Source organism: Furipterus horrens, unplaced genomic scaffold (assembly GCF_987537825.1).
Source record: "Furipterus horrens unplaced genomic scaffold, mFurHor1.1.pri manual_scaffold_2, whole genome shotgun sequence".
NCBI lineage: Eukaryota > Metazoa > Chordata > Mammalia > Chiroptera > Furipteridae > Furipterus > Furipterus horrens.
Genome location: NW_028327172.1, coordinates 71,703,657 through 71,812,728, shown reverse-complemented (window position 1 = coordinate 71,812,728; position 109,072 = coordinate 71,703,657). Strand labels below are relative to the sequence as shown.

The following is a 109,072-nucleotide window of genomic DNA, read 5'->3' as shown; positions in this document are numbered from 1 at the left end:
ATAACATTGCTTCAAGTGTATCACAGTGCTTGGGGGAATTAAGAATAATAAATGCCATACCTCATTAGAAGACTGTCAGCCCAGAAAATAAATAAACAAATCCAAATAAGAGACTTGGGAGCGGAATACCAGGAGCTGCCAGGGAGCATCTCATGACCAGTGAGCTGGGAAGAGCTGTGTCTTGAGGCTGACTTTACTTAACCAGCTAGGTTGGTGGCAGCTTTCCCTGAAGTTGGCACCATAAGCCCAGAGCTAAACCTGCGGCAGGTCTCAGTAAGTATTTTTTCTCTCAGATATTCCAGCGGCATATAGAAGCAAGGTCTCTAACATTATGTGACTGCTTTGCAAGCCAGTGTAACACTTGTATCAGAGATAATGGTCGCAAAAAGACCCTTGATAATTTTTAGAGATGTCATTTCTATGGGTTTGAGCACCCATGTGAAAACCTCAGGAGGACAGTGAAGAACTCTGCACTGGGAGTCAGGTAAAGCAAATAACACCTACTGTGGGCCAAACCTATGTGAGGCAGCTTGCATTCCTACCCTGGAAGTCTCAAAGTCTGCTGGGGAGGTAACATGTACAAATAGATAGATGTAGATAATAGATACAGATATATAAAATATAAGTGCAACAAAAAAGTTAAGCCTGTATACAGAAGAATTTACTCTGCCTGAATGAGTAGAAATGCTCCCTAACAATCTATAGCCTCCATTTTCTTCTGCCCTAACTACTGCCTTTTCTTCTCACCTCTCAGCAACCATCTATGGGCACACACCCACTCAGATGCTAACATTACTGCTGCCTAGACAGCTGCAAAGATTCCTCACCTCTGGGAACTCCTAGTCTCACCCTGACCCAGCAGCTAGTAGTGCCTTGGCCTTTTCTGGCTCCCCAGGCTTCTCACTTTTAGCCTATTTCTGACCAAGACTACCCATTTATTCCTTGGCTCCTGCCTAGACTTTTTTTTTTTTTTTAATTGACTTGAGAGAAACATTGATTTGTTGTTCCACTTATTTATGTATTTATTGGTTGACTTTTATATGTGCCGTGATTGGAGATCAAACCCACAACCTTGGTGTATCAGGATGATGATGTAACCAACTAAGCTACCCGTCCAGGTTCTCCTGCTTAGACTTTTGAGACACCTGACTTCTCTCTGTTTCTGTCCACTGGTATCCTACTCTCATGGGTCTTTGGCTTACCCCACCTTGTGATCTGGCTAATGCCCAACTGCCCCCTACTTTACCCTCCCGTTGGACTGATAGAGTCCTGCTGTATGTCTTGTTGGGTGTAAGGTCAAGATCTAGCATTCTTGCTTCAGTTAAGTGAGTTACATTATAATGATTTAAAAAATGCAGGAATGATGGATATCCTCTTGCTATGATGCGTTACCCCTTTCTAAATGAAATTACCCAACCAGTCCCTATAAGGCTTGGGATCCAGAAAGAGGTCTCTGTGGCTTTAAGAGATCAACCAAGGGGTTACCATATCAGAGTAAGCATCTTCCCCTTTCCTAGGTATAAAATGAACTAACCCCACAGAGGAAGTCAGCAGGTATCATTACTACCTTGAAGAACTCCAAAAAGTACTATAGCTAAGCCATCTAAAATGTTCAGGAGGTACCAACAGGCTGGGTTTATTAGGGTCAGATTACTTGTGTGGCTCAGAGAAGGAAAACTCTGATTCCAAAAAACCTCCACTGCCTTGCGGCATACCTCTTCAGGGGAAAGGCTAAGGGAGTAAACCCCGACAGAAAATCCGGAGCCGGAGTCCCTAAGGCGGTTTGACGTTGTAGTCAACACCGGCAACTCCTGCGGCGCACCTGAAGCCAAGCTGTATTGACTCCGTCTTTCCCTTGGATCCTTCAGCTGCGAAGAGAGGGGAGGTCTGCTGCATGGGCAACAGCAGACCCTCCATATCACCCTGCCCAGGCTCTGTAGCTTCAGCTTCACTGGAGAGGACACTCCAGCGTCATCGCAAGATGTCGATTCAACACGGGAGGAGACAGATACCGTGTCACTCCCGAGTCGGACTGCACAACCATTCTCGGCGGTGCAGATAGACTCTTAAGAAGCTACACCATCGTCTCTCGAGACGGACGGCTGCCGACGGGACTTGTGTGGCTCTAGTCAGCATGAGGAAGTCGAGCAATAGAGAGCTAACAAAGAGGACAGTCCGTGCCAGCTGCCTGCTTTCTCCTCTCCTTGATCTGTACTCCAGATCTAAAAATACTGTTCCTACTTTGCAGAGCGATGATAAGGCTTAGACGCCTCAAGAATAGCAGTAGCAGCTTAGGCCAGTACCTGGCACATAGTAATAGTTTAATTAATGTTTGATGAACAGATGATTAGGACTCCTTTTTATCCCACTTTGAATCTTCCAATTAAGTATTCTTTCAATTAACGCTTCTTGAATTCAAATGTTATTAACAGAGGCTAGGGGCCTGTTCTGATACATTGGCTTAGAACACCCACAATGTTTCACTATGGCAATGATTCTCCTTTTGCTTAGGCAGCATATGATCTTTGGCCAAAAACAAATTAATGTGGACCCAGCCTAATTTGGATCTTAAGTTTTCCTTTCTTAAGTTCAGTGTCACTGAGCTGTCACCCTCAGGTAATAATGGCCTGGTATTTAAAGGCTGGAATCTCAGTTTCAGCTAAGGTTGAGAACAGCCAATTGAATGTAATTGACTAAGAATTTTTTATTTGAACCAATTTCAAGCATTGATGTAAAAATTATATTGTGTTTTCTTCTAATATCATTGGAATACTAACAGGGAGATTCATCTCTCTGCCTCTGTCTGTGTCTCTCTCTCTCCCACCCTTTCTCTGTAGTAATTCTGAAGGATTTAATCAGGATCTAAATAACAATGGCCTAGATACAGCTTTTGAAAACACTGGTAGTGCTTAAGAATCACTTTACCTGAGATTGAAATGCATCTACCTCTTCCATGAAACACAGGCAGGGTTGCACGTGCACATGGGACCTACTGAAGATAAGTGGAGCCAGAGCCCAATGCAAGGAGGAAAATCTGCTATATTTTCCTCAGAATAAGAATTCACCCTCCCAGAGGTCTTGCCAGAGACCAGGAATTTAATAAGGGGTCTTCTACGCTTTGTCATGATATCCTAGTCACAAAAGCACTCCTTTGACAGCCTGGTCTAAATGATCACATCTGCTTGCCAAGACTTGGCTGCTTCCTAATGCAGACTGACTCCCGTAAAACTGTAAAGATGTCTAAGTTTGCCTTTGTAACCACCAGCTCAACTTTCCATACCCTTCCATAACCTCTCTTTGCACTTCCCTCTGCTCAGTCACCCTAGAGATACCCAGGACCTCAGGCACAAACTCTCAAAAAGGCTTGACATGTGAAGTTAAATAACTGGATTTCCTGTTCTAAAAAGTGTTCCCTCTGGAATGAAAGCCTTTATCCCTCCTAATGGTAGGTGGAGGAATGGGGAGAAATATGTGTAGGCTGATGTGCATGCATGTGTGTGTATATCTACATGCCTAAGGAAGACCTTCCCAGTACCTTTCAAGTTCAGTAAATGCATAGGATATTCTAAGCACTTTGGAAAGGCAGAATGGTGCAGGGCAGTGACTCAAACTTGACTACACATTAGAATCACTGAGGGGGCTTTGGAAACATACCAACATCTTGTCCATACTGCAGTCGAGATGATCAGGCTCTCAGTCAGGGTTTACGACCACCATCATGAAAGAACACAGTTGGGCTTTGGCATGGCAGAAGTAGATTCAAATCCCAGCCCTGCTACTTACAAGGGGCATAACTTTGAATGAATTACTTAACTTTGGCATATTTTAGTGCCTTCTTCTATAAACTGGGGTAGTAATACCAATCTAGCCGAGGCGTAGGCCAGTTAAATGACCAAGAGGTAGTAATTCTGGTTCCTTTTCCCCATTCTGCCAGGCATTGAGCTAGGGGCTATAAATCACACAAAGAACCAAGTATTATGACAATATCTAGACTTAAATAAACAGATAACTCTCTTTTGACAAAAAATTTCCTATGACAGTCCCCCAAACTTTTCCCAGAGCAGTAATTGCTCACTTCTGGATGCACATTAGAATCATTCTCAGAATTTTTAAAAAATGCAGATAGATATTGGCTCCGTCCCAAAGATTCTGATTTAATTGATGTGAGATGATCACTGAGCACTGCTATTTCTTTTTAAAAAAGCTTCTAATGTGAGTCCAGTGTTAAAAAGCTACTCTTCCAGAACAAGGAGGAATGCATCATTGTGGCACAAATAACAAATAAGTGGTCAAAGATGGCTTTGCCTTCCAGCTCTGCCACTTTCAGTATGAATATGGATATATCACATAAATTCCCCAAAATTGGTAATGGAGATAATGTTATTTGGCTTAAAGGATAGTCATAGGACCATATAAGATAATGTAAGTAGAAGTGCTTTTTAAACCACCACTTAGCTCATCATTCTGACAATGACAAGGTCCAGGGCTGCAAGCAGCATGGTTGGTCTGCAGCCCTCCGAGTGACTGCCTAGCACCTGGGGGTGGGATGGAGAATTTGGACATGGAAATACAGAGGGACGTGATGTTGACTATGACAGAACTTGGCCCACTTTCTCCAAATGGGAAGAGAGAAAGTTTTTCTCTGGGTTAAAAAAAATCCATAAAATTCCACCCTGGCTGGTGTGACTCAGTTGACTGGAGCTGCATCCCATAATCAAAAGGTTGCAGCCCATATAGGAGGCATCCAAGTGATGCTTCTCTCTTACATCAATGTTTCTCTCTCTCCCTTCCTCTCTCTCTCAAAGCAGTGGGAAATAAATGTCCTCAGGTAAGGATAAAAACAAATTTTTTTAATCCATCAAACTTCAAGGCAAATTGAAACAGCAAATTACTCACCATCCCAAACAATTTACCTGATATGTAAATAGTTGGGATAGTTCATTATTCCAATCACGCAGGTCCTAGGTATTGAGTTTAATTCAGCTGCCTGTGCTCTAGGCTGCTGGGACATTTTCAGACCTGTAGCCTGAATGTCAGGCAGGAGACGTGAGTCAGTCTTGTGTCCACAAACACCACTCATTACTTCTGTGACGTGAAAATAATAATAAATATTTCACTTAAACACTCCTTTGTGACAGGTCTTAAATATCAATGAAGATGAATTGGGGCAGTTTTGTAAATGCTGCTCTCATTCCCCACCCCCTCAGTGTTCAGGCATTCTTCAGTGGCTCTGACCACATGCTGTCACTGCATTTTTCTTAGACAGTTGTTCTCACCCTTGGTTCCAACTTTTGGGAGTTTGATAAAATTCAGAATCTCAGGCCCCTCCTCAGACTTAGTAATTCAGAACCTACATTTTAACCTGTTTTCCCCACAGGTAATTCCCATGCACATTATAGTCTGAGAAGCTGTGTCTGACAGAATCATCTCATCAAATCCTCACAGACCAATGTGGCAGTTATTTCCCCATTTCACAGATGAAGCAACTGAGATGAAGGTGGGAGCCATTACATGGCTAGGTCAGGACCACACAGCTAGTTATTGACAAAGCCAAGACCCATCCCAGATCTGCTGATTCCAAGAGCAGAGCACTTTCCACCTCTTGACATTGGCCTTGCAGGATTTGGTTTTTTACAACTGTCATGGAGAACACAGCATCTATAGTTTATTTTGCATTGTCTTCTGCACGGAGCAGTTTCTCAAGGGTTATTCTAAATAGATTAACTACAAACAGAAGAGAGGAGGGAAAAAAGTTGTGATGGACACACCATCCAGAAAATAAAGATGACGAGAAGTAAGGTTTCCACTGAAGGACCTTTATAAGAAAGCTGGAGAAAGACTTCAATCTATGGATTTCTGGTAACCCTGGAAACCTGTACCTCTTTAGAACACAGATAATAATCCTCAAAGGACTGGGATGAAGATTAGTAACATAATTAGATAGAAAGCAGATAGACCCCTTTGAGAAAGAAATCAATACTCACACAGATACAGAATACCAATACAAATAACATCCCCCACCCATCTCCAACCCCCCTACTCCCACTCCCTTATCCCAACCCCTGAAGTGAAACACTGGCTGCGTCCCAGGTGGGGCCAAACATGAGGGGCTTTGACAGATGGCACCACCCCCACTTCCTGCACTTTTCCCTGCCTGATCCAAACTCCAAATGCCTGCAGTCCCAGAAGTACCAGAGGCTGAACAAACAGCAAGCCACAAAGGAACAGCACTGAAATAGGTATGGGAAGACAAACTAGCCATGTGACCTTGGATAAGTCACTTACTGTCTCTAAATCTCAGATTCCACATTCATAAACTGGGGGATGGCAAACCTGCCCTGCCTCCATCATAGATTTTTTGAGTATTAGCTATGTTAATCCACGTGAAAGTGCTTGAGGGTTCATGATTTTATCATCATGAAGCCTGGTGATATGTATGGCAATACAATGCTAGTTTTTTCTTGGTTAAGCCCGCATAGACACTCAAAAATGCATGCCATCTTGCTTAAAATGGTCCAGTGCTATGCAAAAGCCATCATTAGCTTCTGGGCTGCCTGAATTGTGTGTCAAGCTGGGTGCTCACAAACTGTGGAAGATGTAATAAGACAGGTTGTTCAAAAGGGAGTAAGGACAATCCAGAAAAGGCTCCCAACAAAGGAGCTCCCCCAGTGGCAAGCCACGCTGCCTCATATTCCACTATTCAGCAGCATTTGCTTACTTGAAGCACTGTCCTTGGGAAGCTTTGAAATGCAAATATTCCTAGAAAAGGAGTAACATATTGACTGTTGCCAGTCTCTTACACTTTAGTCTGAACTAGTCCATCCACAGTTCCTTCAGTACTGCTCTTAAAAGTAATTTTGACAGGCGAGAAAAGAGAGAATTTTGGAGACTGAGTCACTATCTTGAGAGGCAGACCTGGGTAGAGTCTGCAGTGGGACATGAGAGGGCACTTGGCACCTCACAGGAGGTACAAATCCAAACTAGTGAGAGGAACAGTAAATAAAGGAATGGTAGAGAGTGCTGAATCAAACTCATTTTACACTTTTTTCTCAAAGTCTAAAAGGGGAAGAACCGAATTCTGTGTTCCTTCACCTAGTCTGCCTCCCTCTTTGGGCCAATTATTTTCCTTTTCCTCTTTGTAGCAAAGTTTAGCTTGTTATTGCTCCAGGTAATGGAAAAACAAACAAAGCTCATTTAACAGTCTTGACTATTGTCCATTGTAAATCATTATTTATCCCAGACGAGTCATTATCTACAAGGCTTTCCTAAATGTAACATCTTTTAATCAAAAGTCATTTAAAGTGTGTTGGAAGGCCCTTGTCCAATATTAAGTTACCTATTTTAAGACAAACACATTCGGGGTTCTACAAAAGATCCTCTAAGGTTGTAGACAAGGGAACTGTTCTAGAACCCCTCACTAGTGTAACATCCTGCCTCAGTTTCCCCAGAATGATCAGTGTCTGGAGAGCTAAAGATGAGACAATGAGAGAACAGCACTGATCCAAGCAAACAGAAAACAGATAGCTTACACTTCCCTGATGGAATTCCCTAATGAATTCTGTTCCCAAGCCTAGACATTGTGACCCTTTAAACCAGTCAACTCATTCATGTCCCAGCAAGTCACTGGTCAGTGGATACTAAACACCCAGGGTATCCATGGCAGTCACCCTTGACCCCACCCTAGCTCCAAATTCCTGTGCTCCTTTAGTTCTGGTGGATTCTAGCTTCAATGGTCTTCTCTTAAAATTCTGGCCTTGCTCTCGTCCACTGCGCTTGACCCCTGAATTGAGATTCCAAATTTGATCCTCAGAACTTTTTACTCATTGTAATAGATTGGATTTACTCATCACCAAATATTCTGATTCTCCTCCCTGTGAGAGGATCATAAAAGCCTGCTCTGTTAAACTACGGAGTAGCTGTGGGCTCACTTGGCCAATGAAAAGTGGGCAGGAGTGACATGGTTTTCCATCTTCCTTTTCCTTCTTTCTCAATGACAGGAATGGTTCTAGAGAGAAGCTACTCCACCAGTCTGGTCCCAGCAGGGAGCAACAGCTGAGCCATGCAGGACACAGGAGTGAGAAATAAACCTTTGTTATCATAAACACTGAGATCTGGGGGTCTTATTTGTTACTGTCATAGCTGATTCATACATCTTTGGATTCCTACCCTTTACAGAAACTCTAGACAGATAGGATACACAGGCTGCCACATGATACAAGCCCCAACACACCTTGATGTTCAGAGAGGAAACATAGACCCATCAGCCAGGGAAAAGCAACACACTCAGGTGGTCTGTGACAAGTCAGCACATGAGAATGGTGTGTCATGTTCTGAACCCCTTGATTTTGTCTATCCTTTTTGGGCTTTTAACCTTTCAATAAAATCTCATCCCAGAATCTACATGCTACGTATTACCAGGTACACTAAGCATTATCATCTGAGCAGGCTGTCATGAAATGTCATGACATGGCCTCTTTTGGGCCTTATATGAGGAAATCAACCATCTGGCCTTGCCTCAGCCGTCTGCTTGTCTAGAAAATTACCAAACTCTAGCAAATACTAGCTACAGAATTGAATTTCTAAAAACCCAGCAGTAATCATTAGAGGTGTTACTTTTTAGGTCAAATGTCATTCATGTATGGATTTTTCTTTCTTCTCTTATTCACCTTCTCAACCATGAAAATAAGGTGGCAGGTTCAAAGATCAGTGCTCCATGGTCTGACAAACACAGGTTCTGACTGGAGTGATCTTGGGAATGTTTGTCCTCTCTTGGGGCTTCCCCTCCTTCCCAGTAAGTTGGGGATAACTGTTCACTTGCTGTGAGGTGTGCCTGGCAGTACCAAGGCTTTCCCAAAATGGGGGCTGCTCACTGCTGTCACAGTAATGAGCCCCAGACTCCTTCTTATTGATAACAGATAAATCTCAGGGGATAGATTTCAGAGACCTATTTTCTTCATTAAGTTAATGTGCTAAAATTCTGTATTTCTGTGTTTCAGCTCCTAACCCCACCCCACACCTCCACTAGACTGCGCTATCTTGAGGATTGAGATTGTGATAGACTCAAGTAGCTACCAAATGGCTTGGAGTGTAATAAATGCTTGGTACAGGCTGTTAAATAAGATAACGAATGAACTGACTCAAAATGGTGAGTCTTACAAAATAATTTACTGCTGCTACTTCTTTCTACCTCTTTCCCCTTAGTTCTCTCAAAGGAAGGGAAAATGAATGTGTGTGTCTGACACACTGAGCTCTTTAAAAGAAGAGTGTTATGTTAGAAAAACATGTTCAAAAATGTTTCTGTTGAAATAAAGTTGGAGAGGAGAGGTTGCACCCCTCTGTGGCTAGTTATTGCTCATCGTTCTTTAACTCTGCCATGCCCCAAGGGGTTCAGCAATGAACAGAGGAATTCTGCTGTGCTGGCTGATTTTTACTGTTCGTGGTGGTGTACACAACTTATTAGCAGGAGTTACAGCCATCTAGAGATTTAAATTATACATGAAATCATAATAAAAATTTTAAAAGGTAGCCAACAACCTAGCCTGTGCTCAATTTTGTAGATTGCGAAAAATAACAAGCATTTGGTTCTGTTCTTAAATAGATCCCACTCTTTCCCTTACCTGTCCTCAGTGTCTGTCTGGTACTTAACCAAGGTACATTTGTTCTGCTATAGTGGGATTCCTCCATGTTCCCTCCCAAAGCCCAGGATGTGTTCTAGAGGTTTCCAGGGGATCTGGATCCATCTAACTACACATTTAAAAATCTTTATTACTATCAACCACACTATCATTCTGAAGTGCTTTGGAAATACAGGGTTGTTCCCCTCACGAAAGCACATTCAGAAAGTACACTAAAACACAATGCTTTGCAAATTTTGTTCTGACCACCTGCCTCAAAATCCCTAGGATGGGTGGGTTAAAATGCCGACTTCTGAGCCCTGCCCCAGATGGGATGAGAAGAATTCCAGGGAAGGAAGCATGGGAATCAATGTTTCTAATAAGCTCCCTAGGAAAACCTCCCACACATGAAATTATGAAAATCATTGGTACATCTATTAAGGGCATGAGTTCCAGAGCTAGACAGGACTTTGTTTGAATTCTTACTAGCTGTGACCTTAAGCAAGTTACTTAACTTCCCTACACTTCAATGACCATATATCTAAAAAATGACCTCACAGTGTGTTGGAAAGATAAAATGAGATTGTGCATGTAAAGCAGTGCCTCTCAAACTCCACGTGCATAGGAATCACCTGAATATCTTGTTAAAATGCAAATTCTGATTCACTGGATGTGAGTTGGAGCCTGAGAGTGACTTTTCTAGCAGGTTCCTTGGTAAAGCCAATGCTGCTGGTCCCCTGTCCACACTGTGAATAATTGCCAGACGCATAGTAAATTCTAAATAAATGTCAGCTATTCCATTTTAAGAATTGGCTGCCCAAGGGTGGAAAGATAGAGAGACTGAGGATTTTTTGAAAAATTCTGATCATCCATTATAACTACCTGTGGTGCTTTGAAGAAATGCAGATGCTTGGGCTCCCATCTCCAAAGGCTCTGATTCGGTGTCTTTACAGTGGAGCTCAGAAGTCTATGTTTTTAAAGCACAGCAAGTGAGCCAGAATTGAGAACCACTGGATCTAAAGTAATAAGTGTCTTAGATGAAATTTATTTTACAGCCACTAAGAGATGTCAAAATATCCCCTAGTACAAAACATTTATTCACCATTGCGATAGACTGAGTATCTTCCCCCAAATTTATATATTGAAATCCAAATCTCCAAGGTAATGGTGCTTGGAAGTGAGCCTCTTGGAGATGACTGGTCATAGGTGGAACCCTCATGAACGGGATTAGGATCCTTATAAAATTCCTCAGAGAGCTCCCTAGCTCCTTACACCTTGTGAGGACACAGTAAGAAGATGCCATCTGTGAACCAGGAAGAGGGATCTCCCCCGACACTGAATCTTGTGGTGCCTTAATCTTGATCTTCTCAGCCTCCAGAACTGTGGGAAATAAGTTTCTGTTGTTTGAAACCACCCAGCCTATGGTATTTTGTTACGGCAATCCATACAGCCTAGGACACTATGATGTCCATCTAAAGCATACTGCCTGAGTCATGGCCATGAAAAAAGGAAAGAGAAAACTTTGGTCTTAGCTCCTAGACTGCTCTAGAAACTCATTATAGGACCAGTCTCGGTTGCTTTTCTGTCCCTTACTGTGCAAAGGAAGAAAGCGTTACAAAAGGCAAACACCATAAAGGCTCCATCACTTAATAGCTGTGGGGTCTTGGACATGGTACGTTAACCCCCCTGCTCCTTAAATACCTCATTTGTATAATATGGATAACAGCTAGCCCACCTATCTCATAAGCTTGTTGTGAGAGGCAAATGAATATTCTGTAACTGCTACTTGAAGTGAAGTCCATGGACCAGCAGTATCAGCATCCCCTGAGAGCTCATTTAAATGCAGAATCTCAGAGCTACTGAATAAGAATCTGCATCTTAACAAGACACTGCTGCCCTGACCCAGTGGCTCAGTTGGTTGGAGCATCATCCCATGAACTGGAAGGTTGCAGATTCGATTCATGGTCAGGGCACATACCTAGGTTGCAAGTTCAATTCTTGGTCCAGGCACATATGGAGAGGCGATGCAACTGATTAATGATCAATGTTTCTCTTTCTTATCAATGTCTCTCTCTCTCTCTCTTGCCCTCTCCCCACCCCCTCAAATCAAAAACATATCTTTGGATGAGGATTAAAACAATTTTTAAAAATTGACTAAGACACTCCTCTCCCCCCACCCCCCAGTGATTCCTTTGCAAAACACTGCTTTATGGTACTAAAAAGTTACAGGGAAGTTTCATAAGATAAAATACCCCTTATTCCTTAGGGTCCTACTTGAAAGAATCAAGTCATTTATTATACATGAACAATTAGAGATGGGTACAAAGCCAGCAAAATCCAGGGCTAAGGCATGTCTACATTTTTCAGAAACCAAAACCATTAAAAAACAACAGCAACTTTAAGAAGTACAAGTAGGTAGTTACAGAATAGCCATGGGATGTACAGTACAATATAGGAAATGAAGAAGCCAAAGAACTTACACATGACCCATGGACATGGGCAACAGTGTGGGGATTGCCTGAGGGAGTGGGGAGTGTGGGGTGAAGGGGAGCAAAGGGAGGAAAACTAGGACAACTATAATAGCATAATCAATGAAGTATAATAATAAAAACACAACAGCAGCAATTATAATAGCATCAAACATTCTTTCTAGCTCTGATTATAAGAATCACTTCTTTCCAAATGTTTCCACAATCAAGGAACAAATAAAGAAATAATAAACGGTAATGTTTGCACATAACGATGGGATAAAAGGATGGGGTTGTTCAAGACCAGAGTTGATTGTCTTGGGCACGGCTTCTGAAACTTAAACGGGCATCTTGTGAAAATGTAGATTCTGAGATGAGGTCTGAAATTCTGCATTTCTAACAAACTCTCAGAAGATGCCCAGGCTACTAGTCTGTGGCCAGTACTTTGAGGAGTAAAGATAGAGGATTCAGGCCAATCAGGTCCAGTACCAGCAACTGTGATATCCAGAGAGAAATTGATATCTTCATGCACCTTAACACATCTGTAGCACAATGGGTGGGAAGCACTATTCTCACTCATATTAATTTGAGCTAACTCATAATTTATATTGGAAACATGAAGTGTTGTTTCTGTATCTGTGCATCTTTGTTTTTCTTAATTGTATTTATATTGAATTCATTGGGGTGACATTGGTTAATAAAATGATATAGGTTTCAGGGATACAATTCTATAATACATCACCTGTATGCTGAAATTTGTGCACACCACCCCAAGTCAAGTCTCCTTCCATCACAATTTATCCCCCTTTCACCTTCTACCTGCCTCCACCTCACTTTCCCTCCGGTATTCACCATATTGTTGTCTATCTATAAGATTTGTTTTTCCTTAATCCCTTCATTTTTCCACCAAGTCCCTCAATCCCCCTCCCCTCTGAGAGCTGTCTGTTCTCTGTATCTATGTGTCTGTTTCTATTTTGTTTGTTACTTTATTTTTGTTCTCTAGATTCTACATATAAGTAAACTCATATGATATTTGTCTTTCTCTGACTGGCTTATTTCACTTAAAATAGCCAAGATTTGGAAGCAGCTTAAGTGTCCATCAGTAGATGAGAGGATAAAAAAGCAGTAGTATCATACATTTACACAATGAAATACTACTTGGCAATTAAAAAAGGGAATCTTACATTTGGGGACAGCATGGATGGACCTAGAGCGTGTTATGCTGACTGAGGACATCTTCAGTGCTTCATATACACCGGTGAGGGTGGATGGGAAGTCACCTACCTCAGCGCCTAAGTATAGAACCACCTTGTGATAAGATATATGTCAGCCAATACTGTTAACAGGAAGGGAACTAACAGGTGATATGGTTCTGCAAGCTGGGAAACCTATAAAGGCAAACCTTTCCAACTCTTCGGAACTGTGTAGTTGTGTTCATTTGCATGTCTCTCCTTGGAGCAGAACAATGCAAGTGCAGTTTCCAGGAGCTACACACTGTTCTCTCTGTGGCACCTGCTTTATGCATAGATGCTTAACAGCTGTCAGTTCACCCTTCTGCGAACTCCCCAGGGAACTCATTTCATGGCATTGTTTCTTGGTATAGCATTCATAACCCCCAGATTCCTGGGAATATGTGTTTGATGAGTGCAGTGGTTCTATACCATCTCCTTCTACCTGACTCACAATACAAGTTTTAGCAGGAAATTTATCCATAAGAAAATAAAATTTTGATGAATTTCTGACTTCTGGCCAAGATGGAGGCCTAGATAGACACGCTGCATCTACCCCCACAATTAAGAAGGAATACTACAGCCTCAAAACTAGAGACAACCAGAAGTTCCAGAAAATCAAGCTGCATGAAAGTCCAGCAAACAAAGACATAAAGAAGAAATACTCATCCAGACAGGTAGCAGGGGCAGAGCCAGGGTGGAGAGGATGCGGTGTGGTGGCGGCAGCAGCGGTGGCAGCAGGAGGCCGGCAGAAAGTACACCTGGGGAGCGCTCCCAGCATCAGACTAGACTGCACAGCTCACAGTCCCAGCGCTGGGAACAATAAAGCCTCATTGCTTCTGACTGTGCAAACCAGTAGGGGTTGGGGTGGAGGAAGAAACTGCTGGTCTCTCAGCAGAGTCCACTTGTTTAAAGGGCCCCCATGGTCTGAGAACGTCCACAGACCCACCCACCCAGGGAACGATGACCACGACAATAGCTAGAGAGGCACCAGTCCCATACAAAGTGGGAAAAGTGCCTGGAAAAGGGGTGAGTGCTGAGAAGGTGGCATTGTTTTCTCTCAGACCGCTCCCCCACATACAGCACCACAACGTGGTGAAATGGATCACCCTGTACTGACGAATACCTAAGGCTCCGCCCCTTATAATGTAACAGGTGTGACAGTTCTACCTAAGACACAGAGGCAAACAGACACAGGAGCCTGTCAAGTTGAGGAGACAGAAAAGTATGGCCCTAAAGGGAGAAGAGATCAAGGTTCCAGTGGGAGAACTAAGTGATGAGAAGATGGCCAACCTAGCAAACGAGGAAGTAGCCAACCTAACAGACGAAGAGTTCAAAACACTGGTGATAAAGATGCTCACAGACTTGACAGATATCCTTAAGTATGGTAAACACACGAGGGAAGAAGCAAAAGCTATGCTAAATGAAAGGAAGGAAAATCCACACAAAACCAGTGGTGAAAGGAAGGAAACTGGGATTCAGATCAATGATTTGGAACATAAGGAAGAAAAAAACAGATATTCAGTACAGAATGAGAAAATAAGAATTGAAAAACATGAGGAGAGGCTTAGGAAACTCTGGGAAACTTTAAACCTGCTAACATCTGAATTATAGGGGTGTCAGAAGGAGAAGAGGAAGAGCAAGGAATTGAAAGCTTATGTAAAAAAATAATGAAAGAAAACTCCCCAAATTTGGTGAAGGAAATAGACATACAAGCCCAGGAAGCACAGAGAGTCCCAAACAAGCTAGACCCAAAAAGGACTACACCAGGACACATCATAATTAAAATGCCAAAGCTTCAAGATAAAGAGAGAATTTTAAAAGCAGCAAGAGAAAAGCAGAGAGTTACCAAAAAAGAGGTGCCTATAAGACTATCAGCTGATTTCTCAAAAGAAACTTTGCAGGCAAGAAGGGACTGGCAAGAAGTATTCAAGGTAATGAAAAGCAAGGACTTACAACCAAGATTACTCCATCCAGCAAAGCTGGATCAAATGTATCAAGTATGTCTTTAAAATTCAAAACTTACAGGCAGCAATTCCTTCCTAGACACCTACCTTAAGGAGGTAATTTCACTAAAAGATAAATATTCATTCATCTATATTGAGTACTTTTATAAGTGCTATCATTTAGAATGGAAGGGCAGATAAAGTGCTTCCCACATAAGGTAAAGTTAAAAAAACTCATCATCACCAAGCTATTATTATATTAAATGTCAAAGGGATTTACTTAAGAAAAAGAAGATCAAAACTATTAACATTAAAATGACAACAAACTCACAACTGAATCTAAAAAATAAAAACAAAATCTAACTAAGCAAACCAGAATAGGAACAGATTCATAGGTATGGGGATGATTTAGAGGGTTATCAGCTGGGAGGATGAAGGGGGATAAATGAGGAAATGGTGCAGGGATTAAGAAGTATAATTGATTAGTACAAAATAGACAGGGGGAAGTTAAGAATAATATAGGAAAGGGTGAAGCCAAAGAACTTACATGCATAATTCATGGACATGAACTAAGGGGGGCAGGATTGCTGGAGAGAAGGAGGGTACTGGGCAGAGGGGAGCAAAGGGGAAAAAAATTGCAATACTGTAACAACATAATCGATAAAATATACTTTGAATAAAAAGAAAATCTTTATTAAATGTTTCCAAGAAAGCCTGAGCAAGCTCAATATTCAAATATTTACATACTATATTCTTATTGGAGAAATAAAAATATCACCAGGGAAAAATGAATAAGTTGATTGCATAATATATTGATAACTTCTTCTTGGCAAAAATGTCAAAAGCAAGGTTAGACAAATGGAAAACTGGAAAAATATTGTTCATTAAAAAACAGACCTAATACTCAAAGAACAAATCAATAAAGGAAATAATCATAATAGAGAAGTAGACAAAGAACGTAACCTAGGAATTCACACAAGCAACAACACATGTACGTATGGCCGATAAGTCTATATGTAAATATTCAAATAATTCCAAAATGCAAATGAAAAGAAAATACTTTGCCTACAAGATTACTAAAGATGAAAAGTATTGACAATATGCCTTTTGGTGAGCACTGGGTCAATGGCACTGTCATGTACTGCATTGATGGGAAAATAAATCTGTCAAATGTGTCAAGTACGTCTTTAAAATTCAGATCTTATAGCCAGCAATTCCATTCCTAGACACCTACCTTAAGGAGATCATTTCACTACAAGATGAATATTCATTCATCTGTATTGAGTACTTTTATAAGTGCCAGGCATTGGATTAGGAATTAGTGGTACAGCTGAGAACAAAACAACCAAAATGCCTCCTTTTAAGGAGTATGCATTGTAGTCAGGGGCGACAAATGGCAAAGAAATCAATTGTGTCTGTGCGTATGTGTGTTGATGGTGGTGATGGTGATATTAGTAAGAAAAACAAAGCAAGGTGAAGGCAATATGAAATGGAATGTGCTGCTCCTAATGGGGTAGTTAGGAAAAGGCTCTGTGATAGAGACATTGAGCAGACACTTGAAGGAAGTAGCGAAGCAGCATGTAGGGATCCCTACAGAAAGATGATTCCAGGCAGAGGGAAGAGCGGGTATAAAGGTGGGGCCAGTGAGTATGGAGCAGAGTGAGGGATAGTAAACAGATAGAAGGTGAGGGGGTGGTCCTCTGAGACTACCCAGAGCCTGCTCAGCCACAGTAAGGCCATTGGGGTTTCACCATTAATGAAACAGGCAGAACTGGAGGCTTTGAGCAGAGCACAGATAGTCTATGACTTGAATCTGTAAAGACTCTCTGACTCCTGGGTGGAGAATAGGTGGAACTGGGCAAATGTGTGAGCAGAAGGGCCCCTCAGGATATGATTACAATAGTCTAGATGAGACATGATGGGGAGGGTGACAGTGGAGGTGGTTGAAAGTGGTTAAATTCTAAATATATTTTGAAGGGAGAGCCATGAGGATCACCTGACAGAGCAGATGTGGAGGGAGCCGAAGGGGGAAAATGGGGGCAACTGTAAGAACATAATCAATAAAACATAATAATAAAAAACAACAGCAGCAGCAACAACAGTATCAAATTAAAGTCATGCAGGATGACTCAGAGTTTTGGCTGAGGAGTACATTTATTGAGATGGGAAGCCTGTAGAAAGAGAACTTGGGTGACATGAGGTCAGAGAAATCAAGGGCTTTCAACTTGTCGAGTTTGAATTGTCTATTAGACATCTAAGCAGAGATGTCAAGCAGGCACTTGAGTTAGGAATATGGAGTTCAGAGAGAGGTCTGGACATGGATAGTGTGTAGTCCTGAGATCAGATGAGATCTCCTAAGGAATGTATGTACATGGAGAAGCGGTCTGAAATCTGAACACTGGGATGCCTCAAAACTGGGCAGGTGGTGGGGGGAGGAGGACAAGGAGAAACAAGAACAGAAGACTATGGGCAGGGGCTAATAAAATAGGAGAAAATTAAAAAAAAAAAGTGGTTGTGTGGAAGGCAAGTGACGAGTTCCAAGGAAAAAAGAAATGGTCAGTGTGTCAAATGCTGCAAGAAGGTTGAAGACAAAGGACAAGCCATGGGGTTAGACGACACAGTGGTCACTGATGACCTTGGTGAGAACTGTTTGTGGGTGGCTGTGGATGGCAGCCTGACTGGGATGAAGTCAAGAGATGGAAGGAGGGTAGAAAATGAGGCTGGCAAGTAGACACCACTTTCAAGAATCTAAGGTGTCTAGGGAAACCAGGAGCATGGACCGTAGCTGGAGGTGGGGTGACATCAAGGAAGTTATTTTTCTTTTAATCCTCACCTGAGGATATTTTTTATCAATTTTAGAAAGAGAGGAAGGGACGGGGTGGGGGCGGGGAGAGAGAGAGAGAGAGAGAGAGAGAGAGAGAGTGAGAGAGAGAGAGAAACATCGATGTGAGAGAGAAACATTGATTGGTTGCCTCCCACAGGGACCCCGACCAGGGTTTGAATCCACAACCTAGGTATGTGCCCTGACTAAGATCAAACCCGCAACCTTTTTTTGATGTACCAGATGAGGCTCCAACCAACTGAGCCATCCCACCAGGGCAAGAAGACTTACTTTTGAAGATGAGAGTTATTCTCTGATATCTGTTCACTAAAGAAAGGGTATAGGACTTCCAGCCAAGATGGAGGCATAGACAGACATGCTGCATCTCCCTCCACAACTAAGAAGGAATACAACTACCTCAAAACTAGAAACAACCAAAAGTTCCAGAAAATCGAAGTACATGGAAGTCCAGCAAACAAAGATATAAAGAAGAAATACTCATCCAGACAGGTAGGAGGGGTGGAGCTAGGATGGAGAGGATGTTGTGTGGTGGCAGCAGCAGCAGTGGCGGGCTGGCAGAAAGTGCAGTCACACATTTAAAAAAGTCAGGAGGGACACTTAGGGAGGGTTCACATCTCCTCATTGGACCTAGCAGCTCATGGTCCCAGCACCAGGGAAGATCAAGCCTCATTGCTTCTGACTGTGCAGACAAGTGGGGGTTGGGGTGGAGGCAGAAACTGCAGGTCTCAGCAGAGTCTGCTTGTTTAAGGGGACCCCACGGTCCTAGAAAATCCGCAGACCCACCCACCCTGGGAACAATGGCCAGGGAAGCAGCTAGAGGGGCACCAGTCCAGTGTGGAAGTGGGAGAGGTGCCTGGAAAAGAGGCGAGCGCTGGGCTGGTGGCATTGTTCCCTCTCAGACCCCTCCCCCACATACAGCACCACAACATGGTGAATCAGGTCGCCCTGTGCTGACAAACCCCTAAGGCTCCGCCCCTTACAAAAAAGGGGGAACGGATCAAGGTTCCAGTGGGAGAACTAAGTGACAAGGAGATAGCCAACCCAACAGATGAGGAGATAGCCAACCTAACAGATGAGGAGATAGACAACCTAACAGATACAGAATTCAAAATACTGGTTGTAAAGATGCTCACAGGCTTGACAGATATGCTTGAGTACGGCAAATGCATAAGAGAAGAAGTGAAGGATATGCTAAGTGAAACGAAGAAAAATCCACACAAAACCAATGGTTAAGGGAAGGAAAATGGGGTTCAAACCAATGATTTGGAACATAAGGAAGAAAAATACAGTCAACCAATGCAGAATAAGGAAGCAAGAATTGAAGAAAATGAGGAAAACTTCCCAAATTTTGTGAAGGAGATGGACATACAGGTCTGGGAAGCACGGAGGGTCTCAAGCAAGATGGACCCAGAAGGGAACACACCAGGACACATCATGACTGAGATGCCAAAGGTGAAAGATAAAGAGAGAGTCCTGGGGACAGCAAGAGAGAGGAGGAGAGTTGCCTACAGCGGGGTGCCTATAGGACTACCAGCTGATTTCTCAGAGGACACTTTGCAGGCAGGAAGGGACTGGCAAGCAGTATTCAATGTGATGAAAGGCAACCTGCAACCAGGACTACTCTATCCAGCAAAGCTATCATTTGGAATGGAGGGGCAGATGAAGTACTTCCCAGACAAGGTGAAGCTAAAGGAGTTCACAATCACCAAGCCATTATTATATGAAATGTCAAAGGAACTTACTTAAGAAAAAGAAGATCAAAACCATGAACACTAAAATGACAACAAACTCACAACTATCAACAACTGAATCTAAAAAATAAAAACAAAATCCAACGAAACAAACCAGAATAGGAACAGAATCATGGGTATGGGGATCATTTGGAGGGTTATCAGCTGAAAGGGGAGAGGGAGAGAAATGGAGATGTGGTGCAGGGATTAAGAAGCATCATCGGTTGGTACAAAATAGACAGGGGGGTGTTAAGAATAATATAGGAAAGGATGAAGCCAAAGAACTTAAATGCACGACCCATGGACATGATCTAAGTGGGGTGAGATTGCTAGAGGGAAGGGAGGTACTGGGCAGAGGGGAGCAAAGGGGAAAAAATTGGGACTACTGTAACAACATAATAAAATATACTTAAAAAAAAAGAAAAGAAAGTGTATGGCAGAAAGAAAATAACAACAAAGGAATTAAGGGAAATGAGATGCATTCCAGTTAACAAAAGGAGGGATGCCTTGGATAGACGCAGACTCAAAAATTTGTTACACAATTGTTTATAATGGTAAAAAACTGGAAAGTTATGAAAAGTTTATCAGTGGGAACTAGATAAATTTTACAATGCAATCATTAAAACTGATAGTGAAGATTCTGTATTTCTCTGCACAGTAATGTATCCACAATTTAAAAAATGAAATTTTTTACACTAAATACATATAATTTGCTTAAAGGTATTTTCTCCACTTAAAGCTGCTGCAGTAAAACAGGCTATGCCCCACACTGAAGCCCTCTTAAGGGCTTTGAATGATTTATTCACCCCTTCAAGATTCCCCTTTTCCCATCTACCCCTTCCTTTACAAACATCAATTCAAGCCTTGGCTGGGTTGCTCAGTTGGTTGGAGCATGGGTTGCTCAGTTGGTTGGAGCATCATCCCATACACCAAAAGTTTGCAGGTTCAACACCTAGTCAGTGCACATACCTAGGATTAGGCACTAATGTGAGGCAGCCAATCAATTTTTCTCTCTCACATTGATGTTTGAATTTCTCTCCCTCTCCCTCCCTCCCTTCCTCTCTCTCTCAAATCAATAAATATGTCTTCAGGTGAAGATTTTAAAAGAAAAAAAGAACTCCTCACCATTAATTCAAATCCCTAGTCTGCTACTAATTAGCTTCTTGTTTTATGACCAATATATTTATTTTTTTAATTTTTAAATTGCTTTTCTATTACAGTTGTCCCATTTTTCCTTCATTGCTCCCCTCTACCCTGCCTACCCCTTCTTCCACAGTCAATCCCACCCTGTTGTCCATGTCCATAGGTCATTTATTCTAGTTCCTTGACTAGATCCTTCCCCTTTTCTCCCTCCTTTCCCCCCTTCCTCCTCCCCTCTGGGATGACCAATATATTTAACCTTCATAAGCTTGTTTCTTCATCTGTAAAATAAGTATTTTTAAAAATTTTCCTCAGAAGATTGTTTTGAGGATCAAAGAAGATAATGTAGGTAAAATGCTTAGCATGGTGCCTTGCACATAACAAGTACTAAATACTAAGTTGTTACAACCTATTTACTTCCCTAAGTCAAGCCTAGTAAGCTGTATACACTTAGAGAAAAAAATGAGGAGAATCCACTCTTATCAATGACAATGGCACCGACTTTCCTTTTTCCTAATTCTAGTGACCCAGGTCTTTTCTCTGTTTAATACAGAGGGGGATTTTTGAAACCAAGAAAAAAAATTCCCACAGCTTCTCAGTTGCTAGCAAACATTCCAAAATCGGACTAATCTGCCCTCTAGTGGTAGACATAATAATTGCCACCTCTTTTCACCTTGCTGGAGTTGAAATAGAAAAGGCCCCAAAAGGGTCACATCTGAGGTGTTCGTCTCCCCTCCCACTGCTGGTCCTGCCACCACAATGTAAAGGTACAACAGTGCCTAACTAAAACTGGCCCAGTGCTCACTACCTTCATTAAAACTTTAAAGGTCATTTTTAAAATGCATACCTGTGCCTAGGAGGAATGGTGTGCCTGTGAATCCTTTAGCTTGAATTCAGCCAGTCTGGGACTCAGTGGCATGAGAGTCAGCAAGCCCAGGGGTGTGGCCATAAAGGTGAGCTTAAAGGGGCCCCTGCCTATTCCAAAGGTGATTAGCAGAAGATGAGAATCCTCAACATGCTTCCTCTGCTCCCTTAGAAATTGCAATTGTCTATCTAGGAGGAATACCTCAAAACAGTAGTTGAGATAAGGTTGGAAATTAGGTCATGGAGTAAAGGAATGCAAAAACTTCCTAGCCTAGAAGGTGATTCTCTTTAATATATATTAGTATGCATTTGTGCTGGCATAAAGAACCTTATATTTTGGGTCAAAGGCTTGGGGATTGAGTACCAGTGAACTGGAGATAAGGGACTTAACTCACAGAAATAGGATAAGGCTTTTTCTAAATTAAAGCACAGACTTATTTTTGAAGCTAGATAATACTATAATAACCAGAACACAGACCTGAAAAGAGTCTAATATCTAATATTTGTGGGTGCATATAGTCTTTCACTTGTTAATCAGATCTTGGTAGAGGCTATGAGGTTCAATCACTGTGTGCTCTACTCAGCCCTATAAAGATCCAAGAAAAATCAGATAGGGCAGTTTTCTTCACAATGCTTGCAGTGTACCAGAGGATGTGGCATAGTCATAAAATAATTACGGGACTAGGTAGAAGATGCCACTGATGTTGAGCAGAGATAGTTCAGAATATAGTCCGATCACAGCTGGCTTAAAGAGAAACACATCAACTACAGAACATTGTTCCCACACGTACTCTGTACATATTTATTGAGCGATTGGGGTGAAGTGGAAAACAGGGAGTGAACAGAGAGAAATAGGAAGAGTCTGAACTTGAGTGTCAGAAACACGTGGGTAAAAACTTGGCTCTGTCACTTGAGCCATGTAACATCTCGGCAACTCCAGGGCTCCATAAAATGGCAGATGTTAGAATGTTTAAGGCTACCTTGGCCTTGAAAGATGGGTAGGTTGTAGAAATAAAGAGAAGGGTGTTTGTATCCCACTACTTACCAAGCACATGCTTGGCTTGACACTCTCGGGAATCATCCTTCCGAACAAAAAGATCCCATTATAAGTAAGCAGCACAGCAGCAGGCCAGGATGACAAAAGCAACCCAGGGAGTCACACAACACTGGTCCCACACCAGTAAGATGCAAGGAATCTCACACACTATGCACAGCAATCCTATTATGATTCTATACTGTGAAGTCCTGCGTTGTGAGCATGTGAACAATAGAGTCATTCTTTGTACATCACAATCCTTGCACTAACTTCAAGAGGAAGTGTTACAGATTGAATTGTACCCCCCAAGAATTCATATATGGAGTATGATAGACTGGGTGGCTTATAAACAACAATAATTGGACATCCGGCCAAGATGGAGATCTAGACAGACATGCTGTGTCTCCCTCCACCACTAAGAAAGAATACAGAGAGTTCCGGCCAAGATGGAGGCCTAGACAGACATACTGCATCTCCCTCCACAACTAAGAAGGAATACAACTACCTCAAAACCAGAGACAACCAGAGGTTCCAGAAAAATGACTTGCATGGAGGTCCAACACAGACATAAAGAAGAAATACTCATCTAGACAGGTAGGAAGGGCAGAGCTGGGGTGGAGAGGATGTGGTGTAGTGGTGGCAGCAGCAGGCCAGTGGAAAGCGCAGTCACACATTTTAAAAAGTCAGGAGGGACACCTGGAGAGAGTTCCCAACTCCTCACCGGACCTCTGGGCTCACGGTCCCAGCTCTGGGGAAAATCAAGCCTCATTGCTTCTGACTGTGCAGACTAGTGGGGCTTGGGGTGGAGGCAGAAACTGTTGGTCTCTCAGCAGAGTCTGCTTGTTTAAAGGGCCCCCACGGTCCTAGAACGTCCACTGACCCACCCACTCTAGGAACGACAGCCAGGGCAGCAGCTAGAGGGGTGCCAGTCCGGTGCGGAAGTGGGAGAGGTGCCTGGGAAAGAGGTGAGTGCTGGGCTGGCGGCACTGTTCCCCCTGGACCCCTCCCCCACATACAGAGCTACAACGTGGCGAAACAGGTCGCCCTGTACTGACGAATCCCTAAGGCTCCGCCCCTTACAACGTAACAGAAGCGACAGCTCTGTCTGGGATGCGGAGGCAAACCATCACAGGAGCCTGTCAGAATGAGGAGACAGAGAAGTATGGCCCAAAAGGGGGAACAGATCAAGGTTCCAGTGGGAGAACTAAGCGACGAGGAGATAGACAACCTAACAGATGCAGAATTCAAAACGCTGGTGATAAAGATGCTCACAGGCTTGACAGATATTCTTGAGTACGGCAAATGCATAAGAGAAGAAGTGAAGGATATGCTAAGTGAAACGAAAAAAAATCTAAACAAAACAAATGATGAAGGGAGGGAAACCGGGGTTAAAATCAATGATTTGGAACATAAGGAAGAAAAAAACAGTCAACCAGTGCAGAATGAGGAACCGAGAATTGAAAAAAATGAGGAAAACTTCCCAAATTTTGTGAAGGAGATGGACATACAGGTCTGGGAAGCACAGAGGGTCCCAAGCAAGATGGACCCAGAGGGGAACACACCAGGACACATCATGACTGAGATGCCAAAGGTGAAAGATAAAGAGAGAGTCCTGGGGACAGCAAGAGAGAGGAGGAGAGTTGCCTACAGCGGGGTGCCTATAGGACTACCAGCTGATTTCTCAGAGGACACTTTGCAGGCAGGAAGGGACTGGCAAGCAGTATTCAATGTGATGAAAGGCAACCAGCAACGAGGACTACTCTATCCAGCAAAGCTATCATTTGGAATGGAAGGGCAGATGAAGTGCTTTCCAGACAAGGTAAAGTTAAAGGACTTCATCATCACCAAGCCATTATTATATAAAATATCAAAGGGATTTACTTAAGAAAAAGATTAAAACTATGAACACTAAAATGACAACAAACTCACAACTATCAACAACTGAATCTAAAAAATAAAAACAAAATCCAACTAAGCAAACCAGAATAGGAACAGAATCATAGGTGTGGGGATCATTTGGAGGGTTATCAGCTGGGAGGGGGGAGGGGGAGAAATGGGGATATGGTGCAGGGATTAAGAAGTATAATTGATTGGTACAAAATAGACACGGGGGAGTTAAGAATAATATAGGAAAGGGTGAAGCCAAAGAACTTATATTCACGACGCATGGACATGAACTAAGTGGGGTGAGATTGCTGGAGGGAAGGGAGGTACTGGGCAGAGGGGAGCAAAGAGGAAAAAATTTGGAACTACTGTAACAACATAATCAATAAAATATACTTTAAAAAAAAAAGAACACTAATCCCATTCAGGAGAGCTACACTCTCATGCCCTAATCACCTCCCAAACACCATCACATTGGGGAGTTAGGATTTAACATATGAATTTGGGGTGACCATAAACTTTTGGTCTATAGAAATGCCCATTGCCTTTGTCTGCTGGGTCATCTGGCCACAGACGGGGAAGTGATCACCTTTTCCACTAACCATGAGCATCTTGAGAGATGGCTCTGTGTCTGTACCTTTATTCTCATTGTCTAGTAAAGAGCTTGGTAATAGCAGGTGCTCATTGAATGTTGAATTAATGCATCTAACCAGGGAGAACAGTTATCTCCCTATCTAATAAACAAATAGTTAACCTGTGTGACAAGGGCCCTAGTTGTTACATTTCATAGGTAGGAGATTTCATGGAGGAGATAGGACATGAACCAGAACTAAAAGACATGGAAGGGCATGAAAAGCACATGCCACAACAGCGTCAGGAGTGACGGCAGTGGTGAACACTTGTATAACACATATGGCAGGCTAGGCACTATCCCAAGGACTTTACATCAGTAACTCATTTCATCCTCACAACAGCCCTGTAAGCAAGTACTACTATCATCCTGATAGTGTGGCCTCAGGGTCTGCTAGGGGATGGAACCAATGCAGACTTTCGGATGATCACAGCATGCCATGGCTCAGCTGAAAAGCAGCAGAACTGAGTATCATGGAATGAGGTTTGATGGATAAAAGCACCATAATAATAACAATGTTTGCATAGTACTTTGTGATTTACAAAGTACTTTCAGATGCACCATTTTGTCTGACTGTCACACAGTCCTGTGAATTTGGCATGGTAGATATTATTATTCCTGTTATTACAAATAAAGAAACTAAGGTTCAAAGCTATTAGTGATAAACTCAAACACTGAGCTCTGCTCTTTTTAGTGTTATATTCTAGAGGATTTGGAAAGCTGTTAAGAGACATTTGGAGTTGATGTATTATGTAAAAGAGCAGGGCAGGAATGCTTGCAGAGGGATGTCTGGCTGAAAGATTTGTCCCATGTCGTCACTTTCTGGAGCACGAGGGAAAAAACAAGTCCAAACATACAGACATTGAAGCAAGCATAAATTAATTCTATTAGCTGTGCTTGGCAGTGTTCTACAAGAGCAGAATTCCCTTCAATATGCCTATTTAAGCAAACTACAATCATTTAAATAAATATTTTACATCATCAACACATAATAATACCATATGCATTATATTATCAAGACATTGCTCCCTTTGAAATTGCTAGAGCATCTTAGATTCCCCACCTGTCTTCTTCCTGGTGCCAATGATTTATAGCTGGAATTCTTCCTTTCTGGAAACCATACAGTGTTTAGCATATGTGCTGGATCTCTGGTGTAGCAGAACCACCAACCGTATCCTCAAGAGTCATTGACTTCTTCCTTCTGGTAATCCTAGCCCTCAGTTCACCAGTTCTGTGGAAACTTCACTTTAGGCGCCAACAGGGCATTGGCTGGGTATACAGGTGGGTGTGTAAGGAATGAACAGGCTATTGCACTTAGCACTCTGTCTCGTAAGAGCCTGTTCACAAGTCTGTAATGCCTTTTTGAGGTCAGGATTACGTATATCACGCACATTGCTGTATCCTCCAAATCTGGTGAATTACTGTATTCTTAAAGTATGGGCATTTAGTAAATGTTCCATAAGTATTCAATGAATGAGTACAATGCAGCCAAAATGCTTATAAATAGGTAATTACCATCTTGTTAAGATGCTCAGTACATAGATACATCCCAGGTTTCTGGGTGAGAGCTCCCATGAAAAGAAATATGATAACATGATAAAGATAACCTGACCCTGACTGGTGTGGCTCACCTGGTTGGGCATAATCCTGCAAAGCGAAAGGTCACAGGTTCCATTCCTGGTCAGGGCACATGCCTAGGTTGCATGTGTGGTTCCTAGTCAGGACGAGTGTGAGAGGCAACCGACTGAAGTTTCTCTCCCTCTTTTTCTCCCTCCCTTCCCCTCTCTCTAAAAATAAATAATACATTTTTAAAATCATTGACATAAAGATAACACCAATATATTTTATTATTACTTTCTGGATACTCTCCATTAAGGGAGATAAAAAGAACAGTGGGTTCTCAGTTCTGTGGTCAATGTTTCATGTAAATTACAGCTATTATAGTCCCCATGTCATAGGCGAGGAAATTGAGTGACTGATTTTCTAAATTAGTAAATGGCAGAGCTAGGATAAGAACTCCAAATCCAGTATACTCCTTCTACCACACCTCATACCTACATCACAAGTGGCCATGGTCTTCTACATTAGTAAAAGAAACCACTGTTTTCATTTTAATGGTGGCATGACCTGTCTCTGTTACTTATTCATATTATGACCCCTATGCTTCCCCTTTTCTATTCTATTACTCTGCCCTAGATTTATCTCACAGGGGATTTTGTGTAGAGTACTGGTTCTTTTCAAACTTTAATGTATGTATAAACTGCCTACAGATCTACTTCAAAGGCAGACAGACTCTGGTTCAGCAGATCTTGGATAGGGCCTGAAAGTCTGCACTCCAACTCACTTCCAGGTGCTGAGGATGCTTCTGGTACTCAACCACATTTTGGGTAGCAAGGGTGTAGATTGGTGGTATATTCACAGGTAAATGGAAATAATTTTTGGATCATAAGAACTCTGACCCAATAGTGCTGATTTATGTTATATAAAAGCCAGATCAGTTAAAGCAGGCTGAATGGCAGTAACAAACTGTGGGGCAGATGTTGCCTGCCGGAGTCTGTACTGGCGGCCAAATTGTAGTATGATCTTTTATAGTTATATGCTTCTATGTAGGATATTTACAACTGCTCTATAAGACAGGATGGGTATTAAAATTCCTGACACATAGAATGCCCAATAAATTTTCGGTAGTTTTATCCCCATTTTATAGATAGAAACTAACCCTCCAAGAGATTAACTGTTGGTCAAACAGATGTTCAAACCCCCATCTTCTGACTGCCGCTGCAAAACTCTTCCCCACCCCACCCAATCCTCTCCAATTCCTACATACTTTTCTGGGTTGTAAATAATTTCCTTTTTCGCCCTTTGTCATTTAGGTCTTCTGTCTTTTCAAGTATGTAACTCACAGTCACTTATTATAGATTAATAAATATTAATAAATATCATATTAGCAATGTGCTGAGAAAGATTTAAAAGGTGAAACAAACTCAGTTAATTTTCCCATTCTTTCTTCTCATTTCTTGCTCTCCCTAAATAAATGGCCCAATTCCACACCACCTACCCACACACCTTTAAGAGAATATTTATAGCTTTTAAAAGCCTTTTCCAGCACCTTTTTCTCTCCTGCTGGGCTCTCTTAACCTCACCCCCACAGCAGCTCTAACTTATCCTACTGAGATACTATCACTTGTTGAGCTCTTGTGGTGTTTATGCCAGAGAGAAAGAGGGCAGTCGCCAGATGGTCAGATGAAAGTTTGCATCAGTTCTTGCAGAGCTTTCCTTGCTTCCGGATTTTATACACGAGAATTATCGAGCCTCCCCCTCCCCCTCCACTTTAATGTCAGTCTCTCATTTTGGATATGGATAAAGATGAAAGTGAACTCAGAACCGTGAAACTGTTACCATCAAAGAAACATTTTAAAAGGCTCCAATCCTAAATGGCTTTAGTAGCATTTTGAGATGAGGCAGCATTATGTGGTGACCAGTCACACTAAAGCCATTTTTGTCCAGGGGTAACTCTTCCTCTTGATCACTGTTTACTAACATCCATTCCTAGAGGGATAACAACACTAGAAGCTTAACATACATACTCCTCCCTAGGCCTATAAAGTACAAAAGGACATAACAAAATTAAATCAAAAACACAATAAACACATTTTAAAGATTTTTTTTTTGCCTCTAAAACGAATGTATTAAATAAAAGCAAAAAACAAAAACATTAATTGCACACTTTGTGCCAGGCACTGTCTTAAGGGCTTTAAACCTCACAATAATCTTTTGAGTACCTTTACTACGTTCCCTTAAAAGATGAGAAAACTGACTTTCCGGGAGGTTGATGAACTAGTTGAAAGTCACAGAGTTGCTAAGCCAGAAATTTAAATCCTGGCTGTTGAACTCAAGGTCAAAAATCTTAACTTTTATTCTGTAGTATTTCCTCAAATGACCAGGTGTTGTTTGTGAGAATTTCAATATAAACCTACAGCTTCTTTTAATTTGCAAGAAAGAAAAACTCCCATTCAAAGCAGCTTAAGTAAAAGGGAGTGATTTATTGTCTCCTGTCAGCAACTTACAGATTGATCTCTGACATCAGGAACAGCTAGATCCAGGGACTTGAACACTATCAGTAGTCTCTGTGTGTTCCTTGCTGTGTGTCAGACTCTTCCAAACTAGCTATGGGAGTCCACATGGTAGGTCATTTGGGGGAGCTCCAGTTTCATATCCTAACATGAACCGAGAGAGGAAAATATTCATCCCTCATTGCTCAGGGAAGAAAATTCACATGAAAGACTCTGGTAGATCCAGTTTAGATTATGCACCCATCCCTGGGTGCATCCCAGTGGCAAGGGAGATAGAGAACTACGATTTACCCTGTCTGGGTAATGGGGTCTATATCAGAAGAGGGCAGAAAGGTGCTAGACAGGAAAAATAAAATAGCTGTTAAACTACTTTAGTTTACAAAGTGCTCTCATATGATTAATGCATTTTGAGTCTCACAACCACCCTATGAAGAGGGCAAGTTGAGTATTACCAAAAAACTGTGGGCTATCATTGTATTCATCTGTGTACCACACATCAGTGGATGCACCACAAGCATGTGAAGCTCAATGTGTCCAGAGCTGAGCTCATCACCTTGCCACTTCACTGACTCCCACTTCTGACTCGCTCCTTGGCTGGTGGCACCATCATCAACATTGCTCCCTAAGCTAGTAGCCTATGAGGTTAACTTCACTCTTTTCCCTCAACCTTACATGCCATTGTTTCTTAGTACTACAATTTTGCCTCCTAAATATTTCTGCAATTTACTCCTGTGTCTAAATATCCCATAAACAGCACAAAATCAAAATATTCAAAGCTTAACTAATTATGTCCTCCTTCAAGGCTGCTCTTCTCGTGTTCTAGTAGGAGGTTATCCCCATCCACTTAGTTGCCAAATATGGAATTGGGCATCTTCTCCTTTCACTTCCATGATTATGTGACTACCAGTTTCTGATGTTTGGCATCCTATTTGTGTCTTAAACCTACACTTCTCTCCACTCTCCTTGCGATCATCTTTCATTTCCTGCGGCAGTATTCTAATTGGTGTTCCAGCCTTCAGTCTGCACTCCCTCTGACCTTTACTGCGCGCGGAAACCAAAAACTTTCCCTCACTCCCCATTTTCTAATCCTTTGATTCCTGGTGTGTTTAACTGTACTACAAAATCTAGAATAAGGGCCATAATTCATATACCCTTCTCTCCCCTTCACTGTACATGGCACGTAATAGACGCTCAATAAATATTAAACTTGTACTGGTCTCCTTCCTGATTATAGTTTAATTACAGCAGATAAATCCTTTGTGTTCTAGGTGTGTCGGACACAGAGTATCATGATATGGTTCGCTGTTGTACGAGCTGTAGGCCTTTAAAGAAAGCAATCAGAAATCAGCATCGTCGTACCAAACGAATTGTGTAGTCGGCACAAAAAAGGATGCAAATCCCTAGCCATCTTCATGGTGGTGACTTAAGACTAAAGTCACCCTCATGGCTCTGGCCAAATATCTCCCCCTTTCTGGACCTCTGTCTCGCGACCTGTTAAATGAGCATATTGAGAGAGAGGAAATAAAACTTAACAGCCACGGTATGAGAAATCAATGGGCACCTACGTAGGGCCAGCGCGTACGCGTCCCCGTGCGCCGGCCGCGGGCTTTCCGGCGCGGCAGTCCCGGCGGCCCGGGGGAAGCAGGAGCAGGCGGTTTCCCGCGGTTTGGCCCCGCCATTGGCGGGCGGTTTGAATGACGGAAGTGACGGCGGCTTGGCGATGGCCGCCCCGCAGGCGCACGAACGGCTATTGGGAAGCCGATTGGCGGCGGCCGCTGGGGCCTTCCCAGTCTGAGCTGCGTTTCCTGGCTCCCAGTTCCCGGTTCTCAGGTGAGTGACAGACGCGCCGGCTTCCCGCGCCCCCGGGCGTGCACGGCTCCCTGAAGCCTGGGAGCTGGGAGTGTGCTCACGAGGAAGGGGACGCCGAGAAGGCGCGGCGCCGCCAACGCAGCGAGGCCCGCGGTTCTCAGGCCTCGACGGGTCGCTTTTTATCGCTTGGCTTGGGCTTTCTCTATAAGGAGCTCCGTGACCCGAGGCGCCGCCGACCAGACCCCCCACTCGCGCGGGAGGCTGCCCCGGGGCCTTTGAGCGTGTGGCTTTAAGCCTCTCCCGGGGTCGGGTCGGGCAGGGTCCCCGAAATTCCAAGAAGTGGGCAGCCGGCAGCGCCTCCGCTGTTCCTGCTGCTGCTACCAACTCTTCTCCGTGCGTTCCTCCCACCCTAACCCCAAGGTCACCGTGGACGTGGCCTGAAACCGGGTAGCCCTTTAGGAGCATCGCCTGGGATCGTTTCACGCGGAGAGCGTGCCTTTTTTTGGTGTCTGTCACCTTTAATTTCTTAGGCATTAAGCTCTGCCCCGAAATTAGCTTTTATACCATTAGGGAACGTTCGAATCTTTAACACTTAGAAAACATTTAGTCGTTTCCCATTCATTAAGTCACATGATCATCAGAACAACCTGTCGGAGTAGATATTACTCCCACTGTGACTGACCAGTGTCTTTCTGCTTTAAATTGCGGTGTTGGATCTAAATCCAGTATTACTTTTTGTGATTACAGTGTGTCAGGTGCCATTTAATCTGAACAGAACCTTGCAAGGTAAGTAGTATCTCTTATTGGATAGCAATAATATTGATATGAATAAGTGAGGGAGCAGGGGAAGCTCTTCCTTGCAGTAGGATTCCAAATGTAAGTGTAGAAGGAATAATAGAAACAGAAAGTACCTTCGATCCACGGCACTGTAATTGTTTCAGACAGCAATCAGTAGATACTGAGTGGGCAGAAGCTTGATGAGCAACATATTTATATAGTCTCAGCTCTCTCTCCACCAGATGCTTACAAAGGAAAAGCAGGAGAAAACCTGGTAGGTAGACACCACCTTAATTAACCACCTGATAAAGTTCACATCACCAGTAGTAAGACAGGTTAACCTCATTTACCTCCTGATGTGATGCACTGAGAAGGGTGCGTTACCAAAAATGCCAAAAATGCATAACCTCATCCCCACCGCAGGAAAAATTTAAACAAATCCAAGTTGAGGGAATTCAACAAAAATAACTGGCAGGTATTTTTCAAAAATGTCAAGATCTTGAAAGACAGGCTAAGGAACTGTCCCGAATGGGAGGAGTTGAAAGAGACAGGACAGCTGGCAGTCCTGAGACTGTGAAGCACCTGCTCCCTGGAGTCGGTTTGTGTGGGTGCTTCCCCCAAGCTGCTCCCAGCCAATGAAAGAGCCTAGTCGATAACTGAGCACTGCAGGCCTGTGCCTGAGAAACAAGGGACTTGAGCTCAAGGGCTCCCCAGAGGTCTTGCTGAACCTTCTTTAGACTGCATGGCCATTTAGGAGGCATCTACCCAACTTACCTCCCTCCTTCCTTCAGTGTCAGGTTTGCGTGGATGTCTGAAGTGTTCTTAGCTTTTACCAGCTCTCTCCCCATCTTTTCTGATACAGGCATTTCCCCTAATAAAATCTGTGGCTTTAATCCCACCTTGGTATCTTGCAGAGTACCACAACAGTCAAACACAGAATACTGTATTGCAGTATTTTCCTTGGATTGGGTCCTGGTCCAGAAAATGGACATTAATAGGATAATTGATTAAATGTGAAGATTTTTAACTTTTTCTGTGAATTAGTTAAAAGTATTGTGCCAGTGTTAATTTCCTGGGTTTGATTATTATACTGTGGTTACATAAGATGTTAAAACTTAGAGAAGCGGGGGAAAGTATATGGGAATTCTAATTATTTCCAAATATGTTTAAAAATTTTTTAAAGTTATATACAAGAGAAAATGGTTCTTCTATCGCATCTAGGTATGTTTGTTTTCCTCTAATCTTCTAGCAAATGAAATGGTGAATACTCAAGATTTTTGAAAATGGTAATAATGAGCATGGGGTAGATATCAGAAGGACCTGAGGAGGGTTTGCAGATTACAGAAACTTACAGATTCTTACGTTCTTTCCTTTCCTCGCCAGCAGACTCCCCCAAATAGGGGCATGTTAATCTAGGGAGGAAAGGAGAACAACACCCGAGTATAAACAGAACCACCAGAAAAATAGAACTGGAGATCTAAACACTCATCTCATCCAAACAGCATTGTTCCAAGAGAATTTTTAAAAGTGATTATATATATTGCTATGACCAGGTGGCTCAGTTAGAGTGTTGTCCCATACACCAAAAGATTGAGAATTCAATTCTGGGTCAGGGCATATACCAAGGTCGTGGGTTCAGTCCCTGGTCAGGGTTTGTCCGGGAGAGAACTGGTCCATGTTTCTCTTTCACATGAATGTTTCTCTCTCCCCGCCCTTCCTGTCTCTAAAATCAATAAAAGTTCCTCAGGTGAGGATTAAAAACAACAACTTAAAAGAAAAAAGTTATTATTTACTTAAAAATCACACCATTGTAATTTGTAAAAGACTTGTTTACTGTTCAGAGGTTGATGTGATTTCATACAGTACAATGATCAAGTTGTGTAGAACAGATGGAAAGCTGAATCTAGGGACCAGGAGCCCTTGCAGTTACAGCGGTCTTGCTGGTTAAGAGTGAGTTATTAAAGTGTTAAATTGTAATTGTGAAAACACTTATTCTGTGCTAACACATTTTTTTAAGTCTGTGCTTTTTTACATTTAAGCTAAGTAAACTGGAAGTCCCTATCAGGAATAAGTCAGGTCTAAGTAATTCTGATTACCTTCCATTTAACCCCTTCCCATCTATCTGCGAACCGCTGATTTGAGTGCTGAATTAATAATTGACATATGTAAATAAGTTGGACTTTGTTTACCCAAATAATTTTATTTTCATATATATAACTTTAACTATCAAATATATTAATATGTATTTTAAAAATTACCTTTGCTGCCCTACTTTAATAGACATTTTTCTTTTTTAAAAATTCAGAACCTTTATATTTAAAAAATACAGAAATGAAAAGAAAGGTAGTGAATGCTGGCAAGGTGAGATTGAGTCCTAATGAAGAATCCTTCATTTTAAAAGAAGATTTTGAGAGAAGACGAAAACTTAGATTGCTACAGGTAAGATTTATTTATAACAAAGTTTCAAATTCTTTGTCTTTCCCAAATTATTAATATTTTTTATATTAGAGTGTTCTAAATAAAACATTACATTTAAAAACCTTTCCTGTACAAGAACCATGGTTCTTGCATACGAACTAGTTTTGGAACATTTGAAAAATAGACCAAAATGGTAAATAGATTGAAGAAGAGTTTGAGGATAGGGGTGATGTGACTCAATAATTATTGGAAGATATTTTTTTTAATATTTTTTAAATGATGTGTAACTGATGAAGATTAGAAAGACTTGGAAGAAGACTTACTGGGAAGATTACTAACTGCAGAAACAAATTTATTAAGACACTAGTTTTTTCTTTTCTAGAAGTCTTTAGAGTAAGTTAAGTCTTTGTGAAGCATGTTTTAGGCGCCATTCTGCCTAGAATTGGTGATGTTCCTAGGTGACGTACCACAGATACGGAGTTCTCATCTTGCTCTATCTATATTCATCTGGGCTATACATTTTGTTAAATCATGTTTAACCATTTTAGCCTCTTTAATTAGGTTACTAGAATGATAATGGCAGTACCATTTTCAGGGCTTGGGGGTGTAATAGTTAATCATTTAGGAAACTTTACAAGTTGTCTTGAGATTTTAGTTTTTTCTACATCACTTGTATGTTTTTTTTGCTTTACATAGAGCTTAGCTAATAAAATATGAATATTAAAGAGAATTGATAGGCCTAAAGAGAATTCATTTAAACTTGTTTCCAAATAACTTTTCAAAAATGTTTTAGTACTCTTTTCATATAATCTATTGAATGTTCATTCTTCAGGTTCGAGAACAAGAAAGGGATATCGCTCTACAGATAAGAGAAGGTATAAAACTGAGGAGAAATCAGGAATTTGCTCGTTTGGCAGAGGCACTAAGGGCAGAATGGGAAGAATCACAAACTCAGAAAATAAACAACTTGGAGAAACTGTATTTGGCAAGTTTAAGAAATATGGGAGAGGGACACCAACAAGCCAAAGAAAATGTAAGTGAACACTTATTTACCTGTGTGTGGTAGTAATTTTGGTTAAAAATGAATTGTCATGTTAAATGCTTGTCTGATAAAAAATGTTGCCATGTATAGAATTTGTTTTGGACAGCCTGAACTTTTTAAATGTAATTAATTTAAGAATGCTGCTAGGTTTGTTAAGTATTATTATTCTCTTCCAGTCTTTAACTGTCTGGGTAAATGAAGTAGTAAGTGTCTTAATCAGAAGTTGTTATTTAGAGCAGATTCAGTGGGGTGAATTCAGATTTCCCATTTCGTTATTCATCATATCTCTTAAGACATACAAGGTCTGTCCAGAAGGTATCCAGCCATGTAATATGAAAAATAGAGATATTTATTGAAGAAGATACCAGAAGCATTGTACATAGGACAGTGACGCTTTAGTTTCCTTCAAAGTAGGCACCCTGGGACCTCACACAGTTCTCTCAATCATCATCAGCTGCCCCATTATATTTTCCTGACTCGTGGTCTGAAATCTCTTTCCTTTCAAAGGTGATTTTAGTTTTGGGAAAAGCCAGAAGTTGCAGGGTGCCAGATCTGGGCTGTAGGGGGGCTGAGTCGCCTGGGTGATTTGATGTTTCACCAAAAATCTCTGTACAAGATGTGATACATGATTGGGCATATTGTCTTGATGAAGCTGCCAATTGCCAGTTGCCCATAGCTGCAGCCTTCTGAGTCATTCAAATACTGTAGTTTCTGTGGAGGAATGTTCAAGCTTAATGTAAAATTTGATGCAGATTTGTTGCTCTAATCTCTCAATCTTCTTTTTTTTCTTTTTCTCTCAATCATTTTTAATGCAATGACCATGTAGTGCACATGCTAGCTCAATGGTGTCTACCTCCCTCACTGACTAGTACAATGAAGTTACCATTGTTCACACATGCGCATTACAGTCCAGTCTCTTTGGCTGCCAGGTTACATTGATGTCATGCAAACCATTCTCATTATATTAACAATGGCTGGACTTCTTCCAAACAGACATCATCATATATAGCTGAATGTATATACACCTGGATTTCATTCACACACAGTAAGAATTCTTTGATGACTTTCAGAGAGGCAAAGTAGAACTTAATTCAGTATATAAGACTGCTCCCTGAACCTTGTTTTGTTGTTTATTGTTGATTTATGGTTGGAAAATACAGGCATACCTTGGAGATATTGCAGGTTTGGTTCCAGACCATTGCAGTAAAGTGAGTCACGTGAATTACTTGGTTTCCCAGTGCCTACAAATGTTATGTTTACACTATGCTGTAGTCTAATAAGTGTATAATCATTTTATATCTAAAATATAATGTACATACCTTAACTAAAAAATAGTTTAATGTTAAAAAATGCTAACTATTATCTGAGCCTGTTGGGAAAATGACACCAATAGATTTGTTCAATTCAGGGTTGCCACAAACCTTTAATTTGTACAAACCACTGTAAGGTGTGATAAAGTACAGTGAAACAATGTGCCTGTCCCAGATTACCGTCCCAGAGATAGTCACACAAAATCAGTAAGCTGGTTTCAAAGAAGGCAAGTCTTTGATACCAAACTACTAGTGAGGAAAAGAAATATCTTTAAAAAATGTGGCAATCAAATATGTTCCATGGTCCCTGGGTTTAGTCTGTGCTTTTAGTAATGACCTCAAGTTCTGACATCAGATGCCATAGCACTGTGCTTTAATACAGTGTTTCCTAAACTTTCATCATTTGTCTACCACACTAATGATTTTTGCCCTGACTGGGGAAGCAACCAAGGATTTACTGTATAATATTACCTTTTAACCTTGTTTGACATGATTAACATCTTATATATATTTTTAGGAACCTGATTTGAATGCTCTGGCACAGCGGGCAGCAGAAAGAAAAAGAAAAGCAGAAGTGAGGCATAAAGAGGCCCTGAAAGTACAGAGAAATCAAAAAGAAATGTTAATGAAACAAAAAACCTGGTAAATAATAATTTCTATCATATGCTCCACTGAAACTGATGTGCTTAGAAATAGAGGCTGCATTAGATATTGTTTAAGCAGTTATTAAATTAAAGTCACAGTATATTCATTGTGTTTGTTAACTTGTTTTAAAAATCACGCAGTAGGGGGGTGGTTTGCTTAGGTAAACATAGTAACAAATGAACTTTGTCTTCTAGCCTGACTTTAGCAACAATTACTAAGTTATATAGAAATATATGGCTTGTTCAGAATACAAGTCAACCAAAATCTCTCTGCCTCTGATGTAAAAAAAAAAATTAGTGCGATTAAGAATATTAAGAGAGGTTGTAGACTCTTTGGAAGTCATTAATGAGTATTTTTGCGTGTTGTAAAAAATGAAAGAGCCTGTTAATAGTCAGCAGCAGTCATTGTATATAGTGGTACATCTTTATCAGTATTTCTTGTGGTTTTGTTTGTTTGATTTTTACTCTATAAACTATCCTAAACTAAGGAACTTTAGATGTTCCTGGATTAGTCCCCACTGTAGAGATTTATGTCTTTAGATACATCTCTTTCACTTGGGAAACATTTCCTTACATGTCTACTTTGTATAGGTTCTTTATTAAATAATACACTGAGCCTGCGGGATCAGATTGGAGGATTTCTTGAGACCCTATCGCTTTTACATTTTTAGCCTTAAGGGTTGTACTGTAACACCACCTGAAAAAGTAATTTATGACATCTCTTGTTTTTCAAGGCACATAGAGGCTCGAAAGGAAGCACTGCTTATGGAAAAAGAGAGATCTGCCAAAATTACAAGTCTGCCGCCTCCTCCTCCAACTCTTTTTGAGGTGACTTACTTTGGGTGTTAAGAAGAACTGGGTTATAGTAATAAATCTTTACTGTTAGAATTCAGTGCAGGTCAAAATGTCATTTGCTTTAACTTAATTTTAATATACAAGTAACACATGATTATATCTGGAGTATTTAAAAATGGTGTTAGTTATCACTTTATCCATAAATACTTTAGTATGTATCTCTGGTGTATAAGGACTTATTTGTTTATTTATTTTTAGCACAATAGCAATAATCCCAATATCTTCTAAAACACAGTCTGTGTTCAGTTTTTCCCAGTTGTCTCAAATTGCTTTTTGTCCTTTGAAAATCTATATTATTTTTGATTTAAAAAAAAAACTGAATAGTTTGTCTATATTTTAAAAAAATACCCTTATTTATTTTAAAAAATAGATTATTTGCTCTGTAGACTTCCACATTCAGGATTTAGCCATTGTAAATAGTTACCATATTATAAGAAAGAAATTAGGTTCATATAAGTTAATAAATTTACAGAAGATTATGTAAAATGCTGAGGTCTCTTATGGAAGTAAAATGTGTGCTTTTTGATTTGGAGCTTATTTTAAAAAATTATTAAGTGAAGTAGAAATTAATTTTAAAAGGCATTGATTCTCTTGTTCATGTTAGCTTTTTGTGGTTATTGAGATGGCCTGGCCATTTGGATGATTATCAAAATTACATAATTATTTTTATCTTAAGAGTTAAATAGAAAAGACAAAACCTATACAAATACAGGGACATCCTATTTAATTGTTTATTCAGGTATATTTTATGTATGTATGATCAACATAAGTACCCAATATTCACCTCTTAAGCCTTTCATGTTGTGAGCCTTCCTGCTTCTGTGCTGAGCCATCTGCTATGTGACATTTGACCCCACCAAGATTCAACTGGAAGTCAGATTTCAGTCACTACCTCCATACCATGTTAAAAGGCAAGCAGTATTTTATCCATGATGCCTTGATTTATCTTTGTCATAATTTCTAATGTTCCTAACAAACCAAAGTCAAAAATTTACAAAAAGCCAGAAAAACTCTCTGTATGATTTGACAAATGTGAATTACATGTTGGATGTGTACTATCCCCCCTCAACTTTTTATTATGAAAATTTTCAAAATACAGAGAAATTAGAAGAGTGCAGTGAATAGCTATTTGCATTGTGTATAGATTTCAGATAGTTGTGTATATATGTATACATTTGAATGTAAATTGGAGAGATGACATTTCACCCTAAATACTTCTGCATGCTTCTTGTAAGAATAAGGATATTCTCTTATGCAGCCACAATAATATCTTTTTCAAATTAACATTAGTTTCTTAAATCCATTTCATATGTAGTCTGTAATCAGAATTCTCCAATTGCCCCTAAATTGTCTTACAGCTTTTTTTTTTTTTAACCAGGATCTAAGTCAGGGTTCACATATTGCTTCTGCTTGTTTGTCTCTTTGGTCTCTTAATGTAGAACATCACCTCCCCCAACCCTAGCCAAGTCTTTTATTTCGGACTTTTTGAAGGGACTAGTTTGAAGAGACTAGAGCTTCTTGTATTCTCTATTTGTCTGGTTTGGTTATGGTGGTGACTATGAGAGATAGCCATCTTAAAGGCATATTTTTCTCTTTCCAATTACTGAGTAATCTGAGAGATGATACTTTGGCACCAGATAGGTATCTCATCCTTCTACATTTATTCATTGGCCTACATCTGTTTGAAAAAAGAAGAGAACTTTTTCCTATCAGTGGGCATGAACCACCATAAACAAATGATCAAACTTAGAATCAGTAAGAGTGGAACAGTTTATTATGTGCTTCCTGATGTGATGCATTAAACTATACAGCATTTAGATTTTAAACCTAAATTTCTGGGGACATGATCCCATGTGAAAAAAATGAATAAGGCTAATTGATGAAAATACACAATTATTATTTTTTGTATTGGATCCAGTTTTAAGTGAAAGTTAATGCTTTTAATCTTAACAATCTATTTTCTATGTTCTATTTTTCAGAACATTGAAGTAGAGAGAATTTCTAATGTGAAAACCAGTAGTTCTACCTACCATCATCTTTCTACTTTTGTGAATAGAGAGATAGACACAAAACAGGTGATTGACTTAATGTTTGTCCATTATTATTTCTCTGTTCATTGATTGAGTTATGTCTTAGTTCTATGTGTGTTGTTCCCAGATGTCAAAATTTGAACAACTCTACTAACTATCATAAGAGTAATAACAATTTTGAAATCTTTCAAAAATGCTTTGAATTATGTCATGTTTAATGTGAAGTTTAATACGAATGGAAGGAGTTGCTTATTTGGATAGTTATGTTTTAAAATAGCAAATTTTAAAACTTTTTTTTATCAAAAAAATAATACATGCTCTGAAAATTTTACAATTATATGCACAAGCATAAACTATAGGAAAAATACCTCTGATTCTATCACCAAAGGGAAATGTGGTTAATTACATTAATGAATTCATTATAGTCTATATATAAACATATATACACTTTTCAAGATATATTTAGCAAGTACTTAATATTTCATTATTGAATTCACTTAACCATTTTCCTATTGTCCCATTTCTTCTGTAAATAATGCAAACATAATAAATAATATTGTACATTTTTGTCTATAAATCTGATTGTATGTTTAGAATACATTCCTAGAAGAGAATTTATTGGTTCCAAACTATATAACATTAGATACAGCTACTTGATATAGGTCATTAAATTGCCTTTAAAAAGCATCAGCAATTAAAGAGAATGGCCTCCGAGGGCGGCCGCAGAGTCTCCGAAGCTGCCCCAGGAACCGGAGCTGTCATACCCCCTCCTTTTCCACTCTCGTTGCGACCAATAAAGGCCGTTCATACCGGAAAAAAAATAAAAATAAAAAAATAAAGAGAATGGCCATCTTAGTACACCTTGTCTGTATGGAATATCATGGTTTAAAACTTTTTGCCAGTCTTAAGAATGACAAGTGGTATCTTCTTGTTATTGTTAATTGTTATATCTTTGTAACAGTGGGTTTTAATTTTTTTTTCATGTCAGATATATTTGGGTACTAGGAAAATAAACGTTCTCATCTACAGTTTGGAATGCAACAAATACACATTTTGCTTGACTGCTTTATAGCAAGTGTTAAAATCAATATTTAGTCAAGACCTAAAATGAGTATCATCATAGAATTCTAAAAAATAAGAATAAATCTTGAGATTTGTTTAAAATTATAAATATCGTCACAACTTTAATGTTATTATAATATAGGGGCAATAACTTCAGTCCATTGCTAATTTGCTCTTGTGGTTACTATACTGCACTTTTCCAGTTTTAAATAGATGTTTCCTCTGAATTAAGATTGATGAAGAAAGACTTTTTTTGGGAGGGTAGGAGGCTAGCTTTAGTATAGGATACCGCTGATAGTGTTAGAGTAAGTTACTAAACTTTTCCTCTGATAGTAACTAAAAATCATACCTCCTCTTTACTTTCCAGACTTGAAGATTGGATTAGCAGTCATAATGCAGTTTTATAAAAGCAGTCCCACAAATTAAAACATTCTAATATATTTTTTATTTGGTTTTTCACACTGTCACTTAGGAAAACTAAGGGTTTAAAATATCACAGGGGAACAATGTGCTTGGTTTTCACAATAACAGAATTATTCCTGAGTTGTTATCTGCATCTAAGCTTATGTCACATTCACAGTAATTTAGCATCTTTCCTGGAATGGAAAGATAGGATCTTTACAGCAGGTATCCTGTAAATTATACTTGCACTCTTTGCATATATTTTTGGTTATTTCTTCATCAGCTTTTTGCAGATAAACTACTTTCATTTGTTCAGTCAGCCTTTGTAACATTGTAAGGGCTCCTGTTATGTATTGTTTGAATATCCTCCTTAGTTCTGCAATCTCTCATGTGCCATAAAATTTGTCATTGGCTGAAGAATGACGGAAGTGGCCTGCTGTATTCCTGCTAAAGCCAGTAATTCTCTAATTATGTTTTGCCACATTAATTTTTTATACACACAACTACACCAAACATCATATACTTGAAATTCCTAAATTACTCATGGCCTTCATCATGCTTTTTCCTTTGCCAATGACAGTTGCATAGTTTAAAAATGGATTTTTCATTTTAGAAATACTTTTTCAATCAAAGCCATTATATTGGTTGCTGTGAGACCCAGGAGTGTCTGCAGATAAGTAAAGCAGGAAAGTTAAATTTAATAATTAAACAATTTCTATCCAAAAGTCTGTACAAGATAAATATTATTTATTATTTTGTGCACTGCAGATTACAATTCATGAAAAAGCTTTTTAGAAACATGTTTTCGCAAAAGAATTTTTGCTTGGGATTCATAGTTCTTGCAAATTTTACATAACTTTTGAGTTCAACTACTGAAAATGGAAGCTAACAATTATTTCAACCAGATTTTTAAAAAATTTTTAATTGCATTGATATAAATCTGTAAAGGGTTTTCTTCCTAAAGCATTCTTGTAAAATCTTGTTTTGAGTTTGAGCAGTAAGAAGAAAATTTAGGGAACCAAATTTTCCTCTATTTTCTTTATATCCTTTATATTCCTCATTGTGTCCGGACTTAATCATGAGTGTTGTTTATTTTAAAGTTTTTCATTCCCTTAAAATTTTGCTTTACCAAAATTGACATTCTGCTTTTAATTTACCCTTAACTGGTGTGAAGAATTCCCAAACAACTTTAAAAGAAAAAATAATTTATGGCCTAAGTGGAATGAAATATTGTTCCTAAAGGTTATTGTTTAATGTTATGCATGTTAATGCACTAAATAATTTTATGGAGATTATAATTTTGATATAATTAAATCTTTGTTGTTTTGTCTGGCATATTTAGATTTGCATAAACATTAATTGGCTCAAAAATGGTATATTTTTCATAAAGTTGTTTGGACAGTACACTCTTAATATAGTAACATCAGTCTCTACCTGTTTATTTCACTATTTGAGAGTTTTAAATAATTTTACATTATACTTAATAGCTTTCATTGTTGTCATTAATTACTGTTTCAACTGACCAATAGAATTTTCACATATAAAACACATGAGAAAATTATTACTTAATTTTGAATGTTTACTTGAAAATGAATGTTCAGATATAGTCAGGTCATGTGCCTCTCTCCCTCTTAGCATTACTATTGTTATGTTAATGAATATGGTGGCTAACTGTACAATCACATAATCATTGGTTATGTACAACTTCTAGGAAGCCAGAAATTATATTAAAGTAGGGGTTTTGGTGATTTTCCAAGCAGCAGATGTTGGCTGAAAATCAAAGACAAATCTCAGTGCTTCCCTAAATGACTTACGTGACCGTTGATGTTTGTGGTTTCTTTACTGCTAGCTTTGTGGGTGTTTACCTTTCAATATTAGTTGTTTTAGTGGGATTTCTTTACTTAACAAAAAATGATGGAGGAATTCATTTGAGTGAGTATAGTGTAGTGATTTTCAACCTTTTTCATCTCGTAGCACATACAAGGGGGTACCCCAAAAAACTGGGAATTTATTTATAAAAAATGTTTTATTCTTAAATGTTTAAACTTTAGTCACCTCCAGAGTACTCTCCATTTGATGCAATACTCCTATTGAGACATTTTTTTCCCACTGTTCAAAACAGTTTTTGAATGTGTCAGTTTTGTTTTAGTGCTCCTGTTGTTTTTTGTTTCATCTCTTCCACATTGGCAAAACATTTCCCTTTGAGGATTTTTTTCATCTAGGGAAACACACAAAAAAGTCGCTCAGGGTGAGATTGGGTGAATAGGGAGGGTGGGGCATGGGTGTTATGTTGTTTTTGGTCAAAAACTGTTAAATACTCAGCACCATGTGAGCAGGGTTACCTGTAAATCACCCATCATGAAATGAACAAAGAATCTTCAAAAAAAACTTAATGAAGCCGAATGCGGCCTTTCACAGCAATGCCAGAGGGTACACTGATGCAGATGGGTTCCTGGAACACTCACCTAGCGGGGGAAGCCTATACTACAAGGTGCCTGCCCTCCAGAAGATAATTCCATTTGGGGGGGTTCCCCCCTCTTATAAACTAATTACTAAAATTTTGTGGTACACCAAAAAATATATTTTTTGCCAATCTCACAAAAATATAGCTATAATTTTGATTCACTCATGCCAGATGGCTATTGGTGTATTGGCTGTTGTCATTTTTTATCTGACAATCTAAGGGAAAATAGGTCAGTGCCCCGACTAAATAGTCAGATATTGCCTGTTTTAAAAATTCTTGTGGTACAGTTAAAAATCACTGGTATAATTCCACTGCTAGGATTATACCCGAAAAATCCTGAAACCCTAATTCAAGAGAACTTATGCACCCCTATGTTCATAGCAGCCCTGTTTACAATAGCTAAGTGCTGGAAACAGCCTAGGTGCCCGTCTGTGGATGAGTGGATCAAAAAACTGTGGTACATCTACACAATGGAATACTATGCAGCAGAAAGAAAGAAGGAACCCCTGCCATTTGCGACAACATGGATGGAATTAGAGAGAATTATGCTTAGTGAAATAAGCCAGGCAAAGAAAGCAAAATACCATATGACATCACCCAGTATAGGAAACTAAAGAGCAACACAAACAAACGAACTAAATAGGCAAAGACTAGAATAGTAGTCAGTAGGGGGGACGGGGGGAGGGAGAGAAGGGAGATAAGTAAGGGAAGGGTCTAGTCAAGGAACGTGTATAAATGACTCATGGACATGGACAATGGGGAGGGATATGATTGTGGGAGAAGGGATGGGCTGGGAGGGGGGAGCAATGGGGGAAAAATGGGACAACTGTAATTGAATAACAAAAAATAAAATTTAAAAAAAATCACTGGTATAGTGTAATCTGGTTTGAAATGAACAACTTTGTAAAACTTTAGCAATTTAATCTTTTTCATACATACCTTCTGTTGATAATTGTGGGCATTTAAAAATATAACACTTATCATTTAATTTTATATAAGTAGAAAAACATTATTTTAAAGGGTTTTTTTGTTATCTCTTTATTTTATATTTTTAAATTGCCTAAAATATTATTGATTGACTGCTAGCCAGATCCTCATTTGGCTGCTGAAGAAGAAGCTAAAAGACTGGAAGAAGTACAAAAACAAGTGGCAAAAGAGAGAATGGAACAGAGTGAAAAGGCACATGTGCGGGGTTTCCAAGCAATGAGGAGGATCCACTTGGCTCAGGTAAGAATTAAATTCTGGCCGTGACCACTGCTGACACACTTAGAGCATTGCAGAACTGACTAGGGAATGGGCTCAGAGGAAGGAGCTATGAAGACTGTGAAAATAGTCTCTGAGGCATATGACTTCAAATTTCCCAACTTACTCGTATCTCTTATTTCAAATGGGTGAAGCTATTCTTACTTACATTGCTCTTCTAAAATTTTTACTAATGATGGATTTATTAAAAGTTAAGTATTTTAATCAGTTCAAAAACAGCCTGGGAAGAAATCACTTTTCTAATTATTTGAATTGCATTTGTGCTCTGTATATTTTAGGATTCAATTCAGTAAATATTTATTGAGCCAAAGCACATGTAGGCTTCGTAGTGTGTTGATCCAAAGGTGGAGTCATGCTCCTTGCTGTCAAGGAGGAGCTTGAAAATGACTGTTGCAGACCTGCAAACTATGTAATGAAAACTGGCTTAACAGTTTTATCTCCACTTTGGTCATGCCTATTCAATGAGTGTTTATTCCTGAAACAGCATAAAAAATGATTCATCTTTTTTAGAAATCTGATTTTATGTTCTGAATTTGACTCATGCATTTGTATGTTTTAAATGCTCACATGAGGAAATTTTTAAGTGCTTCTGTGGGAATTAAATACTTGTCTTTTTAAAATTAAATTTATTGGTAAAATACTCTTATTAAAGTTAATTTGTATAGTTTGAACTGAATTATGACCTTCTCCCTTAAATTTTAGCTTTTACAAACTGAGAGTAAATTATAACTAAAATAACTATTTGAATTATTATCAGTAACTCTCATCTAAGACTTAAACCTATAGAAAAAAAATGTGAGAACATTGTAAACTGAGCACTTCTCCACAAATCAGTAGTATCTAGTGGTGAAGTAGGTGGACTCCATAGACAGCCTGGATTTTTGTCCCTTCTCTCCTTAGCTGTTTGATCTCAGGCAGGTTACCTAACCTCTCTGAGTTCTATTTCATCATCTGTTTTGTGAGGATTGAATGAGTTTAATAAAGCCCCTGGAACTATGCCTGCAATTTCATTAGTTCACAGTAAATGTCATTGGCGGTGGCAGTTGTTATTATAAATAGTCAAGTAGAAAAATATGCCCAGCTTTCAGTGAGCCAGAAATAGTATACTTATTCAAGTAACTTTGAAGTTAATTTAATGAGATGATTTGAAACAATATAAACAAAATGAATTTGTCCATAATTTGATTCTTTTTCAGGGCATGGCAAAAATATTCATCTCCAAATGATAAAATATTTAAAACTTTGCGTAAGACTAAGTGGTGTGTGTATGTTATCACTTGATAGTTTGTTACACAGGCTGTCCACCTTTTTGTAGACTTGGTGTCTCTTGTACAAAAATGTCATCACAGCTGTGCAATCTCATTGCTGTCAGAGCATTTCCTTTCCCCTGCCTGAACCTTCTACTGTAGATCCCATTTTGCTCTGGGTGCTTATTTCCTGCCAGTGTTTGGCCTCTACTTGCCTGTTCTGCTTTGTATTTTTCCCTTGAATACCTTTGCCCTCTATGTCCTATCTATAAGGAACAGCGTACGTTCTCTGAATACCGTGCGCCTGCATTCCCATACTTTTGTGCTGTAGTTGTTATTTCTTTCTTATACTCCTTCTCCTTCCTTATACTCCTTCTCCTTTCCCGACTTTTATCTTGCTAAATCCTCATCCCAAAGAATCAGGTCTTCTCTTATGCCGCCTCTGTATCCTCCACCACCAGAATTCTGTTAGGTAACCTCACTGAAACTCTTGCCTAACTTCCAAATTAGTCAGACTCTTTATGTTTAAAGAGATACATATAGATCCGCATTAATCATGGTGACTCCTAAGATTCTGAAGTAATAAGTATCATCTATTAGACCACAGTCACTCTGGGTCTTGGTGCTTACCTGAGGCTGGTATATGCTGCTCTCTTCATGGAGAACTGGTGCAGAGCAGGAGCCATGGCAACTTACATAGAACTTAACATCATGACTGTCCTGAGAAAGGAGAACTGTAACTTTTGAAGCTCGTGGTATAATCAGTACCGCCCACCATCATAGCATATAATACTTAATAATAGAATACTAATTCCCTCTTTGTTGGTTTTTAGGTTAGGGGTGAGATTATATCTCTAGCATCAAAAATGGTTTCTGACATTTAGTAAATATTTTTTGAATGAATAAATTAATGTTTTTGTGTCACAACAAATGGTAGAGGATGGAAGGGAACCCCAGGCCCTGTTTCCTTTTCTCTCACTCTTAATGTTACTGTCCAAAGGTTGTGACTTGGCTGTGGTTAATTAATTCTCTTTATTCTGAAGAATCAAGAGAAACTAATGAAAGAACTAGAACAGCTGCAACAAGAGGACATGGCGCGTAGGAGACGCATTGTAGCACGGATGCCATCACGGCTAGTGGAACTTCCCTACAAGCGCAGTGAAACGAAAGAAGACTGGCAAAGAGAGCTAGAATTTGCCTTTGAGGACATGTACAATGCAGACAGGAGTAAGACATTTTCAGTAAACTTTCAGTGAGGCTTTTAAATATTTTGGTGGGAAAATACATTGTATTAATGAAGCAGTTTTTGTTTTGAAATGAGTTGTCCATTTGAAAGAGGACCTCATATTTTAGACTTAGAAACTACAATGGCCTTTAAATTTTTATGCTCAAGTTCCTTGTAGTAATTTTGGAATGGAAACATGTCTATATTTCTTTCTTGAGAGGTGAAAGGAAGCCTGATTTTGCACCTTGAACCAGAGCCTTTGCCCACTGTGACTGATCAGATCCAAGATGAAGAACTGGACCTTTCATTGGAACAAGAAAATCTGGGTGAAACTGAAAACCCCCCAGTGACAGAAGCTGAGATGATATCTTCTAGTGAAGCAGACGGTAAAAACTTCTTCAGAATTGAATATTACAGTGTTTCATAGAACAAAATGCTAATTGTTCACCAATAGTTAGAAAAGTTAGGTCTGATTTAAGTACAAACAGTGACTAATGCTAATAGGCGTGACAGAAGGAGGAAAGAGTATTTTTACAGATTTCTGTTATTAAATATCCTTTTCATACACATAGGAGGAAAGTTCTTTTATTCATACGTACATGTAGTCTGAAGATTTTTAGGTTATTTGGTGTAGATGCTTAATTCTAAATCCATTTGAAAGGTCCGTATTGTTTTAGACCTTCATCAAAGCACTTAAGACATCCTACTGTGTTAGCTATGGCTAGGCACTTCATGTGTGATGATGAATAGCACACATTTAGGTCTTTCTTCCACACTTCATCTCTAGCCTTGCCATTCTCAATGTTTTTACTGGGCTGTTACACAGGTACTTAAAACTCAACATCTTAGCAGTAAATTGATTGTCTTTTGCCTCTTGAAACTTTGTCTACCTACCGTCTTCATCCTTAGTAAGTGATACCAGTCTGCCGTTAACCATGCAGACCATTGAGTCACCTCTAACACCTCCTTCTCTTTTACCCTACATCTTCTTAGAGACCAAGTCTTCTTCATTTTGAGCTCTTTTTACCCCCATACCTACTTGTATGGCCTTGGTTCAAAATCACTTAGGCTTTCTTGCCATTTCCACTCTGTGGGTCTCCTATTGGACTCTGTTTGGGAGGGCTCTAGGATTTATCCCTGCCCTTAGGCCCACATTGTTGTCCAAAGTGTAAAGGTTGTTGTGGTTTAGCATAAACTTCAGAAGATGGTTTCAGGGCTCCCTTCCCTTGAAGAATTCCTACTTAAGCTTCATTTCTGGCCTCTGTAGAATCTTACTTTCTTGCCAGATCAGTAGAGCCTTTAAGAAGATACTTTATTGTTTCATCCAGCTCTTTTAGTTTTTTTCATTGAGAGTATCATTCAGATCCCTAGTTTGTTAGAGTTGCAAGTCTTGCCTTATCTAAAGGGACAGTCACGCTTCAGCTGCTGCTGATTCCATTTGGGATTCCTGGCTTGGTGTTGCCACCTCTTGATTTTTCAAAAGAGCCTAGAAATATAGTTATCAGTTAATTTATTTTTTAAAAATTGGTGAGTTACAGACTAATGGTGAATGAAAGAAGCCAGGCAGAAAAGAACACCTAAGTATAATTCCATATTTATATGAAGTTAAAGGAAAAAACAGTCAAAACTCATTTGGTCTCACAGACTAGTGGTTACCTTCGGGGGTATAGTGACTGGAAGGGCATGAAGGAGTTTTCTAGGTGCTGGAAATGTTTTACATAATGATCTGGATGGTGTTACATTGATTTCGTAAAATTCACTGAGCTGTACACTTAGGTTTTGTGCACTTTATTGTTTGTAAGTTGTAACTCAGAAAGTTTAAAGAAAAATATGGGTCAGACAAAACTAGTCTGCCAATTTTCGACCTCTCTAGATTTCTTAAATTTTATTCCTTAAGTCAGAGAACTGGGTATTTGAAACAGTTTTGTCCCCTTAGAGAATAGTTAGTACTGTACTCTATTTGGGCATTGTACTATTAGCTCATATGGAAGGATGTTTTGAGGAAACAACTAAGAATTTTAAACTAAAGGGATGTCTTTATGATGATAAAAGGGAGAGATTTTCCCAGATAGCACCGGGAATAATTTGGGAGCACTTGATTTGCTTTTAAGGTTATAACTAATAATGTTTTTCCCTGTAGTGTACTAAGTGCAGAGCCATAATTGGGACCCTTCTCTAGCAAAGATTATAGAACTTTACGGTACATATTTTCAAAGTTAATCTGCTCACAGGTTCAGAGGTTTACATTCTGTCATCATTTAACAAGCAGAATAAATATGTTCCTGATACGCCTTTAAGCTTGAAATTTGTGTTGAATGCATATTGTTGGGAAATAGTTTAATTCTGTTGTCTTTATTTAAATTGTAGTTAAAAAAAATTACTGCGATTGGGATTGGATAGCATTGTACATACAGTTAAATTATAAATAATGAGGGGAATAAAGTTGTGTCTTTGTTTTAACTAGTAGTAGTAACTAAGTATAAAGATAGCATAATTTGCCAGGTATAGGTATATAATAGGTACTGAGTAAGTTTTTCTCTTTTCTTTTAGTTCCCTTGACAATGAAGACCCAGCAGCTCCCTTCAAAAATTCTTTTTAAAAAATTATTAAATAAGATCCGAAACCAAAAGTCTCTCTGGACAATTAAATCCATGTCTGAGGATGAAAGTGAAATGATCACAACTGTTAGCAAAACTGAGAGTAAAGCAGAAACTGAGAGTAAAGCACCAACATTTGAATCAGGAACAACTACTGTCGAAGAGGGAACATTATCCTCTGAGCAGGAACATGGTGGGTCTGTTTATGTCTCATTTTGTAGTCCAGAAACCCTTTCTGAGTTACTTAAAAATATGCTCATTTCTGAAAATCAAAGAATAGGTGTCAAAAGCAAGAAATATTCTAGAGCCTATAATGCTGCTACTTAAAGACAATAAATGTTAAAAAACAAAACAAAACAAAACTTTATTGATTGTCCCTCCTGAGCACTTCTATTAAAACGTACATCATCAGCTCATATCATTCCTCTGGGGGAAAGCCCTCCAACAACTGCCCATTTCACTCAGTAAAAACTGAAGTGCTAACAGTGATGTGAAAGCCTTATGTGATCTGTGCATAGGCACATCCCTCCCTCATCATTTCTCTCTCTCTCTAAGTGCTTTTTCTACACCTCCCCAACATAGGCACTGACTTTCTCGGTGTTCCTCAGACACAGCCAACATGACTCCCATAGCCTTTGCAGTTGCTGGTCTCTTTGGCTGGAGTGGAGTGCTCTTGGATATTTTAGTGACTCAGTCTCTCACTTCCGTCAGATGTTGGCTCAGCTGTCGCTTTCTCAGTAAGGTTTTCTCTTACCACTCTATATAGTGGCAAGCTTCTACCCCTCCCCGCACCCCTACTCTTTACTCCATCCCCTTTACCCCATCCCCTTTACCCTGCTTTTTCTCCATCTCTCTCATAAACATCTGATAGACCATAAATTTACTTTTTTGTGTATTTGCTCCTTACCTTGACAGAATATAATTTTCAAGAGGCTAGAAACTTGATTTTGTTCATATATATATCCCAGAGCCTAGACTAGTGCCTTATACCTGAAAGGGGTTCAGTTAATATTTGTTTAGTTAATTGAGTAGCTTAAAGCAAGAGAGGTAAGTTTGGAAGTCAGACGTATCTATGATAATTAAAGTCATGGCTCTGGAAGAACTCTTTGGGGAAAGAATTCAGTGAGAAGAGAGAGGGCTTATAAGACCCCCTGAGGGACTCCAGCATTTAGAAGATGGCTGGAGAAGGGGCGAACAGCAATGGCAGGAAAAAGTTGCAATAAAAGGGGGCTCTTTCATCTTCACTTCACAACCAGGTTATTTTGGAAAAGGCCTTGTACGCGTAGGCTTTCTCTAGCCTCATCTTGTTTCATTCTCCCCCTTGTTTAACTGCACCCATGTATATTGGGCCTCTTTTAGTTCCTTTAATGAGCCAAGTTTTTATCCTCATTAGTACCTCTTTGTATGGTGAGTCTTCTTTATCTTTCAGGTGTCTGCTTGCTATCAGTTCCTAAGAGAAATCTCACCTCAGCCCTAGTCTAATTCAGATTTCTCTGTAATATTCTATTGTGAAAACCTTGATTTCTTTTATATAGTACTTATAGTCTCTAATTTTATATATTTTTCTACAATAATTATATAATGTCTCTGTCCCCACTCACCCTGTGAAACCTTGTGGCCATTTCTCGTTTACCACAGTGTCCCCAACATGCAGCACAGAAGTAGATGCTGAATGAATGCTTGATGCAGAGTTTCTGGCTACCCTGACTGTGATTGCTTAACTTTCTTCTCTGCTGTGGTTTCATAAGTAGTAACAGTTGTAATAACTAAATATGTCAAAGATAAATTTAAATTTCTTTAGCTTCTCTTTACACTTTGGTGCCTTGCTTCTTCTCCTTTTATGCTTTTCCAAAAGCTGTCAGCGTGCATTCTTAATGCTTCTATTTTATGTTTGCCTTTTTGGTTATAATTTTAGTCTTCCATCTGTCTCCTTATATTAGGCTCAGGTTTCATATATAAAATATATGGTCATCTGGAAGGTGACTGGATCTTAAATAAGACATTCAGGTGGACCAAGATTGAATTGTTAATCTGAATGCAGATTTTTGTTACTTTGTTCAGATTTAAGCTTAATCCAGGGAGTGCTATGCGTAATTTGAAATTTGGATCAACATGAGAAAAAAATTATATCAATATGTAACAAGAACAAGACATAAAATACTAATTATTCCATTGTTATTTACATTAATAGCCATTGAAAAAAGAGTCACTGGGAGCGACGCTGGAACTTTTGGGAAAATTTGTCAGTGTCGCTCACAGCAACGTTGGCACTCAAAGGGTTAATAGTGGTAATATGTTCATAATAATGTGTCTGTTACAGTTATTGAAAGTGATACACTAACAGTTGACTCTGGACCACTTACTAGTGAAGATCAACCGATTTTATGTGATGCAGACTCTAAAAAGGAACAAGGTATTTGTTTTTATTTATAGATTAAACTTGCTTGGCTCGTCAAGTCTTCTTCCTAATAAAATAACATGTAATGAATGGATAAAGAGCATCATAATGGTGTCAAAATTCTAAATTATTAAAACTAATTTTTATTTTGGGGATCCTCTTAGAAATAAATGAGACCGAACCTACCACAGCTGTATCTCAGAGTTCAGTACTACTCCATCCTCAAGAAGAAGCAGCCAGAATTAGAATGGCAGCAAGACAGAAACAGGTAATTTGAAATTTTTATTTTTAAAGGTTTTTTTCTTCCCCTGGGTACTATAATTTTGTTGGACCAGTGAAATTTGTCTTATTGCCTGGCTACATATAATACCATTTACCTAGACATACACATTCAGCTGATAGAAGACACTTCATCTTCACTTGTTCTACTCATCTGAGCCTTATGGCATTTTGCTTTGTATTTTATATTTTGTATATATCTTATCTTCCCTATAAAATTTATCAGTTTTTTAAGGTCGGGAGACATTTTTTAAAAATTCAACTTATTCTACATAGTTTCTGGTACAATACCTTATGCATAGTAAGTGCTCAATAAATATTTGTTGAATAAGTTAGTCCCTGTCATAATATTAGACACTCAGCCAAGCTTTATTTGAAAAATAGTATTTCAGAAGAAAAATTTAAATTCAACCACCCTAACTATAATTTCAGCCCCATATACTTTAGTATAAAAATTTTTTAATACAAATTACCTTGAAAGAGGCTGATTATTACTAAGCCAGTCAATTTATAGTTACAGTTTTTATAAAAATACAGCTAGGGAGTGCAAATTCTATGAGCCAGTATTGCTTCTCAGTTAAATGTTTTCTAATCAATATGCTAAAGCAGTATTGTCCAATAGAACTTTCTCTGGTAATGGAAATGTTCCATATCTGTGTTAGCTACATGGGCAGTTAAATATTTCAGTAGTTGAAATTTGACTAGTGTAATTGAGGAACTGAATTTTAAATTTAATTTAAATGAATTTACATAGTCACAGATAGCTAGTGACTTTTGTATTGATAATGCTTTTCTAGAGGTACTCCAGAATTGTAAATACAAAATTCAGTGGCTCCTAATAGGGAGAGTAAGGAAGATGAAGATAGGAACTCAGCTATAGCCTGATTAATTATTAATATTAACTATTGCCTGATTAGAAAAAGGTGAAGTTTCAGATTGAGACATGTTTTAATTTTGAAAACAAGATTATTTTTTATTATCTCTAATAAAAGTGGTCTTCCTAATAAACTGCACATACATTCATTTTTCTACTTATTCAGTAAATATTTATTATGTATTGCATATATATCAGGGGCTTGACTAGGTGCTGGATTTAGCAGGCAGCTAGTCCCTGTCCTCATGAAGCTTAGTCACTCTGACATACGCTCTAGTACTTGGATCTGTGTGTGTATGTTAATGTAATATTAGGGTTCAGGGGTCATCCCTGTGCCATTGTCTGACCATCTGTTTCATGCCTGACAGAAAAGATATGGAATTTTCTCATTGTATTACTTTTTGGCTTCTAGATTACTGCACCCCTTTATGGGTATGCCTAGAAAATCAAAGTGTTTGGGGAGGCCTTGACATTTAATTTCTTTGTCATTTTTACTGAGCACGTTGTAAAATTAATGAAACAAACACAGAATTTGGCCGAGCATTGTTTGCTACTTCTCTGAAGGTGGGTCTTCAGTGATCATCAAGGTTTCCCTGTGCTCCCAGGAAATAGAAATAGTTAATGTATTTAATTTTTTCCTTCTCTTTCTGCCTCTTTTTAAATTCTTTCCCTTTTTTTCCTTTCCCCCTCTTCCCATCTCTTCCTCCCTTTCCCACTCTGGCAGTGGCAATCACAGATCATCAAGGATAGTGGTTACTATTGATGATAATACCCATTTCTTTTCAATGTGATGCAGGCTATAAACTTTTTGTGTGTGTGAGTTTGTTGTTAATAGATCAGTAGTTTTTTTGTTCCTTAGATAATGGAAATAGAAGAGCAGAAGCAAAAGCAGTTGGAATTACTTGAACAAATTGAACAACAGAAGTTAAGATTAGAAGCTGATTGCTTCAGGGCTCAGCTGGAAGAAGAAAAAAGAAAAAAAACTCAACAGATTGGGGTAGGATGTCAGGAAATCTCATCCCTACATAGGTCATTGGAGGATAAGGAAATATAAGCAATCCTAGCATTCAGAAAAGTAAAATGCATTTCTAATTCTTATTTTATAATTTTTTTCTTCTAATTATATATACATATAAGTTTATACAAACCTAATGGCTTTTATCTTTTAGCTTCTAGAAGGTGCTGGTATATGTGACCATAATTTGTATATAATGGGTATGCTGAGCTCTTGGACTTGGTTGGCTATAAGAAGAAAATGGTAGATGATGTCATTTCTTAATAATGGAAATGCCAGTCTTTTTTATTAAAAAATAATAAAGCTATATGGAAGTTAATTATAGAACTTCAGTTCATATTAAATACTTTAGTGCCTGTTTCTAGATTTGCCTTTTAATCAGTAGTTTTGTCTTTTATTAGGTTGGTACTGCTCCAGCGTCATGCACCATAAGGGCTGATGAAGAAAGTCATAGGCAGATGATTCGTGACTATCAACATCAGCTTTTACAGCAAAACAGGTATTAGCCAGGGTACAATTCGTATGTTATAGTGTGTGGCTACATCTTCAGGATTTATTATTTACATGAAAATTTAATTGGGATTCCCTTAGAATTATGGCATATAGATTGCTCAAGTGCAATGTGAACATTGTTTCTTTTCCACCATGGTTCTAGCCAGTCCTAGATAGCTGTTGAATTTCATATATAGACAATTGAGAATATGGAGCATTTTTTTAACCAAAAAAAGAATAATATTTGTTTTGTTTTTATTTATTTTTGGTAGGTTTCATAGACAGTCTATTGAAACAGCCAGGAAACGATTACTCGAATATCAGACTATGTTAAAAGAAAAGTACCCATCCATGACAACTACATCATTAATATCTGATTCTATTACATCAGCCCCACCACAGAAATCTGAAAGACCCACTGTTACATCAGAACATTGGGATCAAGGTCAGAGACCCAAGCTGAGTCCTGTACAACTCATACAGATCCCCAGATTAGAACAAGATTATTTTCAAGTTCCAAGACAAAATCACTTTCCACAAAGACGGGTAGAAACGATAGAAACAGGTGTTTTAGCCAGGAAATCACAAGAACAGCCAAAGCAATTTTCACAGACTGAAACACAACAGAGAGACTATAAATCAATCCCTAAAGATTCGCATATACTTTCAAGGGCTTTATCACATGATAAGCCACTAATATTGCAGCATGGTAGTGAAGTAGCTGAAACTTTAGACTCCCAGCAGATGTTCTCAGAGAACAATGAAAGTACATCTTCTGAGCCAACTGAACCTCCTTCATTCCTGCCACTGGTAGCTGAGCATTCTTTTAGTTCTCTACCTGCTAAAGTTGAATCTGGAAAAATCAAAGAACCCTTTTCAACTATGAGCAAGAGTGCAGGTTCTGTAAGCCATTCTGTAATCAGCCAAATGAAGGATAAGTCTTTGCCATCCTCAGAGAACATCACAGCCCAGCAAGGTAACTTGAAGGCTCTCCAAGAGCAGTTAGACCTACAGAAGGAAGTTATTCGGTCCAGACAGGAAGCTCAGGAACAACTGCTTTTGGGCAAACAGAAAGAATTGGAAAGGCAAACCGGCATCTCTCTATTCCTTCCATTGGTACCTCTGGATTCCTCTGCTTCACTACCTTCTGCCAAAGCTGAGTCAGGGAGAATCCAAGAATCTTTTCTAACCAAGAATGATACTGCAGTTTCCTCAGGCTATCCTGGGGTTCCACAACTTCAGAATAGGCTTTTGAGTTTTTCACAGCCTGTATTATCACAGCAAGATAATTTTAAATTTCTTCAGGAACAGTTCAGTACTCAGAGGGACAGCCTTCAGGCCAGGCGGGAAGCCCAGGAAATATTACGTGTACATAAACAGGGTATGCTGGATACAGGAGTATGGTCAGAACAGACTGAGCCACCTTCTCTCCCATCTCGGGAAACTCAGCATACATTCACTTCATTAGTTTCTGCTAGTACACAGTCTGGAAAAATTCAGGAGCAGTATTCATCTAAGAGTGAAGAGGAACTTCTCCCAAGCCTGGCTGAAATCCCAAAACCTCAGGATGGCTCTTTGAGTTTCTTACAGCAATTCCTGCCTTTGCATGATAGTTTGAAGTTGCTCCAACAGCAGTTGACTGCACAGAGGAATGCTCTTCAGGCTAGGCACAAAGCCCAGGTAGAGTTACTTTTACATAGACAGAAGGATTTGAGGGACAGTAAGTCAGGACAGATGAGTTCTTCGTTCCCACCAATGGTTGCTCAACGTTCAGTTGCTTTGCAAGCTTCTGCTAAAACGGAGCCTTGGAGAATTCAGAACCTTTATTTATCTGAGAAGGGGAGTGCAGTTCCTTCAAGTCACTCGGTAATCCCAGCGTTTCAGGATGCGTCTCTCAGTTTTCAACTGCATAGCCTGCCACAGCAAGAAAATTTGACTACACTCCAAGAACAGTCACACATACAGAGGATAAGGGTTGGTGCTAAACAAGAAACTCAGGAATTTGTAGACAAACAAAGTGAATTAGAAAAAGGAATTTCTTCTGAACAAACTGACACCTCTTTATCCCTGTCCCAGGTAGCGGAATCTGAAAGATGCCAGGAATTTATGTCAAGTGACAGTGCAGGACCCTTAAACCATTCTAAGACCTCAGGATTTCAGGAAAGATTTCTGAGATTTTCACAAGACAATTTGGAGTACCACCAAGAAAGCCCAGACACAGAGAAGGTCCTTTATTTTGGCCAGAAAACCCAAGGAAATATATCCTCTGAACAAACTGGTTCCTCATTTGTACCCCAGGTAGGGCAGCTTTCATCATTACCTTCTGAATCTGGTACAACCCAAGACCGTCTTTCAACAGAGAGTGATGGTCAGATTCCTTCAAGCCGTTTTCAGATCCCACAATTGCAGGATAGGCTTTTGAGGTTATCAAAACTTATCCAACCTCAACAAGATAATTTGAAGGCACTTCAAGAACGGTTAGCTACACAAAGGGAAGCCATCATTCAGTCTAGACAAGAAGCCCAGAAAGAATTACATAAACAAAATGAGTGGGGGGAAGGAATATTTCCTGAGCAGGGTGGAACCTCTTCCTTCTTACCCCTAAGCGCACAACATTCATTTGCTTCGTTACCTCTTACTGAATCTGATAGACTCCAAGAACCTTGCGCAACTAAGAGGGATAATATAGCTTCCTCAAGTCATTCTGAGATACCAAGATTGCCTCATAGTCTTTCAGGTGTATCTCAGCCTGTTTTACCTCAACAAGTTCCATTGCCCAGACAAAATAAATCTGAGGAAAAGGTGTCTTCCGAGCATCATACTCAACCTCACCATCATGATTTCATGGTACTTCAGCAGCAGTTAGATATACAGAGGAAAGCCATTCAGTTTAGACAGGAAGTCCAAGAAGAATTGCTTTCCCAAAGACTAAGTAAATTAGAGAAACAGGTATCATCTGAGCAGGTTAACACCTCTTCATCCTTATCCAAGGTAGCACAGCCTGTTGTTGACTCCGAAAGACTCCAAAACTCTTTTCCAACCAGAAGTAACAGTGCTTCTCCCTCAAGTCATCCTGAGATCACCAGATCACAGGATAGACTTTTGAGTTTTTCACAGCCTATCTTAGCTCAGCAGGGTAACTTGGGACTTCAGAAGCAGATGGATGTACAAAAAGAAGTTCTGCATTATAGACAAAAAGCTCAAGAAGAGCCTCTAGTACAGAGACAAACAATGTTGAAGCAGCAGATACTGAAACATCAGGAGACTTTGAAGGATTTCTTTAAAGATGGTCAGGTATGTATTAAATGTGAATATATAAGAATTAAACAATGGAGTTAACCTGACTCAGACAAGCTAAATGTTTTATCTTAGGCCTAAATAATATAAGTTCTTAGTTATTGAGAATAAGCAGTTTGACCTTAACTGCTTTAATTTTCTACCTTAAACAATATGAAAATTAAAACATAAACACTGCCGAAAAAAATTTTTTTAAATAAAAAGAAAAAAACACACATAAACACTGCCTTGCATGGTATTTATGAGGTTAATAGTTACTTGAAGCACAACAAATTTTAGCCAGTAGTGTTATACAGCCAAATGCAAACCCTCTTTAAAAATGTAGATTGTCATTTGAAGTTTTGTATAAAGGGTTTTTAGCTGACCATAAAGAGATTAAATTGTAAGATAACTGGTTAGCAGAATTTCTCTTAAACAAATAGCAGACCTGTGCTTTCTGTATAGCACTTTGTTGACATTTTTGTGTGAATCAAAATCAGTACCCTCATTTTCCCTAAATGACGATATTAACACCTGTTGTAAAATTGGCATGATTTTAGTCCGATGGACAGCTGGACCTGTTGTGTGTCATTGAATTATTGAGAAGACTGGCATGGTTACTCAGGCATTCATAGTTTCTCTTTAGGGGAGATAAGAGTATATATTCTCCTAAGTATGCATGTGTCCATTTTACTTTGAAAGGCTATTTCCTAAATTTATGATTTAGCCTAAGTAGAATTCCATAAGTCTTTTGATGTTCTGAAGAAGCTTGAGTTGAGTTCATGAGAACTCGAGCTCTAGGGATTTACTGGTCATTTGAAGGAAAACTGTGAAAAGAAGGTGGAGGGATATACTCAGATAACGTCTCTTACTGAAATTACAATGAAGGCTAAGTTTTTAGGTTGAAGGCTGTGAGTCGTTATCCTTTCCAGTGGACATATAGCACTATTTCAATATTAGAAGCATTTCTCATTTTTTATCTGTGGATAAAGTTGTAATAGTATGATTGATAGAACCATTTATTTGGCTGAGGTTCTAATTTAAGAGTGAGATAAAAATCTAATGAATGCTTCATGATCTCTCATCCTTTGTCAACCCCACTCTCTCATCTGTGCACTGTTTCAGACAAGTAAGCCCACTCTTGAAAATGATTTAAAACCCCAGATGCTCAGAGAGTGGCTTCCTCATCTTCAAGCCCAAGCAAGAGATGATCATGAAAACATTAGACCTGCAGATAGCAGCAACTCTGCTGATAATCAGCTGCTTTCAGAAGGTAGTAGTACCAAGTAGAGTGGTAAGATATTTGGATTTTGTTGTAATTATTCCACTGATTATTCTTTGCTTTCATTTCCTGCAACTTCCTGGCTAAAGAGAAGTTTATAATATGTTAATAGATTTGTATTCTGCCTAATTTTATCATTGACTTGATAGGTGAACATCTGATCAAAGAGCTGGGTAAGAAAGCCTCAAAGCCTCCTGTAGCAAAAGTTAAATGTGGCTTGGACTTGAACCAACATGAACTTAGTGCTATACAAGAGGTAGAATCGCCAGCAAGTGGCAGACCTTCTATACTAGGTAAACAGATGGTTCGATAAAATGTGTTTTTTATAGTTTTCCAGTTCTACATTTTATTCAGGATGCTAATTTTTTGTTGTTGAAGAAACCTGGCTGTGGGTACTTGTGGAAAGAAAAAATGGTTTTTATAAATAGAATATAAAATTTGTACTTAAAGAATTGTGGCATGGGTAACTTTTTTCTTGTATATGGGGAAAACCAATGTACTATAGTAAAAAATTCTCTGGTATCTCATATTCTGACACTCCTTCCCTCTGCTTTCTTTCATGTCTGCCTTCTAAACCTGTTTCTTTAGCATATAACTCAGTTTTTCTCTTTTCCTTTATTGCTTTTCCACTTCAGTACCTTCATTGTTCTTCTCCTGTATCTTTTATAAATTAAGTATTATGCTTAAGATACTGGCTTTAAAGACAATTAGGTATATTTCTTCACTTTCTTTCTTCCTAGGTACAATTATCTAGATAAAGTCCTCCCTGAGATCCTTAGTAAATAGTCCTATTTGAATTTCATAATTATTTTTAGATTTCAGACTTACCAAATAGTTTTCTTGAGCAAATTTATCAAAGTAAATCCTCTTTAAGAGAGAAATTAGGTTTGTCATAGAAAGGTACATGAAGTATCATGTTAATATTAGTTATTTTGGTCTTCAGCTATAAAATACCGTATCTTTGTTTCTGGCTAAAAGGCTTAAAGAAGATAGAGGTTGAGAGTGATTCTTAAAAATCAGTCTCCTTTCTGCTTTCTTATGTTTTATGGAACTTGTAGAGAAATTATTTCATTTATTACTAGGCATTGGAAGTTTTTGTTTTTGTTTTTTACTCTATTTTGCTCTATTTGGCAAACCACTGCTTCAGGAATTGATTGATGCTTTCCCTAATTCTCAATGAACATTGGGAAAGTCTCACAATCAATTCCTATAATTTAATTCATGTTTCATATTTCATAATGTCTTCATGTCTAAAACGGAGTCTTATACTGTCCCCTCACCTCTGCCTCCTTATCCTTCAGCCTCCTTTTTCAGTGAATAGTACCCGGATGTAAGTTTTGATACTTCCCCTGCCTACCCCTCCAACACCCAATAAACCACCAGCCCTTCTCATTCCTGGCACCTGTCCCGTTCCCACTAGCATTCCTTTAATTCAGGCCATCATTTCTTTATGGAATGGTTCCTACATCTCCCAGGGTCTCCCTGGTTCCAGTCTAGCTTTAATTCATTTTCCCATGACAAGTATATTAACATTATACTTCCATGTACCTTTCTATTGACAAAGCTAATGTCTCTTTAAAAAAGGAGTTACTTTGATAAATTTGATCAAAAAACTATTTGGTAAGTCTGAAATCTAAAAATAATTATGAAATTCAAATAGGGCTGTATCTCCCTGTTTAAAACTTTTGTTGGTTTCTGTTCGATTTGAGGAGTAAGTCCCAATGAAGTCTCAGTCCCTGGCTTCACCTATCAGGCCTCTCGTGATCTTGCTCCTCCCTTCAGGGTCGGCTTAAGTGCCACTCGTCTGGGTAGACTTTCCCTGACCTGTCAAGCATCTCTCTCATGTGCTCTTTGGGAGCTTTCATTAAAACCATTATCACACCATTTGAGGTAATACTTTTAATCAAAATGCTACAGGCAAAGAGTTTAAAAAGGCAGATAGTGTAAAACGTTACAACATGAAACAGCATTTCTTCCTGCCCTCCCACCCACCTCTTACCCCTTAATCTACTAACGAGAGGCAGCCACTGTGCAAGTCTTTTAGGTGTTTCTTCTTGTATTTGTCTCTATAGTTGGCAGTGCATTTTAGCAAAAACTAAGCTAAATTATCTTCATGCTGATGTATATTTTTCACTGCTGAGACAATTAGTATACCATGATTATATTTCCTATTTGGAAAACTTTATTCCTATAGTAAATTGTCTTCTTTTTTCATTTGCTTAAAGCTTCTGTTGAATGTCTATCTTCCCACGCTAATACTTCTATTAAGTACCTCTAATATAATTGGAGATTACACCATTTTCTCTGTTTGTGGGACACCTTTTAGTTGAAAGTTGGATGACCTATATCATGCATTTTTAACAAGAATATTGTTGCTCCCAAAAGGGATGAAAATTGGTTCTTAGGGAAGTGAAAAAGTCTTACTGTTTTTATATACCAAAGCACAGATGTACATAGAAAGGTATGCAATATATCTATAGTTATTAAAAGTTCATGGAGTTAGGAGGCAATTTTTTTAAAAGCCTAGAAAGGCTCCTTAGGTGGGTGATAATAAAAGTAATGTCAAGAAACACTGGTCTGTGATGATCTTTCAATTTTCTTTTTTACAGTTCTTTTTCTCTTGGTTTTACTATCTGGGAGAATCTCCTCAATTTTGTCTTCTAACTTCTTATGAATTTTTATTTTTCCTCTCAAATTGCAGCTTCTAAAAGCTTGCTCTTTTTCTTGATTTTTTCCCCCCTTTTTCTTAGTGTATTGCTGTTCTCATGGATGCAAAATATTACCTACTTCATATATTTATAGTTTTTTGTTTGTTTGGGTTCCTGTTTGAGTTTTTTTATTTTTTTCTTTATTTGTTATTTCTGTCTGATATTTCAGAGGCTTTTACTAATAGCTTCTATGTTGGAGTGGGACTCTAAAAGGCTAATTGGAAATTCTATAGGTTGGGCACCATACGTACTGCTGAACTTCATTGGAAAAGCTGGCTTTTCACTGGTGACCCTCAAGTTAGTATTTGTAGTTCTTTTCTCTAAGTCAGTTTGTAGTTTGGCTTCTTCAAAGCAAGATCCTCTAAGCTTGATACAAGCCTGGCTGCTGCTGTTTTGCCGCCAGACGTGGGGGATCTGGGTTGAGGATTCAGACTTTCTTTATTTTTTAATGGCATTGTCTCCTCCATCCACCCTTGCACCTTTCAGTTCCTGACCCTCCTGAATTCAGAATGTATTGGATTCAATTTCCCCAGAGAATAAACCTGTAGTTCCTCTGAGGATGGTATTGCGGGACAAGGGTGTACCTAGATGGGAGGGATCTGTTCCAAGCACAGTTTTAAACATTCTCTCTGTTTTTAGTCCCCTGATACACGCCTTTCTTTTGCAGTGCCTTTAATTCCCAAATTTTTGAGGGGTTCTCAGTAAATTAGCTGCTACTTCTGGGAATTTCCCTCTCCTTCTTTGCTTGTTTGTTTTAATTTTTGTATCAAAGTAGAATATTTAGAGAAGTGCTTAAATCCTAGGTGTTTATGTCAGTGATTATCGCTGTAGTCACCAACTCATGTAAACACCACCTGGTCAGGAACTGGAACCTTAGGGACTCTATAAACCCTTCCTTGGTACCCACTCAGTTACTGTCTGCTCGGTTCTCCCCAGCGGAAGTCTGTCTTGGTTTCTTATACCACTGATTAGCTGTGCCTATTTTTGAACTATATATTATGAATGCATGTTATATCTTATAGTACTATTACTGGTTAATTGTCTACAGCCATTTTTCTTGTGATTCAATACTGAAGCATTAAATACTGTATCATTAAAAATTCAGTAAAATTGAAATAAAATCGTTTAAAGGCCTGGGTGAAAGATAAGTAGTTATTATTTTCTTGCTACATAGATCAAGTCTCTAAGAGTTTAGATTTTTGCTCTGTAATCTAAATTGCCTTTTTAGTTTTGTCTAGAGCTAGTAATTTAAGTGGAAGTCTAATGAGTCAGCTTTTTTTTTTCCCTACTAGGTACACCAGATTTTTATCAAGAAAGGGACCCCCTCAGGGTCTCTATAAGTCGAGAACAAAGTATCCTTGGGAGGCCACTGGACTGTGATCCATTGGCTCCTCCCCACCCAGCTGCCCAGGAGAATGTCTGTAGTGATGACTCTAATGAAGCAGGTGAGAGAGAGAAAGCAGGTGCATGAGGGTATGTGGCTGGAAGATATTTTTGTAGTGTTACTTGTGATGAAAAATGGTGGATAACTTAAGTGACTTTTGTGAATAAAATCATGTTGCCTCCATACTATGCACTTCTGTGTGGTGGTAAGTGATGGGGGGAACTCCGTGTTCATGCATTGAAAGTTGTCTGGATGTTAATCACAAAAGTGTTGGTACTGGTTTCTTTTTTTTTAGGAACTGGGTTGCACTTTTTATTTTCTATGTTCACCTATAGATTTGTTTTTTTAAATAAGAAGCATGTATTCTGTATTAAAAAGGTTGAATGAGGAAAGTAGTTTATATAAAGAATACTTGATTTGGGTTTTTAATTATTTCACTAAATAAATGGTAGTGGTCATTTTTATGGTCTGGACTACATTCATGACTTTGTTTATATTCAGAGATGAGTGCAGGTGGTCTGATTTTTGTCTTGATCCATCGTGGTCACAGGGTAGCCTTTTCTGATACTTGTGTTCTGTGAAATTATGTGTAACAGAAGAACAGCAGGGTCTAGCTGATAGAGCCAGGTCCTTTCCTGGCTCTCAGGCTGCTTTTCTTTTCCTCATAATTACCCCTAGGTTTGTATTGTTTCTATCTTAGAAGGGAGGGTCTTTATTGTTACTTCTTCATTCCCCCTATCACTTTATTCAGGTCCTCATCACCTCACCTTTCTTTCTTAATGTCTTTTTCGGTGGTATCACTAACTTCAAGGTCTGTACCCATTGCTTTTGCAGGAAGGCAGGAAATGGTGCTTTGCTTCTGAAGGAAAGCAAGAGATGTTGCCTTCCTCATAACATGGCAAGGTGACTTTTTAAGGCATTGCTTTCATTATGTTACTTGCTCCTTTTAGGAATCTCTTCACGGGTCCCTGCTCCCGGTGGACCAATGACAGTTCTCTTCTAACTACTTTCAGGGACGTGTTCATTGAATTCTTCAGTGTCTGTAACTGACCTTGCTCCTTTCTCCAATTTTTATTTTTCACTTCTTACCACTAATCAGACGCTACTCTGTTCCCTCATTTCTCCTCCGGAGGAATCAACCTTCGTGTTATGTTACAGAGAACAGTATATAATTGTGAGGTATGAATTTAAAAACCTCAGATTAACTTCTAATCCCCCAACTAGCTTTTGAAATGAGCTGCTTAAGACAAAATAAAAACTTTGCTACAAAAATTTATCATCTCTTATTTTCTTTGCTTAAAACTATAGTGTGTATAGAAGCAACCAAATAAAAGTTTAATGGTTCAATCAGTTATGTTACAATAATATACTTTTAAAGAACTAGACTACGAGAGAGTAAAAATTGCATTTAAAATTAAATTGTATTAATCAATACTATTTAATACTAGCTTCGTTTCAAATTAATTATCCATTATATAGATATTATTTTATAAATAAATATACATACATTTAAGAAACATACTTTAAAAAAATAATTTTATTTATTATTTATGTTTAGAGAAAGGGGAAGGGTGAGAGAAAGAGAGGGAGAGAAACATTGATTGGTTGTCTTTCTCACACCCCCAACTGGGGACGGAACCCACAACCTATGCTTGTGCCTTGGCTGGGAATTGAACGGGCGGGGACTTTCAGTTTTTCAGAATGACACCGAGCCAACTGACCACACCAATCAGGGCAAGAAACATACTTTTAATAAAATCCTGGTAATAATAAGACAGAAAGTTTTAGTTTATATTTGGTGGAGCAGTTTTAATTTTTATCTGTTCAGAGCTACAGACAACCATGTGCCTTGGCCAGCTTCCTCACAAATATTGGCTATTGAGAGTAAGAGAAAAATTAGCCCAGAATACCTGAATTATTAAGAGTGAGACAGAAAGTATAATTTTATATGTATTTTAGTATGTCAAATATAATGGGAAATGATAATTTATAATAAAAGCAATTCGTGCTCATAACAATTTTAGAAGGTACTAAAAGTTTACAAAGACAAAAAATTCTATCTTGTCCTACCATGCATAAGCAACCACTGGTTACACTATGATATTTTCCTTTCTTGTCTTTTTTGTATGTTTTTCTCACCTTGGAGATCATGCTGTCTTTATGATCAAATTTTCTTGCTTTGCTTAAAATGATGACAACAGTGCTTCCCATCACATTTGCTCTTTTTGAAAGGGTTTTATTTATAGAATAACAATGACAATTACAGTTTTCCAGGGGAAAAAATATGTTGTGCTGACTAGTAAATGTTTGAATAATAAAATGAATGTTTTTTCTGTTTGTTTGGGTTTTTTGGTCTAAGATAAAGCTGCTCTATGAAGCAAAATATGAAAGAAAATGTAGGAAATCAGGAAATGATGCCCTCTGGTGCTAAGAATTTGATTTGTCATAATCCACATCTTTCCTCCCATTTTAGTCAAGGTCATGGAGGCAGTGGTTGAGAATCATGCAGTGTTAAGTTATAATGCGGAGGAAGAACAGACATATGTGAGTCCAGCTGTGAAGCCAGCTAAGGTTAGTAATGTCTCAGTGTGCACTAAGAGCTGTTGGCTTTATATTATCTTTTGTTTGGTTCACAGAAGTTGTGAAATACTAGTGTGTGTTCTCTGAGGTCTGCTCTTAGTAAAGTGGATCAGTGATGAAAATAGCCAAATCTGAGCATCAGAAGACCTTCCAGTCTCCCTGATGCATGATCTCTATAGTTCTGAGAAGCAAAAGTATAAAGAAGTTGTTTAAAAATGTAAATGCATGTGTGTGTGTGTGTGTGTGTGTGTGTGTGTGTGTGTGTGTGTGTTTTAAGGTGACAGTGGATAACTGAGGACTTGCTGAATGAGATTCAGGGGTGGAGGTCATGTGTATGAAAGGCTGATCAGTTCTGAGCAATGATGAAAAGCATTTACTACTGACCTCTATAATTATGAAGGTTTCTACACTTGATCTGAGCTCAGAGTTGATAACTGCTGATGTTGGTGATTTGTTTTCTAGATGTTACTTCCTACATTATAGTCTTAATGTTCCCCTTAATTTTTAGGATGAAACACAAGAGATTTATGAGGAACCATTATGTTCAATAACTATTTCTACTGGAAGCTTAAGTAATGAAAACACAGATTTGAGCTTTACAGATCCAGGTAATAATGTTAGAATATCTGTAAATAAATGGAAAGACCAGCACCAGTTCAGTTGCAGTACAGTGGTGAGGGAAAACATTGCTTTTCACATTGTACTGAGAGGGATTGTTTCTTTAAATTGCAAAAGTAACCCTGACAGGTGTGGCTCAGTGGATTGAGTGCTGGCCTGAAAACCAAAAGGTCTGCAGGTTCAATTCCCAGTCAGGGCACATGCCTGGGCGCCGGGCCAAGTCCCCAGTTGAGGGTGTGCGAGAGGCAACCAATCAATATATCTCTTGCACAATTGATGTTTCTCTCCCTCTCCCTCCCTTCCTGTCTCTCTAAAAAAGTAAATAAATAAAATCCTTAAAAAAAAAAAAAAAGTAAAGTTTTCCAGCCCAATAGAATATTAGACAATATGATATTCTAAACATGATTGGAAGCCACAAGCTTGCAGACCCTTGAGATGCTCTATGAATTTCCAACAATACTTTGAGAAGTATCCACTAATATCACATTTTCCCACTCAGTGGGAAGCTATCTGAGCAAATTTCTTGGTTGCACTGATTCCTTATCCATATATATTGCTATGCCTCTCACCCAAATTTGTCTCTGAGGAAGTACCCAGCCATTGAATATTTTCATTAATCTCAATTTGCAGAGTCATTCTCAGAGCGTGTGGACCATAGGGAACAAGAATCTTCCACTGGCAAAGAAGAAGAAACTATTATTTTAAATTCTACATTTCCTCAATCACAAGTTATTTATCAAAGGCAGGACTCTTGGGATGTTCATAAACCTCTGTTGCCTACAGCAGAAAAGTTTACATCTGGTCAAGCACACGTTCAGCAGATGATAGACAAGGACATAAATGAAGCAAATTTGATGACTGAAAAAACAGACTTGTGGGGTAAAATTATTTTGAACAAATAACTTTTGTATAAACTAACTTTTTACTCTTCATCCCTTTTAGTTTTAAGTGGATTTTGTGAGCTCCATGGTTTTATGGCCTGCTGAGCAGTTATACCATGGAAAACATTGAGGGCCTTCAGTGAGAGAGGGGACTTGGAACTTGTTACTCACAGAAGAACACGTAGAAGAAGAGCTCAGTGATCATCCTTTACAGTTCCAGAGTTAGCTGTGACATCATGAGGGCAGTACCAATTTTGAGAACAAGAACTCAGAAATCAACAGACATGAGTTTGACTCCTAGTTTGACCAGTTTACTGGCTGTGAGACCGAGAGCAAGGTTCTCTTTGATCTTCTACAGAAGGGTCTTGGAGATTGAATGAGATAATGTACATAAAGTACAATGTCCAGCCCATAGTAACACTCCGTTTTTCTTTTCTTTCTTTAATCATTGACCTGAAGTGAGCCTTAGCTAAGAGAATAACAAAGCAGTGATCACAATGGCTACTTCCTCCAAATTAACCTCATACAGCTGTGGGCCTGGTAGAAATGGAGCCATTTGTCAAAGGTTGTGAGAGAGTCCCCAATTTTCTTTTCGGTACATTATAAGTTGTGATAGGACCTAATTTAAAAACACCAGCGGATAGGGGGGAAAAAAATGGATGGAATTTTGTTGAATGGAATTTACCTAAAAATAAGCTTTTATGAATACGTTTTTGGTACTATTTTTCTAGGCTTTATTTTAAAAATACATCTTTTTTTTTCTCAAAATTCCAACAGTTGACCTGGACTTTCCAGAATTGGAATACATTTTTCCTAACTTGCATCGTCAGCTGTTTAAACCCTTAGAACCACAGCCAGATTTTGATTTGTCATTGTCCTCTGGGATTTCTCAAGATAGCAAAGACTTCTACCAGGTATGTTTAAGTAGATGCTTGATTTCACTGAATTTCCAAGCACAGTTTATCAAATTTTCTTCTGTTAGAACAGAACAATGGTTGTTAATATTGGTTGCCAGTTAGAATCATGTGGAAAGCTTTTACAAATTCCAGCGCCCAGACTGCACCCCAGACCACTAAATCAGAGTCTTTGGAGTGCTCAGGTAGCAGGGTTTTTTAAAAAGCTCCTCATGTGATTCTAACATGGAACCAAGATTGAAAAAAGCTGCATTCGAGTTTTGTTCTGTCAACCTTATTTCCAACTAGTAAGTATGACATATAAAAGGCTGAAAATATTTTTATATTTGTTTTTTTACTTTGATGGAATTCAGCCTTAAGCAGTTCAGGTAAATATAATTTTGCAATATTTAAAAAGTCTTCTTATCCAGTAAAGGAGCTAAGGTTCAAACCTGGGACTTTCCACTTCTGTATCCTGATATCCCAGCTGCTATACATAGTTTCTGCTTATCAGAAAATGATCTCATCGTGTTCTAAACTCAGTCTGTTTAATTTGTAATTTGTTTTGTAAATAATTTTTAAAAAGTTTTTTATTAATAGAAATGGAAGAAGTGGTTTTGAATAAGGAAATCATTAGTGTGATAGTCAAATGGCACTCAAGGAAGAGTAATATCAAAGGAACATGATTATTAACTCAATCTGTAATACATAATCAACATTTCAGCATTTCCCTGTTGTTTCCCACAGAGTTCAGACGCTTCATGTGAAAGCCACTGTGCAACTATATCCTCCAAAAGTACCGTTTCTTTTACAGCACTGAGGAGGAGCAGCTTGTGTTCTCCTCTTAATGTAAACCTGAATCAGCAACCTGACCCTACCTCACCTCACGCTGCAGGTCAGAGTTTTGGCACAGAAAAAATTATTGAGGGTATGTATGATTAAGTTAGAAAAGTTAAAACCTAATATTTTTCTCTTGATTGTTTATTCATTTTTCTTAGGAATTGTGCCTAGCAGTTCCTGGTATGTCTCCATTCCTGTCCTCACCTCTGCCCCCATTGTTATAAGTTCTGTTTCTTTTTGTATTCGTTTAAATAACAGAGGCAATATATGCTCACTTTGCAATTTTCACAGTAGTAAATTTGATAAAATAAAAAAAGTGCTGCCTCTTGCTCAACTTCCCTACCTCTATCCTTATAGTCAACAGTTTAAGTATCCTAAAATTTTTTGTATAAAATTTTTTGTACAAATTTTATATATATATACACACACACAGATGTGCACACATACAAGATACACATGCACGTGTTAACCTAAGTCTTTCTGTTGTTACAACAAAATCAGTATTTGGTTATCTTAGGAGGGAAAATGTCTTCATTATGTCAAAAACCATAGTTTTTATTAAATAATATTGGGATAGGAGACAACACATGGTGTGAGCAGTAGAGTTGTTTGAAAATCACTTTGACCAGCCTTTAGCTTTCTATTCGTGTTTACATACGTCAGCTTCCCTAAAATGGTAAGAACTGACTTTTGCAGTTTATTCAAAGTACTAGGGACTGTATCTGTATCCAAGTTTTATAACATATGATAATTAACTGATTTCTTCTTATTGCAGGATCTGAGCAATCTTTTCAACAGCTTCTGCCAGAATTTTCTTCACAAGAAGGGAGCCAGCATGCCGATCTACCAAGTATTTTTAGCATTGAAGCAAGAGATTCTTCCCAAGGCATGGAAAATCAAAACTACCCCTCTGAACCAATGGAAATATTACAAAATACAGGAAAAAATGTTCATTTCCAGCTCTCTGTAGGAAATTCGCGGAGTCCAGTCTTCAGTTCATCTGCTGAGGCTAATGAAGGTCATCAGGTACATTTACAACATAGCACTCTGTGTGGCTCTACTTGCAGTGAGTGCTCAGTGAAAGACCAGTTAGAAGGCAGTAAAGAAAGACTGGGCTTTGAAGAATTATCAGAAAAGGGGGTTGATAAAGTGTCACAAAGTCAAGGACGCACTGAAGAGGATAAAAATGAAACCTGTGCAGTTTTAAATGTAAATCCGCATTTACAGGATATTGACTCACAATTATGTGTAAGAATGGTAGAGATGCCATATTCATTAACTGTTCAGAATGAAAGATATTTTGAGAACTCAACTAAAGCAGAAACCCCACAGATCACAAACCTATCTCAGCCATCACAATCACAGCTCTTTTGCAGTTCTGGATCATTTTCACTACAGAACTCTATTCCAGTCTGGGTGAGTGAAATCTATATTGTATAAATAGCATTTAGATTGGTTTTCCAAAAAAAACTTTTTTAAACTAATATTTGTGTTTTCATTTTGTTTAGTTAAGATACTGGTCAAAAATGCATACACACACACACACCTACACACATATATAGTTAAGTATGCGTGTCATAAATTTAAGAGTAATTACTAGTAGAGTAGAAATAAAAGTTTCTAAACCAGCAGAGAATGAAAAAAATTAAAATATAGGAAATATGTTAATTCAAAGGCAGAAAACACAAAATAATATCTGACAACAAAAATAAAGAGAAAAAAGTCCAAATCGAGGGCTTTTGAAACAAATTTCAAGAGAACAAAGCTCCTTGTTAATATACCTGACATAGTCAATCTTATCATCAGAAACCTCCAAACTTGGAGCTCTGAATTTTACAGAAGATTCTCCTCCCGCTTTACATAAATACCCCTTCTCCACTCCCCTGAGGGCTTATGTGTCAGCAGTTGTGGTTCTAAGCCTCACTGCGCTGTAGCGAGTTAGGCCAGCGACTTTCAACCTTCCCCAGCTCATGGCACACATCGGCTAATAACTGAAATTCTGCCGGCACACCAAAAATATGGTGTTTGCTCATCTGACTAAAAAATAGGTATAGTTTTGATTCATTCACACTAAATGGCTATTATGTTGACTATTGTCTTTATTTTTTTTTTTTTTTGATGATCTAAAGGAAAAGAAGTCAGTGCCCCTGACTAAATAGTCGGGTATTTCATTTAAAATTTCTGGGGCACACCAGTGTGTCACAGCTCTCCAGTTGAAAATTGCTGCATTAATCTCATTTGGTTTCAACTCATCACCCCAATATAGTATGTCCTTCCACACATGTAATAGAAACTGAAAATAAAGGCAACATCTAGACCAGAGACAGATTTGGCTATTGGATGTTTTTGTAAATTCTTATTGCAGGTCTAAAAGATGTTATTTCCTTAAAAAATTAGTCTGGCCCTGGCTGGTGTGGCTCAATAGATTGAGCGCTGGCTTGTGAACCAAAGGGTTGCCGGTTCGATTCCCAGTCAGGGCACATGCCTGGGTTGCAGGCCAGGTCCCCAGTTGTGTGTACATGAGAGGCAACCATACATTGATGCTTCTCTCTCTTCCTTCACTTCTAAAACTAAAATCTGAAAAAAAAAATTAATCTGGCAGCAGTGGCCTACATTTGGCTGCCACCCGTTAATAGGTTACGCCCTCTGGTTCTCCAGCCATTAACTTACATGTGTCTGCCTAGCCCTGCAATCCTTTGGGTCTGTAATCCTTGCAGAAGGTACTTCCAGACAATTAACACATTTCACCCATCCCAAAGTGGGAGTGCACTGCCATGTTCTAGTGTTCTTCCTCCATAATGTACATTATTTTCACATCTTGAATGTTTAAAGGATATCATTTTTGGACATGGTTTCCTTATTTACTTTCCTGCACAGGAGACAGAGTCTGGCAATGGTATAATGGAAGAACCAGAACTTACGTTAGTAAGTACCAGTGATATCAGTATTGCTGAAGCAGATTTTGCAAACCTAACCCTTGAAGAAAAGAATGAGGCACAAAACTTAAAGGTAAATATCATAGCTCTCAATATAAGCACACCTCATTTATACAGTAACCCATAGCTGAGAATTGGGTAACAGAAAAGGGTGCTGGTTTTTCACTTCATACATATTTTTTTCCTTACATTAGAATTATTTTCAAACTAATTTCCTTCCCTCTATTGTGCTTTAGAAGTGCAGTAGACTACAAAGTGAAGAGGAGGGGCTCTGTGTGCTCATAGCAGAAAGTGACAGCTCACAGGACATGGAAAAGCATTTTAGCCCCTCAGTGACATTTTGTAACGTGATAGCCCTAAATATAGGTGGTTTTTGTATTTTTTTTTTTTTTTGCGGGGGTGTGGGGGGGTGGAGGGGGTTGTTTTTGATAGTTTTGAGCCAAAACTGGTACCACATGCCAGGGAGCAAGATTTCAAATGCTCCTCCTACATAATTCTGATGTTGTAGATTTCATTCGGACTTGGGTTGGAAAGAACTCTTGCCTTCCTTTCCCCAATGAAAGCTTTTTCCCAAACTATGAGAGGCAGTCAAGGAGCTCCAGGAGATAATTAAGGGAACCCAGACCCCACGTGGATATCAAGTGCCACTGCCTTAGCTTATTTTGAAAATAACAATACTCCAAGTTCTGACTGGATCATAATTTCATTAACTCCTAAGGGCTCCAAGTTAATAATGACTATTGATTTTGTCTTTTTCCAAATCAGAATGGGCCTCACCTCAAAAATATTCTAAGGTATTCACAAGTAATCATGTGAGGAAAACGAAAAGCTTTTGGCTAGGGTTAAGATGAGAGTAGCTTTGGGTGGAGGGATACTACTTTAGTGCTGCTGGTCAAATAAAGCATTTTAAGTTTTAATGATGACTCCCTTGCCAGAAAATTCAGTCCTGAAACTGCCAAACCAAGATTTGGCTGCAATATTTTAGAACCTTTGCTGTACATTGAGGTGAATGGTAAATTCATGTATGACTCTCTTGCAATTAGATGAGTGAATATCCAGCTGAATCTGAGCATTCTGTGGAAGAGCCAACCGCAGCATCTTCAGGTATGCCTTCATCTGAAATGGTTAGTGAACTCAAGGGCTAGTAGGAGTTTCCTACTCAAATTCTCAGCCTCCAGTTTTGCCGCTGGCTTATAGTCCAATGAGGTGAAAATAGCTTTTTTTCCTTAACAGAAACCCTTCCAAAGGCTACACCTATACCAGGGAGCTTACAAGAAGCATTTATAAAAAGGAAAAAATCATTTATAGAGAGATCCTGCCAGAGACAGAAGGATATAAAGAATAAAATGCTTGTCTCTAAAAATTCTGAGAGCCAAGTAATCAAGGGAAAACTGACAGGTATGTTCCCAAACATTTGTATCAATTTTCATAAAGGGAATCTTGTTTTCCCAGCAAATTACTTGTTCTCTGCTCAGGTTCATCTGTGAGTCCCCTAAAGGGTGTGAGTCAAATTAGAGTGTCAGTTCCTGAGGACAGAAAGACTGAACAAGCCCTCATGCAGCAAAGGACTCTAAGGTATGTGTGTGCATATGCATGAATAATACTATTTCTTAAGTATTTGTCTTTAATTTCAAATACATATCTTACAGATTACACAGTCAGTTAGCTGAAGTAAAACACCAGAAGGAAGAAAAAGCAAAGCAAGAAGCTTATGCCCAAAACAGAGCAAGGGCAAAAGAATTTCATAAGGTGAGCAGTTGGCAAAGTGATTTTTTCATGTCAACGGTACACAACTGAAACTGCTAAATTTTATTTTTATTCCCTCCACAGAAAACACTAGAGAAACTTCGAGCCAAAAATATACGCTGACTTTGTACAAAAAGTGTAAATTTTATTATATGTAAGAGGCACAATTATTTAAAGTTAATAAATTTTTATTTAAGGAATTTCACATGTTCTGAATCCTTAATTCCTCCTGAGTTTGAGCCGTAATCCCTAAAAAAATGAGTAGACATTGATAAAAAACTTGGAGAACAATTATTTTATTTACTTTCCCACACACCAATCACTGATATGAGTAGTTTAATCTTATAGCTCCTCAGGAAAACATAGCACTATTGAGTGTCTATGACATCCTATGGAGAACTTCAATCTTAGGTCACAGCGTTAAGAGCTCCTGGTTTTGGTCCCATAAACTCTCTTTGAAATGACCTGTAAATTATTATCTTTTTCTAATGTGTGCATACCTTTTTCGCTCAATCCAGCTGCCATGACAGTCAGTTCTCTGTAACAGGAATAGAGATGATCATGTAATCACAAACTATTTGGTCACTAGCAACCTAGAAGGATTAGCTAGACAAAGGACATCTGGAAGACTCCAGAAATCTAAGATGGTTATTATAAAAATCCCACTGATTACCAATGGCTATTACAAAGTCACATACAGCTTATGTTATATTTATATTGGACAGTGCTGACCTAGGGTTAATAAAATGTTCCCAATAGGCTGAAAGCTAGCAACGTAGCAGAAAGAAAACCTAATGGGAAAATGTTCTGTGGTCATGTCCACGGCAAATGAGAAACTGCATTCTAAAAGCCTTGGTAATGACCATTACACTTAGACAAATAATTTGGTATGGTAGCATAAAGACAAATAACTTGCCACAGTTCTTTTAGTTGAGCTTCTTTTATCTCCACTTGAATATGGACATACTTCAAAAATTCCCCACCTGGAGAAAGATATTTAAAGTTCATATTGGACTAAATTTTTTTAAAATAGGGTTGATTAGGATCCAAACTATCTTGAAAACCAGTTCCCAACTACCATGTATTGAAAATTCCAGGCGTAAAACTGCAAATGGCTTGAATAAGCAAGCATCTTTTCAATCCAGTTCATTTAAACTAAATACTGCTAACAAATACACTTCAAAAACAAGGCTTAACTAACCCATTTCCATTCACAACTTAACTCATGAAGTGAGTTCTGATCATTAACTGCAAAGGCTACTATTTGGAAATGTGCATGTTTCAGGAACTTGTACCTTAGAACTTTCATGTTTTAAAATATAGCATGTATTTGATTTAGATGGATGTTCAGATGGTTATTTTCATTCAGCCCATTCAGAGCAGTTGAACAATTTTCCCCATCATCATAACATCATGCCAGTGAACAGTAGAAACACATGGTGGCCTTTTAAACATCTAATCTTTTTTGTGGTAATAATAAACCACCAAGATGAGAAAGCTACTGTAAGAATTAAATAAATGCCAAGGACATTAATGCATAAATTTTATAAGGGAGTTTATGTCTCTTATAAACTACGAGGGAATTTGAAGAAAATTAAAATCTTACCTGTAGTCATTGGTGCAAATTTCTTCAAGCAATTTACTTTATGGCCCTAGGAGTTAAATCGTAAGTACATTTTATTTTAGCAGGTGATAGAAGATATATTAAGAAGTCTTTCTTATTACATCCACTTTTTAATCACTGAGCCTAGCTAAAAATGTTACAGGTCTCATTGTCACCACTGCAATAAGATTACTGTGATGGAAGCAAAACCTGTGTTTCAATGTAGCCACATTAACAATTTCTGGACACATGTACAAAAACAGTGCCAATTTTCATCTTGAATGAGGCTTCATAAAAGCTGCTCTCAAGCTTATATGTACACTATGTAAAATGCTTCTACATCTGTACAGATGTTTCTGCTGACACATGCTATCTATCAGTAAAAGGAAGAAACTCGTAGAAGTTAACAGAAATCGAAATCGAAAGTCTTACACAGTTAGGGTCAGAGGAGATGAATCTGCCTGGTTTCTCAATTTCTGACACCCTAGAAAAAAAAGAGAAGCATTGGTTCCTATTGAAGTTATCTTTAACTGAACAATAAGAAACTACAGCAATACTGTATCAGTAAAAATACCAGGTTTAACATGCACACAGCCAAGAAAACCAACGATGCCAGATACTGAATTTATATGGCACTGGCCTTTGAACACCCAGCAGGAATAAACTGCTGAATGCAGATACCATGCAGTGCAACTGTGACCAAACTTATTACAAACATGTCTACCTGAAATATCTGAGGAATAGATCTCTAATTCTGCAAAAGTCCTAATTCCTAATCGTCATTTTAGTGACGCAACCACATTAATGCATTTAAACTACAAATCTAGCTCAGTGGATTCAGTGCCAGGCTGCAAACCAAAAGGTTACAGGTTCGATTCCCAGTCAGGGCACATGCCTGGGTTGAAGACCAGGTCCCTAGTTGGGGGTGTGGGAGGCTAGGAGAGGCAAGGCAACCAACAGATGTGTGTCTCACACGTCAATTATTTCCCTCCCTCCCTATAAAAAATAACTACAAACCTAGTCACCATTATCATTATCATGTCTCTTTGCACTAGAAATAAAGATCAGTTGTTCAAATTGCTCTTATTAGATGGAATTCCTCTATTTTAACATATCCGAGTCTACATGTTATACGATGAACCATAAGGAACTGTCAGTGCAAAAAGGGACATTTTCATTTGGTAGCCCTAGACATGCAGTCTCTTTTTTCCAATTCTGTATATGAATATAATTATGGCAAATATTTTTGCCAAGATCTTGAGGATTCTGTTTTATACCTAACCCTTTGAGTCCCAACATCGCTGGGAGGGATGCTGACAAATTTTCCCAAAAGTGCCAACATAACTCCCAGGAACTATTTTCAATGGCTATAAATGTAAAAAACAATGGAATAATTCATATTTTATGTTTTGTTCTTTTCTGTACCTCAGGTTATGATTTAACTTTTTCTCATGTTGATCCAAATTTCTAATTCTTACGCTGTTCAAATACTCACATATTAATTCTAATTTTTACTTATGTTTAAATGGTCCTTTTAATTTTCATTTATGCAATAATCGTCAAAACTACGCAGTGTGCATGGTAAGGAAGCTTTTGCTAATGGACATTTTCGTTGCTTCACAGTATAGCGTTAGCATTTTGTTTATAAAACTGTTTTGCACTGTTGATATCTATTGATGTCTCTGGTGGGAATGCAATTTGTGTTCACTTTTTTGTATGTTATGAAGGTTTTTTTTTCAAAAATTTATAAAATATTTGGCATACTTGTTATCCACGTTGCTATGTGTTTTCTCAAATTATAATCATAGGTTTTATATTATGCTATATATTATACTTCTAAAGCCATATTGAAGGAAAGAATTTATTTTCTAAAATAACTGTTATAATTTTAATGCAATAAATTTTTTGCTAAATTGTCCTAAAGAACACTGCTTACAAAAGTGTATTTACTATATGTCGTGAAATTTTCAGCAAAATATTATGAACAATAATTTCTTCATAAACTCAGCATTTCTCACATGAATTTTAGCAATTGTGCACGGCACTCAAAAGGTTAAACCACCATTAGTCACATCAGTAATGGAATGCTATGCAGCCTTGAATTACGGAGTTGAGATGCCATAGAAATTTATCTTGTTTATATGGATTAGCCTGTGGTCAAACTGGCTTCCTTATACATCATTTCACTGTAAGTCACAGAACCTATTGACAGTGCTAAGAGAGGACTTACTCTACTCCCAATTTGCATTTTTTCACAACTTTCAATCCTTAATAGAAATTAAGTGTTCCACTTACCTCTAAACATTAGTAAGCTCGAATCATATTCAGTCCTACAAATAAAACACCAAATAAAAGATTGACAAGTGTGTGATTAAAAACGAAAACCTATACAGAGTTATACCCAGCTGTCAGAATTATATTTTAGTTCATGTCTGTATCATTCAGCAGTTGAACAGTTAAATTCATCATCTGAACGGCAGTGGTACCCTGTTTACACTGCTCCCAAAACTTACCTAAGCTATCATTCCCTAGAATAGTACAGATCTTCAGAATATACAAAAACCTAAGATAAAAAAATTAGATTGTTAGGTTCTTTCATAATTTTAGCAACTCTGTCTTGTAGTTCCTTCCCACAGATCTAACACATAGTTCTGTGAATAGAGGAAGCAACATATTTACTCTATGAGGCGTTTCCAACGATGTAGGTCTACAGAAAAAGCCCCATCGGGATAGACCTCAACCAATATTTACACTTACTAATAGATATAAGCAATTCTAAGACTCCACAGGAAGACAAGTTACTGGAACTGATCTGCTCCAGCCATTTCAAGTTCAGAACTGTAATAAAAATAGTCAAACATCCTCCCATTTACAATAAATTTAAAGAAATCATCCCATAAAATTAATCACATAAGATTTTAACACAGCTTTGAAGATTATATACAGAAAAAAGGTGCAAAATGCCAAGTATTTACTATACATAATCCAAAAGAAAAATATCCATGTATAAATTGAAGTCTTGATTTTTATGAACTTTGATCCTGCAATGTTTTGCCTATGGAATTCCCAGATTATACAGCAAAATATTTAACTGAATTTTTGCCTCAGAATTAAAGATCTATATAAAAATCTTCTCAGCTACTTGATATCAAGTATAAAAATACAGAAAAGAATTTTAATGTGGCTATAATTTATATTCTTTCCATTTGAAAATTTTATACCATCTAAACTTTCGTGAAAGCTTTTGTCCTGTGTAGTCATCTCCAGCATTACAGTATTAAACCTATCTCATTTTAGATCATGTATTAATTTTAATTACATGCATGAAGTGGGACTATCCAAAATTCTGATTATTGCTATAGACCAACTGACAGTTTTGGGACCCTTTTCTGTAAGTAAAGTGAAGCTGGTACAGTGTCACTATGAGATAGTGTTTCCTAAGATTCATTTTCTGAAATCATGTCATAAACAAATTGAAAGTTTGCACAAAGTCTTTTTAATAATGAAACCTGTAGAGGTTCAGGTTATCTGAAAATGCGTACATTTGAACAAATGATCCAAATAAGACATACCTTTTAGTCCTCACATTGTTTTCAACATAAAGCCCTAATTTAAAAAAAAAAAAAAAGTCACCTTTGTTTCACATCAACATTAAAATTAGAATATTAAATCAGTATAGTTGAGATTTCCTTATATACTGTGCTTTTTAACTACCAATTCTACAGTTTTGGAACCAACATTTTTATCAATGCCCTATCACTTTAATTTGTTTTAGGTATCATGTTCCTTCTTATATGTATCAAAACTCATACTGAACAATGAGTTCTGGGTTGCAAAAGAGGATTTATTTTTTGCACCTGTATGTTAGTCTTTGCCCACAAATTAAACAAAAACAAACACAAGTGCTATCGTAAAATGTAGCAGCTTAACAGTTAATATTCAGTGGTGACAAAAGACAATGATAGTTAAAACATTCTACACTGTTAGGAGGGGGAAATTAAGTTCTTATCAGTACTAAACATGACACTAAAGGTCTTTTCCCGAATAAAACTGGGATAAAAATACAATAGGGAGTTTCAGATATCCCAAGGGCGACTAGTTATCATTTATTAGTGATTAAGACTTTTTTTTAGGATTACAATCTCTTCACTTTGTTTCAATGCCCAAATGATAGCTTTAAGCCCTCTTACCCTGAAATAAACAAGTATAGGCAAAAATAGCAGGACCCTTTTTATTCTTTTATAAATTATTTCTGCTATGAAAGCCTCAATTTTTTGTACATCAAAAATTTCATTTTTAAAATGTTTTTTTTCTAATAATTACTTCTTATTCTTTAGCAGTTTATTTCACAAGTTTGTTTAGAGATTCTTATTTTTGCCTTAGCAGCTTTATCACTGGCCTGGCATATATACTCACATCTTTTACCTTCTATAAAGTTTCTTTTTCTGTACTCTCTTTACCTTGACATTCATATTCCTGTCTCCTTTTCAGGTCTTTCTGTCTTCTGTCCAGTGTTTTCGCGCTTTGATACTCTCTTTTTAGAGAAAGCAGCTTCTTCAGTATATTCTTGTTCTAAATACACATTCATCTTCTTTGGTAATTCAGAACTTACTATGAAGAAACTATTCTCCTACATAAAAGATACCAATATTAAGCAATAACTAAAACTTTAATGCTTTAGTAATTGCACATAATTGAGCTCTCTACACTAGGTGACTGCAACATGGAGACTAGATCTAGATGTTAAAAATCCAATTCTGCTTTTATTCTCATTGATATCCTAGTAGCAATGCCACATATAAAATTTAATAATAAGCCCTGGCTGGTGCATCGAGTGCTGGCCTGCAAACTGAAAGGTTGATGGTTCAATTCTCAGTCAAGGCACATGCCTGGGTTGTGGGCCAGGTTCCTCGCCCCCATCCCCACCCTCAAGTAAAATTTTTTTAAAAAAGATTTTATTTTTAAAGCAATGGGAAGAGGGGGAGAGAAGGAAACATCAGTGTGTGAGATACCAACCAGTTGCCTCTCCCATGCCTCCAACTAGGGACCTGGCCTGCAGCCTAGGCATGTGCTCTGACTGGGAACCAAACTGGTGACTCCTTAAGTTTGCAGGCTGGTGCCCAGTCCACTGCACCACACCAACCAGAGCTAAGTAAATAAAATCTTAAAATATAAAAATAAAAATAAAAACTTAATAGTATTGAAAAGTCCATGTCACACTCAACTATACAGACTCTTAAGATAATGCCTACTGGATAAAATTATTCCTGTACTAACTGCTGCCCTCCCAAAAGGAAATAGGATAAAAATGTCACTTACCACCAGTTTGATATCACATTCATCATGTTCAAGGTTTGTTGCATCCTCATCTCCTCTGTAATATTAAATATATTTCTCATCATTCAGATGACTAAATGGTCTATAACCCAATTAGTATTATATGGTCAGGACATACACCCAAAATTAGCTCTCATGGGACAAGCTCATATAGCTCAACTGTAATAGCCCAAATGACCTATTGTATCTTTGCTCCCATCACAAACCAATAGCATATGGGTAAATTAACAAAATTTAAAAACATTTAATTTGATAACACCTGTGACCAAAATTTGACATGATTAACTTACACTGGCTCTTCAATAGGAGAGAGAGATCCATCGTCATCCAAGAATTTATATCTACGACTATCAAGGTCTTCTTTTTCTAAATCTTCACCAACGTTCATCTGTTTTAAGGATTCCTTGAGGTGGTATTCATATTTCAGTTTTTCAAGGTAGTTGAAAAATCCTCTTGCCACTGCTTGCTACATTATCAGAAAAATTATTATGTCATGCCTTATAAAATTAATTTCCTCAATCGCTCAGCAGATTCCTATGTTCCAAAAGGGCAAGGATCCCCTTACCAAGATTTTAGTGTACTTGATTTAACTACTTTGCCATATGCAGCTCACATGTAATACACAGAAAATGCTGGTGGTAAAAAGGATTTACTGCTACCTAGCAAGTTATTAAACTTACTGAAGTTGGAAGAAAACCAATCACAAATCTTGTGCTGTTTAGGAATTAAACAAATGTCTAATGTTTATTATAATCACCTTAAAACACAAATTAACTAGTCTTAATCCATTCAAATAAATCAGATTTTAAATCAAGGAATATTAACAGTGCAAACACTTCCAGTGAAGATAGGGAAACATGGCTTGCCTCCTTGCACAACATCAAAATTACAACTATAGAACCACCACCTTTCAGAACCATCAGAAATCAAGTTGAATGGAAGTCTGACAACTGCAAATTAAAGAAACTACATTCCATCCAGACTGGTAGAGAGGTAGAGACAAGGAACAGGCTGGTCCTAGATACATGTGTGGTAGATAAAAATTTGGGAGGAACATCTCAGGAGCAAGGAGTCCTAGCCCCACACCAAGACCCCCAGCCAGGGTTCCAATGGCAGGAAGATAAGTGCCCCTAATTTCTGGCTGCAAAAACCAGTGGGGATTGAGTTAGTGGAAGAAACTGCTGGAATCCTAAGCAGTTCCTATTCAAGAACCCACACTCGGACTTAGACTCACTCCCCCTGAGCTCCAGCACTGGGTAGCAGTGTGAAAGGCACCAGCGGCGTACAGGGAGGAACTAAAGTGTCTGGCATCAAGGCAAGAGCTGGGGGACAGCTTTCTGCCAGACAGAAAGACGGGCAGAGGCCACTGTCCCTTTTCTGAACCCTCCCGCCATAGAGCTGGCAGGTTGGTGCCATATCTGAGACTCCATCAACCTGGCTAACACTGTCTGCCCTGCCCTGGAGATCCCCCAGGACTCTGTCCCACCTAACTCCATATGAATGGCTGGTCCTCAGTAAGCCTCCAGCCCCAAATCTACAACCTAGATAACTATCCGGCAAAGCTATCCTTTACAATCGAAGGGCAGATCAAGAGCTTCCCAGACAAGAAAAACCTAAAGGAGTTCATCACCACCAAACCATTATTATATGAAATGTTAAAGGGATTAAGGAAAAAGATCAAAACTATGAACAATAAAATGACAACAAATACATTAACAACTGAATCTAAAAAATAAACTAATCAAGACTGACCGTGACCAGAGGGGAGTGGGGAATGGGATAATGGCAGAAAGAAGAGGGACTAGTCAAAGAACATGTATAAATGATGGAAATGGTTAACAGTGTGAGGACTGTCTGTGGGAGCAGGGGGTAGGCTGGACAGAGGGCAGAAGAGAAGAGGGAATGGGACAACTGTAATAGAATAATAAAAAAAATTTAATAGATAATAAGTCAGGGACATCTACAGTATTCCCTCGCTTATCGCGGGTATTACGTTCTAGACCCCACCACAATGGGTGAAAATCTGCGAAGTAGCAACCTTACATTTATTTTAGTATTTATATATATTTCAAGGCTTTATAAACCCTTCCCACACACTTACAAACCATTCCCAGTCCCTTAACCTTTCCCACTTTTATAAACACTACTTATGTTCTTAAACATATTCTACACTCTTAAACCTACTAACTTTAACAACATACGTACACAGTAATGCAAAATCCCACGATATAGCAAAAAATAATATATTTTTAAAAATCCCGTGATATAGTGAGGCCGTGGTAAGTGAACCGTGATATAGAGAGGGACTACTGTAAATTCTAAGTGACCAACGAATCATTTCAGGCACTTTAGCTATAGTACCCCACGTATACTGACTCACCTCAAAGGTTAAAATTTTTCTCCAAGGAAGTGATTTTCTTCCATTCTCTGATTCTAAAAATGGTAACTGGGGTCTTTTATCTTTAAATTGTTTCTTAGTTATTCGTGACCTAGTGCTTTTCCTTCCTTCTGGTCTTCCCCTTGGTCTTCCTGTTGGCTTATATTTCTTCTTTTTACGTTTCTTTTTCTTGAATCTTTCAAAAATAGCTTTCAAAGTCAATGGTCTTGGTTCTAAAGATGAGTCACTGGATGAATCTCTTGCTTGAACTCTTTCAAGAGAATGATCACATTTTTTAACAGCATTTCTTTGTCTCCTTTTCGGTGAGTAAGGAACACACTGAGTTTTAAATAAGCTGCTACCAGAGGAAGAGTTATCGCTAAAAAAAAAAAGGAAAAAATTGTTTTCCTCATGTAACTAAAAGCTTATTACCAATAATGTACTTTTCTTCCACAGCCAAGGCAGGAAAACATGCTGAGGATAATTTTTTAAAAGATGGGCTCAGTACTACTAGCCAACCACTTAGTTCTGGCCTAGTCACTCTTACCTAAAATGGCCCAAAATGCCATAGCACTTACCAAATAATCTTGAGAAAATACAAGTTCCACACAAGCAGTCTTGTTCACTGCTAGAGATTCCTCTAAATAAAACAAAGCTTCCTCTACACAAAACAAGAGATGCCTGATAGATATTTGATGTGAATATCCCAGATATGCTGACTTGATATCCCAGTGAAATCAATGGATGAGGTAAGGAGTTATCTCCATCATGTACACAAGCCAGCATCCTTGATAATGGGCAATTTCAGACCAAGCTGAATTTTAAGCAAGAGTCTATACTGATGTCCATTTTCTTGTTATAAAATTACAGTGACTTAGTCAAGATGTAATAACAAGATTGTCCATAGAAAACACTTGTTTCCCTGGGTTAAGGGTGTGTCTCCCTGTTAAGGACACAAGTAGATAAACTTTGAAGTTCTGTGTAAAGCAGGTTTTTCTTTTCTTTCCTAATCCTTAGAAATTACCTTTACCACCACTCTTTATCTACAATAATTTGTTTTCCCAGTAATTCAAACAGTAAACATTACCTCTGAATCTAGTGTTTTCTAATAAAAATTTGATGGCTGCTATCAACATGAGAAATGCACTTACCTTTGATTTTCAATTTCCATAGCTGAATCAGATGCTGTTATACAGTCCAAAGAATCCATCGCTGATATGTATTCTCCAAGTCTCTCTTAAAACTTATCCGTCTCTTGTTCTTTGCTTTCACCAAATTTCTGACAACGTAACAGTACACATACATGTAGTTTCTATGAATAAGTAAGCACAAACAGCTAGTATGCAAGCAATGCAAAAGCTGATGTAGAAGTTGCCATTACATGTAAATGAAGGCACAACCATTTAAGGCCTTTAACATTTTCATGCAGGAACCATCTATTTCAGAACAAATTCTAAAATCTAGAAATTTTACTGACAGGTTCTATCTTCCAGTTGTGCCTCTAAGGCTATGCAGTAGAACCAGATTCTAGAAAAGAAATGTCATTCCCCCCTAAATATATCAAATATCTTTATATGACAGTAAAAAATACCACTTAAAATTTTTTCTCATTATCCATATATTGTGCCATTACATGTATTAATGTATCATTTTCCAAAAGCAGACAGTAACTCCTAGCAAAATTTTACATATAAAACCAGAAGACTGTGTGGCCTCAGTCGTCGTCGTCGGCGGCAGCCGTCCGTCTCGAGAGACGATGGTGTAGCTTCTTAAGAGTCTATCTGCACCGCCGAGAATGGCTGTGCAGTCCGACTCGGGAGTGACACGGTATCTGTCTCCTCCCGTGTTGAATCGACATCTTGCGATGACGCTGGAGTGTCCTCTCCAGTGAAGCTGAAGCTACAGAGCCTGGGCAGGGTGATATGGAGGGTCTGCTGTTGCCCATGCAGCAGACCCCCCCTCTCTTCGCAGCTGAGGGATCCAAGGGAAAGACGGAGTCAATACAGCTTGGCTTCAGGTGGCCTCAGTACACCAGGAGAAATACACCATGATTTACTATCTCAATAAAACACACCTTTTAATTAACTGGTCTAGGATTTTCATTTACTGCACTTTCCCATTCATACTGTGATCCAACGAAGTCACTGTGAAACCTCTTTCCTGGCATATCTCTTTGCCATTATGGATATTAATTTTAAGTTTCTGAATTCTCAAACTTCAACGAAAGGCTAGAACAATGATGTCCTTCATCTTCCTTTTTAAAAAAGAATCCTTAAATATTTTACAACTGTTTTGGGCAGAATTTAAAATAAAGATGACATCTTAATTTAAAACTGCACCTCCCTTATAGAGGATGTCGTCATTCTTCCATTTTTGTTTTGCTCATAATGTAACATACTTGAGAATGACCAGTGAGTACAGATGAAAGGAATATTAGAATTTAACAGCAAAATATTTCAAATATAGAAAATCAGTAAGCTCACAGAGATCTTACATTTTCAAAATGTCCAATGGGCTCCTGTGTAATTTCATGGTTTTATTGTAGGTTTATTTTTAAGGCAAATGTCAAACTATGTCATGAAATGCTCAGAAATGAAATACAACAAATTTAGGTTAAATGGCAGTGGTGATTATTTCTGAGGCTAATTAAAAAATATATATTACAACTTTATGAGAATATAGTTAACTCAAAAAAATCATTTTTAAGTAATTTAGAAAGCATTCCCACTTAAGTACCCCTTCCTGTTAAGGAGATTTTGCGAGGCCACGTGGCCAGACAGTGCGCTTTACCAGCGCTAACAATACCTCTCCGACCACTTCCTGTGTGTCCTTGGGGCGACTGTCTCCAGGAAGCACCTAACCTCAGGCAGAGTAATGGCTTGTTACCTCGCACTTACATGACTAATTCACAACACCTGCACTTGTCTGAAACCTTTACAAATCACCCTGGATCACGCCCCAACTATAATCGTTTTACGCGTGGGTCGCAATCCAACACTAGACCCGAAGGCCACACGACCGCGAGCCCTCCAACTTCAGGGCCTGACTTCTACGGCTCGAACCTCCCGAGCAACACTGGGGTCCCGAGAAAGGCTAGAAGCGCAACCACCAGGCCTCGGCGGCCTTGTCCCCTCCCTTATTCATCAAACTAAGCGAATGGCTGCCACCCACTAGCACCGGCTTAGTACCGGCCTCAGCTGCGTACTCGCCGCCTGCAACCCAAGCCCCGGAGGTCTGCACCGTGCAGCCGCCCGACCCCAGCATTCCACCAGGAAACAACCCCCTACCTCTGCCACTGCGCCGGAGAAAAAGGACGGAGCCAACCGCGCGACCCAGCTAAAAGTCGAGAAAAAATCTCGCGATAACCATTTAGCTCAGGCGAGAACGTGAGAGGCGGGGCTACGGGTTCGCCGTTTGGGTCGCCACGGTGGGCGGAGCGACTCAAAGCGGGCGGAGCCTGAACTCCCTAACCCGGAGGAGGTGGAGTTGATTGAAGCAGCATTCAGGTGCTGCCTTCCTAACAGATTAGGTAAGTGTTAGGCCAAGAACATTTTGGCAAATGACAAAAAGAAATCGTGGGGTCAAGTGAACAGAATGGATGTGAACTGCGAGGAAACGGCCACTCAGCCTGATTTGTTTCCGGTGGTCTCGCATTTGCTAATTTGGCATCCAGGGGTGGTGGGTGCTGACAAGTGTGTTTTATCGGATTATGTCTACTTTTACCTTCAAAACTCTTGTGTAAAACTGTGAAAGGATCGTGCTTTGACTGGCCCTCAAAATATGGAACCTTTGTACTGGAAGCCAGCGTTACTCCAGAGCATACCAGTTCCCTCGCCACCTTTGGACTTTTGTTAGGTCGCTCTTTCACTCTAAACTAGGGTCAGCCTCCCAGGAAGGAGTTGGTTAACATATCACTAGAGATCAATTATTTTTCTCAGTTTTTTTCCTCTTAGGTTCCTGGACAGTTACTGACTATTAATTTAAAAGTTCAAACTAGTTTAGTTTTGGTGGGGCTTCTTCACCCAAGTTGTTACAAAATGGAATGAGCTGGTTTGATTTGTCCATTTTTCAGACCTCTTACATCATATGATAAACCAGTAAACCTGATAGTCTTAGTCTATGGCCAGTGTCATCTCGGGATTGGACAGACCTGGAAGGTAATCTGGTCTCTTAGCTCAATTTTGCTCCAAATGTTGAACAATTCCAGGCACAAAAAATTCTAATCCTGTAGGCATTTCCAGTTTTTGATATAGTGTGAGCTCCAGGACAGGTGTTGCATGTCTTATCCATGGCCGTATTTAGGAGTAGGCCCGAGCATGTAATTTGTGAGGCTCAGTACCAAATGAAAATGCAGTGTCCCTTGTTCAAAAATCAGGGGAAAAGATACTAAAGTATAAGCTGTCTCCTTTTTTCTGTAGTACCTCTTTTGAATGGTCATGGTGTTTTAATTAATAACATTATTTTAAAATGAACTATTGATAGCATTATTGATCATGCTATGAAATATTAGCATTAATTTGCTATTCGTTCAAAAAAAAGATTAAAATTTAAACTATTAGCATGAATTTTGCCACTCTATATTGTGCAGTGCCGGTTTTAAATACAAATATAAGACCATTTCACTCATACGCAGAATTACTGAAATTTCACAATTTGTATTTCATAACTCATACAACTACTGTTCTTACTAGAGCAGCGGAAAATGCACAAAACTAATTCAGCTATATTTATTTTACTTCTTGATGTACACTCTACCAAAACTGTGAAATCCGGGGACATTGAGTCTCACTAAACCACCATGGGTTATGGGTCCACCAGAATTCCATGCTTACCCAGCTTCACAAATACTTTATGTAATGGGGTTACTTAGGAATGCTGGTGATCCTGCACATTGCACCTCTCTGCTCTCAACCCATGCATACTCCATTGCCCTATCAGTATTGAACACAAGTTCAAATATAAAATTAAGAGTTTCAAGATGACAGCAGAGCATTAAACCAAGGGGCCAGTCTGAGCATTCAGCTTTGTGTAACTACACTGGTTGCACACACACAAAGCCAGCCCTGTCCCAGAGCCTTGGGTTATTGTAGATATTTAATAAGTAAGGCTGAATTGGTGTCCATTGTTTACTAGGTACTTGGAAGGGTTCAAATAAGAGAAAAGAAAAGAAACAAAGCAAAATGGAGTCACTTTTGCTAAGCCATGTCACCAAACCAAAATTTAGTAGCTAACCTAATTGCAGTTTTAGCCTCTCCCAAGGGTGGAATTTTAAAACAATCAGTCTAGAATATCCCGATCAAAACTAGTGAGGTAATATGCTTAATAAAATCCCTGCCAGTCCTTTTACTCCAAAAGAAGAGGTCCTGGCCTAAAAATAATCCTTTCTTTTCTTTTGTTAATAACTTGTCTGCCACATCCTTCTGACTATAAAAACCTTCCATTTTGTACAACTCCTGGGAGTGTCCTTCTACTTGCTGGATGGGATGCTGCCTGATTCATGGATCTCTCTCTTTTTGAAAAAGACTTTATTTCTTTATTTATTTTTAGAGAGAACGGGCAGGAGGGAGATAGAGAGGGAGAGAAACATCAATGTGTGGCTGCCTCTCACGTACCCCTAACTGGGAAACTGGCCCACAACCCAGGCATGTGCCCTGACTGGGAATCAAACCTGCGACCCTTTGGTTCACAAGCCAGCACTCAATCCACTGAGCCACACCAGCCAGGGCTGATTCATGGATCTCTTGATAAAGCCAATTCAATCCTCAAATTTATTCCGTTAAATTTTGTTCTTTCATGGAAGATGGATATGAGAAAGACAGTTCTATCTTCAAAGACATCACAGTCTGAACCCTGGCTGGTGTGGCTCAGTGGATTGAGCGTCGGCCTGCGAGCCCAGTGTCACTGGTTCGATTCCCAGTCAGGACACATGACTAGGTTGCACGTCAGGTCCCCAGTTGGGGGCGCAAGTGAGAGACAACCAAACAGTGATGTTTCTCTCCCTCTCTTTCTCCTTTCCCATCTCTCTAAAAATAAATAAACAACAAACAAATAAATAAATTACTTTAAAAAAAAGAGATCACAGTCTAGGGGGAGGAAACAAAGCAAACAGATAATCACAGGGGTACTCTGAATGCTCTTAAGATCACACTATGCAAACTCTTCCTTACTGTGAACTGAAATTTGTCATTCCTTCACTGGTGTAACTCGCATGTGTGATAAGTTCTGGCTTTACAATGTACTAGTTTGGTTTGAATTCTGTTTCTGCCACTTTCAAGAGTTGTGCGATGTCAAGTAAACAATTATTCTCTCAAGGTGATTTCCTCTTAAGAAATGACAGGAACATCAATATGATTGTAAGAGGTTTTGAGAGAATGTGTGTAAACTGCCTAATATAGTACTTGTACATAAGATGTAGTAAATGAATAGTTAATGAATAGCTTGGCCCTGGCTAGGTAGCTCAGCTGGTTAGAGCATCACCCTAATATGCCAAGGTTGGAGGTTCAATCCCCCTGTCAGGGCACATACAAGAATCAACCGATGAATGCAATAAATAAGTGGAAAAACAAATCAATGTTTCTCTCTCTTCCTCTCAAAAAAAAAAGTTATCGGCTTGGTTGCCATAGTTTGGTCACCCCTTTAGGGTTTTTCTTCTGCAGTTCCATTTATGCGTCTCCTATTTCTATTCCCATATCTAGACCCTACTTCTGGGCCACTGACTCTCAGCAATGCAATCTGAAATGTAAATGTTGTGTGCCTCCATGGCTATCCTCCTGGAGCCACCCCGAGTTTATATTAGAACTTGTCTAATCCCTTTCTCTCATCGGTCCAACTTCAGCCTCCCCTCTTTCACTCACACTTAAACACACACTACCGCACTGCCTTCTGGGCTGTTGGCGGGCCTGAAGTTCTGCATTTCTAAACCAGTTATTCAGAAAGAAAATTTAAAAACTGACCTTCTTTTAAAGATAGTAAAGGATGTAAAATTAGGATATATTTGTATTTAAACTTGAGAAGAAATATCTAGAGTGCTTTTATTGTCCTTGAGCAGATATTGACATGTTCTTAATTTGTACTTGCTGGTACATGATAAAGGAAATTATGTTAAGATGTTAACGCTTGGGAAATCTAGGTGAAGAGTATACAAGAATTATTTGTATGTGTTTTCTGCCCCTCTGAAATTATTTCTAAAGAAAAAGTTAAAACATTTAATTCCTGAACAATTATAGATTATTCAATTTAAAAATATGTTCGAGATAATAACTGAATTATAATTATAGAGGACTTTGGGGACCGATTATGCATACTAATTAAAGGATAATAAAAATTGGTATTTGATAAAGTACTGAAGTAAATGTCAAGTCCTAAGTGTATGCAATAGCATGTTTGTGGGGGATGTGTAGTTTGAAATTGTCATCAAAACTGAAAACCCAGTTTCTAAGAAACTTGTGACTCAGGAAAAGTTAAAAAGAAACTTTTTTTGAAAGAATTTTTCGAGTGATACGGAAGGACTACTTTTCACTTACTAAGTCAGCATGTACCAGAGGCTATTCAGATTAATGAGGTTTTCCATTAACAATTTAAGGAGAGCTCCAACGGTGCTCTTAGAGACACATTCAGAGTTTGCCTTTTTCCTTGCTGCAGGTGGCCAAGAGTGAGATTCCCTGACTGTCTTATTACTTTTGGGTTTTTTTTTGTTTTTCTTTTGCCTTCATTTTATTTACCTCCTTCTGCTTGCACGCTTCATCGACCTGATCATTTGGGGTAATGTACTAATTTCTGTGTATATATCCCTACTTATTGTAAAATATACTTAGCATACATTTTTACACTATCAAATTATAATTGGTTAGGTTATCAGAATAATTGAACACTAAAACTGCTTACTAAGCCCTGGCTGCTATGGCTCAGTGGATTGAGCGCCAGCCTGCGAACCAAAGGGTCACCAGCTTGATCCCAGTCAGGGCACATGCCTGGGTTGTGGGCCAGGTCCCCAGTTCGGGGCGCGTGAGAGGCAACCACACATTGTTGTTTCTCTCCCTCTCTTTCTCCCTCCCCTTCCCTCTCTCTAAAAATAAACAAACAAAATCTTTAAAAAACAAACAAAACTGCTTACTAAGAAAGTATGTTTATTTGTAAATGAAAGTAATTTGAATTTCAAAAGCCAGTTACTAAGAAACTTGTTTAATTTTCAGCCTAAATGTCAAATGTAGAAAACACAGATGACCTATTGTAAAAGTACTTGAGTGTCCTGCACTGTAATATACAACCATTTAATCACTTCTTCATAAATCTTAATAACTATTTGCTTCAGGAGCTATATTTCTTAGTGCAACCACTAGAAAAACCTGTTCAATCAGATATATGACTAAAGAGAATGAACCATGTGCTCTCTTGGTTTGCCAATTCCTCTTGTCTATTTTAAATATCAATTATTTAAAGTATCAGTATTAAAAGGGCATCTTCTTATTGGGAATATTGAATACTAGAAGATGTGGCTGCCTTTCTGTGAGAACAGAAACCTAATGCCCTTTGCTCTCTTTATATAACTGAACTCGTAATATTCATTTCCAGCACAACAGCTGTTTGTGCTCGGAGCGCTGTGAACTCCTATGATAATCAGCCTACAATAGTTCTATTTGTACATCCTCACAAGTAAAGAAGAAAGAAAATGGCCTGTGCTGAGTACTCTTTTCACGTGCCAAGTCTAGAGGAACTTGTTGGAGGTAAATAAAATACTAATTTAAATTTTAATAACTATTTTAAGGGAAAAAATAAAAATATTCTAAGATATGATTTGTACAATAGTACATTCAATACAGAATTCATTTTCCTTTTCAGTATCTGTTCTGTGCTATTTTTCTTGAGTTCAAAATTCTGCTCCTCCAAAAAAATTTAACCCACTATTTGAAGATTCTTGATAACAATTTTACAGAATGATAATAAATATAGTAATCCAAGATTTAGGGGTGTGCACTGCCCAAAGAATTACACAATTTTGTTTTCATAACTTTTTACCATTTACAATACTTTTTAAATATATAACCTACTGTGGCGTATTAATCAGGTTCCCGATATACTATTCCCCACCCCATATGACAAACTGCCAATGAACTTACTGGCTTACTGTCTGCATGTACTTTATGTATTCCACCTTGTTCAAACAAGAATTTAAGGCAGTTCACAAGATTAATTAGGAGGGGAGATAGATAATTAAAAAAAAAAAAAAAGAATCCAGGGAACTTACATGCACAACCCATGGACATGAACTAAGGGGGGTGGGATTGCTGGGCGGAGGGGAGCAAAGGGGAAGAAAATTGGAACTATTGTAACAATATAATCAATAAAATATACTTAAAAAATAAAAATAAACTTCCTAGAGCAAAAAAGGAAAAAAGAAAAATAGGAATATAAAATGAAGACCGGAATAGTATTAATCCAAAACTGAATAGCCTGTCAGAATGCTAATATTTGTTAGACAGCCTTTAGGTTCTATTCTGATGGTAACTGTAAAACCTACCCTTATTTCTCAAAGTGTATCTATCTGTCCTGGTAGTTCTTCTGTCCCTTTGACAAGGTTGAAGTCAAGAAGTTTACGTACTCACGTTTTACTTGGTTGTAGCTCTCCTCTTAGACCTTCCAATTTTTTTTTCTCAATTGAATGGCAGCTCATAAACAATTTGTATTGCTAGTACTCTTTGCTTGTGTTTCTTTTCTGTTAGTCTTTCTGTCTTCCCTGATGTGACAGCTAAGGCTAGATTTAGGATGACTTCTGTTTTTAGAGTCTGATTCTTTAAGACTTTAACTAATGGCTGATACTACGATTAGAGAACTGTTTATAAGAACTTTTCATCCTTAAAAGTATATTGCTCTCAGATTTATAACTTTGAGACATCTGTTTGCTTCTTAACTTTTTTATTGAATTATAATATAACAATATTAACTTCATCTTAAGTGCACAGCTTGATGAATTTTAACCCATGTCAGTACCATCAAGATCAAAATATAAAATATTTCCAGCATTCCCGAAGGCTCCTTCGTGTACTTTCCCAGTCACTGTTCTCACTTCCTTCACCTTAATTACCTGTTTTTGAAATAAATATAAGTGCAATCATATTGTATATAATACTCTTGTGTCTTGCTTCTTTTGCTCAATCCATAAACTTTGAGGGGTTGTTACATGTAATTGCTTACTTTCTATCAGTTTAAACATTTATATTTCAATAGGTCTTTGGAATTCTCTCCCCAAAAGAAAGGTAGTTCTCACCTGAATGCAGTGTTTCTCCTTAGTAGTTTGTAATCACTATGATTTATACTGGTATTTATGTGTCTTAGTCTACATATCTTGTGATTAATTATGTGTCTAATGTCAAATTATACATGTATTTATTAGTAAGGTCATTTCCCCCTCTTTTTTAATTACACAAGTTTAAGTCGAAAGTGTGACACAAAAAAGTTGAGGAAAGATTTGATATGTGGTGACAAATTCTTATCTAATATTAGGTCATTGTTTCCTATTAGTTCTGCAGAAGGGGCTAAAGCATAACTTTGCTGACGTCCAGGTTTCTGTGGTTGATTGCCCTGATTTGACTGAGGAGCCATTTACCTTTCCTGTAAAAGGTAAGCAGTTTTTGCAATTAGCTTTTTTTTAGTCCTGATCTTTTTCTGAAACCAGAATTATTTTAAGTAACTATTTAAAAATATATACAAATAGTGGAGTTTGTCCCAACTTTTAGACTAAATTGTGCTTAATTTCTGTGCTCACTGTGTTCTTATATTGGTCAAATTTCATTTTGTATCCTTGTGTTTTATATACTTTTGTAACTTTCACAGATTATACAATAAAAATTCAGTAGGCTAGAACCCTTGCTATTAAATGAGAGTTTTGTTTTTAATTGCTCAAGTGACTGTTAATGGAAACTTAGTTTAATTTTTGTTTTTATTTATTCAAGATGTGAATAGAACTTAAAAGCCTCATATTTGAATAATCTATTAAATATTTACATCCCTCCAACAGATTTGCCAAGTGATCATCCAGCCAGTGTTTAAAATGAGAATAGTCACTTAATTATTAATTATTATTAAAGTAAAATTAATATTGGGTGAGTAAATCTGTCAGAGAGTATGATAGGTACCTATATTTGATGTCTTAATTTTTATAACACTGCAAGGTGAGTACTAGTCCCAGTTTATAGATGTGAAAACTGAACCTCAGAGAAGCTAAGTAAGCTAATTGTGAATCATAAGCAGGATTCAAATATAGGTCTACTTCTAAAATCCAACCTTCTCCCACTATATCCTACTGTGATGAAAAATTTGAAGATAAACACTAACAGTCATTCACTCTTTTAGTATGCAATTGTCATCTTTGTTAGAAAGTAGTTTTATATGAAAGTTCTGAACTCTAGTTCTTTCTCTGCCACATTCACATTTCATTACCCTGGGTAAGCTAATTAATACATCTGGGCTTCACTGTGTGTGTGTGGAGGCGGGTAGAGTGTAAAATGTTCTTTTAGGGGTCTTTCTAGTTTAAACAAACTTTGATTTTAAGTATACATATAAATTCTAGAAGTTTTGTGTGCCAGATGGCAATTTATCTTCACACCTTGAAAGCATTTAATGTAATACTTTTTTATAGCCGTGTTTCTTACAATTATAAGATTATAAGATTAATACATTCTTCCCCACTAAATAAATAAATAAATAAATAAATAAATAAATAAAATAAAAATCAGGAAACACAAAGGGTACAAGGAGAAGGAAAAAATGTTTATTCTTAATTCCGTCATCTAGAGGGTTATAATTTGAAAAAGAGTCTTTAAATTACAATGCTAAGGAAGCCAGATAATGTATGTATGACCTTTTATAAAATAGTGAGTCACTTTCTACATGAACTGGTCTGTTCAAGTCTCCAATGACCTTGGTATATTTACAAGTAGTATTTGATCTCTACCTATTTCATACTGTTTGCCCATTGTTACCTCACATTTTCTCTCCCCTTGGTTCTCCTCTTTCCTTTGTTCTTTTGATTCTTCCTTCTGGGTGCCTTTCCTACCTCCATGATGTTCTTTCTTCCTCGTTTTTTCCTGATTCCTTTCTCTTTCTAGCAGGCTCTAAAATTTGGATGTTTTCCAGAATTCTTTCCTCAGTCTCTTCTTATTCTGTACAATCTCTCTGGCTTTTCCACCTACTCCTGTGGTTTTAATTACTATTCAGATACAACTTTGAAATCTGTACATCTCACCTAGTCTTTTTTTCTTAGCTGTCAGTCAGTAATTCCAGGCTGTATACAGGGCATCTCCACCTATATAAGCCTAGGAAACTTGAGGTCAGCATGTCTGAAATTTCATTCATTACCTCACCATAGTTGCCTATTCTCTCTTTGTTCTTTTCTTAATTTCCTCTTCTTCAACTCTACAAGCCACCATTTTTAGCTCATTACTTATCTTTTCCCAGGACTACTAAAATAGTCCTCTAATAGTTTTTCTAAACTTCCACATTACTGTCACTTATGGTAAAGAGTCTTATCCATGAGTAATTTCTGCTGATCCCATGGAAAATACTTACAAAATCCCTAAAACAACTGTGAACATCTACTCTGTGCAGCTGAAGAAACAGAGCAATTATATCTACTTCACTGTGTAATGATGTTAGCTATGCTTGTGATTTTATTTTATTTTATTTTTTATAGTTTAATGTATTTTAATAGCAAACTTACAGGAACAGCAAAGAAGACAGACAACATTAAAAACATGTACTTGCATATAGGACAACTCAGTTAGAAAAGTATAGCGAATGGATGGAATCTACTGTATGATAAAAATGCTACAAACACCATTTAGTTGCCATCAATAAGAAATTTACTTGTTTTAAAAAAATCCAAATGCTGGCATTGTCCAGAAAATTTTAACAGGTTTATTTATAGTGTTATAAAGTTGAACTGCTGAAACTTGTTCACTGAAACATCTTGACTTGCATTAATGCTTTATGTCCCCGCATTTATATTAAAAAATTTCACACACAAATGAAAATGGAAAAACTGCCAATACCTGATTTCTGTTCCCTATTTTCCACCTGCAATCATATACTTAGGTACCTTTTGACCCTATGGAAAAAATATATCTAACGTTCAGAACTACCAATAACAGGAAGAAGAGATTTTTTTTTTTTTTTTTTAAGAATGAAATGTTTCCCATCATAGTGGACTCTTAAGCACGTTCTCCACGTATGCGGCATGCTAGCTGGATGTCTTTTGGCATAATTGTTACACGTTTGGCATGGATAGCACACAGGTTGGTGTCTTCAAAAAGGCCAACCAGATAGGCTTCACTTGCCTCCTGCAAAGCACCAATAGCTGCACTCTGGAAGCGCAGATCTGTTTTGAAGTCCTGAGCAATTTCTTGCACCAGACGCTGGAAGGGAAGTTTGTGAATCAGAAGTTCAGTGGACTTCTGATAACGTCTAATTTCACGGAGTGCCACAGTACCAGGCCTGTAACGATGAGGTTTCTTCACCCCTCCAGTAGAGGGCGCACTCTTGCGAGCGGCTTTGGTAGCCAGTTGCTTCCTTGGTGCTTTACCACCGGTGGATTTGCGGGCAGTCTGCTTTGTACGAGCCATGGTAGAGAGACCTCTTTAGTTACCCCCCTTTTCCTTCGGCTGGAGCTCTGTGAGCTGAAGGAGGCGCTGGCGTTAGAGAGCGACGGCGGCTGCGAACACACTGTGCTTGTGATGTTAATTTAAAAAGTAGGAAGTTCCTAGCATCTGAAGTTTATCTCTAATTACTTGTCATTTTTATAAATAACCTTAGGAAAAACAACTTTGACAAGAGGATATCCAATAAAGAATTAATATTATATTTTGTCAGAGACAAATATTTTAAGTTAAAATACAATTTTAGCTAAACCCCTCCTCACCCACGAGAAAAAAATAAAAACCCCAGATTTTTAAAGTATTAAGTAATTATAGACTAGAAATTAAATTCTAGAACAGCAGTTCTCAAACTGTGGGTCGCGACCCCTTTGGGGGTCAAACGACCCTTTCACAGGGGTCACCTAAGACCATCGGAAAATACATATATAATTACATATTGTTTTTGTGATTAATCACTATGCTTTAATTATGTTCAATTTGTAACAATGAAAATACATCCTGCATATCAGATATTTACATTACGATTCATAACAGTAGCAAAATTACAGTTATGAAGTAGCAATAAAATAATTTTATGGTTGGGGGTCACCACATGAGGAACTGTATTAAAGGGTCGCGGCATTTGGGAAGGTTGAGAGCCACTGTTCTAGAAACCTCATCCAATCCAAGCTTTGGCCCCATTTCTAGCCCTTGTCCCATAATCAACTTTGTATTACCTTTATGCTACCAACTAAATCATCATGCTTCGCTATGACAATAGTAGAGTCACAGGTAGTTAGAATAGGACATGGGTCCTGGCTATATGTGTCTTCCAACCTATGTTATTTGTAAAACTATGTCAATGAAAAAGTTATCTCTATTAATGATTTAAACTAGTGCCTTCTGGCATTTTATAGTACTTATCTTAAATGCTTGCTTATTTTAAGATTTTTTTTTTTTTTTTTTTTTTTTTAGGCATCTGTGGGAAAACTAGAATTGCAGAAGTAGGAGGTGTACCTTACTTATTGCCTCTTGTAAATAAAAAAAAAGTAAGTGTACTTTTACTCTTCACATTCACATGAAGATTGTGGAATTTGGGTCAATTCCTCTTATTAGAAGATCATTGGCCAGTGTGCAAGGAAATGTTGATGGACTCAGTAATAAAAGTAAACCAAGGAATTTGTATAAGTTATGATTTAAATAATATTGTTTTCCTCTTATATAGGTTTATGATCTAAATAAGATTGCAAAAGAAATCAAGCTTCCTGGAGCTTTTATTCTTGGAGCGGGGGCAGGCCCCTTTCAGACTCTTGGGTTCAATTCTGAGGTCAGCACATATATGTATATATATATATATAGATATAATGTAATTATTTTATTGATTAGACATTTGGTTTGCCTTTTTTCCTTTTACCTCCCTATCAGAAATCTTACTTTCTAATTGAATAGTAAATGGTTGATGTCATGTCTTTCTACAAATTTGCTACTATTTGATACAGACTTGAAGTACAGCACATGCTCCAGCTGGTGCATCTGTAATGGAGCACTAACCTCTAATTTCAGGTTTTCTTAGGGTATATATACACTCAGTCTTAGATGAGTCCTACTGAGATCTGCAGGGGATCTGGAGTGCGAAACATTTTAATCCTTATATGTCGAGGGGATTCCTAGCTTCTCCATATATCTTTGCCTTTAGTATGAGATCAGCTTTCAATAAGAAGATGAATGGAATATTTAATGATCTAGCCAACACCACCCCCAACTCTTTTCAGACCAAATAGTAGGAACCTGCACCATAGTATGATTATTTACAAAAGGTCATATCTATTACTGTGAATGTCAATATATTTCCAACATAAAAATACTGCTGTTTCTTCACATCTCATAAATAGGAGAGTGAGGGATCTTTTCAGTCCGCCCCTTCTCTCACAACCTTTACAGATGTGATCATTAGTCAGTTATCATACAAGTTCTTTTTACTTATTTTTTAATGATCCTGCAAGTTTTTTAAAATCCTCACCTGAGGATGTGTTTTATTGATTTTAGAGAGAGAAGAAGGGATAGAGAGAGAAACATTGATGAGAGAGAGTAACATGAATCGGTTGGTTGCAGGGATCAAACCTACAACTTGAGTATGTACCCTGATGAGGGATCGGACCCTCGGGCTTTTGGTGTATGGGATGACGCTCCAACCAACTGAGCAACCTGGTCAGGGCTAATTATACATGTTCTTTCAGAAAACCATATTATTTGCATAGTGTTCAAGAAGGAGAGAAATTTAATTAGACATTTTAAATAAAGCAAATGTTACAATTTAATAGGAACACTATAAGAAGTACTATAAACAGTTTGTAAAATGTTTTTTCAGGTTTTTAAAATCTTTGATTTATTGATTTTACAGAGAGAGAGAGAAAAAAAAAAAAAACCCTTGGATTTGTTGTTCCATTTAGTTATACATTCATTGGTTGATTCTTGTACGTGCCCTGACCAGGGATCAAATCTGCAACCTTGGTGTATAGGGATGGCCCTCTAACCAAATGTGTTACCTGGCCAGGGCTCATCAGTTTTGGGATGTTTGTATATCTTTTAACATTTTGTTTTGAATGTAAAATCAAATAGTTCACATTTCATGTTTTCTTATTAGATCTTTAAATAAAATGTCTTAAAGTATAGAATAAAACTCTGTCACATTTTTTCAAGATACCTGTTTGGAGAGACATATGAAGATTGACTAATTTTACCTTATTTACTTTTCTTTTCAGTTTATGCCAGTTATTCAGACAGAAAGTGAATGCAAACCTCCTGTGAATGGAAGTTACTTTGCCTCCATTAACCCTAAAGATGGAGGGTGCCTACTAGAGAAATACAGTGAGAAATACCATGATTTTGGGTGTGCATTACTGGCTAATCTTTTTGCCAGTGAGGGCCAGCCTGGAAAGGTGATTTTATCCATAAAAAACACAGGTTTCTTCAAAAGTTCTCAGCTAAAAATTTGAACTTCTATTTCCATAAATATGGTTTTCTAAAGAAAATCCAAAGTGCCTAAATCAAAGCTGATTAACCCAGTTATGAAAGATTCAGAGAGTACTACAGGTAAAGTGAAACTCATTTAAAATTGAGGTTAAGAATAATATTTAGTAAGCAATACTCTTTTTTTCTGAGAACTAAAAGGTAAAAGCACATTCATATGGGGAGTGAATTAGTCAAAGAGATGAACCATGTAGCTGATAGTAGATAATGTCTACCTATAATTAGTATATATGCAATTTGTTCATTCTTGACTGATCAGACATTGATTGAAATATTTAGAAATGATGGTAGCAAAAAAACTGTAGCAAGAAGGAGGTAAGGAAAATTAATGCCTCACTTCAGATTTACTTCCTGTTATTAAACAAAACTATGATTTCAGTTTTAGCAGTTGTGAGAACTCTTAGATTTTATAAATACAGATCGCTACTTAAGCTACTTTGAGAAATGAGGTAGTGAAGTAAAAATACCTAATAAAGTGAAGGAAACCTATGTCCAGAATTTTAAAGGATGTAAGAAAACGTAATCATTTTCCCCTCCCCTGCAATCAAATAATCCAGTGATAGAAGATTCAGAAAGTACTACAGGCAGAGTGGAAGTCTCATTTAAAATTGAGGTTAAGTAAAATACATAGTAAGCAACACCCTTTCAGCCAGGGAATTCTCAACCTTAGACCATCTTGACATATAATAATATCTAGAGTTCACTGCAGGATATAGCTATAACTCTCAGTCCAAGAAAGCATGAATAAGACATTATTAGAGTAAATGATCTATAACATATATATAATCTATATTATTAAGACTTACAGAGGATTGTGATACGTCAGCTCATATTTGGGTGCCCTAAGCAAACAAGTGAATATTTGCTTGATAGCATTAGATTATATGTTTCACACTGGTAGTTATACACATAAAATTTTGCACCTTAGGACAATGGTATGCATATTTATGTCTTCTCTAGGTCATTGAGGTGAAAGCCAAAAGAAGAACTGGAAAACTTAACTTTGTAACTTGCATGAGACAGACTCTTGAAAAACATTATGGAGATAAGCCTGTAGGGATGGGAGGTACTTTTGTGATTCAGAAGGGAAAGGTGAAGACTCACATTATGGTAAGGGCCGTGGAGGTGTGAGTACCTGCATTTGTTGGGGGGCAGGGGGGTTGTGCGTGCGCATGTGCATGTGCTTAAGATATTAAGGATTTTTTTTAATGCACACTGAAAATTCTACCTTTAAAGATACCCTGAATAAATCCTTTTACTAGACTGTATTACTTTAAAATTTATATGACAAACAATACTGTAAGTCATTTTGTGTGATGATATCTAGCTAGTCTTTTTTTCATGTCAAGATATTAGAACTTTCTTTTAATGTCTTTGTTTTTAAGATCAAGATAAATGTGAGTATAAGCCTGAGAAAGTTATAATTATTCTCACTGCCAGAATCCCGTAGTCAATACATAGACTTTGCTATTAGGATGGTTGTAGTTTTAGGGAAAGAATTCATGTTTAAAATTGTAATCTACGGGCTAAATATTAAGTTTGTAAGACACTAAGCATGGAATACTATATGAAGACAGACCTAGGGCATTCAGGACCTTTAATATAATTTTTGGTAGGTGTATGAATCATGAATGGATGAAGTGTAAAAGTGATTACAACTTAATTTCTTTTTTTATTTTATCAGTAAAGCCATTAGAAAATGTATTGTTTTAATAGTTTTTTATACTGTCAGCTTTAAATGGCATGTCAGTTGATCCTTCCAAGAAAGACACATTTGTGGAACTATTTAATTAATTTTCCAAATTATTTGCAATAGAATTAAAGATAAATCTATTTTTAACACCAAATGATTATAGGATTGTACAATCATTATGAAAAAACAGTATGAAGTTTTCTCAAAAAATTCAAATAAATGGAACTACTGTATGATTCAGCAACTATATATATATACACATATATTCTGTGTATGTATATATTTCCCCAAGGAAACGAAATCAGTATCTCAAAGACATATCTGCACTTATATGTTCACTGCAGCATTACTCACAATAGCCAAGTTATGAAAACAGCAAGGGGGAAAAAAAGGAAACCCTGCCATTTGCAATAACATGGATGAACTTACAGGACATTATACTAATTGAAATAAACCAAACATAGAAAGACAAATATTGCACGATAGTACCTATATGTAGAATCTAAGATTAAAATCCAATTAGAGAAACAGTAGAGTGCTGGTTGTCAGGGGTTTGGGAGTGGTGGGAGGGGAAATGGAGAGATGTTTCAGTTGAGTAAATTCTAGAAAATTAATGCACATCTTAGTAAATGTAGTTAATAATAAAGTATTGTGTATTATAGGATAACATGTAAGATTAGTATAAGGATATACTCACAGGAAAACTGAGAGGCTATGAAAAAAAATATAGTAATAGACTCATTCCTTCATTTATTTATTCATACATTGATTGGTGATCCTTTTGAAAACTAAGGTATAAAACTTCTTTTGATGCCAAAAATAGTCAGTAGAATGTATAAGAAGGCTTCGAGTTTTTAACTTAATATAAACTTTTAATTCTCAGTAATGTTCAGCATGTCTACCTGTTTTATGATTTTTTATTGTAGCCTCCAGAATTTTCGTCCTGCCCATTGAACTCTGATGAAGAGGTGAACAAGTGGTTGCATTTTTATGAGATGAAGGCTCCTTTGATTTGTCTGCCAGTTTTTGTCTCCAAAGACCCAGTAAGTCTGTCTTTTATATTGCAGTATAGCACAATGATTTTTAGGAAATTTTTTTAGAATTAGACACTTTTTGTGTTGTTATTTAAGAACTAGGATAGTCCCTAGAATTATCTTGAAACAACCCTGAGTTAGGCAGAGCAGATTTTACCTTTGAGAAAATAAAGGCACAGTCATTTAAAATAATAGTCAAAGTCATGTTATTAAATAGTAGAATCACAACAGGACTCATTTTATTTGCTGTTTATTATCCTGTTCTTTATATTCTAATACTATATACTAGGGAAAATATTATAATATAGACCAATTCAAAGCAATTATCTACCAAAATACTAGCTAGCAGTATCTTTTGATCCAGTGATTACATGTCTAGGAATTTATTCCTAAATATTTGCCTAAGTGTGTAAAGTGATCAGTTAAAAGGTTATTCATGTCAGAATTGTGTAATAGTTGAACAATTGGAAATAATCTAAACATCAGTTGGGAAGTGGTATGCACATACAATGGAATACCATATAGGTGCCAAAGAACAAGGAAACTCTTATGATCTGATGTACAGAGATCTCAAAACTATATTGTCAAATGAAGAAAAACAATGTACAGCACAGTGTGTACAGAGTACTACCATCTGAGTAAAAAAAATTAGAAGTAACTCTTTCTGGAAGGATATGAAATAAACTGCTTACATTAGTTGCCTGCAAGGAAAGGAAGTGAGTGGTGAGGGCAAGAAATGTCAAGAGATACTTTACTGAATATATCCTTCTGCATCCTTTGAATTTTGAATCATATTAATGTATTACCTACTTAAACAATAAAATAAAAACTACCATAACATAAATTAAAAAGGTCTCCCTCCCCCCCCCAAATAAATTCTGTCCAAAATAGCTTGAGTATTAACAGCTAGCTTGTCTGCCATCCTAGGGCTTTGATTTGCGGTTGGAGCACACTCACTGTTTCAGCCATCATGGAGAAGGTGGGCATTACCACTGGGACACCACCCCAGATACAGTGGAGTACCTCGGCTACTTCTTACCTGCAGAGTTTCTCTATCGCATAGATCAACCAACAGAGACCCATTCATTTGGGCGAGATTAAACCAACTGCTACGCATTTAGAAAAAGAAATGATTAAGTTACTTAACCGATGAACTCATTTATTGATACAAATATAAAATCCAGTAGAAATGATCTCGCTACTTAAACCCTATAATTTTGGCCTTTGCAATGAAAGGTATGTTGAAATTACGCTATGTTATTTCATAGATCTATCTGAAAAGATTTATTGGGAACAAAGATACATAAAGGAGATGTTCTTCGTTATACTTTTATCCTAAAAATCAGTCTTACATTTATACCATAAATATAAACATGACCTGAAGTCATGTGATTATTTTTACATAATTTATATTTGTTTCAATTATTAAAATTTTCAAATTAGTCTCAAAACTGCTAATTGGATATTAGAAAAATCAGTGTTGGAAACTCTGATAGTTGTTGAATCTTTGTATTGATTTTATAAATCCATTTTAGAAGTCAGAATGCACTTTTCTCATGGAATAAGGTGGTCAGAGGGAGGAACTTTACTCCTTTTGGTGAAGTTCAATCCTATTCAGAGTTTGCAAATTGCCTTTCACAAGCATTAGCAACTAGATGGTTAGCTATGATTCCTCCTTTGTTTGGATTTCCAACTGGAAGCAGTTTGTGCTTTGTTGGTTACTTGCAAGAATGGAAAAGAAACAGCATCAAAATACACATTGAAGTGGGTATACAATGTATTTTAATTTTTAAGTGAGGCTATTGCTAAACGTGACCACTGTTCAAGAAATATAAAATTATCCTCTTACTGATTATAATGGTTGAAATTTTCCTCAGTGTTCTTTTATAATCATTAGCCAGAAATTAATTCTCTAATGTACTAATGCCAACAGTGTGCAGATTTAGGAGCTCTTCAGTACTAAGCACATAATAAATCTTCAAAAATATTTTTGATTGTCTTCTTTGGATGTTAGCTATAACATGTCTTTTGAGTATAAATTACTAACTATTATATTTAAATAAGCACTGATTTGTAGCAAAAAATGAATAAAAATAATATATTCATAATATAATGTTGTGTTTCTTTTTAATATTCTACCTCCAGACAAAAATAGTATTAGTATTCATTCATTCAACAAATAGGTACTGAATACCAACTCTGCCCCCTGGAACATAAGCACAATGAGGGCAAGGGCTTTGATCACTGCTATAGTTGCTATAGCACAAGTGCCTTTAACAGTGCCTGGCTGAAGGAGACATTCAATAGATATTGGTTGAATGAATGAGTGGGTGGATGATTACACCAGATACTTCACTAGATGCTGGGATATATCATTCAATCACTTATATACTAGAGAAGACAAATAATAAGCAACTATATAATATGTCAGGTAATAATAAGTGCTATGAAGAAAAATAGATCATTAAATGGACTATAAAGGCAGATGCTATTTTATTGTGGCCATCCTACACTGAAACAGAATGAACGCCCCATCCAAATTTTGGTTCAGATGTTGAGACTAATGAAGTCTCACTCACTCTCCCACATGCACGCATGCACGCACACGCGCGCGCATGAAAGGTTTACTGTTTGCATGATAAGGCTTTCTGGGAAAAGCTGGGCAGCTCCCAAGCAAGTTCAAAAATGGCTTGAAAGAACAGGGAAAGAAAACTGGCTTGGGGGTTTTTCATGGTGGTTAGGGGTGGGGGGCCAGAGTGATGGTTCTGCACGCAATTTGAATTTCCTACAGGTGACCAAGGAAACAGTACCCACACTTTCTTATCAGCAGGTCCAAACGTGGGGCAGAAGGGGTAAGGCTTTATAGCTGTCAGCAGTCAAACATCAAAAATGGAATCAGAGTCTATATTACACATTTTATATAGGGAGACTGCGGAAAACCTCTGATAAAGAGACATTTGAGCGAAGACCTGAAAGAATGAGAGAGTGAGGCAAGGAGTTATTTGGAAAAATATCCTTCTGGCAGATTCAAAGCCCCAGAGGCAGAAGAGAACTTGCTTTGTTCAAGAAAGAGCAAAAACAGCAAGGAGGCTACAAGAAGATTCTCTTGAGAACACACACACATGAAAATAATACAAGAACTGTAAACCTACTTCTGCCCCACCCTGTATAGTGACAAAATTATATGTTAATGACATGTTCATTTTAAAATTAGGAATGTGACTAGGATGCCCAGTATCATTAACCATTAGTGTTTCAACCAGGAAAAAGGACAGGAAAGAAAAACTAGGTGTAATTAACGAAAAGGAAGAAAAATATAAACTTTTTAACAGAAAATGTTACAGAAACAGGGGAGTCCAAAAATCCCCAGGTTGCGGCTGGGGGATGGGGAGAAGAAAGCAGCTTTTAGAATGCCTCCACCTGCCTGAGGCTGGTGGTTAGTGTCTTTTTTATGCAAAATGGCTTTAATGCATCCAAAGCCTCAGGTAGATGGGAGGGGACTTGGAACAGGGATGGTATGGAAGAAGCACACAGAGCCTGCGTGAGGGTCTATGAATGGTCAGAACTGGTTACCGCACCCACTGCATCAGAGAACTTAGTCAGGGATTTAAAAATAAGCGGCAGACATTTTAGCCAGGCTGACTGTGCGGATTTGACTGAGGCTGAGGCTGACCATGTGGATTACAAAAGGACTAACTATGCAGTTTACAAGGAGGCTGAGAATCCACGAGGTTCTGGATAAAAGCTGGTGGACCCCATAACACAGACGAGGTCTCCCCAATCAGAATTGAATGATTGGCAGCTACTAGTAAAGCTGAACTGTGTTTGGAAAGTAGGGAAAGGGTTTCTCTGACTTTTCTAAAACTAGCCAGGTTTGGTAGGGGGGGGAGGCAAGGATATGTGTTTATGGGTGTTTTAAAGAACATAAGACTTAACAACAGAAATCCGCAAATAACTAAATCTATGTAACTGTTAAATAAACAATTCTTTTTCTTTTCACTAAACTCTGGTATTGAGAGTTATAATTTTGGCGGCGGACAATCGGGCCCCTGACTAAAGAGCCCGTGGGTTTGTTTTCAATTGGAGCAGCCCAGGGGTTCTGTAACAAAAATATGATTGACCTCTTAGAAAACCGAAGAGAATCTATAATGAAATTATTAGACTGAGTTCAAAAAGGTTGCTAAAGGTAAAATAAATTTTTAATGGGTTGCATTCCTACACACTAACAGGAAACAAAAATTAAATGTGAAAAAGATGTCAATTGCAATGTTATCAACATAGCAATATTTTTATTTAACAAAAATTACATATAACCTTTATGGATAATATTATAAAACTTTTGAATACTTAAAGAAGAGCCAAAAATAGTTATAACTAGGAAGATGCAATCTCATGAGAGTATCAACTTCTCAAAATTATAAATTCAACTCAGCGCCAGTCTAATCCCAGTAGGGCTGTTCATAGAACCTCGCCATTTGGTTCTAATATATATCAGATAGCCATAAAGGACCAAGATAAGCAAAGATATTTTTCAAGACAACTAGGCCAGGGGTATTTGATATATAGATATCACAATGTATAAACTTATTAAAAGTAAGGCAGTGTGATTTTGGCACAATGATGGACCATCAGATCAACAGAACAGAAAACCAAGGCCGGTAACAGATCCTCACATCTGTATATTCCTCATTTTTTTGACATGTGGCATCACAGATCAATGAAGAAAGGAAAATATTCAAATAGTGCTGCCACAACCAGTTATTAATATGGAAAAATAAAATTGGATTGGACTCAGTATTAGGTCAATTAAAGACTTAAATGTGAAAGTTAAAATTTTTTAAAGTGTTAGAAGGAGGTATAAGAGAATATCTTTATGACTCATGGGTATTGTTTGTTAAACTATGGCTCAAAAAGGAAGAAAGCAGACCACCAGTCTGGGAAAATATATTTTCAGAACATACCTGATGAAATTCAGCTTGTATTCAGAATGCATTAAGAACATCTCCAAATCAATAAGGAAGACAAACACCCAGTAGAAAAATAGGCAGAAGTTATGAAATAGCATTTGGCAGAAAAGGAAAAACCAATGGCTAGTGTTAAATGTTAAGATTTCTATTTCCAGTAATAGTGGATTAACTAACTTAGACAAATCATCTAACTAAAGACAATTTTATTTTTTTAAAGTAATTTTAAAAGCTGGGAAAATATAAAAATACTTCCTAGAAAGTACTAAGAGTTGACAAGATAGTGAAGGACTGCTAGACCAGCCAGTATCTGGAGAGAACAGAAGCTCAGCTTAGGTCAGCCAACCCCTGGGACCCACCGACGCTTCATGCTTCCTATGCATGATTGCTGTTTTAAATCTGTGAGTTTTGGGGTGCTCTATTTCACAATAGGTGATTGATTTAAAAAGCAACACATGGAAATGATAAGTCATGGTTATTTCTAGAAGGAGGGAGGGATGTGAACTAGGAAGAGTAACAAAGGGGCTTTAACTGTATTAGTAATGCTTTGTTTCCTAAGGTGGATGTGAATACACAAATGTTTGTTATTACCTCCTTTTTAA

The 109,072-nt window shown here is 38.0% G+C and overlaps 4 protein-coding genes and 10 non-coding genes across 25 annotated transcripts; 4 read left to right on the top strand and 10 right to left on the bottom strand.

Moving 5' to 3' along the window:
* The first annotated feature begins 31,151 nt into the window (after positions 1-31,151).
* CEP295 (centrosomal protein 295) lies at positions 31,152-75,004 on the top strand. The gene is given in 30 exon segments (XM_090265856.1): positions 31,152-31,287; positions 34,349-34,482; positions 35,294-35,494; positions 37,331-37,455; positions 38,192-38,285; positions 40,292-40,387; positions 45,357-45,497; positions 47,824-48,007; positions 48,224-48,391; positions 50,556-50,795; positions 52,923-53,015; positions 53,165-53,268; positions 55,013-55,150; positions 55,570-55,667; positions 55,933-58,954; positions 60,062-60,209; positions 60,368-60,511; positions 64,219-64,371; positions 66,784-66,881; positions 67,399-67,498; positions 68,139-68,387; positions 69,167-69,303; positions 70,030-70,210; positions 70,898-71,538; positions 73,000-73,131; positions 74,102-74,162; positions 74,292-74,456; positions 74,534-74,633; positions 74,708-74,828; positions 74,830-75,004. Coding segments are annotated over 30 exon segments (7,473 nt in total). The 3' UTR covers positions 74,899-75,004.
* LOC150018801 (small nucleolar RNA U2-19) lies at positions 66,998-67,077 on the top strand. The gene has a single exon (XR_016509551.1). It is a non-coding gene; the product is annotated as a small nucleolar RNA U2-19 (small nucleolar RNA).
* LOC150018800 (small nucleolar RNA U2-30) lies at positions 67,245-67,314 on the top strand. The gene has a single exon (XR_016509559.1). It is a non-coding gene; the product is annotated as a small nucleolar RNA U2-30 (small nucleolar RNA).
* On the bottom strand, positions 74,929-87,477 carry TAF1D (TATA-box binding protein associated factor, RNA polymerase I subunit D). Of its 9 annotated transcripts, none has more exons than XM_090265858.1 (13): positions 87,409-87,477; positions 85,273-85,400; positions 84,125-84,500; positions 82,035-82,210; positions 81,727-81,781; positions 80,868-80,979; positions 79,980-80,013; positions 78,703-78,737; positions 76,840-76,891; positions 76,411-76,456; positions 75,721-75,787; positions 75,305-75,342; positions 74,929-75,053 (listed from the first exon to the last, which is right to left on the bottom strand). In XM_090265858.1, exons 2-10 carry the CDS (start codon positions 85,329-85,331, stop codon positions 76,444-76,446), a joined length of 912 nt encoding a protein of 303 aa, XP_090121984.1. In that variant the 5' UTR covers positions 85,332-85,400; positions 87,409-87,477; the 3' UTR covers positions 74,929-75,053; positions 75,305-75,342; positions 75,721-75,787; positions 76,411-76,443. The 9 variants fall into 9 exon arrangements, with proteins under 9 accessions (XP_090121984.1, XP_090121983.1, XP_090121985.1 ...); XM_090265857.1 differs by having other exon boundaries at positions 85,273-85,433; positions 87,409-87,472; XM_090265859.1 differs by lacking the exon at positions 75,721-75,787 and having other exon boundaries at positions 85,273-85,433; positions 87,409-87,473.
* LOC150018798 (small nucleolar RNA SNORA25) lies at positions 75,145-75,271 on the bottom strand. Its single transcript, XR_016509545.1, has one exon. It is a non-coding gene; the product is annotated as a small nucleolar RNA SNORA25 (small nucleolar RNA).
* On the bottom strand, positions 75,549-75,669 carry LOC150018797 (small nucleolar RNA SNORA32). Its single transcript, XR_016509503.1, has one exon. It is a non-coding gene; the product is annotated as a small nucleolar RNA SNORA32 (small nucleolar RNA).
* LOC150018796 (small nucleolar RNA Z40) lies at positions 76,146-76,218 on the bottom strand. The gene has a single exon (XR_016509507.1). It is a non-coding gene; the product is annotated as a small nucleolar RNA Z40 (small nucleolar RNA).
* On the bottom strand, positions 76,560-76,696 carry LOC150018795 (small nucleolar RNA SNORA1). Its single transcript, XR_016509517.1, has one exon. It is a non-coding gene; the product is annotated as a small nucleolar RNA SNORA1 (small nucleolar RNA).
* Positions 76,962-77,099, bottom strand: LOC150018794 (small nucleolar RNA SNORA8). The gene has a single exon (XR_016509537.1). It is a non-coding gene; the product is annotated as a small nucleolar RNA SNORA8 (small nucleolar RNA).
* Positions 78,811-78,882, bottom strand: LOC150018793 (small nucleolar RNA SNORD5). The gene has a single exon (XR_016509552.1). It is a non-coding gene; the product is annotated as a small nucleolar RNA SNORD5 (small nucleolar RNA).
* On the bottom strand, positions 79,018-79,148 carry LOC150018792 (small nucleolar RNA SNORA18). Its single transcript, XR_016509534.1, has one exon. It is a non-coding gene; the product is annotated as a small nucleolar RNA SNORA18 (small nucleolar RNA).
* Positions 80,187-80,314, bottom strand: LOC150018791 (small nucleolar RNA SNORA40). The gene has a single exon (XR_016509569.1). It is a non-coding gene; the product is annotated as a small nucleolar RNA SNORA40 (small nucleolar RNA).
* A 109-nt stretch (positions 87,478-87,586) lies between the features above and the next one.
* Positions 87,587-105,493, top strand: BKGD (beta-keto-L-gulonate decarboxylase). Of its 4 annotated transcripts, XM_090267848.1 has the most exons (10): positions 87,587-87,650; positions 91,763-91,882; positions 92,693-92,844; positions 94,640-94,738; positions 98,725-98,798; positions 98,975-99,076; positions 100,512-100,688; positions 101,740-101,889; positions 103,399-103,515; positions 104,434-105,493. In XM_090267848.1, exons 3-10 carry the CDS (start codon positions 92,790-92,792, stop codon positions 104,605-104,607), a joined length of 948 nt encoding a protein of 315 aa, XP_090123974.1. In that variant the 5' UTR covers positions 87,587-87,650; positions 91,763-91,882; positions 92,693-92,789; the 3' UTR covers positions 104,608-105,493. The 4 variants fall into 4 exon arrangements, with proteins under 4 accessions (XP_090123974.1, XP_090123973.1, XP_090123975.1 ...); XM_090267847.1 differs by lacking the exon at positions 91,763-91,882 and having other exon boundaries at positions 87,593-87,650; XM_090267849.1 differs by lacking the exons at positions 91,763-91,882; positions 100,512-100,688 and having other exon boundaries at positions 87,593-87,650.
* Positions 97,312-97,830, bottom strand: LOC150018789 (histone H3.3A-like). The gene has a single exon (XM_090267846.1). It carries the CDS (start codon positions 97,735-97,737, stop codon positions 97,327-97,329), a length of 411 nt encoding a protein of 136 aa, XP_090123972.1. The 5' UTR covers positions 97,738-97,830; the 3' UTR covers positions 97,312-97,326.
* Positions 105,494-109,072: the final 3,579 nt, after the last annotated feature.

What these genes read in the sequence shown, in the direction of transcription:
- TAF1D (XM_090265858.1), bottom strand. Translation starts at nt 85,331, where the DNA reads ATGGATTCTTTGGACTGTATAACAGCATCTGATTCAGCTATGGAAATT. An exon ending in ATGGAAATTGAAAATCAAAG is followed by an intron (nt 84,501 to 85,272) that starts GTAAGTGCATTT and finishes TTTTTTTTTTAG; the next exon opens with CGATAACTCTTCCTCTGGTA. An exon ending in TCTCCTATTGAAGAGCCAGT is followed by an intron (nt 81,782 to 82,034) that starts GTAAGTTAATCA and finishes TTAATATTACAG; the next exon opens with AGGAGATGAGGATGCAACAA.
- BKGD (XM_090267848.1), top strand. Translation starts at nt 92,790, where the DNA reads ATGGCCTGTGCTGAGTACTCTTTTCACGTGCCAAGTCTAGAGGAACTT. An exon ending in TCTAGAGGAACTTGTTGGAG is followed by an intron (nt 92,845 to 94,639) that starts GTAAATAAAATA and finishes GTTTCCTATTAG; the next exon opens with TTCTGCAGAAGGGGCTAAAG. An exon ending in AGGTGAAGACTCACATTATG is followed by an intron (nt 101,890 to 103,398) that starts GTAAGGGCCGTG and finishes TTTTTATTGTAG; the next exon opens with CCTCCAGAATTTTCGTCCTG.
- LOC150018789 (XM_090267846.1), bottom strand. Translation starts at nt 97,737, where the DNA reads ATGGCTCGTACAAAGCAGACTGCCCGCAAATCCACCGGTGGTAAAGCA.